This window comes from Neurospora crassa, linkage group V (genome assembly GCF_000182925.2).
Source record: "Neurospora crassa OR74A linkage group V, whole genome shotgun sequence".
Classification (NCBI taxonomy): domain Eukaryota; kingdom Fungi; phylum Ascomycota; class Sordariomycetes; order Sordariales; family Sordariaceae; genus Neurospora; species Neurospora crassa.
The window spans coordinates 1,736,477-1,858,372 of NC_026505.1; the positions used below are offsets into that span (position 1 = coordinate 1,736,477).

A 121,896-nucleotide genomic window follows, 5' to 3' on the forward strand; every position below is an offset into this window, starting at 1 on the left:
TTGGCTTGTGATTGGGCTCGGCATTGGAAATAGCTGGGATGCGTGGCTGTGCTTCCATGGGGGGCAAGCTCGCTCTGACTGAGCTTGTCGTAAAAGAGAGGGCAGTGCTGCAGGTGGTGTGTCGAAAGTCTCGGTGGCGTTTAGAATGTTCTCGAGGCATCGTGGGTGCCGAGTTCTCCTTCCTCTATATCTTTTCCTCCCCCTTCACCCCTTCCCCCCTTCCCCCTCGCCCCTCTCTGTCTTATCCTCCTCTTTCTCTCCGCTTCTTCCTCCTCTCTCTCTCTCTCTCTCTCTCTCTCTCTCCCATCTCCCTCATATCCCCCTTCTCTCTTCATAGGGAGACGGACAGGTATCCAAAAGCTCAAACAGAGATACGTGTCGTGTTTCTGGAAGGTCAGGGATCGTCCGGTGGGGTTTGTGAGGTCTGAAAATGAGGACATGGCATCCAAGGAGGTCGATCAAAGAAGACATAGGATTCCAGACAAAGACATCGAAGTGTGTTGTGCGGTTGAAGTTGAAATAACGTGCTATCACTCGTCAGTTGTAGTGGCCCAGCAAGGTGTCCAGCGTCTTCAGTTCGAGCGAGTCCTCGGTCTGCTGCGTGATGTACTGCGTCTTTGGCGGATTGGGGGGTGACAGCGGTCTCGTCTCGCCATCGTATCGTACACTTATTCGTCTTTCTAGTCCTTAGCGGGTCCGAATAGGTGACTTGGTTCGTGGATGAAGACTGAAAGAGAAAGAAATATGGGTTACAGGTCTAGAGGGTCACTTGAGACATTGTCCTCGGTCCGGAACCATTTAGAAGCCTTAGGGTAGAAGTAGTTTGATGGAAATGATGTCTGGACCAGGAGTCATGTCTGATGAGATTCGAACACAACCGTCTTTCAAAGACGAGCCTACGTTCGTCAGACAAACTTGGCGGGCGGAGATGTCATGTACCAGGCATGTCCCGCTTCGTTTGCAGTCACGGGAACATGCCTGTCATCTAGATCTTACCAACGACATCACTATGTGGAAACTTTAGATAATTCTAGTTACCTCTAACTAGAGAAACAGGAACGGAAGCGCCGTGAACATGGAGCTAGTGATTGCAACAACCAAGAGATAAGAATGAAGGATAATAAAAACCAACAGAAAAGGGCGTAAACTGTTATACCGTTCATTTGTTGAGGCCATGTTGCAACCTGAATGTCTATGGAGAAGACAATAGGTTTCTAGAACGCCTCGTTTGTATATGTTTTGTTCTTCCTATCTTTGGGTTCCTTCTGGGGAGAAGGATCCTATATTTTACCCTAACTCTACTTCGTACAATAGTTTTTGTGAAACAGAGTTGGGGTCAAAGACCGATTCTTCCTCACAGCAACGGGTATGTCTTGCTTTCATTTTCTTCGTTGTTTCGCTTCCTTGTTCTTTCTGTTCGTTGTTTGATGAACGGAGGAGATCGAGTGGTCGCCGGCACTACGGTCGATAGTAGGTAAGGTATGTGTCGCATCGTTGGAAAATGAGTGTCGAGAAGATGCTTTCCGGTACGGAAGAGAGAGATAGATCAAAAAGGGACTCCCCAGTTGTGTCTGCTAGAGACAACATATGATGTGACAAGTAAAGGTAATGGAAGATAGAAAAGTTGAGAAGTTGAAGGGGAGGACAAGCGGCTTGCTAGGGACCAGAAACAGAAGTGAATGCCAAATCCTTCTGAATGACACTCAGCTTGGCGGAAGCAGAATTTGCACCTTGTAGTGGAGAGCCTGCGATGGGACAAAAGGCGGGATGTTGTTTGAGGCAGGGGGGAAAAAAAGAGAAAGAAAAAAAAAAACTAAGGAAAATGTGTAAGAACATCCAACCTCGGAGCAGGAAAATAGGGCCAAGAGCATTTTCTGCAAGAGAGACAAGGAAACAAGACTTGGGGATGTACGGGAGGACAGCATAGCAATATCCAAGGACCGCATCTTAGCTTCGCATTGTCGTCTCACACATATGTGTGTTTTCTACTACTGTAGGCCACGCCAGGAAGAGCCTCAAGTAGAAGCAAAGACCCTGGATGACACAGTTCAATTGCCGAGGGTACGTGCTTACTACGTGCTGGACCTTGCACAGGCTCTGTGACAAAATTTCGGTTATAACTTGCCAATCACAAACACTTGTTTACGATCGTGCCACCCCTCGAAGTGATTGCATTATGTCTAAATCTGGGGGGGTAGGTGAGAGGGGTAAGTGGGGAGCGCCGTGGTGCCAACTCCATCGCATCTACGGCTTAAATCCGAGGTGTATCTTGCAGCTCGGTTGCCGTGCTTCTGCTAGATACAGACGGAAGTGATATGTGGGGGAACTGCGTAGGTATGCTCGGATCTGGAGTTCGTCGTCGCCGTCATCTCGCTGCTGGTGGCGATAGTTGGTCTGTGGAGAGATATGGATCTGTTGTTAGTGATATAGGAAGAATGCTCGGCATCGGTGCGTCGATGGCGAGGAAGAAGATCAGGTAAAGGGGGCGAGATAACGTGGGTAAGCCCCAAAAGCCTCAACATCTGCGTGCAGAGACAAGTTTGATAGGTAAGATAGTTGCATGATCTTTCCACGGCATTACTGCAAGGGGAGGTTGGCCTGAAAAGGTAGGCTATTATGGCGGCGGAGACTGCAAGATAGTCGAGAAGCAAGCACTTGGCGTGGCTCGCCGGGTAGGTGCAAGTTCAGAATACTGTGACTTGGTGCTAGTCTCGTCGACGCCCTCACGATGCCCACTCCAGTCTAGGTGCCTGGAGAGGTAGCAAAGATAGTTAACATCAGGCATAGCACCCGACTGTTACCAATTGTCCAGCTGTCCAGGCCTTGATCTCAACACATGTTAGCCAACTCCGCCATCATGTCAATGCCTTGTGGATATGTGGGTACCTTTGCAAAGTTGATGCCGTAGACGTGGAGATTCACTGTGTGAAGCGCTGATTGTATGCCAAGGGGATGCGATACAGCACCTCAGCCGCTCAGGTTGAACCATCGATGTTCTTGTCTCGCCCTCCCGAGTTCATGCACCTGTGCCATGACGGCACCTCCCTATCACCGTACGTCGTAGTGTGGTTCTGTAGCACGAACAGGGACCAGAGAAGCCTTGCAAGCTGGTAAGCGTTGGTAATTGACTGAAAGACAATATTTTCTTTTTCTTCTTTTGTTTTAGGAGGGGGGGGGGGAGGGGGGGGGGCGGGAAAGAGGAGAGGATGTACTTGGCTCTCATAAACCTGCCGAAATCTTGGTACTGGGAGGCAGTGCATAGGCACAGGATGACTGGCCTTCTATTCGCAGTATCGAAGACGGCGAATATTGTACCCCCTTGTCAACGCTGCGGTAAAAATGTTGCGCAGCCCTTCGTGCTTTAAGAAACATAAGTCCAATTGTCAGCCACTGCCACGTCTGCCAAGTTCTAAATAGGGTTGCATACTAGAAGATGACTGACCTTTTTCCTGTCCAGTGACTACGGTTGTGCCTCAAAATTCGGGCCACCTGCAGCTGAGGTACGCCAAGAAACAAAATAAACGAGAGCGAGAGTTAGAAATGGAGGTGGTGGGCGAAGGGGGATTCAGGACGCCCTTCGGATAAGGCAGGGGCGGAGCGAGAACACGCTTCCTTTGCTGGAGCAGAATTGGAGACACAGGCAGAGCTGTCCTCTCCCCTAACGGGTACAACCGATAAGTGCATAACCTGTCGGCTTGTTCGTTATATCTTAGAAAACACTACCGTAATGTGATGCATGGTATTGGAGAACCTGCAGTCAACTCCAGTCAGCCACCATTGCAGTCTGCGTTTGGTGGCCTTGCACAGGTCCTCCTACGTGGATGATGGTGGGCTGGGTGGACGTGGACGTGGACGTTGACATTGACTTAGCGAAGCAGTCTATCAAATTGGCATAGTAGCATGGTGTCAGGTTGAAATTGCTTGTAAGTGGCATCTTGAGCAATGAAGCCTAGAACACCAGCAAGTACGGAGGAAATGAAGGATGAAGGGGGGAAGGAAAAGGCAGGTTGAAGAGGGAGAAATAGCGAGGATGCAGAAGAATGTATTGAGAGGAAAGAAAAGGAGGAAAAGGGTAATAAAAGGTGAGCAGAGATCAAATAGAAACAAGAGGAAGCAGAACACAGAATGGCAAGATTGATGGTGCAGGAATTGGAGCATCGCGGACTCAAAATGCTGATTTGAGGTCGATAGGAGAAGAAAGGAAAAAGGGTTGGACAACTTGAATGTGCCCTGATCGTAAAGTCTTGTGGATTTTGTGGACGGGCATATCGCAAACGTCCGGTGAATTATCACAAGGCAGCGGCCTGCCCTGCTTTCAAGTGCTTCGCCGTTTGTTACCAAAGTTTACGGGGTAGGTAACCAGGCGGATATGTCAATACACGGATCAGGTATAAGACTCACGCACCGGCAATCATTTTCAGTAATCATGAGTACTAAGCCCGCCCGTACGTAACACGCTGATTGTGAATTTTGATGCACCTTCTTTCGTCTCGCTCTCTTTTCAGACCGATACCAACGACCATCCCCAGAAGTATACCAAGCTCATTGTACCCAGTCCTAGCCATGTCCACTCCAACAGCCGGAACGCACAGGCGTCTACTGGGCGCTTTCGCTTGACCTTGAGTTCCCTACTCAATCCTAGCCCTCTTATTCTCACCCTGATCTTCCTTTTCTCCACTTCCACCACCAGCCGGATCCTCTACATCCTCCCTCCTCCTCACGGTACCAGCACCTTCTCCAAGCTCTCCTCCATTTACGCCACCGTCTTCCTCTCCTTCGATCTCGATCTCAACCTCCTCGCCACCGATCCAATTCCCCTGTTCATCGAAGTACTCGTGCACGTTCTCCGCCGTGATCCACCCGGAACTACCAGGCATCGGCGGCGGCAGACCTCCCGAATTCGACCCCGCAAACACGCCCTGGAAACCTTCGATGGCATCGCCCTCAAAGACTATCCTGTCATCGTCGTAATCTTCGTCTTCGTCGCCTTCTTCGACGGGGTCGGGGTTGAGATCGGAGCAAGCGGAGATGGCTTTGTAAAGTTTTGTTGCTTCATTGTCGGGTTGTTTCTTGCCGATTGTTGGCTCCTCCTCGATTTCGGTTTGTTGGGATTCGGTGGCAGGAGCAGGTTGGGGGATGAGGGTGAGTTCGACGGTTTCAAAGTCGTCGTCGTCGGCGCCGCCGTCGGGGGAGAGCTCGAGCTGGAGGAAGACGGAGGGGTACTTTGTTTCGCCGGTGCCAATGGTCTTGATCGCGTGAATGCTAATCACGGGGTAGGGGATCTCAAAGCCAACTTCGGCGGAAGGTGAAAATATCGTGAGGTTTCTGCAAAGAGGAGGGGTGGGGTTGTCAACTTTTGTTCCAGCGCGTGAGGACCTTGACGGTTAGAGAGCACATGGACATACTGGGAGTTGACGTAGAGATCAACTTTCTGCTCAACGGTTTCCTCAGCACCCTCACTCAAAGCGGCACTTTCAGGAGCTGTAGGTTCGGCCTCGAGGTCGGCCGGGAAGAAGGGCAACCTGCCGCGCTGCGACTTGGGAATCCAGGCCTTTGCGCCGGTCGCATGGTAGTAGAGGACTGGCTTTCCGCCAAAGAATGTCTCGGGAGTTTGCCGGAGGTGCTCTTCAAGAGGCTTGAAGTCCGCAAGAGCGGGCGGCGTTCGGATCGTGGTAGGAGCCATTTTGTTGGTTTGTTAAGGTTGTGTTTTTTGGTGTAGAATTACGTACAAGTTACCTCTGCGAGCTTGAAGTTGTGAAGCTGCTAAAGCTCCAGAAGCTCTGGGGCTCTGGGCGACCTACATATCTTTTAGTGGGTCCGATTTGCTCCATTATGGGGCTTATCAGTTTATCGTTCCCGCTGTGGAATGACCCCTGTAGCTCCATCGACACTCATCATCGCCCACTGCACCAGACTGGAACATCCCCGCGCATCCAAGTTCAACAACGTCAACATCGCTTCCCTCGACTCGGATAGGAACCTCGAAATAGATTCACGACACAGGCGGAACTACCTCGATTGAGATACTATTGCAATCACATCGAAGTACTGCAACCTGAGCCCTCAGATAGACGGTACTCAAGCACTTCATCTATCCTCTGCCACCCGTCGTGGTCCCAGTCCTCAAGGTCCTTCGTCCGGCCTGAAACATCACTTCTACCTCTCAGCCTCGCAGAATTCCCCTACCACAACTCTTCAAAATGCACGACAACCGTAAGTCGCCCACCCCCAACCCTCCCCCCTCGCTATTGTTTTCTTTTTCCCATCCTTCCTCTCCCTCCTAACAACATCCTAACTAACACCCCCTCTCATTACCCAGGAACCCATCCCCTCCTCCAACAACTCCCCCTAACCGTCTCTCCCTTCGTCTCCCTCCCCTCCTCCGTCACTTTACCCTACACTTACAAGCCCATGCCAAGCGCCCTCCCGCCCTCTCCATCCGGCGTTGGCGTCAACACCCCCAACCAATCCGAAGGAGGCGACCCAACAGCATCAGCGTCCTCCAACAACAAACCAAAATACATCATCTCCCCTGCGTCCGGTCACGCCGCCCACCCAGACGACATCATCGCCTCATGTCAAGCTCTACAAGCGCACGTCGCCAAGTTGCAGTCTGACGCCAGCGCGGAGCTGAAGGCTTTCGAGGAGAGAATCAAGAAAAGGGAGCTGGCTGAGAAGAGACGGGTGGCGCCGGGGTGGTTGGATAGTGAGGCGAGGTTGTTGGAGCCGGAGCGGAAGGGTGGGAACTCCAGCTCCACCAAAGGAGGGAATGGTGGAGGGAGTTTGCTGGATGCGCAAGATGGTGAGAGTGACGAGCAGCAGGGAGGAAATGGGGGGAAGGATGGCAGTATCGCTGGGTTGACTCAAAGGTTTGGTGGGCAAGGGTTTGGGTTGGGGCACGGAAATGGGGGTCCAAGTGAGATGGCGGTGCCAGATCAAGGCGAGGAGTTGGACAGGGCGTTTGGGGTGGTGGGGATGGGTCAAAGGTGATGGTCTGGTTGCAAGTTTTTGGCGATGTGAGTTTGCGATTACGGAAATCCAGTATCGGTGACACGATTCTTTCAAACTCTGCACCACTACCTCATAGCCCGGCGAAGTATCGTAGCAAAATAGGTTGGGGAGCGAACAGGTGGCCACAAAGACATTTGAACATGGAGAGGCGGATGTAGTTGACGACCTGATGAACTGCGTGTGACAGAAACTATCAGCGAGAAGCGTCTGCCTGTGCCATATCTTGATCGACATCACAACTCCCTCATAACCTCCTCGACGGCCTTCAACGCCAACTTCCTCCTTTGCTCCTCCGGTACTGTGCCGCTCATATCCCTAACAGCTTGCAACTTGAGCATCATCTTGGCGATCTTCTCCACATCTTCCTCTCCTATCTCTTCTTCCTCCTCCTTTACCTTGTCTGCCCCAGACTCAGACTCAGCGCTCGGTCCAGCCTTTGCTACGTCTGTGGCAACAGCAGCGGATTCCCCCTTCTCCTCACCTTTCTTCGTCGCCTTTTCCTGCCCTTCTGTTGTCTGCGTCACGCTCTTCAACGCCTCCAAGTCTTCTTCCGCCGTCCTATTCGAATCTTCAGCCCCCTTCAGGAACGCCTTCCGCATTTCCATTTTCTGCTTCTTGGTGTACCCAAAGCCAAGATCGAACTCATCCTCAGCATCCCCGTCGTGTTCATCAACGTAGTCCTCTTCGTCTTCAGACTCGTCGAACAGCCCACGATTGTGGTTGTTGTTATTGTTGTCGCCCTCGTCGCCGTCTCCGCCTGACCAGTCATTAGACTGCAGTGCCTCCAGGACTCGCGCGATGCCCATCTTTTCGCCGAATTCGTTTCTCTTCTCCTCCCCTTTCTTGCTGTTGTTGTTGTTGCCGCCACCAACCCGATGATGAACAAACTCCAACCCCCACTCCGCACACAAGTCATCCCATTCATTAATCTCATCTTCCATGTCGACGTCCATTTCAGCAAAAGTAGTCTCACCATCACCACCACCACCGATATCTGATGACACCGTCGCCGTCGCCGTTGTTGTCGTAACGCCAACAGCCAACCCCACACCCTCCCACTCCCACCCACCTAGTCCCTCCCGCACCACCTTGCCCACCCCCTTGATCAACTCCCTCGTCTTTTCTTTCTGTGCCGCTTTCACCTTGGCATCATCTTCACCACCTGAAGAAGAAGAAGAAGATATAGAAGACCCAGATGATGAAAAAGGAATCTCAAAAACACAAACAACCCCGCCCAAAACCCCCAGCACCTCCTTCGCCTCCTCGCTCAAAAAGCTCGCTGACCAGTCGGCAGGCGAAGAAATCAGGTCTAGCCAGATGGGGATGGATGCAGTGTAGTAAGGTGTAGAGAGAGAGAGGTGGTGAGTGATTCCTGCAAGGGAAGGTTCCGTTGCCGTGTGTTCTGATGAATCTTTTTGTTCTTCTTCTTCGTCTTCTTCTTCTTGTGAGGGTGGTTGTGGTTGTGGTTGTTGTTGTTGTTGGGGAGTGGGGGCCGTGCCGGTTAGGTCTATTATTTGTTAATTAATGGGGAAGAAAAAAATAAAAAAAATAAAAATGTTTGAGAGGGGGGTGGGGGGGGGGGGGGGGGGGGGGAGAAAGAGAAAGTGGTGGTAAAAGGTAAAGCGCTGGTTGGTTATGTATGCGAGAATGGGAAAGATATGGGGAAGTAGTAATGAGAGGGGAGAAGGGCAGAATGAAGGAACATGAGGTGGCATGGCATACCTCTGATGACGGCACCGAGATGGTCTGAGGAGTCGGTGAGGGCGACGGCTAGGATTCGGCGCGGGTTGCCAATTTCTTCCACTTTGGTAGGCACCATTTTGTCAAGGTTCTTAACTAAGAAAAAAAAAGATGGGTTTGTTGTTTTGTTGAAGTGAGGGGCTCCGAGAAAGTAAGTCGCCAAGTGGTGTACTGTAGCAAGATGAGCATGGGGATGATAGTGACACCTGCCTATGGTAAGTAACCGTTGAACCGTGACGCCACAGCAAGTGGAACGGGGGATAGGGAGTTGGCGCAGAAAAGTGGATCTTGGTGGCTTACTGGTACATAGTATGTGGCGCATATTATCCATGGACTTCGTTCGGTCGCCATCACCAACATTTATTTACACAGGTTTCAGCGATCATATTCGTAGTTCTGATCTCTGTATATACACTACATCATCCATGCCCGCTGTCGATGATGTCTATCATCTCAAAGCAAATGTGTTAAGCACCAAAATGAAATATGCGCTCTTGTTTTCCTCCATCATCCTGAACCCAACCCAGAAAGAAAAAAGACACCCCCTCCATCCCGAGTTTCCATCTCATCATTCGTTGGTCTATACCCTTCTGAATCATACTCCATGATCCATCAGGCCATTTTATAACATGACTTAATCCCATTTTGACTTGCATCTGTCACTTTCCTTTCAGCATCTCCAAGAGGAATTTAGTTTTCCCCATCCTTCTTTCCCTCATCTCCAGTCCCGCTTCCCTCAGCAGTGGTAGCCGTGCTCGGCTGTTCATCCTCTTCATCAATATCAACCAACTGCTTGGTCTTGTACGCCTTCTTGGCGATTTTGACCAGCGTGTCGTAGTCACCGCTCATCTCGCACATACTCCTGAAGCTGCCATCGGTCTTCTGCATCAGCTCCCAGGGATGTGCGTACTCGACAATCTTGCCCTTGTCCAGCACAAGGACCTTGTCATAGTCGGCAATGGTCTGCAGACGGTGGGCAATAGTGATGATGGTGCTGGTCAACTCGCGGATGGTCTCCTGAATGGCGGCATCGGTGGCGTAGTCGATCGAGGCGGTGGCCTCATCCATGACGAGAACAGTGGGCTTCTTGAGCATGGCGCGTGCCAAGCAAAGAAGCTGACGCTGACCCTGCGAGAGGTTGTTGCCGGACTCGGTGACGGGAGAGGAAAGGTCGAGGAAGATGTTCTTGTTGGTAGCAGTGGCGGGACGAGAAGGCTCCGACTCGCTCTCAGGAGCAACGGGGGTCTGAGGAAGAAGGGCGGTGCTGACGGCACCAGGGATGACCTCATCAGCCTTGATCAGGTGCACGCGGCGAAGAGCGGCAAAGATCTCCTCATCAGTGTACATGTTGAAGGGGTCGAGGTTGGTCCGGATGGTACCCATGAAGAGCGTAGGCTCCTGAGGAACGATGGTGAGAGCCTCACGGAGATCACGGAGACCAATCAGACCAATATCAATATCGTCGATCAGGATCTTGCCCTCATCCGCCTCCAGAGCACGGAAAATGGCCAAAGTCAGGGAACTCTTTCCAGCACCAGTACGGCCCACAATACCAATCTTCTCGTGGGCTTCAATCTTGAAGGTAAGGTTGCGGAGCACGGGCTCTAATTCAGCTCTATAGCGTGTAGTGTAGTTGATGAACTCGACAGAGCCGTGGGCAGGCCAGTTCGCAGGCGGACGGTTGTCCTCAACAACAGCCACGGCCTCTTGCTCGACGTCAAGGTACTCCTTGATGCGCTCAACGGAGTTCATGTTCTGCTCGTTCATCGCATAAAGACGAACCAGCCAGAGTATGTTATCCGCAAAACCGATAGCATAGCTGAGAGAGATACCCGCAGAACCAGGATCGATCTTGCCGAGGCTGAGAATGACGAAGACTCCAGCAGAGAAAGCAACGAGATCACCAAGAACATCAGTCCTGAAAGCGAGCCATCTGTTGGCAGCCCAAAGGTAGATGAACGGGCGGATCTGAGCGTTGATCTTGGCAAAGTTTTCCCGAATGAAACGTCTCTCAGCACCATACGCTCTGATGGTGACGACACCGCTCAAAGTCTCTCCGAACTGCTGGAAAAGAGGGCTGCGTTGCACGGACTCCAGGCGCTTCAGGTCGCGCGAGGCATGGAGATAGAAGGCGCCAAGGAAAACGTACAGGATGGTGATGAAGAAACCGGCAATCAAGAAACCGGGAGTAATCCAGGCAATCAAAGTAACGGTGACGCCAATTCCGAGGACACAACTCATGACTCCAATAGCAATAGGCGCAACCTCCTGGTCAATAGCCTCCAAGTCCTTACTGAATCGGTTCATGATCTGTCCGAGAGGGGTGACATCGAAGAACTTGAAACGGGCACCAGCGACGGCACGCATCAGACGCTGGTGGAGCTTCCACGAGGCAGTCAAGGAACCGAAGAAAATCCACATGTCCCTGGCGAAAGCAGCAACGGCGCCACCGATACCGATGATGGCCAGCATGGTCAAGTAGTAACCCACGTTGACATCACTATTCGAGGTGGTCGAGAAAGTGTTGCTGTCGTTGCCCTTGATGTAGGTGGCGATCGAAGCAAAGTAGGTAGGTGAGACGGTCTGGCTGGAATAGCTCTGCGAGTTCATGTTGAAGGTGGGTGCAACAACCTCGTCCATAGCGTATTGGTTAGCCCATTCCTTGATCCACAGACTGGTGGCGACACCAGAGAACTGCTGAGCGCCAAAAACAACCGCGGATAAAACCCAGAACCACCATTTACCCATAGCGGTAAGGTAGAGCTTCATGACAGGCCACTTAACAGCACCAGTAGCCTTGCTTTCTTCCATAGCATCCTGTTTCTTGTGCTCCTTCTTGATCGTCTGAGCCTTAGTCTGAGATTCACTGCCGTCGGCCTCGTTGATCATGGTGTGGTCACCTTCCTCTCCGACACTAGACGGAACCCGGGAAGGGACGCGAGAGACATGCGCGGAGCCAGGATAGGACTTTTGGGCGAGGTCCTCGCCGAACTTGCCAGCCGCGATGAGCTCCTGAGGGGAGCCCTGTGCAGTAACACGACCATTGGCCATTTGGACAACGAAGTCGGAGAAAGGAACGCAGAGAGGGATGTTGTGAGATACGAGGATGCAAGTGCGATGCTTCATCAAAGGACCCATGATGCAGTTGCTGAATATCCACTGAGCGGTGTGAGAATCAACGGCGCTAAGGCAGTCATCCATAAGAAGGTGCTTAGAGTTGGAGTAGACGGCACGAGCCAGCGAAATGCGCTGCTTCTGGCCACCGGAGAGGGTAATGCCCTTCTCACCGACCAAGGTCTCATCGCCGTTATCAAGAATCTCCAGATCACGCTCCAGAGCGCAAGCAACAATGACGTCCTTGTATCTCTGCTCATCAAGCGGTGCACTGAAAAGAATGTTGTCCTTGATAGAACCATTGACAAGCCAGGCTTGCTGGGCAACATAGGCGCACGTGTCGGCAAGGCCAGTTTCGGGGTCGGGGCGGACATCCTCACGGCTGCGGCCTCCGGGAAGGAAGACACGACCCTTGAGAATGGTCATCTCACCAAGCAAAGCCATAAGCATAGAGGACTTTCCGCATCCCGTGGGGCCAGTGATGACGTTGAGCTTGCCCTGCTGGAATTCGATATTGAGGTCAAGGAGGCGGAAAGCCAAGCTTCCGTCCTTAGCAACAGTGTTCCTGCCGCCCCAAATGAAGCTGGCGTCCCTGAAACCAATAATCTTGTTGCCGTTCTCGTCAACGCTGTCCTGACCCAGTTGCTTGTACTTTTCGGTCTCCTCCTCAGATAAAAACTCCTCGATACGGTCTACAGACACCTTGGACTCCTGAACGTGGGCAATCATGTCTCCGAGCTGGTCAAGCGGATATCGGAGCAGCATAAACAGAGAAATGGCGGTGAAGGCGATGGAGGGATACAACGGCTTCTTCTCGATGACGGTGTAGACAAAGAAGGTGAAGAAGGTGATGAGGATAGGAACCGTGTTCCAGACAGCTACTGCGCAAGCCCAGACCATGTACCGAGCCCGCAAGGCCTTGAGCTCTGCCCGTCTCTTCTCATCAACAATGGTCTCAAACCTGTGCTCCCAAGCAAAGTACTTGATGATCCGGATGTTTTGGAGGACTTCGTTCGTGGTGTGGATGCGCTTGTCAGTAGCCGACATGATCTTCTTCTGGGTATACTGGAAACTCTTGGCAAAGCCAATGTTGACAGGAAGGAGCAGAGCCATGATGATGAAACCAGGGATGGCACTGTAGCCCATGACGCTATAAAGCAGGATAATGGCTACAATCAGCTGTGTAGGAGCCGAGGCAATGAGGAAATGAAGGTAGCTAGTGACCTCAGAGACCTTGAAGCTGTCGACGGACATCAAGGTAGTGATGGTTCCCAGATTGGCCTGCTCATCAGCCTCGGCGGCCTTATCCTCGGCCTTTGTAACGGCAGTCTCAGCCGCAGACTGATCATTAGCCTTCTTGTCATCCTTCGCAAGACCCAAAGCGCGCTTGAGCTTTGCGCAGAAACCCTTCTTGGCGGGAGCTTCATCCTTCTTGTCTTCGCCGAGAACCTTGTCGTTACCGGCGGCAGCCTTTCTTCTAAGCGCCTTTGCGTAAATCTCACCGACAAGGATAGCACGGATGTTGATGCAAATCTTGCGACCGATCCAGAGGGCCTGAGCGTCTCCAACAGAGCGGACAATATCAGTGATAGGGAGGAGGATCACATAGAGCCACAAAACGTTGCGGGGAGCCTGGGTCGGGTCTTCAACATATTCGAGGATAGCCTTGAGTAGCAGGGTGGGTGCAAAGGTGAAGGCGCCCGACATAATAGCCCAGGCAGCCTGCGCAGCAACCATACCCTTGAAGTAGCTCAAGAGGTGGTAAGCCAGCGAAGTGGTCTTCTGCACTTGGCGGTAGTTGGCCAAAACGGTGGCGGCCTTGTCAGTTGGAAGCAAATTCCAGACCCGGTCGGCAGTCAACGGCTCCTTCCAGCCTTCCCACATGATGGAGTCAACCCAGCCGAAAGTGAAGTGGGAGAAGAGAGAGGCCAAGTTCTCGCGACTGGGCTGGATACCGTCCTCCCACTCGAGAATGACCGTCTTGTTTCCCTTGCGTGTGCTGATCGACATGAAGAAGAGGAGCGAGGTCAAAGCGAAATCGACGATGGTCAAAGTCTGCCTGAGCTGCGTCGCAGGATGGACAATGACGGAGCGGAAGCCAATGAGCGAGAACAGCCACTGGGCAGAGTAGATGGCAGCCGTGTGGTTCCAGAGGTGCGATGCGCGCCATTGGGTGTTTCTGAGAATGAGACGCAGCGCGGCGAGAATCAGGACATAGGTCCAAGCACTGAGACCAGCAATGGCGGCAATCTTGCCGTGATGGCCGCTGTAGGCTTCGAGAACCAAGGCGACAACATTGACACCGACCAGACCGGCAATGGCGAGGATTTCGATAACGGTAAGGGCAGTTTGACCGGCAGGAGTATCAGCCTGCACGATGGAGCCCTTGGTAGTGACCTTGGCCAGTGCAAGGCGGCCGCCATTCATAGTCAGCGCTTCATCTTCGTCACTCTCGTCGACCGGTTCTTCGTCTCTGGGTAAGTAGGTGCGGTCCTGCTCGTTATCGGCGACGCGATCGTACCCGTGGTTCGGTTTTAGCTTGGCAGCTCGGAGGAGATTTGAGGTGAGAAGTCGTAGTAGGGACAGCCCTACGACGATCAATGGTAGGAGGATCTTGAGGTAACTGTGGAAACAAGTTTGTTAGCGGTCGGCGGTGGTCAAGATGAGGGAAGATAAGCGCAAAGCTGGCGATGGCGTTGTTGGGACATACTCTTCCTGGAAACATGGCGTGAAATCGTCGGTCCGCCATATCGGCCACCCGCACTGAGCGAAACCCATTTCGCGCGCTCAGCAGCGCCTTCGTGTGGCGAGCGAGCTGGAGACAGAGGAGGTGTGTTTTTTTTTTATTTTTTTTCCAATGGCCTGGACGTTGATGATGTCTCGGGACAGCGGGTGATACAGCCCAAAAAAAAGACGTCGGAACTTTGCTGTTTTGTCGCAAAGTCCGGCTGAGGGTTGGTTGGGGCCGTCGAGAGGTTGATATTCTCTGGCGGGCTAAAGAAGTATGCGGCGAAGGAAGACGGAATTCCTCGAGAGCGAGCGAGGTTCGAGAGGAATGAATTTTCCGGAACTCGGTCGACTTTAAGTTGGATAAGAAGCAAGCAACTCCAGTCGTGGGTGGATGACGGGATGGGCCTTGGTTCTCTGGTCTTGGCTGGGATTCGCCGTACTGAAGTTGCCTGTCGTTCCCCGCTGTGGATGAGGGTGAGTGGTCAGCGCGAGGTCTGCCTGCTGCAACCTACCCTCCAGTATTGTTGCGATGAGCAATTGCCCGGCACGCCGGTGGGGTCGATTGGACACCTCTTTAGTGTTTTTGGGGGGCTTTTTAGCCTTGATAGTGGGGCTATGGATCTCGTCTTTAGACCTGCCAGTTGTCAATTGAAAGACTTTTTTGTGATCATTTGGAATCAACAAGCGGTGGCCTTTCAGTATGTATCGTTTGTTTCTTGTGGTCTGGGACTGGTCCTTGACAAACCAGAAAATTCATCTTCCACTACGCTAGACTGGTGCTCCGGGCTTGATTTGCCGAGTCAAAAGAACATGACTGAAGCTATGTAAGACGGCAAGGCCCGAAGGGGAAGGTCGCATCAAGATGGCTGTATTATACATCACAAAATCCCCATCGACTAAACAGCCGGTAACACATCGATATCTCGAAGCAACTGAACATTATTGTTTTCCGGCCAGGCAGATGTATAAACTCCTTATGTTGGCCGTATCACACCTCATTGTGGGCTTCGAGGCTCGTCATCATCAGCATCATCACCACCACGACCTCTTCATTGATGCCTATCACCAACACATTATATTCTCATCGTAGGAAGTGTCTCCCACCGTTGCGGTTTCTTATCGCTTTCTGTCCCGCCTTCAGATCGATTACAACTTTGATTGGACCAGAAGACCCTTGATTGTGTCTGACGCAGTACTTGTACACTACTCTTAGACTCCAGCCTCCTCCGCATTTGGCGCTTCGTCTCTAAGTGCCCAAGTGGAATCCGGACCCCCGGAAGCTGGGACTACAACTGGGGAAACTATGTGGGTTTGGGACTTGGGAATTGGAGTTGGGAACTGGGCGGGAGGGGGACACAACGCTCGAGCCACCTACCTACCTACCTATGGCGTCGCATTGTCAACCTGTCAGTTTGACCTTGGATGATACAATCAGGACAAGTCAACCTCTTTTTTCTTGAATCACATTCGAATGGAACAATCACAGCCGATCAGGTTGCGCAAAACACATCTGTCGACGGGCACAAGGGGAGGTGGAAGGGGTTCCCGTTGTGATGGACAACCCAACTGAAGATAACCAGCTGCGAGCCATCCATGTGACAGCTAACAAGAAGGACACGGAAACAAGGGTCCTTCAGTTGTGTCCATGCACAACCTAACGGGTACGTATCCCAACCAAACAACCGAACCTCCACCACATACCGTACTCCGCCGTTTCGTAACATGGCAATTACTGTACAGTATTGGCATGACAACCAACCTTGGATTGTTTTTGGACCTGGAGAGTAGTTCAGTTCTGGTAAGCCATCCGCGATCTGTATAAATCCAAGTTCCAATATCACCCTTCAATTGACATCCCAATCGCTTCATCTTCAGCTCATTCGTGGTCCATCCCCCTCTAAATCCAATCTTTGGGACCGAACGGTTACAACGATTGCTACAGTACCTCACAGGTAGGTACCTAGGTACATATGTGTGTACAACCTCGCATTCTATACAGTAGGTATGTTGGTGGGTCTCTAGCATTCACTGAGCACAGCATTCACTAGGCCCAGACCCCACTCTGTGCCCTGCCCAGACCGCACCATATCTAGCCTTCCAAACTTTACTAGTCTCCCTCTTTCTCCTCCATAATACTCAATTAATCGTATCCAACCGCTTAATTTCGATGGTCTTACAGGTTATGAGCCCTCTCTAACCTTCCCTGTAATCGCATTTTGACAAACGATAAGCGCATCATCAAGCGCATTGTCAACTTCAATAAGGCGCTGCAGCACCGGGTCAAAAGAAGCAACTGCAACCTTCATCGACTTAACGACTCGCCCGCTCGCCCATAAGCTAGCCTCGCTATATAAAGATTCTTACTAATACTTATTGTATAGCGACCCCATCGAATTAATTATCGATTTATTCAACGGACTAATTATCGGTTTATTTATTATCGAATTAAGCGATTTAAGCGATTCTATTATCGAATTAATTAAATTAATTAACGGCTAATTTAACGACTACCAACTTTCTTTTTCTTAATATATTAAACCCTCCTATACCTACAACAACTACTAATTCATCACTAGTTCCCCTCCTTAGCGACCAAAACATCGCCGACTAGTATTAAGGCCTTATAGCCGAGCTTAATTATTTCCAATTCGCCGAATATATTTTTAAGATAGTCCTAGAGCCCAATAAAGCGGACGCTAATAAGTATAACGCCTAGTAGACCAAGCGTACTAACGCTAATAAGATTCTGCTCTTTACCCTAAAAAACCTTAACGTTGTTATTATATTATATATTAATAGTTAGGATAGACCCGGTAGAGACCCTAAGGTTACATATGATCTCATTCAATTATATATCGCTCGTTGATACGGGAATATTGACAGTACCGTTATCATATGTACAATTACTCAATTGATTAGATTAGACTGGGCATAGCTTACCCATACCCACCTTCGTTGGAGGCTCTGGTAGGCACGTGACTACGTGCCTACCTGCGTAGAAGGCTCTAGCAGGCACGTAACCTTGTACTAGTTTGGCGCTGGAATTCCTATAAAGGGATTCCCGCGCAGCACGGCCTTCGGCTACGCCTTTCTTCCTCCAACATCTTCTTTCTTTACTTTCAATACTATAGTTTACCTATAACTACATTAGTATTATAAAGCCTCCCAGGTTACCCTATTATATAATAATTATAATTATACGAATAGTAACTACACTATCCTTTAATTGCGCCTTTTATTAGGTATTGCAATTAATTTTATTTCGGTAGACTCTCAGAAATTTACATCGATTATTTAGATTCTATATTATAAAATATTAACCCCGCGATTACAATCACACCTCCCCCATTTAAGTCTACAAATTACTAGTCGAAAGATAAGCATTATAGACTTCCCTTTTACCCCGCACTTCTACTACATTATACTATTATACTCGCATCGGCTCGCATCGATTAGAATACTCTAATACCTTACTACCCCAATCCAAATTTTATTTAAACTTCGATATAAAGGGTAATATTTATATAGTTCATTACAAAATAGCTTTACTCCCTAAGAATATTACAATTTACTAATTACAAAATAAATTCGTAGTATAATTAATCCTATTCTAATTTATAATTATTCCTTTATCCTCCTATTATATTTTATACCGCTTACCTTTATACCTATAATTGTAGATAGATTTTCCTTTTAACTACTATAATTGCTAAAGACCCTCCTTAGGCGGTGCGTTACTCCCCACGTAAATTATTAACACCCCTAATTACTAGTAGCGATATAACTTAAAATCCCAATATTATTAGTAATTTTATTTCGATTATTACTAATAGCCTCTCTAGTTTACCCTTTCGTACCGCGTCTAAATAATTTATATACGCTATAACCAAACAAGCTTCCTAATTAATTATAATCCTACCCATTGACTTCTATCCTACTATTAAGGAATCCCCGTTTAAGTGCTCCCTTACTTATAACGTCCGTAATTCAGTTACCCTTAATCGTTCTAACGATAAAGATAATAAGGAAGTTGAAATTAGTTAAGTCCCTAAGCGTATTATATATAAGAAAGTTTAAATTCAATTTAATAAAGTTGAAGGCGATTCTAAAAAGTAGGTTAAAATTGCCGAATTTAATATCATTTTAATTAATTAATATATAAACAACCTTTTTACTAAGAAAAATATAGAAGACTAAACCTATAATAAGGATATTAAAAAGGAGTTTAAAAACGTTTATATAGAGTTTTATAAAGTCTATTATATTATAAATAATAACTATGCTAAATTTATATTTTACTTCGCCCTAGGTATTATTAATAATAAATCGGCTATACCCAGCGATTACTTAAATTTATCCCCCATCCGGACTACCTCCTCTAATAATTTATAAACTACTACTATTCGTATCGGTCCTAGCTAGGATAAAAATAAAAATAAAGACAAAGATAAAACCGCTGCCCCTTATAATATATTTAACTTTATCAACCTTACTAACAATAATAACCCCAATCTATCCAACCGTCCTTTATTTAATACCCCTTATATTAAAGAATTCAGTAGTCCCCTCCCCCGTATACATTCAATTAAAATTCCGAAGAAGGCTTTTATTAAAGATGTACAAAATAAGTTTAACCTGCCTACTTCTAGAATTTGTAAGGAAGAAACTTTTTTTACTTTTTTTACTACCGCTAAAGAACGCGAAATTAATTTATAAGAATTTATAAAGGGATAAATTAATATATAATTTAAATACTTTAAAGAAATATATAAAATTATTGAAATATATGCCTCCGATATTACCCCCCCTTCTATTCCTAATATTATAATTCCTTCTACTCCTATTAATAAGGTTAATACTCCGGCTAATAAAGTTACACCTATTAATACCCCGCTATTAGTACTTAAAATTAATAAGGCTACTATAATTATTAGTATTGGAAACAGCGCCCCTCCTAATAAGCCTCCTTATAAAGGAGCGGTCGCTACTACCCTTAATAATCCTAACGACGATTCTCTAATTTTAGAGGATAATCGTAATAAGTATTGTAAGCACCGTGCTAAAGGCCGTAAAGCTAAAAAGTACGCTAATATTAATTCTAAGTCGGAGGAGTATAATAAGCGTCGTAAATATAGTAAGTCCTATAAAAACTACAACTCTCCTAATAATTCTAATAAATTATTTAATACTGACTATTACTATTATTGTAAGTATAGCGATAAGAATTGTAAAAAGTATAATTCCTCTAATTTATCTTTGTTCGAATTTAAGTCCAATTTCGATTACGCTATTTATTATAAATTTCTTAAATTATTTAAATTTAAATCTAAATTTATTATTAATAACGAAGATCGTTTTAAGATTAAGAAGGATAATATTAGCGTCTTCAACCCTTTCTTTAATAACCCCAATAATATAAATATAATTTAGGATAGTAAGGATATAGTTTATACTAACCCCGCTATATTTATTAATTACTTTATAACCTACTTCGAAGACAAAGTAATTTATAATAAGGCTACTAAATAATTCGCCCGCCTCTAGCCATCCCTCTTATAAAGTACTACTAAATTTTAGTAGTACAATTAAATAATTCCTAAAGACTATACTAAGATTCGTAGCGATATTTATAAATTAACCGCCGCCCTAGTTAAGCGTTTCCGCCCCAACTTAGCTACTACTACCCGTAAATTCAGTGAAGATAAATTTTACTTTAAGTATATTACTGCCGACGAGAACGCTTTATCCCTCTTTATTATAAAGAAATTGCACTAAACCCGTACTATAGGTATTCTCTCTAAGTATAGTAATAACTAGTATAGCGTTATAATACAAATCTAGTCCAATATAAATATTAGTATTAAAATAATCGTACCTACTCCCCCTACTATAAGTAAAATATACTATTACTTAGCTACTATCGAAAGCACCCGTATTATACTTACTTCCGTTGTATGTAATAAATATCCGACTATTAAACTAGGTTTATCCTTCGATAAAAAAGCTAAATCTAATAATATAGATAAGTATTGCGACTGCGACCGTAATCGCAATAAGTCTCGTAGTTTCCGTAAGACTAATAGTTATAATAATAGTAATAAGGATAAGGACTGCAATAAAGATTATAATAAGGATCGTAATAAGGATTAGAATTATAATAGGAATAAAGATCGTACTTATTATATTAATTTAAATAAATTTAAGGAAATAGAGTCGGGTAGCGAACAAATTAACTACGTTAGTAATTCTAATAGCGTTAGCGTTACCGGCTCTAAAATTAACGCTTATTATATTTATAGTAGCGAATTAATTTATTCTAAATACTTTAAAGTATTCGACTTAGTAAAAGTGAAATAATAATATATAAAAGGTTATAGATACGTCCGAAGGCCTTAAATTAAAATAATCTCCCCCCTAAATCCTTACTATTGCAAATATAAATACTATAAGGAAGTGCTCCCTTCGCGTAACCTACTTTTTACCTATTTAGACCTTTGTAAGGCTCCGGAAGATAATTCGGATACCGTATATTATATTAATACCCTACTTATTAAAGAAATTAAGCTATATAATAAGGAGGAGTTAAATAAAGGACTATTGTTCGGTTTTACGTATTTATGTATTATAGTTAAAGTATTACCTAATACTGTAGAAACCGAAATCTATATTAACCTTAGTACTAGGAAGACTATTATCGATAGAAAGTTTTTAAGTACTATAGAGTATTTTATTTCTATAAAATATTCTATAAGAGTTAAAAGTATTAGCGGTAAAATTATTAAATTAATTAAATAGGCTATATTTACCTTTTACCTCCCTAGTAAGGATAGTAAGGGTTAATCTACCCTATTTAAAATAATAGCGGCCGGATAGGTTATAAATAAATTAGAATTAAACTTACTATTAATAAACTCTTTCTTCTACCTCCGTTAAGCCTATATCAACTATTATACTATAAAAGTACTATTTCCTTGAAATAATTTTAGTATTATATTCGAGGTTCTAAAGAACCCTAACGCCTATATTTGTAAAGTAGTAATCTCTAAGAAAATTATATTACAGCCCGGTGAGGAGCGTATAGTTCTAATTTTTTATAAACCGTTACCCAAAAGTAGGAGTTTCCTATTTATATCTAATTACGAAGCAATAATTAATATAATCGTTAATACCTGTACTCCGCGAATAGTGTTAATTAGAAATTCTTCAACTAGCCTAATAATATTGTAACGAAAGTACTATATCGGTACAATTTTAAAATACGATGTAAATAGCTATTTCTTTGTATTTTAGATGGATGTATATGAGATTGCGATGGTAGTCGAAGCCTTGAATATTATAGAAGATAACCTAAAATTATTAGTTTAAAACGTAATTAAGATCGTTATTAAGGATTATTCCGTACTTATTAATATAGAATTAGATTTAGTACCTAATACTACCCTAACTATTAATATCGAAGGCAGCTAAATTAAACTAACTGAAATTTAGCCTAAAGCTCCTAAGAAGCAATTAACCCTAGGAATCCGTATAGATAAGAAAGCCCCTAAAGTTATTACTAAGGAGGGTATTTATATCTATACTACTAATAAGAAGGTTGCTACCGCCCTAATTAAATTAATTGCCTAATTCCTAATACTTTAGAAGGAAGGAGGGTTAGTCGATATATTAGAAGAGGATATAATATGCGTCCCTTTAGTCGAAGGTTAGTAAAATTACAAAATCGCCGCCCGATTATACCTATTAAGTAAGAAAAACCAAACTATTATTAATAAAGTTTTCGACGCTCTATATAAATAAAGAAAGATGAATTAGGTTAAATACACAACTCCTTTCGCCTACCCTATTTTTGTTGTTTAAAGAAAGATATAAATTAGATTAAAGGGAAGACCTATTATCGACCTACGTATTTTAAACAGCCTTACAATTCTAAATAATTACCTTCTACTATTATAAAACGAAATTATTACCTTTATAAGAGGAAAGGTTATTATTATAGTTATTAACGTAGTATTGTTTTTCTATTAATTTAGTATTTAGTTAAAATATTAAGACTATTTTACCCTTATAACCTATTGTAGGTTCGAGTAGCCTACTGTTGTACAAATAGGTTTTAAAAATACCCCGGTATATATTTAACGCTTTATAGATATGCTCCTAAAGGACCACAAAGACTATTATCGTATATATATTAACAATATTATTATTACTAGCGATTCTATTAACGAATATATACAGTATTTGGATATAATTTTTAACCTATTTACTTTAAAGAATATAATTCTATCTCCGAAGAAGTTCTACTTTAGTTACCTAAATATTAAGCTACTAGGTTTCTACGTCGACGGATTCGGAATATTAATAATTAAGGAACGTATTGAGGCCTTTAAAAACCTAACCTTCCCTAATAACCTTAAGGCGCTCGAATAATATATTAGTAATTCTAATTTTCTCTGCTACCTTATTGCTTACTATATTTAATTTATTAAACTATTTTAAATATATAAAGTATCCCTTTTAGCAGCCGGTTACGAATAGGGTAAAGTAGAAAATGGTAAGTCCGTCCGCCGAGCGGCCTACTATATTAAAATATTCTTTAAGTCTACCCCTACCGAGTTAGAAACTTTTAAAGCTTTATAAAAGGCTATTTATAGAGAACCTACTATTTTTTACTATTTGAACCCTCTATAGCTAATCTTTTTATAAATTAACAGCTCTTTAAAATATAGCTTTAAAGGTATACTCTTCTATTTATATCCTAAATTTAAATAAATAGAAGGATCTCCTATTCCTATTAATTAAGTAATACTAATTATATTTTTGAATAAGGTCCTTATAAAGGCTAAAACCCGCTACGGCCCGTTAAAATTTAAAGTCGTATATTTTATATAGGTAGTACGTAAGTTTCGCACTTAATTATATACATATAAGTACCCAATTATTATTCTAATTGACCACTCTACTACTAAAGGTATTATTAAATAAACTTCCTTACGTACTATATTTACCGACTGTACTAACTAAAGACTAATTAACGCTTTTATCTACCTATTATAATACAAGCTAAAAGTCTACTATATCCCGGGCAAGCTGAATTTTATCTTAAATGCCCTAAATTGCTTGTAAACGGAATAGGACGTCCCTAATAATTTAAACCTAAATGGAGTCTCCGTTCTTAATAATGTTTAGTACGCCTTTTTAGAAGTATAAATAGATAATTACGTCCGGCAATAGTATTGAGACGCCTACTAAAACAATAAGAAATTCGCTAGTATCCTAGATTATTTTAAGGACTACGAGTGCGTTACCGAGGATAGTATTAAGGTCTTTTCGAAGCTTGACTATTCCTTCTTTATAAGAGACGGCCTTATTTATAATATATAAATTAATAGTACTAAGATATTATACGTTCCTTATAAGTACGTTAAAAGTATTTTCGAAGCAATATACGACGAGAAGTATTATTTCGGTTGTAACCGTATATTTTACGATTTGCGTAGAGTATTATTCCCGAATAAAATTTAATAAGTCCGATAATATATTGAGTACTACCCCGCTTATTAATTTAATTAAACCGATAAGAACCCTCTTATTAGCAATTACTAGCCTATCCAAACTAAAGAGTAATTACCGATAAGGGTTATCTTTATTAATTTTATTATCGGGCTCCTAGAAGTTTCGGTAAAGAATACCCCCTAGTAAATATTAGGCTATATAACCTTTAATATACTAATACCCGTTACGGATAAGACTTTTAAGTATAGCTTATTTATTCTTAATTATACTATATATATAGCCGAGGAATAGGGTATTATTACAATTCGTATAATACTACTAATAGATTAGGGATTCCCTATCGGTATTATTTCTAATTATAATTATAAATTTACTTCTATTTATTAAAAAGGAATATAGAAGGTAATAGGAATTAAGTTACTAATAGTTATTATATACTATATTGCCGGTAATAGAATAATAGAATATAAAAATTAAACTATCGAAATAGCTATAAGATTTTATATCTTCTATTACGAACTAAACTACAATTAGCTATTAATCATCCCCTCCCTACAATAGAACTTTAATAACGTATTTATTAAAAGTATTAAAGCCTCCCCCTACGAATATCTCTTCGATTATAAACTTATCAATCCGTTGAATATTGTAACGAATAATACTAATTAAACTCACTCCTTCTAAAATAACCCCGCTATTCGCAAGTACTTACAATAGGATATTTAATTATTTATAAACTTTACTATCGCCGCTACCAAAAGAAGATACAACGCCTCTCGCTAATAATTATATTTCGAAATCGGCGATAGGGTATTTTTAAAATTAAATTACAGTTATTACCTCCTTAGACGTCCTTTTCGTAAAATTTCCTAATAACGCTCTAATCCCTTCAAAATTATTTAAAAAATTAGTAAATTCGCTTATAAATTCAAACTCCCCCCGTCTATAAAAATATACCCTATTATTTCTATTATATACCTCGTACCCACTTTAAAAAGCAACAACCCCTTTAATCGTACTCTCCCGCCTCCCGGACCTATCGAAGATTCGTAGAGCGATTCTAAGTCCGAACTTAGCAAGTAATACAAATTCGATAAAATCGTTATATATAAATAGGTTAACGGCGACATCCTATATAACATTAAATAGAAGGGATACGGCTACGAGTAAAATAATTAGTTCAATACCGAAGGTTTAAAAAACGCAAAGGATTTAGTAGAGGACTACTAGAAGTATCGACCAGACGAGTGTAAGGCTAGCGCTTGTAAGACCTATATTACTAAGACTAGTAAAACCGCTCCCTATGTCCGTTTTGTAGATGAGAAGGATTATAAGGATTATAAAGATTATAAGGATTATAGGGATTAGAGCAAAACACTTCGACGTTCCTTACGTTAGAAGAAATAAAGCTATTCCTATTAAGGATAATAGCTTTTCTTCGTATCGCCGGGACTTAATACAGGAATATTAATAGTACCGTTATTATATATATAATTACTTAATTAATTAGATTAGATTGGGTATAGTTTACCTATGCCTACCTTCGTTGGAAGCTCTAGTAGGCACGTAACTATATACCTACCTACGTAGAAGGCTCTAGCAGGCACGTGACCTTGTGCCAGCTTGGCGCTGGAATTCCTATAAAGGGATTCCCGCGCGGCACGGCCTTCGGCCACGCCTTTCTTCCTCCAACATCTTCTTTCTTTACTTTCAATACTACAGTTTACCCACGACTACGTTAGTATTGTGAAGCCTCCCAGGTTACCCTATTACTCGTATTACTAAGGAGGTTCGTAGCGAGGTTCTCGTTGAATATTTGGCTATTAAGCGAACTAACTTTAATACTATAGCTTCTTTCCTTACTCGCTATACTTTACTCTACAAACGTATTGAAGATGCTAAATTCAAAATCGATAACGACTTCGAGATTACCTTCCTTTATAACGTAGTAAAATTTATATATCCCATCAATGCCAAACATTGGGCGGCCGTACTTGAAGCCAAGGAACTAGATTTTAGTACCTTCTTATCCAAACTAAGTAATATTAGTAATGTTGAGTCCTATATTAGTATTAACGTTAATATCTAGAAGTCGGCCAACAACAACAATAATACCAATAAGAATAACAATAGCGGTAATAGTAGTTCGATTAATAAGAAGAAAGATAATAATAAGCGAGTCGATTATATTAACTGTAATAAAAAAATCTACCCTACCCAGAAGTACGTTTCTTATAGTTATTATATTAGTAAGAAGGTAAATACCTATTAGATTTACTTCCTTAAAAAGGTACCTAATATATAGAAGTTTAAGAAGGAGATTATAGCTAAGAAGGTAGCTAACGCTAGTACTAGTACCCTTACTAATAATACTTCTATTAATTTTACTACTCCCGCTACTACTAATTCTACTTTATTATATAGAAGTAGAATATTTATAGGTATATTGGGTATAGGTGGCAGTATGGATTTTTGCTAGAGCCCCTAACTAACGCTGTTGAGCGTGTTGACTGTAATTAGGGTAGTTAATTAATCAATTATTCTCATTAACTTCAACTCTAATATACCTATAGTAATTCAGTTAAAAACTAATAGGCTCTAAGGTAATATCGATAACTAGATAGTATTTAAAATCTAGTTATTTATAATTCTAATTGTATTAGTAATATTTTTAATTATTTTAAATAGTTTATAGATATACAACTATTACCCTATCCCGCTATTTATACGATTGGTAATGGAACTTCGATTTATACCTACTATATTAGTACCGTCGAGTTAACTATAGCCACCCTAAACAATATAATTATTAAGGTTAGAATTAAGGACTGTATTTATAGTCCCTCTACCTTAGTAAATCTATTAATTATAAGAGGTCTTTTTAATAATAGTATAGTCTAGGATATAAAGTCTAACTAAATATTAGTGTATAGTAAAATTACAATATAATATAAATAGATTAACGACCTTCCTATCCTTCTAGTATATACCCAACCAAACTTCCCCTAAAATATTCGCTATACTATAGTGGCTTTAATTAACTATTTAATAATATATCGTCGCCTTATATATATAAGTAAGGAGTAAGTTCTTAAAGTTTATAAAGCGGCTAGTATTAAATTAAATAATATCTAAGACTACTTTTATAAAGCCTATATTAAAGCGAAAGTATACAATATAATCCCTAAAATCGCTAATAAAGTTACAACTCAACTATTGGTATATATCTATATCGATATCGTTTCCTATACTTTACCTAGCTATAAAGGATATCAGTATATAATCTACTTTATTAATTAAATTACCGGCTTCTACTAGGCAAGGTTTATAGTTAATAAGGGCGATACCTTCGTATAAATTAAAGAGTTTAAGAAATAAACTAAACTTTAAAGTAGTCTTAAGATTAGGGTATTTAGTCTTAATAGCGGTCCAAAGTTTAGTTTTAGTACCAAAGAATTCCAATATAGTAAAATCGTCGACTAGGTACGTACAAAAGGCATTAAACTTCTAAAATCAATACCCTATACCCTATAAATATAAGGAAAGATCGAGAGAGTTAGCGCTATTATTATACAATGAGTTAGAGTTTTAATATTAGATCTTAATATCCTAAAGTATTTATAGCTATTTATAGTAGACTATATTATTAGAGTACTTAACCTTCTACCTTTAAAGGCTTATAGTAGATAGAGTTTATAGGAATTACTTACTAAGGCAGCCAACTTCCTAAACGAAATTAAGAAGCTATATCTCAAATACTTAAGGTCTTACTTCTATATAGCTTACTATTTTATTAAATTAGAAAAGCGATTACAAAGCGATAAATTTCGCGCTAAAGCTTAGAAGGGTTATTTTATCGGTTTTAACGACATCTATAGTCGCATTATATTTATTTAGAATCCCTATACTAGTAAAATCGTTAGAGCCAGCGTAGTAACCTTCCTTAAAGAAGACCCGGTTAACTATAAAGATTTAATATATAGCAGTGACGGCAACGTTATTGAATATTATATTATTTTTTTAAACTAAATAATTAATAAAATTAATAAGGTAGTAAATAGCGGCTACTAAATTTAGGTTAAAGTAGACGGTACAATCCTATAACTATATTTATAGAAAGTAGTAGGATTAACCTAATAAACAACCGAATTATCTAAATAAGAAATTAAAGTATAGGAAACAACAATTATACTACTACTATCGCTAGAGGTTACACTAGTACCCTCAATTACTCTAATTACTATAATTACATCGGTTACTATAACCGCTCTAGTAATTATAATAGCTTCCCCGAATATTTTAATTAATACGGCGCCGCCGGTTTTACTATTATTAATACTAACCCCGTCGCTAACTTTAGCTCCAAAAACCTCGCTAACGCGCTTATCGCCAGATCCGCTATAACGTTAACTATTAAATTCGCCGGTTAAAGAGACTATTGAATATAACGACGACCTTCTTGATTTTGAAGATTTTAATAAAGAAGACCCTATACCCCGTAATTAATACGACTAACGTAATTTTGATGAGCTAACTATATATACTATTCTAGGTACTCCGCTACTTAATAATCTTCAATAACTAGCTTTAGTAATTCGATTATTACTAATAAATATACCGAACCCTATTCGTATACAATAATATACTCTATCGCTAGCATTACGAGTCAATAAATTATAGTTTCAACCGAAGAATTAAGAGTAATAAGCCTCGAATTTGCAATAGGCTATTCCGAATTCGGACCCTCCGAACCCGAATTCGGAGTTCTCAACCTCGAATTCGGGCCCTCCGATTTCGAATTCGGACCCTATAACAATTCCGTTAGACCCTACAAACTAATAATCTATATAGGTACAATTAGGATAGGGAAGCCAGCCCTCTAAATTTAATCTACAACTAAATATAGAGGTAAATAAAGGTAGACCTCGTCGTACTACGGCTAAACCAATAGATTTCAAATATAGTATTCAAAGGGTAAAAGATAATAATAGTAATATTATTTAAAAATCGGTAGACTTACCCAATAACTTTCACAGCACAATAGAAGGATATTTCGTTAAACGTATACCTATTTACTATTTTACTACCGTCAAAGTCGATTACAATATAGCAATTATTACTATTAGTAAAGCTTAACGGTTTATACTAAAGAATTATCGAATTGTATATAAATAAGGTAATTTTGAATTATATTGGTTACTAATAATAAAGAAGTAAGTTAAAGTACTCGAGGATAGGGGAATCTATACCTTAGTCCTTAAATCTCTAAATATAGAGGTTCTACTTAGAAAATAGGTATATAATGAGAAGTATAATATCGATACTAAAGATTGGAAAGCTAAAGCTAGATAGGTAGTCTATAGTAATTTCGAATAAAGTAATTAGGCGGTGTAGGAAATATATATAACGGTAGTACATTCGGTTAGTATTAGATTATTCTTGGCTATTATAATTATAAATAACTACGAGTACTATTAATTTAATTTTAATATTACTTTCTTAAACGCCTCTATCCCTAACGATACCTAGTATTACGTTAAGCAACCGATAGCGCTTAAGAAGCCTATACCCAATTATAGCAAAGAAAACGTAGTGTGCCAGTTTACTAAAGTACTCTATAGTCTTAAGCGTTCCCTACTTTACTAGTTTAATATTCTAGTACCAATATTAAAACAAACTAGCTTTATACTAATCTCTACAAATTCCTACTTACTTACTAATAAAGCGCTAAGTATACTATTAATTCTATACGTTAACGACCTCCTTATTACCGTACTAACCGTAGCTATTATTAACCAAATTAAAAACCAGTTCGCTAACTATTTTAAACTCAAAGAGCTGGGATAAGTACGTATATTCCTAAGCTATAATATCGTAAGGGACCATTAGATTCGTACAATTTTTATATCCTAATAGCGATATACTAAATTAGTTATTGCTAAATTTAATAACGGTAAGCTCTATAGTATTAAAATACTATAGCTACCGGACTATAAGATCTATAGGGGTAACGATATATTACTAGAGGAAGCTAAGTTTTACCCTAAGAAGATTAATTCCTTAAACTGGATCTCAATAAGTACCCGGCTAAATATTGTGTTTATTATTAATAAGCTATTAAAGGGTATTAAAAAACCTATTAACCGCTACTTCGTTGTTATAAAGTATTTATAGCGATATTTATCCGAGTACTCCGATTTAGGTATTGAATTGGGCAGTATACTTTTACTATTAATAGCTCTATCTTTTTATATATATATAGACGCCTCCTTTACCGATAATATTCTATTAAAGAAGAGTATAGCGGGCTATATCGTATTCTTTACTTATAGTCCCGTCCTTTAGAAATTAAAACGATAGGATTTTATTACAATTAGTACAACAGAAGCAGAATTTACTAATCTAGTACCTATAGCCAAAACTCTCGACTAGGTTAGTAGTATACTTGATAATTTAAATGTAAATCTAAGCCTTTACAAAATTAATAGGATTCTTTATATAGATAGTAGTAATGCCAAAGACCGGATTCTCAACCCTAATCTACCCGCTAAAAATAGATATATCGATATACGGTATAAATAATTAATTTAAGAGGTGGATAGGAAGGCATTTATAATTTAATACTTATTGGGTAACGAAATACCGGCTAACGGTCTAATAAAGCCGTTGAAGCTAGATAAGTACGCTAGATTTATTAAATTGATAGGTATAGTTTAGAAGAAGGTTCCTTGGGCTTAAAATATTGTTAATACTATAAAAGATATTATAATATAAATAGTATATAGAGGTTTAGATACTCTTTGGCAGTCTTCCAGTCTATGGGGGTGTATTGGTGGGTCTCTGGCATTCATTGAGTATAGTATTCATTGGGCCTAAACCCTACTCTATACCCTGCCTAGACCGTACTATATCTAGCCTTCCAAACTTTACCAGTCTCCCTCTTTCTCCTCCATAGCACTCAATCAATCGTATCCGACCGCTTGATCTCGATGGTCTCACAAGGTACCTACACTATTGCTGCACGCAACCTTGGTGTTCAGGGCTCGTACGTATGTAATCAGTCTGATTCATACCTACCAACAGATGGATGGCCCTTCAATCAGATCAGATCCTAATCAAGCTCTCTCTCTCTCTCTGCCCTCTCTTACTGCTTTGTCTCACAGACAAGGAACATCAACATCAACTCACAGCATAGGATTGGTCAGATATTTCCAGCGCTATACCTAATAAAGTTAAACCAGAATTGAATGACATCGTACCGGACCGGTATGACTCTTTCCACCGCGCTGCATACGCAGGGTCGAGGGTTGTTGCAGTCTCGCATTAACTGGCGAACTCATCCATAGGTCAACCGCCCAAGTTGCCCTCCATTACTATCACCAGATGGCAAGCTATATGTGGTTGGTATACTACATCAAGTTGCTTTTGCTTCAGTTCTGTCTGTTATCACTCATTGAGCAGTGATGATAACAGCACCACCCACCAACCAGCCATTGAAACTACCGCTCCGCCAATACATTTAAGAATAGGTACTCTCGTACTCTGCTGTACCGTACGTGCTGTAAAAGACATATTTGGGGTGAGAGGATTGAAGCATCCAAAGCGTTGCACATAGCTCATCCGAAAGAATCACGAAATGAACAACACGGCAGAGGATGGGTCACGGTTTATATATACACTGTAAATAATGAAGATTAACTATATACGTTGTAGAGAGGTATCCAACAGAGCCTCAAGGTCCAACCAGGTAAATACAAGTAAAAGTGAGTTCCCATCAAAGCCCGCTTGTGCTGCTGTCAGCTCAGCAGAGGAAGGACAGACAGACAGAGGTCTTCGATCGTCCAAAAAAAAAAAAAATATGCAGATTGAATGCGCCGTAGGTATAAAGGGTGTGCTCTGACCAACGAAAAAAGAGGAAAATATCCCCCAAGTCATCCACGCCCCTCCCGTATTCTCATCGATCAGTCATTTCATAACCCCCAAAAATCTTTCTCTCTACCAACTCTCCCTCGCACGATTGCGTAGGCACGATTGCGTAGCCGCCGTAGTGACATGTAATCCAATTGCTCATATCATGATTCATCTCACTTCATCCATGTCATTGTTAGCTTCTTCCATCTTTGCTCATCACAATAACTGCCTCGTCACCGGCGGCTGTCCCTCTTCCTGATTAACAGTCGTCCCGGTCAACTGCCTCTCCACTGCACTGCCTTCTCCCGCTTCCTCTGATCCAACACCGGTGTCCGCCGTAGCCGCTGCCGCCGTTGACACCACAGGAGAATGCATCTCCGGCATCTCGATCGGGCTCGTGACAAAATACGGCTCACTCGCTTCCATTGCTGACCCGCTAGCAATCGGCGTATTGGCACTCCCCTCCCCTAGGAACCTTGTGCTCACACCCACGTCCATGTTCGTTCGTAATGCCGACTTCCTAGGAGTCTTCCCCTTCATGCTGCCCTTGGGCTCCCCCACCTCCCCTGCCGCCTTGCTCTTAAGCCTGACGACGTCCTCCACCGGGTCCTCCAGCTCCTCCGCCGGGGAGTCAAAGTTGGGGCGCGTGTACGCATGGCTCGGGCGACCTTCGGGCATCAGAGGTCTGCTGCTGCTGCTTCCTGCGGCGGCCGGAGTCATACTGGCGCCGGTGAAGTCGCCATAGCTGTTCTTGTGCCTCATGCTACCAGCCTCCGCGGCCGTCACATCCGCCGCGGGCAGACCGGCTTCTCCACGCTCGGCGGCATGTTCTTTCATTACTTCCAGGACACCATCAATGTGCTCAATCTCCTTCATCAGGTCTTGATCGGTAGGCCATAGAGATCTGCGCACTGCGCTGATGGCTACCTCAAAGATAAGAAGGGCAGACAGCGCGATGATGCAGACGACCCACCAGGGCGCGTGTTGGCCGAAACCTCTGATGAAACCGTCTCTAACAAGGTACGGACTCATCTTGGCCGAGAAGATGCCGCTGAGGAGGAGGTTCCAAAGGAACCAGCCAAAGACAGAGATGAAGAGACCGGCGAAACAGATAGCGATGCGGTTGTGGAGTTCGAGGACAAGCATTTTAATGTTGATGAAAATGACGCAAATGGTAAAGGCCAGGGTACCGACGGGATAGAGAGCAGCGTTCTCGGGCGGCAGGGTAATACCATAGACATACCAGACAATGCTGAAAATTAGCACTGACTCGGAGACGGCCATGAACATCCAACCAATGTACAGCCTGACGTTGAAGGCTTTCTCCTTCTGTCCGTATGTGTAGAGTTCGGGTATTGCCATCAGTGTGTCGGCTTCAAGATCCTTCTCGAAGATACCAAAGAGAATAACCGGGAGCGAGGTAAACAGGGTGTTGAAGACAGTCAAACTGGTAGATTCGAACAGAGAAGTACCCGTATAGCCGTTGTAACGTTGGAACTGCGCCTGTACTAAGTAGAAGACAATCTCCTTCCAGAAGGTACCAAGGATATACTTGCCAGTCCTGATATAGTTCCAGCGACCGTGAACAAAGAGTAGGCGTTGTAAGAACCGGAACTGACTGATGGAAAAATCCGAAATTCGAGCAGCCTGGAGACCCTCTCTTCCGGAAATACCGATGCCAACGTGCGAAGCTTGGATCATGGCAATATCATTGGCACCATCACCAATGGCAAGAGTGACAGCCTTGGGAACTTGCTGGCGGATGCTCTGAACAAGCGTGGCCTTCTGCGATGGGGATGCGCGACAGCAGATGACCGAGTCGACTCTAACAACAAGGTCAAAGAACAAAACGCGGAGGGACTCGTCCTCCTCCACGACACTCAGAGTGTGACCATCAATAACAACAACCGAGTGAGGAACCATGCCACGACCCACATCTATCAGAGTCGAGGCAAGTCTCTCCTGAAGATCGCCTTGAGTCGCGTCCAGGATGTAGACCTCCGAGAAGGGCTTGCAGATTCTAGCTGAGTGAGCGATGTTGATGGCAGTCTCACGCTTGTCACCCGTAAGCATCCAGATCTTAATGTTGGCACGGCGGAACTTGTCGATGGTCTCGGGCACACCGTGCTGCAGCTTGTCCTCAATGGCGGTAGCTCCAGCAAGGTCAAAGTTCTGTTCAATGATCTCAGCAGCCGCCTCGATGCGCTCTTGGCGGTTAACCAGGCTGGTAGTGGCTTCATGATAAATAGTCTTCCACTTCCTGTACTCTTCACCATCCAGATAGCGGTAGGCAAAGACGAGGGTTCGCAGACCTTCAGAGGCGAAGTCATCAATGTGCTTGAAGCAGCGTTCGAACACGGCGGCCTCGTTCAGAGCCAAATGTTCGTCAACCATTCCGTCGAGCGGATCATGGGGACGACCGACTTCAAAGGACCGGCCACGCTGCATCGAGCGACGCGGGGGTGGGTTGGAATCATCAAACTCGTCAGTCTCACGACGTACTAGCCAAGAATCAACCTCATCCGTAAAGAACGTAGACCGGCGCTGACTGCCCTTAACCCTTCGGTGGTCCATCGAAGCACGAGAAGCCCGAACAAGGTTCATGCTGTCACGCTTGATACTGTGGAGACTAAGCCGACGCAGAGCCTTCTCCTGTTCCATACTCTTACGCATGCTGGCCATCTGTCCGATCTTTCCAGCAGTCTGGATAGCCAGATTGCTCTGCTTGAGGCGAGGCAGAATCATGCTATCAGCACCCTTGGTAAAGATACAGGTAGACCCGTCAGGCATGCGAATGACAATGGACATGCGCTTCCGCTTGCTACTGAACTCGATGACGTCTAGAACCTCATATGTCTCAGTAACAGGGTTGCCGTCCGCATCGCGAGTTTGAAGCCTGATGGCCTGTGAGGGACGGTCGATCACCAAGTAGCCCAAGTCCCTAGCTCCTTCCACCAACGCCAACTCGTCAGGAGAGGCGGCCTGGAAAGTCATTTCGCCATCCTCCTTGGTCTCAGGGAGACAGGTGTGGCAAAGCGCAATGCAGAGTATGAAGTGCTTGGCGATACGGGAGAAAGGCGTGTTAGGCCTCTGCTGAAGATAGCGAATCAACTCCTCGGTATTCGGTTCCCGCTGTCCATGTTTCACACCAGCGCTTGAGTGCCACGCAGATTGGTTGGCGACAATAGGCTCGTTGCTCGACTCTTCTGCAAGTGGTTCCAAGGAGGCCTCGACATTAGAGGGCCGCGGTTTTGCTGAGATCGAAAGGCTCCTTTTCGGCAGATCCTGGGCGAGTTGCTCTTGCTTTGCCTTCTCTGCGTCTCTCCGTATATCCATGTCATGGAGAAAGGCCGCTCCTCCCACACTGATCTTCCGGAACCTCATGAGGTTCTCAGTCAGGGTACCTGTCTTGTCCGAAAACACATAGCTAACCTGACCGAGGTTTTCCAAAATCGTTGTGGTGTTGGCGCTCATTGCCGTGTCTGTTTTGGGATCATACATCTCGACATCCGCCAGTAGGTAAAGTTGCCCAAGCTTGATGATTTCAAGACTGACATAAAGTGACAGGGGAATCAGAGTGTTGAAAGCGATAATGAAGCCAATGACAATTTCCTTGATTGGGACCTTTTGCTGAATGAGATACCAAGCCTTCCTTTCATTGCTGCGATGCCACATGGTATATCCACCAGTACACCCAACAGCGAGTGCAACGACGAAGACCACGAGAAGCATGACAATTCGGTTGACCATGAACTGCATCTCGGGTGCCTTGGTCCGCACATTCTTGTGCGCATTCATCCGAATCTTGCACTCCTCGCCAGTGTTGACGACGATTCCAATCGCTTGGGTCGTATTGCGGAGGGTTGATCCTCTGTACACGATCTGATTGGAGGTCAAGGGCATCGTCTCTCCGTTTACCGTCACTCGGCCTTCGTAGTTGTAGAGGTCGAGATTCGGGTCCTCGGAGACGACTGTAGCATCGCAGTGGGCCATGTCGTTGGTAGAGGAGCAATGGTTGAGCAACAAAGGACAGGCCTGTTTGCTCTTGAGATTTGTCTCGCCATCCAACGCCATAGTCTCGATATATGCGACTCCGTTCGGGCCAGTGGCATGGAGAAGCACCATATCGGCGGGCACGTTTTCATCTCTCCGCAGCTGAACAATGTCGCCGACTCTGATGTCCTGCCATTCGATTCGTGCCCAAGGCTCGCCTCCGCCCTCTCCCTCGCTCTGGTCGACTTCAGCTGTGGTCACCCTTTCCAAACCAGCTAGTTCCGTAGCAGCACCACCCTCAGCCGACTTTTTGCCCTTGACCATTTCCATGAGCATCCCCCGTTTCCTCCCTCGTACTCTGGTGCTGACGGTGCCATCGGGATCCAGCACAAACGCGGCACTCCTGTTCTCCAGTTTATCGAGTCTGTAACGGCGGTAGTCGTCATAACCTTCTTTTGCCATACTAATGCACACAAAAACTATAAGCGGGGCTATTGTCGTGTACGTTCCGGTTGTGCTCAATCCAGGAACCATCTGTAGGATACCGATGACAAGGAAATAGAAGTTGGCGAGCTTGCCGAACTGAAAAAGTAATTGCTTCGGCAAGAAGTCATAGAGGGTATATCTGCTGGAACGGATAAAGTTTGAGACGTAAGGCTGACCCGTCCGCTCGTCGTTCAACGGTGTCTGTCGTACCAAACCAGGTTTCAGCGGTATGTGCCTTCCATCTTTACTTGGGGGTATTGGCCTTTGTCGCAGAAGGCCTTCAACAATGTATTTCTGGTAGGCATTCTCGGCACCAGCCTTTATCCTATTCAACGGATCGCTTGTCAACCTCTTTTGTCTCTCCTTCTGTCTCCCAATCCAGTCCTTGTAGGTGTCAAGAGTGATTTTGGTCTCCTCTTCCGTGGCCATAGCACTGCTGGAATCGCCGTACGCCTCATCGTAGCGTTGTCGGGGTAAGGTTAAGGATAAACGAGAGCGGGTGCTATTCGCTGCGCTGTGTCGTGGTTCCAAGCTTGGCCGGCCCGGTTGTGATGGTTTTACGGAAGAGGACGGGAGGTCGATATTAGAGTTGATTGTGTATAGTTGGGACGGAAGTTGTAAGCTCGGGCGCGACAGGCTGGGACGCCCAGACCTCGGGAGATCGTCGTCAGGAATATCGAGACTGAAACGCACACGCGTTGCCGATGGCGAGGCTGGTGATAAGGGGGATGTTGGTGTTTCGGGAGCAAGGTGGGACGAATGTCTAGGAAGTCCAAGGCTTGGTCTCCCATGCACCGCAGGATGTCGGCCGTCGGTTGATCGCCGCTGCCCAAGCCTTAGCGAGGGCGTCGAAGCTGGCAAGCGACGCAATGCTGGGCGAGGGATGTGGACTTCATTTTGCTGCAGTTCGATGTTTTCAAGTCGGTCTCTGAGAGCCTCGGCGGCATCTGGCTGGTCTGGTCCGGCCATGGTGGAGGAAGCAGTTTGTCGTAACCCGTAAGCAAGTCGGTGTAAACGTATGCGAAACGGCGTATGGTTCCTTTTCTAGCAGCGATTTCGACATGTCCCCTCCTTGAATTGCACGATGACAATGGCGTATTTGATCGATTTTTCTGGCAGGAAAAAAAAAGACGCTTCCTTCAGGATTGTGGCGGTCTGGTTAGTGATCTCTCTGGAGACGTTCAAAGCATTCTGACGATCCAGTCCAGGGTCGGACGGGGGCGGTTTGTCCGTTGACGGAGTCTCGATGATCACAGCCGTTTAGTAACCCAGGTCGTAAGCCACCTCCGCATTAGCTGCGTTTTAGTGGAGTTTAGTGACGGAGTGCTGCTGCACTGGTGCTTCGGCGCCCGAGTACGCCAGGGAGCTTTGGAAGAATCGCGATCTTAAAAGTCTCCAAGGCAAAGGGAAACTTGATGCACGTTCAGACCGGGCCGGGGTATATTTATCGTACTAAGGTGTCGCGAAAAAAGTTAAATTAACCTCCCCTCAGTTTCGAAGGCTCGTGGGGTTGTTTCGATGCAAATTCGCTCGCCGTCACTTGGCTTTCCCTTTGTGTCAATCAGGAGGCAATATGCTGGGGTCGCTCCGCTTGTCTTGGGGCCAAGATGTCGCTGTCAGCCTGCACGAAAGACCAAGCATGTAAGACAACTTGAGGCGATGGGTGGCTGTTTGTGATCGCGCGCTCACAAGTAAATAGATGGTGAAGAGACCACGGGGGGTATCTTAAAAGAACAATTGGCGATGAATCAAAATGCGGTATCCAACACACGGGCAGAGCAAGAAGGGAATCAAGAAAAGCGAATGACAAGTTAACCTGAAGAAGAGGTTGGGTGCGTGGTGACATGCATTCTGATGCTCCGATCCTGGAAACTTGCCGTGGGGAGGCCGAGGTGGCGGGGAGACCTAGAAAAAGTCCACTGCAAGCCACGCTTTCCCCTTCTGGGTTTGCTCTTGGCAAAGGAAGAAAGTGGAAGCGGGCCTCGACGTCGGCATCCCGCCCGTCCCCTCTGCTGTCCCGCCGAGCCCACCGCTGCAGCCCACCCATTAACCTTGGACTTCCGGGCCGCAACGGCAAGCCCTCAAGAGTCCAGCGCGGTCGGCATCCGGAACCCCGGCAGATGTTTCCTAGCCCCTATTCCTAGTAATCTCAATCTTCTATCAAAACCTTCCTTATCCATCACCTTCCCTTTTTTCCCCTACTGCAGAAAACAGTTGACGCGCGTTGGTGTCAGTGTGTGTACGTCACCGCCTAAAATTCAACTAAATTGTGCTAGTGCATAGCCCCAATGCCAGGAACCTTGGCGGCCGGCCTTGGAACTGTTTTGCCGCTTTCCATGCTTCGTTGGTCAGATAAGTCTAAACTTCCCGTGCCTCTCACGTTCCGCCGCCTATCCCGACGGTCGAAACGTTGGTCACGCGGCGGCTTGTCACCCAGGAACGCCGCACTTTCGCATTTCATATCTCAGGTCCGAGAGACACACAGCACAGGATTCAAGACAGAGTTCCCGACCGTTGCGTGGCATGGCTGCAGAGCCGCATGGCCTTGAATGTCGTGTATCGGAGAACAGGACGGTAGTGTGGTGTCATACGCTGTGGTAGATATTCGATGTTGTGAGGGCTGTTTGAGGCATATCGTCCAGTTGGATAGTACTGCGGGCTTGGTTGGCAGTACGTGCGTCGTATGACACAGATTTCACGAGGAAGTCTCCCATAAAATCGAGCCACGGCGGGCCGAAGCTGTGCAAAGTCCATCTGACAGTTCACGTTCAATGGAGAGCCGATATAGCAAAGATGGGCAATAGTGACTAACCCAACAAACTAGATTAAGTAATATGAAGGATTAGAGTGAAAACAACGGGCATGAGACACAAGCATCATGATGACAACGGTAAGAGCTCGATATGAGATGAATCCAGGACCATCCCGCTTCCCGCTCGCGGGGTCAGGAGATCAAAAGCTAAAACTTAAATTCCACGACATGTCTACTTCGGTTTCTGCAGATAACAATCCTCTTTTTATTAATTCAGAAATCTGCAAGAGGATATGGGCCATGGTACGTACCGACCCTCGGTACTAATTTACAGTGTACACTACTTAGGTATGTAGGTATTACGCCGTTCCGTCCCGAGGGTTCCGGTGTTCCCGCTTCCCGCTCAGAAGGTCCCTGACCCGACTGGCCTTTAACTATCGTCCAGAATACCAGGCTGTCCCGTCTCCGTGCAGCAGAGGATGAAAGGCCATGTGAGATGTATCACCACGAAAAGAGGAACCCCCAAGGAACTTACTGGTCGGACCTGAGAATCAAGTAATTCTTCAAGTTATGTAACGTATTCACCGTACTGTACGTTCCGTTTCCAGTTACCTCTACTACCCCAGACTTTGGGAAATTTGAATCCGGGGCCCGGGATGCTACTCTGTAATTTCTCTTCATCAGACAATCAACAACGTGAGACTGCCGCAACTGAGGTTACCATTACGTATGCCCAGGCGTGGGCTTTTGCTCATATGTTCATGGGTGTTTCTATCATCGTCCACGCTCATGTTCTTTATCTTAAATCAAGAACAAATCGACAATTAATGCCCGGTGTCGACACTTGGAATCCAAAACGTTGCCTCTACCCGCGGTACCCTCTTTCGCACTTTCTCACTGGCACAAAGTCAATATTTAATAATTTTACTCGGCATTGATTATTTCTGTTGTGCTCTCCATGCTAACTACCTCCATCACCATACCGTAAACTAGATCTCTGCGCAATAGAGCAAAGATTGATCCAATACTTCACTGCCCCCTGATTAAAACCAGAGTATCTGAGAAATAGTAGCCGCCTGGGCTTCTCCAGATCATCGCCTTTTGAACCTCCCCGCAGCCAGAACTTCATGGAGACACCTGATGCTTTTTATGGTCAACTCTTTCCCCCGCTGTCCCATCAAGAGAGAGGGAGAAACAGGATACCCATGATAAACCAGAGCTATTACAAAACCTGAGGCCCCGGGGGATTCGCCAACAAAAGAGGAATTATTACCCCGGGATATCGATAGACGAGAAACCGCCGAAAAGAGCAACGTAATCGAGAAAGGAGAAAACTTGTGCAATACTAAAAATGATCAAAGTAGGGATGACGAGGATCAATGTGCCAGACACGCATGAAAAGACAAGGTATCGTCTTGTAAATTTCGTGGCTGATGGATGAAATGGGACAAGAACAGAACATTTGTAAGAGGGGTATTCTTGGCAGTTTTTAAATCGGGAAAATGTGATGATATGTCGTCAAGCTTTTTTCTTTTTGAAGCGACACATGGAGGCAACAGAGCGTCCTGGTAAATACAACGAGATCCTCTAAACGCCAAAAGGAGTCGAACCGGGAGTGTACTCTCCGGAGGGGTATTATAAGGAATAAGAGTCATGAACCATCGGTGGCTTATAACCTATCGCAACACACAGCCGTGTTGCGAGGCAGACAAGGAAAAAAAAATATTTTGATTTACCCGCTCACTGTGTATGGTGAATGCTTTCAGGAGACAGAGAAGCGGGATCGACATCAAAGTGTTTGAGATCCATGTACTGGTTCAGCTCCATTTCTGCTTGGTTCGGTTCAGCGAATGGCGAGTGAGGATGCATCGGAAGTGTGTAACTGTGCTTGCCCGGCTGGTACATGTCGTGGGTGGAGCCATCGTCCGAGATCGCGGAGCCTTCGCAGATGGGAGGCATAGACATCGGCGGAGATTCGCTCATGATAGCAGGGTGGTCGAACGATAGCGGGGAAATCGACGGAGGCGGGACACCGAGGCTCGAGGGGTTGATCATGGGCGAGAAAGTAGCGCTATAGGGGGTGAAGCTACCTGCCATGTTGCCATTGTCAGGAGGGGCGAAGTAGTTGGGACTGTTAAAGCCAGCCGGTGAGTGCGGAGCAGTCGTCGCCGACATGGGATACTGTCGCATATCCACCGACCCGAAGCCAGCCTGGGTATCAATGCGCAAGTTGGGGTTGAGAGGACCCAGCATGTTGGGCTGCTGAGGGATAGGAGCAAAGATCTGGGGGTTGTGAACAGGAGCCTGCTGATGCTCAGGTTGCGTGATGTGGAAGCTTGGGGGCTGCTGGAGCATTTGGAGTGTCTGGAAATCGATCGGTCCAGGGACACTGCGGCTACGCTGCCTCTTGTGGCCAGGTCCTCCCCGCATCATCATGTTGTTGTTCTGATGAACGTTGATCCCCCATTGGTTCTCCTGGAACATGCCCACGTGCGGCTGCGCAAAGTTTGGCTGAGAAGAGGGACGAGCTGGCGAAACAGGCGCAGACAGGGCCATGGGGTGGTGCATCTCCTGGAACATGTGGTTCGGGCTGTGACGATGCATGAAAGCCTCCAGGCTGACAAGCTTGGCAAGCTGGCCGCTCAAAATCTTGGGGTTGCCACCAAGGTGGTGGGTGAGCACGCTTGAAGCTTGCTGGTCCTCAGTAAAATCACCGACCTGGAAAAAGCCGCTAGCCTGGCCAGCCGCGTCCATGAAGAAGAGGGGCGGGTGGAGGAGCTCGATCGTGATTCCGCCCATATGATCGCCATCGCCATTGTTGAGGTAAATATTCTTAATGTAAGAAAAGGGATACTCGATCTTGTATCCTTCCTGCTCGTTGTTGATGTAGTAGGTCATCGTGCACTTGTCGGGGGAGTAAAAGATGATGAGATCCATAGAGTTTTGGGACACGCGCATCCACTTGCCAATAGTGAGCGATTTGCAGGTGAGATGGTGAATCACTGTCGCGAGTCAGTAAGCCACTCCAACTCCAACCTCCATGGGGTGATCGAGCCGCAACTTACAAACTTTGCCCTGTCCGCCTTGCTCACCACCGAGCATGCCCTGGTGTCCGTAAGGCAGCAAACCAGTGCGACCAAAGTAACCAAGACCCTTGCCCGACTCCATCGCCTGTATCGCAAGATACTGTCTCATAGACTCGGGGATGGAATCCATATCCTCGCCGCTTTCCAAGCTCTTCTTTGCCAGAAGCTTGATCTTGGCGCGACTGCTCATGAAGTTAGTCGATAGTCACAACTATGATCGGGGTAAAAGCGCGCAGCAACACAAACTTACCGATTCTGGAACCAAATCTGGACGGATCTTTCGGTCATGTTGATCTCCTCCGCTATCCTCTCGCGAACAGTGGCAGTCGGGGTAGGGTTCTTGTTGAACTCCATCTCAAGGGTTGTGAGCTGGTCCTGCGTCGCACGTTGCCTCTTCTGGTTCTTTTGCTGCTGAGTAAGGGTGCTCTTGCGGGGAGGACGCCTCGAGGCCGAAGACTGGTTGTGGTTCTTGTTGCCATTGGCGGGAGTAGAGGGAGAAGGCGAAACACTGTCCTTGGGGCAGCTGGTCGAGGTGGGAGTAGGAAGAGGAGTCATGCTGGAGGTTGGCGAAGGCGCTTCCTGCTTCATGGACGGAGGGGCCAAAGTCTCCTGGTTGATTATGTCGGTAGCCATTGCGAGCAGCGCTGGTGTCCTTTCCTTGATTCCAAATGAAAGCCAAGAGCGCGTTGAACGAAGTTTATCTCTCAATACACGGATCCAGATGTCTCTGGATTTGGCCTAGTGCTGGCCGACCCTGTTTGCCCGTTTCAGGTTGCGCGTCGAGCGGAAGGCTGAGATGGTGGAGGGTGTGATGTCGAAGGCGTATAGCAGTCGTGTGCGTGAGTATAAGCTATCGCGAGATTGCAGATTGGCAACAAATGGAGGAATGTCGCAAGACAATATGAAAGTCGTTTCTTTTCTGTGGTAATAATGAATGTGTCGTCCTAGGCCGCAGTAGGTGGGCACGGGAGGATTAGTAGTGATAGTAGTATAGTAGTAGTAAGTACTAAGTGTCTAGCAGTGTTTGGGTTGCCAGGGTGAGTGGCAGAGAGAGTGTGGTATGTGTGTGTGATAGCGGTGATGCTGATGATGGTGTTGTAGTAGTGGTGGTGTTGATGATGATGATGATGCTGGATTCAGACCGTAAAGGAAGGTAAGAGACCCGGAAAGAGTGACGGGACCTAATGGAATGGACTGAATTGATTATTGATCCAAAGTGAACGACTGTGGTTAGGTAGAAAAGCAAAAGAATGAAGGCAGGGGGAGAGACAGGAAAGGAAGGGCTTGTCGGTGAGAGACGAGACTGACGATGGCGACCGAGGTGGGTTGAAAAAAGAGGGAGTGGGAAAAAAAGAGAGCGACGAGGGCCGGGGACGGGGTAGACATTCGAGGGAAAAAGCAGAAAGGGCAATGGTGGAACATGCGACCACCACCCGACTCCAGCGGGCTCCAGGGTTAGGTCCAGGACTCCAACAGGGCTCCAGCAGGAGCGAGCGAGCGATGGGGCGGCACCGAAAAAAAGCGGGTTCACCAGACTCTGGGCAACAACCACTGCATGGACCTGGTGGCACTGCGAGCAAGACTGCGAATCACTGCGAATCACCGGTGCGAATGGCTGCTGCGAATGGCACCGTCCAGCCAGTGCCTCTGCTCGCTCTGTGGTGCCCACCACCGACACTAGTGTACTATGCTACTTGCGAAGGTGGGTCGCTCGATGCGGGTCGAGTGGCATGGCGTCCAGGCGGGGGTTGCGGTTGGCCCATATCATCTCATGGTTGCCGTGCCTGGTCGTGCCTGGCGCCTTCCATCTCGACATGTCGTCCTCTCCCGGCGCAGCTGTTCGTCTGGTTCCAGCTTGGTGCGGTTTGGGTGCAGTTCTGGTGCAGTCTGGCGCAGAGGCGCTGCAGCAGAGGGGGTGTGAGGCAGACCGTTGGGATTGGACGCGGTCCATCGCTCGCAAGCACGGTGATGGCACAGCTCGACACAGCCAACAAGCAACAAGGAATGGAGGGCAGCAGACTTCACACTACAGTAGAGGTAGTAGCACGCTTGCACATTGACCAACGCTTCCCTTCAGTGCGGGACACGGCATGATGGCGGCCCTCCTCCCAAGCCGTGAGCGACGACGGTACCTGCATCATTCACTTGCTCACTGTCCCCATCCACAGTCTGTCAGACGCCATTTTATACCGTGGTCCCGTCCCGTCTCCATGGCACGCAGTTTCAGTCTTGTCTCTTTGTGAGAAAGGTTCAGTCTGTCGTCTGTCCTATTTGCAAACCAAGAAAAAAAAAGAAGAGAAAAAGGTCACAGCGAACAGCGATCATGATGGAGTGGATCTCACAAACCACGCACCTCTTCCTCGTGCTCCTATTCGGGCTTTCAACGGCCAAAGCTTTCCGGTCCACCCCGTCCTTTTTCCCGAGTTCCCTTCCATCGGCCCTCTCACAACTTCTCTCACACTGTCCAGCTCTCCTAGCCAGACACACTGCCTACGATACAATAACCCCCCGTGACCCAGGGTTCGGTCGGATACCTGCCCGACTTGGCGACCCATCCAGGCCCCGTTTGCACCAGTTGACCCCTAATCCCAGGTCCCGGACGGACTCGACCATTCAGATCAGAGACACTGCTTTAGCTCCCCAGGGTTACCTTACCACTGGAAAGAACGGCACTGATCCGACTGCCGCCAGGCCTGTTGGTGAGATCCTCTCCTCTGTTCCTGAGCTAGACAGTACCGAAAGAAGCTCTAGAAGTTGAAGGGGTCTGAGGGAAAAGAAAGGGGAGGGGGTGCTGGAATCGGGAGGGCTCGGGCTTGGGCCCCGCGACCACTGGACTGTCCACAACGCCCATTTCGGTAATCAAGAGCTTGAGACAGACGACGGGGGAGGGTAACCAGGTCTTCAAACAGACGTAAGCATACACAGGACACAGTACCCCGATGGAGATGGGGAGCCTGACCTGACCTGACCTGACCTGACTTGACCTGACCTGACTGATCACGACTTGGCCACTATGTAACACACTGGGACCGGTGCAACGCCGATGCTGCCAAAAGATTCAGCAGTCCCGGTCGGCATGGGCAGCCGAGCTCGCTTTTTTTCTACATATGGATCTCATTCCCGTCGACAGCAGGTGGTTGTCTTCCTACCCGTTGGTAAACATGCCAAGTATTGGACGACGACGTTTATATCTTATCGACGGAGGAGTCGTCCGTTTGGTCATCAGCCCAGGAACAATCGACATCCACTCACGGTCGCCGAGGCCATGGTTCTGTTGTCGGTTGGTTCTTTGGGGGGATGCTACGACCCATCATCCGTCAAGGTGAATTGGAATAAGTGAACACAAGCGGACCTTGCAATACATAATCGGATGAGCTTGCTGCTCCCGGAGATCTTCTCCAAACCTCCAGGTACGTATACAATCGGTCCATTTCTCGTCGTCTGTTATACCGTCTGCTACTTTCTCTCCTGGCACCTGTCCACCTCATACAAAGAGGATGCGTAGCTACCCGGATAATCCTGCTGTGCAACGTGCGCTCGCGTTCATCATCGGGCCCATTCGGGTACAGTTTGAAAAGCAGATCGCCATTCAGTGATGCTCACAGTGACAGCATACTCACGGAAACAGCACCCTATGGCTTCTCAAAGCCTTCAATAATTTTGGACCCTTCTAAAGTCCCCTAGCTGATCGGCCCTGTTGTCGACGTCTGCCATTGCCGTTGCCGCGGGTTGGCGGGTCAGGAGGGACTGGGAGCCCCAGCAGTCATATGGTATTCGAGCAGCGCTACCAGCGAGACCATGCAGCAGCCTGACTCTCGCACAAACCGGATGCCTCCACCAGGTGTTTGAACTGAAGGTTAGCGCAATGGATCGGCACGATATGGTGCGAATTCGGATTGCATCAAGCTGCACTAGTAATCGTCCACTTGACACTGGAGAGAGAGAAAGGTGTGTGTGGCACGATGGTCTTTCCACCATCGGCCGTTATATAGCCATGTACTTGTTTCTTATTTTTTTTTTTGTGTTTTCTCTTTTTTAAACTCTTTCCTTGTTGCTACCCAACGTTGGCGTTGGAACACCAACATAGCCAAAGCTGGCTGTTTGATCCGTCGCTTGGCAATCCGCGCCGTTAGCCTCTCCGAGGCGGCTTCAACACGCCTCCAGTTGTGGTGTACAGGGACAGCGAAGCAACGGGGCAGCGATCCAAAAAAGAAGTTCGTTCCCGGGGGTGCAGCGACATGAGGGCTTTTGGTGTGCACACCAGAAAAGCCAAGAAGTGCCTGATGCCAGATTCAGGAACACCAATCGGCGTTCATTTAAGGGCTTCGGCTCCATAGTTTGGGGGCAGTCTTGGCTGGCCCTCCTGGGACTGAAAAGGGGGTAAACAGCGAGACCTCAGGCGACCACACAGTGCGCTAAACTGTCAAGGGTTCACGTCGCCGCGCCGTTCAGTTGCTAGTCCTGTAGTAGTAGGTGTTGTTCGCTTCGCCCTTCTCGCTGTTGTTATTCCATTTCTCTTCTTCCACCACCATGTCTAGCCTCCATCTATTTGAGTCGCGATCCTAGGATTGGCGATTACGTGCGTACTCCAACTCCTTGGTGTCGCTAAGGCTCATCGATCTCATGCGAACACTCGAGTCTGTGTCTCCTCATCCTTGTCCTCAGACCGCTGTGTGTTCTGTGAGACAGTTTCACAAGTTTAGTCCCAATGTATACAAGCCCCGATTCCCTCGAGTCCCGTACTAGTTGAATTCGTCGTGCATTGGCGGATTGGTCAGTCATCAGTGGGGGTCTTGTCGGGTCAGCTGGCGGACCTAGAAGCCCGAAGCACAGCCCACGTTCTCGGCTTTCCTGTCTCATCGGGATACTATGGGGAAAGGGCAAGGGGTTTGTTGATGTTGGTGTTCTTGGCCGACAATCCTTCAGGACATCGCCACAACAAGAAGGGAAGTTTGTTCAAGTGCATCTGCTATCACCGTTCTTGCTGCCCGCAGACAGAACAGGGCGCGGAGAAAGAGACTTTGACCCGACATAGAAGAAAGGAGTCACTCAATCCAAGTGCGGGGGCAGAGACGTCAGATGCACGTCTGTGCACGGTGTTGCGACCTTGCATTGCTGCAGTGTGTTCCTGCGTTAGCGCCTTTTCTTTTTTTTCACACTCCGTGATGCTGATGCGGCGTCAATATGTACACGAGGACGCCTCACTGCTCCTCTTGACGGTTGAGAAACTGAACCAGGCAGGTCAAGTTCCCTCCACGCGGCTCCCCACAAGCACTGCAACCAATATTGTGATGGGCTCTCTTCCGGTGTTTGGCATGACGCGGTCAGTTCGATAAGCTCGAGAAGAATGTTACACTAGAGGCAGGTAACGGACGAGATGGGGGCGATAACACTGATCGTCCATCGACAGCCTCCTTTGGGATACGTACCCAGCACCAACACGATACAGCGCTGATAGAAAGGAACAAGTCGCTGATTGATCTTATCACATGACAACAGCTGTGTACCGGGACGGCTATATGATCTTCTTGCAAGCCCACATCCTCCATGGTTTCCCACGTTCTTTTCGATCTCGCACTGGTCTAAGCAGCCTCATGCTCTCAACGGGGAAGGGCCGGGACCTCGCCAATGGAATGAAATCGGGCTTGGACATGTGAACCACCAGGAGCGGGGCAATCTTTATATAACAGCCGCCAGGTCCGCAAGAATGCTTCCTAGCTCCTGAAACTTGATGGCAGACATGACTGAGGAAGCCGCAGACATTGGGAAGATCGTGAACGAAGACGGCAAAGGCCGCAGAACAACGACTATGATATAGTCTTGGAAACCGGCGTGGAGACTCGAACAGCATTAACATCAGATGACAACGGACAACGTTCCGACAGCCCGGTGCTGCGAAACCGCGCCAAGCGGGCGTTTTTCCGTGTTTGGATTCCAGGTCAAACCAGACCAGAGGTATGTATGCAATGCCTGCCTTTTCTTGGGCGTGGCTATTTCCGAAAAGGATGTTTATTCCGGCCCGGCAGATTCTCCATTTCGAAAATTGATTGAGGTTTGTTACCCTTGAGAAGACCGGCTCTCTTGGATCTCAACACTTCAAAACACGGCATCTCCTCGTTATGGTCTTGGGATTTAATGCGACTGCGATGCCATGACCGGTATCCCTGCGAGGGAGACATCCATCAGAACGAACGAAGGAGCTTGGACAGTGCGACAGCGACAGCAGCAGCGACGGACGGACAAGGACAGGGTCGGGAATCCACCTTACCCCTGGATTTGTGGAGCAGACAAGGATCACTAGCGAGACACAAGTCAGTAAGCGGTGCGATTCCATTGCTTTTCAGATTTCGAGCTTCCAAGCAGTACAAGTCCGTTGCCGTCGTGGTTTTGTGCCCTCTGCTTCCCTTTTCCTCTTCCTCTCAGACAGAGTCTCTGACCCCGAGTTGATCTCTCCTCCTGACAAGCCCGATCATCCGTCCAATCCCTCACCTCAAAACAACCCTCAATTCCGTCCATCCATCTCACCCCGAATGATGTGCGCCGTCTCAATGCACACATTCATCGACATGTCAAAAGAGGGGCATGCTAATGCAAATCCTACATTTCTGATTTGTTTCTTGGGCGGGGGTTACAACGTCACATTCGTTGTCTTGAGTCGTGACATACAGCACACACACAACACGTCAAACAACTGCCCTGCCCAGATAGAAAACATGGGAAGAACGGCAGGAGAATTTGATAAAAAAAAAAGAATTAAATAAAAAATAAAAAATAAAAGGACATTGAAGAGCTCTCAACTCGCCCCGCACACCACTTGTCAGCACAAGGTGCACCGTGCGGTTACATATTCTGATGACGACCTTCACTGCTAACAAGCGATATGATCTTTGGCGGAGCTTTCGTCCCCCTTTCCCCATCCGGCTGGAGGGGGTCATTCGGACATCGTCCGTCTACTAGTATAGAGCTGTGAATGGGCCTTGAGGACGAACTTAGAATAGGACAGAACGCGCTCGCGGCCTGCTTTCTCTTGGTTTTTTTTTTTTTTTTTTTTTTTTTTTTTTTTTTTTTTTTTTCCCCCGACGCGAAACGACGGCGGCGATCGTTCATGCGGCTATCCGCCCGGTTTGCTGATTGGTCTGTCGTCTGAATGTCTCTTTGAAAGTGTTCATAGCAAGGTATGCACGTCTGACTGGCCGTAAGCATTGTGCGGCAGCGTAACAACCTAAGCAAAAGCACTGTGGATAGAAAGCTGACAGAGCACAATTATGCGAAACACGCGATGTCGTAAAAACACCACTGACTCTTAAGGAATAGGAAAGTCGGAATCATGTCCCACAGCAATCCACGCGCGAGCTGGAGATGCAACAGCCAAAATAGCCACCGAGCCATCCATCGTCAACACAGATCTGAAGATTCTCGAAACACACCTGGCCACGGGAAGCCATGTGGTCATGACGATAAGCTCAAGGCCAATCCCTGGTAAGATGTTGATGGCGGCCATGGAAAGTCACTGGCCTGAACTGGGATTATACAAGCACGCCGCAATCATTCACCGTCTTCTGATGTTTTCGCCCATCCATTGGTCACGGAGCTCTCGGCAGTTATTAGGCGACGGTGATGCTCTCTTTCTCTCCTTTTCTTCAGCCCTGAAAGTGGACGCCCGTTCCTCAACATCATGGACCATCTACATGATACATCAGCTCCCCTTGTCCGATAAAAGCCGTTGTGCCCGCTGTCAGCCTCGGATTTATCTAGTGTGCCTGGCATGAGCCGCATGACGGACGAGCCCGGCCAGGGTTGCCTAAATGGGCATGCGCACATCGTGTTCGGGGCTTCCATCGATGTCGAACCGAAGCATGACGGTCCGGTCTCCTTACATGGTGTACTTGACTGGATTTAGGCACCTGCTCCGAACGCACGCCCAAACAGCGATGCGACCGAGGTCCACTCAGCATCGTCCAGCTAGTGCGATATGTGTTTAGAGGTAGAGGATATGAACCAAGTGGTTACTCGTCAGTTCATCCTCTAAAGGCACGCCGACTCGCTCTTTGTACAATGTTTCCTTTTCGATGAGTATTGAGGGAAGAAAGACCCCACTCTCATTGGCTACGCTCCATTGAAAAGATGGATGATACCCAGAAGCAAAACGATGACCATCAGAATTCAATACGAAGGTCACACATGCATATTAAGTGATGTTGGGTGACAAGCACATTTCCCGGCCTTATACCCGGCAGAGTCTGGTGCTGCGAACATTTGGTTCTATCAAGCCGGACTTTTGTGTTGCACGAGCGGTCCGCCCCCGGCTCCGAGGTAGTCACCGAGCGCCCCGGGGTACAGGCCCATCAGAGAACCTATCAACCTCGGATGATCGGCTCCTGTCCGAAGCTGCGGGCAGGAAGAAAAGAACGACGACTTCGCATGGTCGTCAAATCTACCCTACCCGCCTAAACTCGCCGGGGTGTCCTCTTCCGTCACAAGAGTGCCTTCTCCGTGCCAGGCTTCTACGCATGGTTATGCACGGTCAATAAGGTTGCATCCCATTCCAAAAAAACCACCAATCCCAAGACGGAGCTCCGAAACTTCTGAAACTCGCGCTTTGCGAACATTGACGAAGAAAAAATATTAAAAGACCGGGTTTACCCTGGTCATTCACTGTCAATAAAGGAAGACATCTTGCCGATTGAGGAAATCAGGTTGTTGACGACAACCCGTTCTCGGCTCGTTTGATAACCCCGGATTCGACGATGCGTTGACTCGCGTCGCCGCCGTCAAGATTTATACATCTCGTGGCGCTGGGCGGTTCATCAATCTCAACAATGACAAGATCAAACAAACACGTATGCATGAAGTCTTTGTCCTGCATAGCTCAGACAGCATGAACGACAAGACTGCATTCACCTTCACCACGATACTTCAGCCAGGTGGTGGCGAATAATCACTGATTACATCGAACGTTCAGCTTTATGCTTGCTATATCCTGATTGTCTTCTATCGCTTGTAATTCCGTTCCTCTCATTCGCTGCTCTTCTATCTTTTTCTTCTTCCCAACCTCAGACGTATCTGATCGACCTACAGAAACGCTTCGTCATCAGTGATTGTCTATCAGGGACCGATGCCACGATGACACATGCTACCGTTGCCGGGAGATCCTCTTCTCCTTGTTCATCCGTGGTGTATACTACTTGTCATTGTGCCCTGGGTCAGGATCTGGCTAACGGCAAGATGAAGATCATTATTGGGGTCGTTGAGCGACAGGATCTCCAGGAACACCTGGTCTTCTCTTCTGTTCACATTCTGCCAGAAGATCTATTCCATCAGAGAACTTACTGTACAAGGACAGAGTTCCATCTCGTGGGGGTGTGATGTAGTTTGTGATGCAACAGAGCTATAATCAGATGCTTATAACTTTGGCAAAACTGAACGTGAGCATGGAGATCATACAATATATAGCTATGCTATACTATACTATACTATACCCCCCAACTCCATACCCGTCGATACCCTGATACTTCCTATCCTCTTCTACTGTATTTTCTCGAAGCTAAAGCAGCATAGCCCCACTACTTATTAACCCAGAGCAGAGTCATGTTTACCCCCCTTGTCCTGATACATACGCTTCAGAACTGATTACATACACCCTCAATAGGTAAGTAGTCAGTTGACAGATGACTTTGAAAAGTTTCGAACTCTCACAGATAAACATTCACCATGCCACGCCAAACAACGTCCTTTTAGCCTGCATCCAGCTACATACCTATGTAACACCCTCGCATCATCTGATGCTAACCAGGATCTCCCGTCCGGCCTTATACAAGCTACGCAATCGTTTTACCAGGAAACCCCAGGAACATCTCAACAACCGTCTTCCTTGCCCACCCGTTCCGTTCCGCTCCGTTCCGTCCCTCCCAGACCAAACGCCCGAGTGTTTTTTTTTTTTCTAGTATACTTCAGCTGTGTACCTAAGATGTGGGAGTTTGGGGAACTTGGCTACCTACCTAGTAGTTGGCGTGGTTCTTCTTCTTCTTACTCGCTGTTATTACCTACCTAGGTATCTTGTTTCGAATTAGGTATCCTATGCACCAGGCAAGAGACCTATACAAATCAAAAATTGTCCAGAAAGTGAAATTGCACGAAAACCACCATGATCGATAAAATACAATGGCAATCGCGCTAAGGAGTAGGAGTAGACGAGTGTGTGGGCTTGACGATCAACCAGCTCGTGCTGTCGAATCTCGTCTTGATGACGAGAGCAGACAACCTACCTACCTAGGTAAGCCTTCATTCAACTGCGAGATTGAACTCGGTACTCTGGCATTACATGAAAAATGGTTCTGTCGTACCTACTTAGTGCCCAGGCTGTTTTCCACTAATGCGTGGCTAGTACTGTACTGGAATATAGTGTATAGATCAACCCTTAAAACTATTTGTTGGCGCGCGAGGTCCCACTGGGTGGCTCACACATGCACCAAAACTTGTTGACTCCATTCACAGCGGCCAAAACAAACCTGTGTCCAGACAATAAAGTAGCCATACAGTCATGAGACTGTAGAGCATGAGGTTATATGGCGAAGCAGCAACCCGTTTCATGTTCCACTGAGTTTTACTAGTGTTTGAAGACTGTCAACCAAGCTTTGGCGTGGTTGTTACTACCTACGTTAGGTGCTCCTTATCAAGCAGTGAGACCGAGTGTTGTTTGATGTAGGGTAGGTACCTCTTAAAACAGTGCCAACCCTTTGTTCAAACTAAACTGATATTATGCTTCGCCTTCTATGATGTCTAACTGACCAGAAACACCCTAATGGCGCCTAGTTTTTCTATAATTGGTATCAAATACACGACAAAATCACCATTCTACTCTTTACCTAAACCCATTGCGACTAACCCCAACACCGTCTATTATACAGCTGAGCGCACCTTTTAAGCAGTGGTCTCTCCGACCTCAGTTGACGCGACAACCTTTGGCTTTTCCTCTTCCTTCTTCTCCTCCACAGGCACCGCCGCCGGTGTGGGCTCTGGAATAGCAGCAGCCTCGGGAGCCGGGGCTGGCGCCTCGTCGTGAGCCTCCGTTGCCACTGGTACGGAAGCAGTAACAGGGGGAGGAGCAAGAGCAGTCTCGGAAGCAAGAGCAGGCTCGGGAGCAAGAATGGTCTCGGGCTCAGCAGCCGGCGCAGGCGCAGATGCGGCAGGAGTGGGCTCAGGAGCAGAGGTGGCAGCGGCAATAGGACCAGCAACGCCAACCTGAGCATGCCCAGTGATGAAATCCTCCAGCTCGCCAATCTGCTGACCACCGGCAACCCAGCGCTGGTACTTGGCCTCCCGCTTCTCGACGCACATCTTCTGCAGGGCGGGCCAGTAGGTGGCATGGTCGTAGTCGAACTCAAGAGAGCCGTTGAACTCGGTCCAGAGCTGCTCGGCGGGGACGTACTTCTTCATGTCCTCGTTGAACTTGAGCTTCTCGCGGGTGTTGGGGTCGATAAAGGGAGTGATGAGTTTGAAGAAGCCGTTGACAATCCAGGGAACTGTGGTTGGTCAGTTTTCTGGGTGTTCGTCAGACATTAAGCATTGCACATACCATTAATAATGAGAGCGCGCCCGAGTCTCTCGGGGTAGTGGTTCTGAAGGATGTTGAGGACTTCGCGAGCCTGACCGATGCCAGGAGCCGTGTTGGACCTGGACTTGCTCGACTTGAAGTTGATGAGCAGAGACAGAGTCTCAACCTGGGGCGGCATAAGGTCGATAACGCGCTCGAGCATGAAGACGAGGTGCTGAACTTGGCGAGGAGAGGCCTCGGTGTTCTGGCGGCCAGGGTTCAGGTAATGGCAGACGCGGCCCTCCTTGTCGTAGCCCAAGATGATCTGCTTGCCGGTCTCGTTTTCGGGCGAGATGTGATCCGCAGTCAACTCCTCGACGCCGTACTCTCTCCTCCACGTGAGCGTGCCCAGGATGCGTTTCTCAGCCTCCTTTTGATTCCATTTTGTTGCGCGCAGAAAGCGGAGGAGACATTCCCGAGTCAACCAGAACTTCTCTCTATCGGTGATGGGACCGGCCTTGCCCTCAGTCGCAGGGACTTCCTTCCAGTTTTTGACTTGTTCGAGCAACCAGTTGTACTTTTCCTCCTGGTCAGCCGTAAGCGCCGCTTGGGGCTTGGGCTGGCTGTCAGGGGTAGGGGAAGCCAGAGGGACCTTGAGGACAGTGGCCATTTTGAGCGAGCGACGTGGTAAAGAATTTGGGAATTAAAGAGAGTAGAGTGAGCAAGATCAGAAAATGCAGGAAAAAACGGAACGAGACGTAGGAGGTTGGCTTAGAAAAAGAAAGTTGAGATACGTTGAAGTGGAAGTGCAGTGGAATTGGACGATGCCATGAGCCCAATCTCAAGCGACCGACGATGTGTCAGCCGCAACCAAACAGATTAGGGGCTTTGATTGCTGGCCTCAGGGCAGATCGCTTCGATGATCACGGAAATTGGCGAATGTCTTTCCGTCTGGACCGAAGCAAAGCCAAGACTTGCTTGGAAGCAAGATGTAGAAGATTTGTATTTCACCATTGAAAATATGTGCTGGCTTGACGGAATTGGTGACAAACCCAACATGTCAATCTTCTCGAGTTTTGATGAAGCAGTGCACCTGCTTGATGGACATTTTGCTGCCCCTGCGTTCACTTTGAAGAGTTTGGACAATCCGTCTGCAACTTGCAAGTACGTCTTAAACTTGCAGCAAAGCGCTTTCCGGATTGTGGAGCTAGGGAAGCCGCCGCGCACCAGCCACAGATCCCCTGAGCTACAGCGCCGCTGCGTCACACCCTCGGGCCACAAGGACCACCCCTGCCAATTGGATTAGCGTGTTTTCGCGTTAATTGATTTCTACGGCGCGGTCAGCACCACAATGGCGCGTCCTGTGAATGTGTAGTGGTGGTTCCCCTCCGTGATCATATTCGTGATACCGAATTGTTTGTTTGTTTGTTTGTTCATTGTGCCACTCAAGCTGCGACCACACAACTCGAACCGCTATTTGTTGCAACTTCAAGTAGGGACGGGACTGCATCGACTAAATCTGTCAAACATCACGAGCACCGAAGAGAAGAACGAGGCGCAAACATCACCTGCCATTGCGATCATGGCCGATCCAGTCGTGGCCGAGCTCAACGAGCGCTTCGGCACTGCCAACACCGAGCTCTCTCCAGATGTCATATATGAGCTCCAGTCGATTATGCGCCTGCACGAACTCGACGTTCAAGACATGTTCTTCAAGTGGGAGTCGTACTGCATCAAGATGGACATGGACCAGCCCAAGATGTCCATGTCCACTGTTCGCAAGTTCAAGCAGGACCTACAAGACACACTAGAACGAGCAAACCGAGCTCAGGCGTTGGAGCAAGTCAAGACCGAAAAGCGACCGGGAGGAACACCAAGGCCAGGAGCGAGGAACAATAGCGATGTGTTTGGTATGCTTGATGGACTCACAACACCGGCAGCTCGACGGGCAGCAAAGCTTGGTTCGGCTAGGAAAACACCAATGGGGACTCCCATCGGCTCCCGCTTGAAGAATGAGCCCGTAAGCTCGCCGATGAAGCTGGAGGCACAACTAGATGCCATGGGCGTGATTCCGTATGTCCAGACCAGTTCCCTGCATACGTACTGTATGTACCTTGCTAACCGTTCCAAGACCATCTTCTTTCAAAGATAGACCAAACGCCGGCGAAGTGATCGAAATCCTCAACGAAAATCTCCCTGCGCCCGAACCACCCATCGCTCCCTTCGGCGAGTCCCGCATCAAACTTACTGCCGCCTCCGATCTGAAGAAATTGGGCTACAAGCCACTAGCAATGAAGCTTTCTGAAGCATCCGAGATCTTGGACGACAGGATAGACGACTTTACAAGTTTGGTTCTGGAACATTACAAGTTGGACGAGTCGGTATTCGGCAGCGCGGCTATGCAGAGTACCACAGAGATCGTGGCAGTCGGGCGTGTCGCCTCTGATACGTCCGAGGGCAAGCTCAACGCCGCTTCCCTCGTGTTAGAAACCTCCAGAAAGTTGGGCGGCGGTTTCCGGGTACCCCTAAACGTCAGCAAGCTCAAGGGTTACCAGTTCTTCCCCGGACAGATCGTCGCACTACGCGGAACCAATACCACGGGGCGTGAGTTCACCGTCAACGAAGTCATACGCATGCCTCTCATGGGCAATGCTGCCTCCACACTAGAGACCATGGCAGCACACCGTGAGAGGCTACGCGGCGGTCCGGACGCCATGGACACCGACGACGAAAACCCCATGCCTCTTAACGTCATCTTTGCCTCTGGCCCCTACACCGCCGACGACAACCTCGACTTCGAGCCCCTCCACACTTTCATCAACGAAGCAGCAGACACCTATGCCGACGCCGTCATCCTCACCGGCCCCTTCATCGACGCCGAGCACCCCCTCATTGCATCAGGCGACTTCGACCTCCCCGAGGAAGCCGTCTACGACCCTGACGCTGCAACTCTGAACACTGTCTTCAAGTATCTCATCTCGCCCGCGCTGAACCGACTCGTGTCCGCCAATCCGCACGTCACCATCCTGCTCGTTCCCTCGGTTCGCGACGTAATCGACCGCCACGTCTCTTGGCCGCAAGACCCCTTCCCCCGCAAGGAGCTCGGCCTGCACAAGAGCATCAAGATCCTTGGCAACCCAATGACGCTCAGCCTCAACGAGACGTTGGTGGGGATCAGCAGTCAGGATGCGCTGTGGGAGCTCAAGCATGAGGAGCTGATTGGCGGCACGGTGGAGGATACCAATGGCTTGTCGAGGGTGGCGAGGTATCTGATCGAGCAGAGGCATTATTTCCCGCTGTTTCCGCCGACGGATCGGACGAAGCTGCCCAAGACGGGGAGACAGGTGATTGATGGGCAGGCTGCGCCGGGCGCCATGCTGGATATCAGTTATTTGAAGTTGGGCGAGATGGTTAATGTGCGTCCGGATGTGTTGATTGTGCCGAGCGCGTTGCCGCCTTTCGCCAAGGTATGTTTTTTTTTTGTTGTGTTGCTGAATTTGCTTTTCATCCTGGGAATGCGTGCAGTTACTGACTTTCTTGTCTAGGTCATTGAAAGTGTGTTGGTCATCAACCCCGGGTATCTATCACAACGCAAGCGAGCCGGTACATATGCCAGGATGACACTGTATCCGCCAAAACTGTCGGAGGCGGATGCTGCGCCAGGTGGGATGCTTGCCCATAGGATCTTTGAGAGGGCAAGAGTCGAGGTCACCAGGATTTAAACTTAATCTCGAAGTTCTGGGTTTGGTAGACATGTCTTGATGATGTGAAAATTTGGAGGTATAAATCTGGTTTCCATGTATTTGTATTCGGCATTGGCATGAGGATAGGTATAACCAGGTGGTTTGGCGTCGGGATGAAAAAGAGTTTGCACATTCACCTTGACGATACAACAGTATTAATGTGAGAAGTTCTTGCATGAGCCGACGAGGCCGCAGGTAGGCAAGACATGGACTACCTAGTATCCACCTTTCTTCGCTTGTCGCTCTCATACCGGTCCCGCTCTCTGGATGGTGACCGTTTCCTCCGCTCGCCGTGGTCGCGATCACGATCACGTCTTGGAGACGGCGACCGGCGCCTCTCCCTGTAATCATCATCCCGACGTCTGTCACGGTCCCGATCCCGATCCCGGTGACGGTCCCTGTCTCCGTCCCTGTCACGGTAACGGTCCCGAGAATGGTCTCTACCACGGTTGCGATCTCTATCGCCTCCCCTATACCGATCCTCACCACGCGGCCTGTCATCACCCCTTGACCTCTCCGGGGCGCTCTTCCGATCACCCAACGGAATGGCATTCGAGCCCTTCGGCCCATCACCACCCCTATCCCTGTACCGATCCCTATGAGAGTCATCAGGCTGGAACCTTTCATCTCCAAACCTGTCAAACTCCCTCCCTGGCCTGTTGTCATGCAGGCGGCCCCACTGTCCCGTATCTTCACTCTTGAGGTCTCTGTACTTGGTGGCGCCCTTTCTTCCCAGCTTGGTCATATCTCTCAGCTGCAGCGCCTTGGGCAACAGCTCCCGGTTCTTAACATCGTCCGCAAACCTCGCGCCCATAATGTCTCGCTTGTCCAGTCCCATCTCCTTGCTCTCATCCTGGTAGAAAGCACCCTTGTGAAAGTACTTTTGCATGTATGCCATCTTGCCTTTGCCCTCTTTCTCTTCCTTCTGCTGCTGCAGGTGTTTTTCATCTTCGGCGCGACGTTCTTCTTCCGTGAGGTTCCGTCGGCGCTCGATCTCTGCGAGTTCCTTCTCCTTGGCTTCGATAGCCTCGCGCTCGCGCCGGACGCGCTTCAGCTCACGCAGTTTCCAGGCAGCGTATTCGGCTTCGGGGTCAATGTCATCCGTGTCGTCGATTTGGTCGTCTTCTGGGTCGGTGTCGTCGTCCCAGTGCTTCTTGCCAGCGGCGCGGGCGGCAAGGTCTTTCTTGATTTGCTCTTCGACAAGCTCGTCGGCGGCGCGGCGGCGGGCTTCTGCGGCAGCTGCTTCGTCTTCTTCGGGTGTCGATTTCTTGTTTGTCGAGGCGGAGTTGGATGCGGTTACTCCAGCTTCGCGGTCGGCCTTTCGAATGAACTTTGGTCGCAGCATCAACCGCCTTGGTGCTTCCTCTTCTTCTTCTGAGCTCTCTTCCTCTTCCGACTCTTCTTCCTCGTTGCCACTTTCCTCTTCCTCTTCGTCTTCCTCCTCTGTCACGAACCCTTCCTCTCTTGCTTTCTGTTCGGCCGCAATGCGCGCCTTCGCAGCTGCCTCCCGTCGCTTTTTCTCTTCTTCTTCGTTGTCTGGGGCGTTGCTGCCTATTCCGGCGGCTTTCAAGTTGATCTTGCCATCGTTGCCACGACTGATGATTCGGCCAGGACCTGCTGCATTGGCAAACTTGGGCGCTGGCGCTTTCCGCGTGGAAGGCTTCTTGGGGGCTTCCTCCTCGTCTTCGGGAACGTTGTCGGATTCGGATTCGGAGTCGACACCGGTGGGCTTGCCGGCGCGGTAGCGCGGTGCCTTGACCGGGTTGGCCGTCATGCTCTTAGCTGGCGGCATGACGGGCGTGGCTGTGGACGTGTAAAGCTGATATCTGGATGGCAATGCAAGGCTGAATGATCAAGTACAGGTGGCGAACCTTAAGGACGGGCGGAATGGCGTTCAAAATGAAATGCTGGGAAATGCAACTTTCATGTCCGGGTGTAATGATGAAATTACAGTGCAACGTCACGTAGTACGATACGTGCAGTAAATTTTGTGACGCGGCAAGTGGACCTCGCAGCGGGTGTGTTTGGTTCCCGCTGCCCGGCAGGGCCACGACCCGCCGTAGCGATCGAATGCCCCGCATGACAGCCCTGTGTGTCTGTGTTCGGGTGTTTTTTGGTCTGTGCTTTCCGACTTGCAGCGACGCGACGAACGGAACACTTAACTCTTAGGACAGGAAGGGGGCTCCAAGACTTACAGAAAGTGCCTATCCAGGTACCTAGAAGGAAGTGAATGATGCCAATTGGAAAAGCAACAAGATATTGAGGAAGGTACATAGCTCAACCAAGACAGGAAGAAAGTCCTGGAAGCAGGGTTGGGGACGAAGCATCCGGCGTGTAGTACCTATTTCCTATGTATATATTGGCCTCCCCAGCTGTTGTTTGGCCCGTTCGTGTTCACCCAATCACTGCAGGCATCCCCGCCTTTCTACCTCTATAAGTTCCCTTCTTCTCCCCCCCCCCCCCCCCCCCGACTTTTGTCCTCTGCTTAGGCTTCACTTTTCCTCATTCGACACGCTCGCTCTCTTGCCAGTCTCCGCATCCCGCGGACTGCACAACATCAGCGACATTTCAGCAACACGGTCTTCTTTCCTCCTCCGACCTCCGTTGTCTCATATGTCATCGTCCTGTAATTCATGAGGCCCACAACCGCATGATCAAACCTCACTGTCCTGAGCATATCTGCCTCCTCTTCCTGCCCATGAGGTTTTCGTTCAGGCATTCTTCCTTGATGACATCGCCTTGAGGCTCGGTTCTCTTCCCAGTAAGGCTTCGTTATCAGCACCGCAGCGCGTGTCATCGACTCTGGTCAGGTCCGAGGACAGGTCCGTCATCAAGGCGATCCAGTCAAGGTCATCGCAGACTCTTCCACTATCGTATGTCTGCTCTCATACCGCACATCATTCGTTTTGGCTTGAAACTGACCTCGGTCTCACACGCAGATCAATGCTGTGAAAATCGAGTACCTGGTAGCTGAGCACAGTAACGGATCGCTCGACAAGCTGGTTTCTCTTTGTCGATGCCAGAGGATGGCGATCTTCTCGGCGCCAGCAGAAACAAGAAGCGCCCCTGCCTTCGCATGGCCCTTGTTCGTCCTTGCCATTTCTCAACCAGAATCGGCGCGCAGTTGCTCTTGTTGCGCACTCTCGCTGGTCATTACAGAACCACCTTGCAGCACTGTCCTCACCTCGCATCATTGGTGAGGGCGGCGAAGTCGGCCTCTGCACCTCCACGCGGTGCCGCCCGGGAACCTGAATGCTGATTCCACCTTTTCGCGCCAACTTACTCAGACTCATGTGCGAGAAAACAACTGGTTACTTCTTCGACAGCATACAGAGCAAACGCAGAGACGCAATCCCAAGTCTTGTCACGGCCACAATGACGGACTGATCACCCGAATCACAGGCCAGATGGATCCTACGACAAGACCACGACGGGGAAGTTCTATGGAAGCAGAGACGATCGTACCCTCTTACCTCTCCTTTCACAGACGACCCCACCCTCCCCCTCCGGCTGTGTTGTAAACCACAGTTGGGTAGGAGTTTGGTCCGCCAAGTAGCTGATGTGCAAAGTGTCTTTCCGCAGCCATGATCATACTCCTGTTATCGGCCGTCGCCGAGGGTGCTCACATGCAACACGCAGATTGCAAGCTGGAATCAGTTATTCTTGGACTCTGCGTTGATCATATGGATGAGACCAAAGACAACGTTACATATCGAATTGCGAAGAACATAGTTATCAGGTCTACAGCATCGGCGGCTGGCTTACGAGTCAGCCGCCGATGCTGTAGGCGTGACGACATCCGGTGTCCAAGTGTCTTGGCCCGGGGCCGGGGTGTCATTCTTTTTTGAAGTTTTTGCGGATGGCGCCTGGGTCTGATGACGACTGGAGGTTCCGTCGTCGACGTTTCTCTCGGAGCACGCCAGGCGTGTTCTGAGAATGAGGTGTGCCGCTGTGTATGAGCTGGGCGGGTTCGATTCCTGTTTCTTTGGGCCCTAGTTTGGAGGGACGGCTAACACGGCGCCACTGCCTTGCGATCTTGATGGCTATCCTTTACTCGGTGAAGAATAGGGCCGATCTATGATGCGCAGAAAAAAAATGGACCTGCAAAAATCACCCAAAGACGTCAGATGTCTTTCTGGAAGGCTGGGCAGCTTGATGTGGACGGAACTGTTGGAACTGTTGGGATTTTGGCGGAGAGGCTGTAACGTCGATGGTGTATAATACTTGGTGTGACTGTAGAGTAGCTCTGTTGGTGTACTGGCCGACAGAAGATACTCGAGGGCTCGTCGGGCTCAGTGTCGATGTCGATGTGACCAGCTAGGCCGTCTGGAAGCACAGTAATGCCGCCCGCATCATCAAGTATGTGCGTTACACTTAGAATTTCAGAATTCATCACATTTGGTGCTAGATAATCTTGATGTGCCTTCTATCTGCCTCGAGATCTAGTTGACTTTCCATTCTTCTTGCCTCCTGCGATCTTGTATTTGCCCAGTCACCTAGGTATCGTACGTACTTGGCAGTCAAGAGCCAACTACCTAGCTATATCATCTGAAATATTTCAAGGTAAGCCCAATGGTAACTATCCAAACACCAAAACATAGCCCGCCAGACAAGAGACAGTTAAAAGAATTTGCTTCACCACTTGCTCACATCGGTCAATCCTTCGTTTGACACAAGGAAAGTACTTAGACACTTGCCTGGTGAGATAAAATCCAGAACCGCAACGTGCCAGCCGTTCCGTTCAGAGTTAATCCAGCATGGAGGTGATATAGCTCATTGAAACTGAGGCGACTTCCATCGCAGTATCCCTTTCTTTATGGTGTTTGTTCATGTTTCGCACAAAGCCTGTTTCTTGTTGTTCTGTCTAGCAGCAGTGTGGGTGAAACATAATTACATGCGAATTTTACGATATATCAACTGAAAGGTAAATTGACTGATATATCCGTTTTTGCTCACATGAATCACTCAGAAAATACTTCATCATCTGCTTAGCTCTTGAACAAAGGCAAGTGCATAGTATCATTGCCTAGATGTTCGTGCATATACGCAGGACAATGAACACGCTCCATATACGTGTTTGACGGTCTTCTTTTGGGTTCTGGATGAGGTCAGTTCCGGCTCACATAGTCAGGAGCGCGAGATATAAGAATGGCCATACCTATATCTGTCATCTCTTCCTCTCTCGGCACTCTGCAGATTCCCATCATTCAAGGACCCAAACCACCAGCCAAAGTATTCAGCTCACGCAACACAACTTGCCAATCCCACCACCATGTACAAGACGAAGCAGACAGCGAGACGCACGTTCCCTCCACTCAAGCCTCCGAACTTCAAAGCACCCGTCCCGCGCGAAAGCAGCTACAGCGACTCTTACTCCCATGAGTCCTGCCCCACATCCTCTTGCGACTCTTGCTTTGGATACATTTACGACAATGGCTATGACTCCAACACTGAGGAGTGGGATGACGACGACGAGGAGGACGACGATGATGACGAGACTCAGTCCTCTGCCTGTCAGTCCCAGGTGACTGACCCGTTCTCCATGTCTTCCATGTCTTCTCTCTTCGGCCCTCCTTCTTTTTCTTCTCAGCAACCTCATGGTTTTGCCCTCGGCGCTCCTTCCGTGCCTCCCTCCTTACCTTCAACCTCCAGGGGAAAGGAACGTGCTCAGCAGTCACGGTGTTCCTGCCAGAAAATTTCCAAGGGATATTGCAACGCCACTTCCGGTGCTCCCAGTGGTAATAACGGACAGAATCAAAGCCCAAACATTACTGAAACTCAACTCTCCATCTTCAGCAACAACGGACAATCCGGGACTAATAGCCAGACCCAAACTACCGACAATCAGGCTTTGGGACATTTGTTGGGCGATGGACGTAGTGCTACCGCCGACGTAAAGGACAAGAATGGCAACGGTACCGGCAACGGCAACGGCATGATCAAGAACTTGAATGTGTATAATCCGAACATTACCATTCAAGTGACGCCGGAGAACTTTAACAGGTTCAGCAAGTTCTTTCCTCAGAAGTCAGGCAATGCCGGCAATGGGAAATAAGGGAGCACACACGTAATCGCGTGAAGACTAGGATATCAGCCAGCGTGCTTGATCGTTTGGTCACAGATGAGGCTTTTCAGCGGGTATTTGGTGCAAGTTGATGTGATTTGGATATGAAAGGGGGTCTGAGATAGTGATCATGGTTGTGAGGATTTGTGTTGTAAGCGGGAGAGAGAGAGAGAGAGAGAGAGGAATTTCTTTGGATACATGGTAATAGCTGCAATAAAATATTTGATTTAGTTCAAGATAACAGTCTGCCTTCTGCGATCCTTGTGAGAGGTTGGTAGTACATGATAATTTGCGTAAGGAAGATGATGAGAGAAGCGGAAGACATGTGATACAGTTGTTGTCTTGAAAGACTTCGTCATCCTTCCCTCGTCAGGGAGACGGTGAGACCTGAACAAGATAAGGCAACCACGAGGTATCACAACAAGTCCTGAGAATAACCTTCCGGTCAACGTCATGAACAAAGACTTTTGAGAGTAGCCATGCCGGCTGTGAACATGAGTAAGGTGTTACAAGATGCTTTGATGCATGAGGATGCTGGGATCAGGAAAAGGTTATAGGACATCGTGATAAGGGAAACCTGTTCATTACCTGGATCCCTCGGTCATCCTTCGCTGCCAGGACGTTGCAACGGCGCAAAAGCGTCGCTTGCACCGCACCTTTTCCCCGATCACGGTTGGTTGCGTCTTTTACGGACATTCTGGGTTGGCAGTAGAACATTAGTAGCTAGCAAGGATCATGACAGGCCCGATTGTTCAACCTCGTCAATACACGTGATGGAGGTATCGTGTAGGCTGGAGACAACGGGGCAGACAGGCTCCTTTCCTGTTTCCCGAAGGCACACATGAGGACACAAACGAGCTTGTCCTCCACTTGTGGTGCTGCGGAGTTGAAGGTTTTTCTCTCATCTCCCGGCTCACCCCTCTTCTCGGTCAAAGTATAGGTCGGACAGACCATGACGGACATGGATACTATGGAGTAGCATGGCCCCCATTGATGCGACCAGCCGGACCGAGCAAGGTGAGAAAACTGTCGTCCTATCGACGATGCCAGATGGCTTGGTGCAGCGTGCTGTGTGCTGCGAGCGTGCATGCATTGCATGAAAGACTGCAGGACGCAGTAAGGTACAGATGTACACAGAAAAAAAACACATGGAGGGACCTACATTAGTGCGATGATGACCGCAAGTGCGCGCTTCATTCGCCATAACAAGATCATCAAGTTCAAGAGGATCGTAAGGTACTGCGTAGAGGTATATATCTGACCCCACCTCCCTCGTCTTTCTCTACCTCTACAACTTGGGCGTTCCTTGTTCATTCTCTCTGTTCGTACGATGCCGATTTGTACCAAGTCGTTCCTGTTCCTGACAGATTGCATTGGCGATATCGAGACATGAGATTCAATGGGATGGCTGCTCCTGCCAATTAATGTAATGGCTGAACGGATAAGCATCATCGAGCGAGGTGGGTGGTGATAGCGGCTGCCGTCTATAAGTGTGATGGGAGCTGATGGGGATCGCGCGAAAACGACGCACAACAAGCGACCATTGGCCAGTTGTGGCAGGGATTTAGACGCCCATCTCATCCGCTAAACCCAGATTGGCCAAGTCCTCCAAGTGATCACTCGAGTCCCCACAGCGGACAGGAAGTGCCTGGTTGGCTGCATCGAGAGGAATTGCATCTCCTTCCTTCTTTTCAACTTCTTTTTTAGAAAGTGCAATCGTCAACACGCCTTGCAGGACCGTCAAGGACCGTCAACGCAGCGAATTCTCCGGCTCTGGCTGCCTGCCTGCCTGCCTGCCTGCCTGCCTGCCTGCCTGCCTGCCTGCCTGCCTGCCTGCCTGCCTGCCTGCCATGGGTGAACACTCGCCTCGGGCTGCTTAACCGCCCATCATGCAGTTGCATTGGTCAGTAGTATAGTAGCATTGGTGGACCCAGTTCAACGACAGACATTGAACGTGACAGGCACCATTCCCTTGCCATGGACGGCCACACCCTCGACACACTGGGTTCAGTTACCTCACAGCTTCGTGATATCGATTGATGCCCACATTGCCTGGAAGCATCTTCCTGGGCCCCGGTCTTGTCATTGGCCTCGCGTAGGAGGCGGCCAGATGCGTGGTACTTGCGCCATCACTTGTACTAGGGAACCGACAGAGCCGACTGGCTTAGGTTTGATCAGATAGGTAGCAACCCCTCCCTCTCTTGCCGTCACTCTACATTGGATATCACCGACCAGCCATGCCCGGTCACTGGCAAGGCGGCCATGGTCTCTTGTTGATCGATGCATGCCGTTGTGGACCAGGACCTATTCTTAGGTGACTACCCGTTGTTACCCCTCTTGGTGATATGTTGATATAAGGCTCAGTTTCCTCCCTCTCTTTCCATTTCTCTTTCTTCTTTTTTTTCTCTTCAGCAAGTTCTCAAACTTCCAAAAACCAGTTGTGTTTTTCCCCCCTCCCCCCTTTCTTTCCCCTTTCCCATCGTAGAGCTGTGCTCTATCGATTAATTCACTTTCACTAATACACCAAAAAATCAAATCACGGTAGCTTGCTGGTCTCGCTATCCCCCCCAAATTCACACTCACATACCCCCTAAAGCACTAACTGGTTTTTGCTTGCTCGACTCGCCGTCTTACGCGCCAATTTACATTCTTCTCAAGATTCGTTTTTAGTTTCGTTTTCAGCATTACCCCTTAATCAGTCAACATGTCCGCCATTCAGCTTTCGTTCTCTCTCCGTGTTTCTTCTGGCGTCAAGACCGTCCATCTTCTTGGTTCCTGGGACAACTACGCCGGCCAGCTCCCCCTTTCCAAGGACAAGACCTCCTCCAAGTCTGGCTCGTGGAAGGGCACCTTCCGCTTCCAGCCCGCTCTTGTCCAGCCCGGCCAGCGCTACTGGTACTACTACATCATCGATGGCTACCACGTTTCCCACAACCCTTCCGAGGAGTTCACCGTTGAGCCCACCACCGGCCGCTCTCTGAACATCCTCGACGTTCCCAAGTCTTCTTCCTCCCCCTCCTCCTCCTCCTCCTCCAAGAGCTCTTCTCGCCACTCCCGCGACTCCGTCAAGTCCTCCATGCGCGAGTCCCTCTCCGTCGACATCCCCAAGGGTCGCCCTCTCTCCATCTCCCAGATCAAGGCTCCCAAGCCCATGTCTCCCCACGCCACCCGCCACATCCTCGATGCCGACTACAACATCGACGAGCTTTCCACCCGCTTCGCCTCTGCCGGCATCTACGACGAGTACGATGAGGACGTCATCACCGACTTCGACATGCGCTCCTCCCCCGTCTCCTCCACCGGCTCTTCCGTCAGCTACCGCTCCGACAGCTCCAGCCCCAGCTCCTCCCTCTCCGGCTACTCCACTCCGGCTTCGGACTGCTCCAGCTGCATCTGCGAGCGCTACGGCATCACCCGCAAGGGCGAGCGTGTCCGTCTCGACTGCGGTGGCTCCCGCTGCGGCTATGAGGACTCCTGCTCCTCTGAGGATGAGGACAGCTACGTTGAGCGCAGCTCTCGCCGCAACGGCATCGTCGTCCGTGCTTAAGTGGCTTCGCCCCTGCCTCGGGTGAGGAATTCAAAGAAGACTCCATCCTCCACGACTTTTGGAAGGGAACTCAAGTAGGAACGTTTGTGTGTTGTGTGCAGCCCGGCCTTGTTAGTGCCATTAATTTGCCACCCACCGTCCCATACTCCCAATCCGGTCAACCAAGAAGACATATCGACGTTCCAGTCTCGATTCCAGCACTCCGATGTTTGCGCCTAGTTCGCCATCCCGTCGCTCGGAATTCGATGAGAGATAAACACGGTCCGATCACGCTCACTTTCAGTTGTTGAATAGCGACTGCAGCGAGAAAAAGTGTCAGGCGACTCAGCTCTCCAAGTGACTGAAGTATGTTGAAGTCAAGGTTTCTGTCCCCTTGCGCGCAAGCCCAACCGGCTGGTCCCTCGGGTTCGCGTCGAGGCACAGACCTCATTCAGCATTACAATTTGTCGCTTACTCGACACTTTTTCTTCTGCCCATCTGCTTTCCCACTATTGTGGTTAATGCTGCGGCCCCTCACTCCACGCATGCTTGCTTGCAAGTTTGTGTGTTCCTGTGAAGTCGATAAAGAAAACTTTTTCTTGAGATGTATTTTGCGTGTTTTACCAACACCAAACTTTATTCGTCAAGCCTCGGAGTACTTGGCCCCACTGGTTGGTGGTTCAAGTCCAGCTTCGGGATATAATATTTCACCTTTGTCAATGATGGCACTTTTCCTGGTTTCTTCGGAGGAGCAAAGCCTACTTATTTCTGTCAATCTTGTGGCACTTGAACTGGATGGTTTTGGGAAGGTTCAAGACTGGCTACTCAACTTTATGTATGACTTATGAAGATTATGAAAACTCACAAAAAAAGGAGGAACTGGTATTGGAAATCGTGGAGGAAGAAAACTGGCAGATAAGTTGAATAGCATAATTTGCTGCAGATGCCGGATTAGGGTAGATACCGCTATGAAATCTATGCCTCGGGAACCGATGACTATAACTTTGCTCGCTGTCGTGCTGCTTAATTTGACTTTGTGACGCTTTCCTAAGGAACATCGAAACTTCTCAATCACCTCCTCACCAATTTACAATCTCCAACCGTTGAGAGAGATTACCAAGCCGAACCGGACACACCCTATGTCATATGTGGCAACACTCAAAATGAATGTAGTTATAACGACAGATGTCAAGCCAACTACGTGTGCCGTCTTCCATCAGAAGGGTAATTATCAAGTGACCAAACATGGTCCTTCAGAAAAGATGAAAGTATTATATCCTATACACTCGCCAGATCCTCAAAACCAACCGCCTGCTAGCGGACGAGCCACTACAAACCAGGCTGTCCTGCATATCGTCAGAGCGATTGTCGAGTACTTATGTAGCGCAGAATTTGGTTAGTACAAGACCGGTTAGCGTCCTCATGTGCTTGCATCATCTACGAGGTAAAGCTATATAAAGAGAGAACGACATTAATCTGTCAAAAGAGTGTGAAGGGTTGTTATAAGAGAGAGGTGAAGGGAGAGGTGAAGGGAGAGGTGAAGGGAGAGGTGAAGAGAGAGGTAAAGAGATGAATGATGAAAGAAGAGGGGATCGCAAAGCTTTAAAGAAACTGTCAAGAGACGCTGAAGAGAAGGTAAAGAAGATTATGGAGATTGAACGTCTAGTCTAGTATCGGATGAAAGTTTTGCGAATAAAACGAACTGTCCAAGATCAGGTTCAAATCACCCAGTTATTCACTATCTATAAGTGCTTGTCGAGAATTGAAGAGTACTAAAGAATCATCGGAGATTAAACGCTTTTCTGACTTGTCCTCAATCAGGTATCTATCATCCAATGGCAGCTCCGGACATTGCAAATTAACTAAACAAGAAAAAAAAAATGTACTGCATTCACGACTATTCAAACCATTCATTCCGACAGTCACTCAATTGCTATCGTCTGTGGAAATGTTTGGAACAATGTCCGACGCCGGCAAAGTCGGACCATTCATTCATTCCCGGGCCATCGTCATACCGAGGACGTGTACTTATTCCCGCTTGTCTTTCGGCAACAGGGCTTACCCGGTCACTTGTAATTTGGTGTTCATTTTGTTTTTTTTTGTGGCCGGTTCAAGTCCTTGGCCCATACTACGCGAAGAAGCGAAATGGACAATGATCAGCGAGTTGAGTTTTCCATTCGTGAGAGAGAAAAAGGTAGAAGTGTAGTGATGTGTACAATACTCGATACGTCTATTGACTAAAATGCTTTCTTTGAGTGGTGTTTCACGCGGTGTCATACAAGTTCGTGTTGTATGTATCTTTGCGTAGGTCGTAGGTACCATTCCCAGTCAGTCTATGTTGTATTTGTATGTCATGCCCCCCTTCTTTCCTGAAAGGGCGAGTTTATAGGGGATATCCAAGAACTCCTATGCAAATGCCATCATGGTCGGCCAGCTAAAGAATCTGGACCTGACCTGTTTGTTGTATTTCAACCAATCGACGGAATCGGTGTTGAGAAACGATGCCGTCCGTGTAAAAAGAGCAGCAGACCTTTCAAATTCTCCTCCAACGCCATGCAAGTAAAAAGTCAAGATCAAAAACCCAAACCATCCATTTCCTTCCCCTTCTCAACCGACCCTGCGGGTGAACTCAACCACTCCGAGCTCTAACCGGCGTGGATGATCCGCCCATCGGGCTTGATCAGCCTCCTCCCGCTCTTCAGATCCCGCTTGCTCGCACAGCAGCATCCCATACCGCTGTGTACCGCGAAGCTCCACATGGTGAAGCCCGTGGCAATCCACATAAAGACAAACATGTACGTGCCCACATCGGCGTGAATGTTGAGGTCTGACTGCGCTTCGGCCGCATACTTGAAGGCGTAGCTGATGACAGTGCCGATGATCGAGGCGGCCAGGGTCAGGATCATGGAGGCGAACGAGAAAAGGGAGAGCGGGAGGGACCACCACCGCGACTTGACGGGCAGGATGGGCGAGACGAAGATGAGGACGAAGTTGAGAACGCAGGCGGTTAGGAAGAAGCCGAACATGATCTGCGAGGTGATGCGCAGGACCGAGAGGATGGTGATGATGGCGGTGGGGATGGCGACGGTGGCGCCCGAGAGAAGCTCGCTCATGATGACCTTGACCGGGTTAAACCAGTAGAGCGTTTCGGGCTCGGAGCAGTACGTGATCCCTCTGTGATGGGTTAGCATGACAAGTCTGTGGATAGGAAAGGGGGAAAAGGTTGACTAACTCAGATTGATATCCCTCGCAAAAGTTCCACAGACCAACTTGGTAAAAGTCATGCAGACCTATACTTTGAGCAATACTGTTGATCAACTGCGCATTTGGTACCGATTCCGGGATGATGTCGGCCAAGTTGAGCTTGTAAAAGTAAACATTGCGAAGCACGGGCTTGTCGGATGTGTTGCCAATGAGAATCTGTTTTACAGGTCAGCTAAATGTAAAACGAGTGGCTAGTGATATTGAGTTAACATACCAGTATCAGGAACACCCAAGACACCAGATACCCAAAGGATGCGCTCCAGGCAAAGTATCGCCGTAGCCTCGTTGCTCGCTTGATCTGTTCATCACTGGGTACCCCTTCCTCTCCTTGAAGTGTCCTTTCGTAGCTTGCGTCTCGTGTTTGTGGCTGGGGTGAGTATCGTTCTTTGGGTTGGTCATCCAAGCTGTTCCTCTTTCGGAGGTTCAGTAGTGATTTCAGACCCATTGTCCTGTATCTTGTGCTGTTTCCGGATCCCAAGGATCTGGAGAGTAATGATGTTGACTTTGAGTGGGCAGTCACACCTTCTTTCTCGTCCAACTTCGGTTAAGGAGAAGAGGCCGGCTCTTTCAGAGAGTTTTGTCCCAAGCTTATCTAGAGTGGTGTTTGTTGCTGGTGGTGGAGGGTTGTGGTTTGGGGGACTTTTGAGGTCTAGGGGTCCCGGAGTTGGCGAGAGTGATGACGACGGGGCTTGGCTCCGGTCACCGGCGGGAATTGCAAAACCAGGTCGAAAAGTCTGAAGGTCGGTCTTCGCAGGGGAAAGAAAAAGACGATAGTCGCGGCAGAAGATGGGGGATCGACTGGTTAGTAGATTGATGAGGTGATGTCGTTATCAAAAAGCAGGCTTGTTCAGGTTACGATCGCTACAGCCACCGACCTGCTTGGCAGATTGGTTTATTGGGACCTCGTCTGATGGAGACAACCCTTGGGCAGGGAATTATTGTTGGGTGGTTGGGGGTCTGTGCTGTTGATCAATCGACAAACGTGGACCGACGGCAATCAGGATTCGGGATGTCGTTGTCTTGATATCAGAAGAAGGAGCGAGGGATAGAAGAAGATTATCGGCATCAGTCAGCATCCAGAAAAGGGAGTGTGTTTGGAATCTTGGCCAGTTTCTGCGCACCCAGCGTTGCAATTGGCTCGCGTGCCTCTCTCTCACCGTCGGCGGTCAGCAAGAGTGGAAGGGCTCAGCGGGCGAACGGGCGTCTTTGAGCGGCGATTCACAGTCCATTGCCCAAAAGTGGACAGCGAATCCACCAAAGCACTCCTGATGGTCGAGGAATTTGGGTCGTGTAAAACCCCGGGCGTTGGAGAGTCTCATTCGGCTGTGGTTAAGGCTTGCCAATTTTATCCAACTTGTCCATTTGCAGTGCTTGTCTGTATTCGCGGCTAATAGGCGCCTTCATCTTGGCAAGACCTAGACACACAATAGGAACTGTCTCATTCAACCATGGAAGTCAACAGTTGTAGTTCTAGCAGAGTCTAGTCTCACGGCATCCATCATATTGTCACCTTTCTATTGATGTTTCAAACCAGGTCAGTTCTGGAGCAATGCCCATGTGGAGATGATACCCTAGATTCAAGACTCAGGTCCGAGGGGCACACCACCCACCCCAAAAACAAACCCCTGAGGGGTTGTGAGAGACGCTCTTGGTTGGTGCCCAAAGATGGGAAAGCGGCGATCGTATTCTGTCTTGGCAGCGATGTCGTTATCACCACGAGTTGAATTGAAGGAGGCTTGTGCAACTGCGACGTCATACCAAAAAAAGAAAAAAAAGGGGAAGAAAAATGCAAGCTGCACCACCAAGGCATCTTGCGTGCTGTCAAGACTGCATTGTGCTGGGAAGGCATCTTTCAAAACACCATTATCAGCATCGTGAGATTCCAATTGCCGATTACCTCAACCAAGCTCGATCCAAGCTCGAGCCAAGGTCTTGTATTTCGACTCTTGAGAAAGAACCCTGACGATGACCAAGCCTCTGTGCCAGGGTCGTAGCTGCTGAATGAGAAGATGGAAGCCCCGGAGTGATGCGGCAGTGCTTCTTGGCTCAGTCGGCACCCAGCTAGAGGCTCCACGTGTGGACCGTGCCAAGCCTGCCTTTTTCCCTCCAGACGGGGGTCGTAGGGGGTCGGAACATGAAGCGCCCTTCACTACCTTACCGTGACAGCATGATCCAGACGCGCCCGTCCCAGCACCTTCACTTGGCTCCCTGTTCACATTCAGCTGGCAGAAGAAGTTGGGCCAATGATCCATCGATTCAACTTGAAGCTTCAAGGCTGGGAGGTTGATGAACTTGTTGGTTGATTCTACCTTGTCGTCATCTGTTCTTATCCTCTCGTTAACCCCAACCAAACCTTAACCCATCTCTCCGTCTCCCTGGCCGGCATTGGATGCTCTCCGAGAACAAGCATCTTGGTTCCCGTCCCCCCCTTCCCCTCCTACAACTTGTATTGTTTGGATATTCACCTAGAGCTCTTCAGGCCAGCTTGCTTGGGTGGACACACAGTTCACCATGACTTCCCTTACACGGCGTCTGGGCTGCCTGCTCGGCGTGCTTTCCGTGGGCACTAGCCTAGTCCATGGCCAGGCCATAACCACAGTCAACGGCGAAGAGGTGACCATGTTGACGGGCACAAAGGCTGAACACACGACCTCATCGATACCAACCAATCTATATCAAACTTACACCACACGCATTACGCTTGGGACGACTACAGACACAGCATCATCCATCCTCGCTTCGGTTTCAGAAACAGGAAACGCCACCGATACCGCGCTCTCTTCGGAATCGGCTTCCGAGACTTCCAGCGCAACGCTGAGCTACCTGACGGGCACCAACTCGCACTCGACGTCGACCTCCAACGCGACTGCGTCGAGCACAGAATCTGCGCAGCCTGTACCTACGAACACTCGGCCGTGCAATAACTATCCCGAATTTTGCGACCGCAAGTACAGCAACATCACCGAGGTCGGTTGCCACAACAGTCCCTTTGTCAGGGCGAATTCCGCTGCCGCGAACCAACAGCTCGGCGTCGTCGATCAGCTCAATGATGGCGTCCGTTTCCTCCAAGCCCAGATTCAGTGGGCCAAAAACGATACAGTGCCGCACTTCTGTCACACCACGTGCGATCTTTTTGATGCCGGTCCCATCACCGAATGGCTCACCACCGTGAAGGACTGGGTCGTGGCCCACCCCTATGACGTCGTCACCATTTTGCTTGGCAACGGCAACTACTCAACGCCCGACTTCTACGTTCCCCATATCGAGAAGACGGGCATCCTCCGCTATATCTACACCCCGCCTGTTATTCCCATGACACTCAACGACTGGCCGACCCTGTCACACATGATCCTGACTGGTCAGCGCGTGGTCATGTTTATGGACTACATGGCCAACCAGACAGCCTATCCGTGGCTTCTGGACGAGTTCACCCAGATGTGGGAGACTCCGTTCGATCCGGTCGACCGAAACTTCCCGTGTGTCGTCCAGCGACCGCCCGACTTGCCGGCCGACCAGGCCAAGAATAGGCTGTATCTGATGAACCACAATCTGAACGGGGAGGCTAACCTGCTTGGAAATGTCCTCAGTGTGCCGGACCTGAGTCGGATCAACGAGACGAACAGCGCGGAGGGCTTTGGAAGTTTGGGATTGGCAGCAAACAACTGTCGGTCGGATTGGGGCCGCCCGCCCAACGTGCTCAACGTGGATTACTACAATATGGGAGACCCTCCCGGAAGCGTGTTTGAGGCGGCGGCGAGAGCCAACAATGTGACGTACAACAGGAAGTGCTGTGGCGTGGCGGCCAGCTCGGCTCAGAGAATCGAGGCCATGTTGAAGGTGCCTCTGACTCTGGGTTTGATATGGGCTGCTTTCTGGACACTGGTTTAAGAATCACGTTATAACCGACTACATTGGTGGCTGGTTGCCTCTCTGTTTTCGATTCAAATCTGGCTCATACCAGATGTGTTTAGCATTCGCATGGCGTTTCGGTTCTGATGAGGGGAGGACGGACAGAAGTCTGGAAATAGATTTAGTTGTTATGAAGATATTGTTGATCATACTGTTCCCTCCAGAACTCCTCGTTTCGATATCTCGGTCTCTTTCTGCCGATACCGGTTGACGGTCGACGATTCTAGACCTTCAATCAATCTCATCGAAGTCGGAATGACGTTTGCGGGGAAACCAACATCACACAAAACCTCAAACTAGAAACAGTGCCAGCCAACCCCTGCCGCGTGCATCCCGTTTCAGTTTAGCGGCGCATCAGGCGACGTGAGCCGAACCGAGGTACAATGCTTTCTCCACGTCCACGCGACACTTGTGCTTGCACCACTCGGCGTCTGTCAATTGACAATCATCAACGTCCCCCGCAACTTGTTCTCTCCACAACTTCGTCCTTGACACTTCTACCCGTCCGTCGTCTACCGCGCTTGTATATACGCGACTTGCCTACTCCTCATCCCATCTTTATCACTTTGTTGCCGCAAACCCTCAATCTAATCCCAAGTTCTTACCTTAAACCATCAAGATGTCTCAGACCTTCACAAAGAGCCAGGTGGCCGAGCACAAGGACGATAAGTCCATGTATATCATCATTGACGACGGTGTTTATGATATCACCAGTATGTTTTTCTCTGTTGTTTTTGCCCTCCCGTCCTCCGGCCTTTCTCATATCTCCTCCCTCTGCACCTCCCTCAACCCCTCCCTTGCTTCCTGTTCCATCCCCCCGGCGCAATCATCTATACCAACACATTCAACACGCAACCCAAATTAAGAAGCCAAGCAATATGACAAGGAAACATTGATGACTAACCTTTATATAAAATATAGACTTCCTCGACGACCACCCCGGCGGCGCCAAGATCCTCAAGCGCATGGCCGGCAAGGACGCTACCAAGTCCTTCTGGAAGTACCACGGCAAGAGCGTGCTGGAAAAGTACGGCACCAAGCTCAAGGTCGGCACTCTTGCTGAGGCTGCCAAGTTATAAGCATGCCTTCTAGGTTTATTTGTTGAGTGACAGTGGGTTGTCAAATGGGAAAGGTGTGTCAAGTGGCGATCCCGTGGTGGTAAACGGGGCATGGCTCAGATGGGGGCAGAGTGGAAGGGGACGGGGCCGAGGACGGAATTCCATGGACGAACCGAACCGACCATGATGGGGGACACAGGAAAGAACAAGAATGTAGCGCGCGACGACACCTGGGATCGACAGTACCGATGAGGGAGGAGTGTGCGAACTACGGACAATCGAAGAAACGACCATCACTTACCCTCAACTCAAACCCGCATCCCAACCTCGCCTTACCCCCGCTGAGTTGACTCGATCATTCTGCCCTGGTCGTGGGCTTGTGGCATCTGGTCGGTCTAGGCGAAAAGGGTTGTGCTAAAGATGATAGATGTTGCTTTGGGCGCGCGCAACTTGTTTTCTTCTTGAGCCGAAACAGGACAACTATGTTGGATACAAGGAATGACGAGCGCGGTCTTGCCTTGCGGTGGTGTGAAGAACATCATCCAGAAATCTGTTGACGAGTGGCTTGGGCGCTGCGCAATCGCATTTATATATACCCTAGATCTGTATAGCGAATGGTGATTTTTTTCATTTAAACACACCTGATTATGAATCTGAAAAGGATGGGATGTTGTCTGACGTTGGTTGTTGGATGTGTGGTGATGATGATGATGAGGGGGGGGGACCGAGCATATATGTGGTATTCGCATGTGATTATGCTTTTCGGTATTTGGGTGCATGAGGCTGGCGTTGGCATTGCCGTTTCTGTTGCATATGCTGCAATTGCTCTATCTGCACCCATTGCATATGCGAACATCCACATCTACATCTACATCTTTGTTTCTCTAGATCTACATCACATTCGCATACAGTCTGTCTGTCAATCGTGCGTACAAGCGCACAGGCATACCGGTTTTAAGCAATTTCGAATGGCCTTCGTACACAACTGAATTTGTGATTTTCACTCCATTTTCCTTGTGCTATGGTATTTTCAGTCTTGGGTGGTAACTCTACTCGTTTGATACTTCCTCAAGCGCCTAGGCAGGAGCGTCCTTCGACTGGCCATAGTCAGGAAAGGAACGGTACAGCGGAGGGAAGTGTCGTATGTGATGCCCGGCCGCCTTTTTCAAGTCACCTGGGTAGTAGCAGACCATGAGCTGTGGAAACTGTTCACTATCTTTTGTCTATCCCCGGCCATCTCTCATGTCTATCTCCAGTCCGTGATGATAACACTCCAAGGCCTTGAAGGTGTGCAGTCCGGCTTTGAAGAATGTATCCTTTCTACCGCCAATGCACATGCGTTGGACGGATCATTTACAACTTTACTTCTTAAATGCAAGATTATGGGAAATTGTGAGTGTCTTGATGAAGTCTTCATTCGATAGAGTATCGCGCTGAGGCCCCGGTACCGTTACTTTTCCTACGCAACTAAACTCCCTTTCCTCGCCCCATGTTTTGACCGTAAACATAGGTACACAGTAGACAAGTCAAGGTGAAGCTCAAGCTCAAGCTCAAACTCAAGCTCAAGCTCGAGTCCCTCCCCCCCCCCCCCCCCCCTTGATTCAACCCAGGGCATGCTTGCGCAGCTGTCTTTTTCTTGTCCTTCCCGACGTCTTTTCTGAGTCTTGATTTGGGAACCCAACCCCGGTAAGTGTTCCCCGATTAAGTGTTCCCCGATTAAGTGTCCCCCGATTAAGTGTCCCCCGATTAAGTGTCCCCCGGTAAGTGTTCCCCGATAAGTGTCCCCCGGTGATGTACCACGGTGAGTGAGTGTTCCCCGGCAAATATGCCCAGCGCCGGTGAGTTTCACCTACTGGAACAGTTCGCAAGTGAAACAACCGTTAGGACAACCGAACTTGGTTGGAGAGCTGGTCTGCCTGCCAGCCTGCCAGGTTCGGCTCAATGTTTTGGAATGCTGTTGATTAGAAACTTTGATCTGAGACTGCCTCCCTCCCTCCCCCTGCTAGGGAGCTATTCTTGCCTGGCACCAGCCGCACTGTACCGCGCCGCGCCGCGCCGAACTGTGAGGTCAAAGACCCAAAGGCGCGGAGATGAGAAGATTAGCGGTTACGCGCGTTTGGAAGTTACTTGGTTGTACTTGTGGATAGCTTGGGAGATGGAAGAGACTGTTCTCGTACAGCTGGTCCGTGGTTTAGTAACCAACCGCACTGGTGGGCGGATGATAGCAAGCATGGCCCATGGCGTTACAGGCTCGGCGCACGCGGGGAAGATTTTGCGTGACGGTGAGATACGAGTGGAACGTATAACAAGAAAGGGCGTACGAGTATATGTAAAGTGTACTGTATCGGCCATTATTCTTCCTTGGAGGAGCTGTAGGTGAGTTATGATCGCTTGAGCTAGGTTGACGCGATCAGCCGATTTGGAGATGTTGTATATTTAGTGTCCAAGAAAGGATAGAATGAGACAATTTTGATAAAGGTGTGAATGCCGGGACTGCCTAAATGAGCTATGGCTGTCACCACACTCACAACTGTTTGCTGTCAAACTCCGTAATTCCTGCTTCCGTCAAACCATCCGATGAAGTGAACCAGGAATAGCTGGAGATGACAATCAGCAAGGTCCGAGTAATTTTGGGTGAAATGTTGATGTACACAGAGCCTAAGAAGCTTGCGATGGATAGCCATACCACTTGGCACAACAGTCTAAGAGCAACCGGTAGTTCGACGCTTTGCAGACGCCTGACCGGCAAAGATCGAGATCTCGTTTTCTGTCGAATACCTGATCATTTTCCAGATCTTCGTTGCTTACGTAGAGCCTCAGCACACCGCAGATTGAGAGTGACGTCGGATCTTGAGCGCAAACTGGCACGGCGGCAAGACCGGCTGCTCTGACAAGATGGATGATTGTCGGGGCATTATTTGCTTGCCCTGCCAACCTGACAAGGTGCTTGGCCGTCGGTCCCGTCAACACGTGTAGTCCAGGGTTTGATAGGAAGATCCGGGCAACCTAGACTAGCATGGTGCAGAAATAGATTAACCTCGTTTCGACATCCTTCGAAAATCCTTGGCGTCCATCCCAAGTCGGCGGAAAATCCGGGGTAATATAAGGAAAAGGAGGAAAATGAACGGTAGGGTGCCGGAAAGGAGTCCCGATAGCCGAACGAGTCTTAGTATGGGGGTTACAGTCGGTCGTTGGGCGTAACGGCTGCAGGAGCCCTTCCATGGAGATATCGCACCGCTTCCAGGGGGAAAGGTACCTAAGCTGTGGTTTGATAGCACTGATGAGGTTACCCTGACACCACTTTATGCGAAGATTCGAGTTCCAGAAGGTTTCTTCAAACGAAATCAGCCACCGGTCAGAACTAAAATAGAGAGGGACATGGTCAAACACCGGTGACGTTAATGCTCCTGGTGGATAAAGGGAGGATGGCGGTCCTGAGGTTAAGGGTATCCCGACTTTCGTTTCTCCATTAAGCACTCCAACAGCCACTTGGCTACACGGAAGTACCTGTCCTTCCCGTCCGTTGTCGCAAACATTTGGAGGGTCAAGCAGCGGACGGCAATCCTGGATTGTGGACGGCCATCTTGCCAGATGGCAATACGGAATAGTGCCTACTTAGACACTGCGGGACTGGTAGTGACAGCACAGACATCAAAGCATCTAGTATTGCCCTGGAGGTGTGGGAAGGACTGTTCATAATGTGATCAAGGATGCTCATACAGCGCCGTCCGGGCCAGGAGGAGCGATAGGTGGACGGCGCCGCAACCCCAAATCTCTAATGGAAGACTGGGTTCCGAAGGCAGCCATCGTGACGTGAGACTGGTCTTTGAAGGACGGATCCAATGGCAGGATAGATGTCTCTTTTTTCTGGTAACTGTGCGACCTTGGATTCTGGGCGTTGTGAGCCGTGAGAGGGTACAAATGTTAGGTATCAAGGCGGGGAGCTGATGGGAGAGTTCGTTGTGTGCGTCGTTGGGGGGGTGAAGTTGTTGTTCAGGTTAGAGTTGGCTGCACCTCGCAAGAGTTCAGGCCCGTAAGCCACGGGCTGTATGTAGGTACGTACCTGGCTAACAGCGGGTTAGGCCCCCCCCCCCCTAAAATGATGCACGAAAAGTGGAAACATGGGAGCCCCACGGGGGACCCGGGACCCCCCAACTTGGTTCGGATCAGGTAACAGTCTGGGCCCAACCCCAACCCCAACCCGCTGCTGTCATGGCCAACTTCTCTTTCGCATCCAGTCGCCCGCCACTTCCCAGTCCACACTTCATCCTGTTTATCTTTCTGGTCATTCCTGAGCTGCAAATCCACGACTGATCACTCCAGCGATCAACCAATGCCAGCCAGGTCCCGCCGTGCTCCCTCAGCTGGGCTGTGGTGCCAACTGTCCTGTCCGTTCAGATTGCTGTCTCGTCTTTTTTTGCGCCTTTGCCCTGATGGTCAGAGAGCAAATGTTTCTACCGAAGCTCTGGCGAGTCTGTGCTTGTCTGGGTCGTGCCCCGGGACCGGGACCGGGACCGTGCTGTCAGGATTCAAGATGAATTAGAACCATGATGAGCTCAACCAGGGACGGCCTTGTCGGTCGGTTAGGTGGATGTCGACATCCCTTACCCGATGCCGCGTCGTCGCTGCTATCATATATTGTACACTCATGTTACTGCGCCCCAGCACCAGCATTCCTGCCAGCCTGTCACTGCCAGGTGAACCCGCCATCGACCGCATCGCCCATCGGTCAAGCACCTGGCATTCACCTTGTGCATGCCACCACCAGGCGATGGATACGATACATGTCGAAACTTTTCGTGTATATGCTGGTGCCATTCGTGGACATTGTTACGCAGGGAGGAGTGCTTAAAGTGCCCGAAAAGGCCCCTTTCAGTTTGCTTTTTTCTCAATGTCCGCTCCCGTGCATGTCTCTTGGACGGTTTGGTTCGTCCATTTTGGCTGTTGAAGAACCTTTCTTATTGTGGCCATTCATGCCGCCCCAGCTAATAAGACACACCTTTCGATGTGGTGACTTACACGTAGAGGTACCGTACCTTTGAACCTCCCGTCCTTCCCCAGATTTGCTCTCCCCCACACCCCCGGCCCAGCCCAGTCCCCAGTCCAATCCTCACTGTCCTACCTGACCTGACTGACCGTCCCCATCACTCCTTCCCTCCGTCAAACCTGCCATCTCTTTCTCCAACTGAACGGCAAGTTCCACACCTTCGCTGGCCCGGACCCAACTGGACCATAAAAGAATCTGTTGGTCTCAACTTTCTCCCTTCGAACTTCCCCTCTCTCCTCATTCACGGCACCGGCCACTTGAAAAGACCACATCGTTTGCTTGTCGGACTCTCCGTACTACAATCATCATAAAACAAGCCACGAATTCCATCCGACTTGACAATCTCGAACCAGATTACCACCATCAAACATAGGCATCACCAGACTCGCCTTGACTCTTCGTCTGTCCTCGGCTTGTTCAGCTATTAAAACCCGACTTGGGCTCCATCACCTCCCCCTTCTCGACACATATCTTCCCAGACACCGTCTACAACTTCAAAGATTTCTGCACAACTTGAGCGAACCGTAAGCTTTGCTCTGACTGCTTCCCTCACACAGATAACTTGGCTAACTCCGGTCAGATTTCCTTCACAATGACTTCCCAAATTGCTCAGCCTACTCCTATCTCGGCTCCTCGCCCGAATCTCGGCGTCATGACCTCGCAAGACCTCTTCGCCAGTGTCAACGCTTCCTTCAGCAAGAACAGCCAGCCGTCAACACCAAGTCACACCATCCAAGAGAATGACTACTCTGTGCCAGCTCCTCCTCCTCCAAGCCCGGTTAGCTTCCGGGAACACCATTGGCCATCGCCCGTTCGCCGTTAAGTCAGCTCCGGCTGTTCTTTCCTTGGTTCGCAGGTCGAGCACCCGGGCCTATCTCATTTCAAGGGGGGCCGCATAGGCCGTAATCGGGAGGCTTTTGTACACATACGACTGTAACACTTCATCGCCGTCTTCGTTGCACAGCAAGCAAGCATTCTTATTTCGTCAAGGTTGAAAGCTTCTCAGCGAGAGAACCTTGTTTTCCTTTTTATTTTTTTCCCTTTCTTTTTTCCTCGGTACGTGGGTAACACAAAATCACTCGGAGTCACGGCGGGAATGTAATAGAGTGATGGGAATGGGCAGGCACAAAATGGTTGAGGAAAGGCCTTCGTCATCTTTGGTTCTTCGGTTACAAAACATCCTTATTACATCACACAAAAACTCTCGCGAGGATAATGGTCCTTCATGGCGGACAAATACAAGCTGTGCTTTAGTTTAATGCTACAAACATACCTCAGTTCGACTTCTTCAGCCCCAGGCGATTTGATGAGATTACATGATGTTTTGGTTTCCCCGGCAACAAAGATTAACGCGTCACTCGGATATGACGCCAGAACCATAGGTGATCGTCTTTTCCACCCTCTGTCGTCCCCAATAAAAAAGCCTGCAATACTGCATCAGAATTGACTGATCGTTTCCACCAGTTGTCGTCACTAACATTTTCATTGGGCGACCAAGACCAACAACATCGGCAGCACTCCAATAACATGTCAAAGACCTCATGTATCGGTTTTCAGCCGTCTCAACCAGAAGACTCTTGATCACAAAACCAATATCTCAGCCTTTGACGATTGGTGCTCTTTGTTATCAGCACTAACAACGATTAACCATACGTCTTTTATCACTCCATCTCGCTTTGTTTTGGGTTGCCAAACAGGGGCCCACCACAGTCATGATCACAAACATCACCCTCAAAAAACGATTGGTCTGTTGCTATAAACATCCAGAACACCACTACAACCCCACCGACCCAACCTTTTTCTTTTTTTCTTGTTTCCAACGGACACCGAACATCCACACAGCCAAAACAGCGTCACTTCGGTTTCAGCAAGTAGATCGATTCGAGATTCGCGTAGTATACGCAATCTTGCTCGCTTGCTTGCAATACGAACTGCCCCTTCGTCGATCTAGTCTTTCGCTAGTGTAGTGTGAACCTTGCTCTCGGAGAAATCAGGATGTCTCGAAACAAGCAGATACAGCAGATCAGTTTGAGACCTGTCGTCTAATCGTCCACTTATGTACCCGCTCGCTACATTTCCAAATATAGAAATGCCCCGTGGACCCCGTACCGTACCGATGGCCCGGTGGCAACACATCCGGGGGGGTGGTCCGTCAGGTCGTTGACCCCCACAAAGCGCCGAGCCCAGGTGCCTTAAAAGGGGATCCGCTGGTCCCCTAGAAATCCACTTTCTGCACCTTGCCCTGCCCTCTGTCATTCAATATCCACTCCATGGACGTTCATGTCATGCACTGCAAACCCCGAACCCGGACCCTTGGGCCGGTAGGCGGTGCACTTGATTCCACTATTTTCGCCGGATATTGTCGGGTGCCCTTCGAACTTCCCTTGAGTCGACAAACATGGAAGTTCGGATGATCCGACGGACGGGCGAGCGAACGGATCTCAAGCGGACGGACTGCAGTACTTGACAGTGATGGGAGACCGGGTGAACGGGGTGGGGCACCGAGACACGGATTGACAACATAGGATCAGAGGTGGTGACCGTATGAATGGAGGAAAAGATGAGATAATGGTGAGCCTGTTTGGACACAATGCAACTATACCAATGAGAACTGCGTCATAGAATAGATTGTCGATGTTGATAGCAACGGCTTGGACCATACCTCCAAGCCGTAGGCAAGTAAGGAACCTTTGGTTTGGACCCAATTGGTGCTGATGTTTTTTCTAGCATATTCTTTCGGCGGGTTGAGTTAATGGTAACACGATACCTGTGAACAAGTACCAAGTTCGACTTTATCCGAAATAACTCTGGATCGTAGTCATACGAAACAAGACATCCAAACACGATACCCTCGAATCACCTACATCCCGTGCAACCCAAAAAAAGACACATTAACATCCAGGAAATTTCCAGAAGCCTGCCACCTCACTTCTACGTACACCCACAAGAAGATAGTTAGTCGTCATGCAACTCTATCTCAGTTGGTATCAATAACAGCAAGCCATTCAGTCCTCCCCGCCCTCCAGTTCTCCAGTTAGTACTACAATCTTATGCCAACAATTACATGAACGCAGATAGTATAAACTTGTGGATCTTTTTACCAAACGGCATACGTGACATGACATGTCGTGTAACTCCCCCAACTCTACCTCTACCTACCACCCCAAGGTATCACGAACCCAGGCACCAGCCAGCCAGCGTATGTCCCAGTGTGTCCCGACGTGTGTGTGTGTGTGTGTCCTTACCTTGAAACACACTTCATCACCGACGCCACCATACGGCCATCAGCTAGCTGGTTCCACACACGTTTAACACGAGAAACAAAGTAATTCCACTGATTCACTGGCTGTGACATGGCCGAAGCGTGTGTGCTCCGCGAGTGTACGACATCAGATTCAAGTTGAGTATGTGTGTAAGGTACGGGAAGATCCAAGATATATATCATCTTCTCGCTCGCAAGACGGAGAGAGGAAAAGATGTCTTCCCCCTGGCGATGAATGAATAAGAAGGTGAAACCCGGTACCTCTAGATGAGTTACTGGTTATAAAGTCCTACTCGACTAGCGGAAGTGACTGTTTTGTACTTGGAGACTTGAGAAACTGGTGTTACACGGCGACATTGGGAGGAAGATGGAAGCATTTGAGAAGGGTTATGGAAGCATACCTGGAAAATAGGTGGGTGGGAGCACGGAGGATATTTTGGACACTCCTACTCCTTTTGGGATCACTGGGTTCTAGAAAGTATATCTCCCGGTACCTTCGTTGACAACTCGTGAGACACATGCAGAGTTAGAATGTCAACATTATTCAACCTGTAGGATTCAGCCATTCGTCAAAAAAGCAGAAAAAAAAGACAAAAGAAAAAAGGTGTAGGCTTGCGCCTGAGAGTCTAGCCTGTTGAACGCTTCATTGGACCACTTGACAACACGCCCCATTTCGAGGTGCTGAGAGATGGGGTGAAAGAGGTAGATGATCAACCCATGCCTGATGTTTGGAGGTAGTCTGCTTGGTTACCGAGCAACAGTCAGACGTTAAAGGGAAGGAGACATGAAGGTTAGCAATTGGCTTGGAGTCTCACGTCTCAAGCTGTAAGACACTCGACGTTAATCGCCGTGAATCTGTCCACGTTGGGCAGATCATCTTTCTGCTATATCAATTCGGTTGCATGAAATCAGCTGTCGTAATTTGAAGACACGCTCAGCTTTCCGACTTTCCTGCTGTATAGGGGAGCTTGGTATTCCCACATATGTATCTATGTAGAATGGCTCCCAATTCTGGGTCGTCAGAAGCGCTGAATTATGTTTAAGTTCGTCGTGATGCCAAAAGGTTGATCAAGCGCAAGAAGATTTGCGTCCGAACATGAATATATGTACAACATGTCCAAATCTCCAGAATAACCCTTTGTCCTGAGTTCTAAGCACCGCTTCTCTGAGAGGATAACGTTCCCCACATGCAAGTCATGAATTCGACATTGCCTTTCAAGCGTTGGGGTTTGACTAAGGAAGAAGCCAGCCTTCCTGTTTGTGGTGGTACTAATCTTAATATTCAGTGGTCCGCCGCTATTCGTCGCTTCTCGTCAAGTCTACGACTTTGTAGACCGGACGACTATCAAGTTTGTACGCTTCCCTCGCTGTTTCCGCCCAGAGCCTTGTCTGAGCCTCGGGTCCCAAGCCGGCCATATGGCACGTCATCTCCACCACTCTGCGCCACTTCTTCCAGGCTTCATCACCAAGGCCTAGAGTGCACACCGGCCAGTCGCTGCCAAACATGATGCGTTCGGGCCCAAAGGCGGCTATCACCACAGCAAGCCAGGGTAGGATAGCAGAGAGAATTTCCTCGGCCGGGCGAGCCCTCAAAAACTCGGGCATCTCGCTGAAGCAGCCGCTCAGTTTCATGTAGGTACGGTCGCACTTGCTGAGAGTAAACATGGCGGTGCGCCAGGCGATGTATGAGGGATCCGTTTGTACATTGACGATGGTTAGATCTGGCTTGCAAAGGTGGTCTGAGATGAGAACCATCAGTTAGCAAGCAAATCATGCAGAATGTGTCAAGGTAAAAACTTACTCAGGATAAATACCACTTTGTCCTCCTCGTCCACACCTTCGTGTGCACGGTCGATCATTTCTACCGCCTCCTCCAGTTGGATTCTCCCTCTTTTGTGCTGGTCAACACCCAGGTCAAAGACGAACTTCTTTCTGCCAAGCAGCTTCAGGCCCTCGATAAAATCGTCACTTAGGGCTGTTCCGTTGGGCTTATCTTGCAGCAAGTAGCGGAAACCCTTCACCTTGGCCCATGTTTCAGGCCCGGCTTCCTTTTCCGCAGCTGCGAGATACTTTTCCAACTCGGCAGAGCCCAATACAACCGGCGCCCACGGCACAATTCCGAGACAATCACGGCCATCGTCAGCCGTGTGGCCCTCGCCAGGCTTCGGTTGGCCGGTTACGATGCGGCGAAGCCATGCGATCTCTTGTAGGGGGTAAGTCCAATCCTTAGCATTGTCGTTCTTGCGGTCGACCTCAATTGCGACGTAGCCCTGAAGATTGCCAGGCGCACCGGTGGCGGTCTGGTATTCCTGGATGGAGTGCTGCTTGGCGAGAGGATTGTCTTCAGCGTACCACTGGTGGGATTCTACCTCGGACTGGGGATAGAGGTGCACATGGGTGTCGATGATGGGAACGGAAACGGCGGGAGATGATGCCATTTTGATCAGGCCGTTATCGAGCTCGAGTTTGGTAAAGCGACGGATATGTTTGGCAAGAAAGTAAGGTATCCAGTGATAGAGAAAGAGAAGGAGACAAGCGAAGCAAGCAAAGTCAGAGATGACAGGAAGTAGGAAGGTCAGGACGTCGAAGCGGTGTACCGTCCTGCAGGCAGACCAACGCTGAACACACAAAAGTAGAGGTATGGATGGGATGTAACTGAGGCAACGGGGGAACTTCCAATCGAGCCTTCTCCTTCTTATATTTTGTATTCGTTTTAGCATAGGCAGGCACGCGCTACAGTACGAGGAGAGTACCTCGATGGTCAGGAGGGGGTGGGAGATGGGATCGACACAGACAGCCAGGAACCACGACGAGGTGGGGTACGTTCGGCATGCAAAGGGCAGGCCCAAGACGGGACAATTCACACCGAAAGATTCAAAGATAGGGTTCCTGATCAAGAATGGTTACCTCCCGTCTTCGGTTTCCATTTCCTTGAGGAACCCAAGGTCCTTTTCCCTTTCGTCTTCCTACAGCACCGGAAGAAAGATACCCTTGTTATGTACAGTCATCACATGATTGTGCGAATATATTAGCAAAAAGGGTTCTATCTGCAAGACCTGACAGAGAAATCATGACATGTTCCAAAAGCTTAAGAAGTGAACGAGGCCAAGAGGGAAGTTGAGCCCCTGGAACTTGCTGAAGTTGAGCTCTCGGGTGGGGTTTGATGTGGAGATATGGGGTTGGCGGGCAACTGCCATGCTTGTCAGAAGCGCTTGGCAGCAACACTCCCCGGCAAACGCAAACTACACGCGCTATACAAACTGGGGCCCTCCGCACGGACCGTGGATGCCTAGCAATTAAACTCTTGCCCCTCCTCGACGCGCTGCCAAACGCGTCGCTGCTGCAGTCCATTGTTTGTGTGAAATTTCCCCTCCAGACCACCATCATCATCAGTCCAACACACTCGATCCATCCGTATCTTGTCGGATCTTTCTTGACTTCTGCGCCCCAATCCTTGCATCTTCGAACACGACTCACGCATAAATCAACCTCAAAAACAACATCGAGAACGTCTCCACGGGCTTGACGCCAACACTACCCAACCAACATGGCGGGTCAAATCACACAGGGCGCTCTGGAGTAGGTTTCTTCACGTGTGCTTCCATCCAGTAGTATGACAGACTCTGACTTCTTGCTATAGCGCCATGTTCAATGATCCCGATCGCGCACAACAACAGTTCCCTGTCCCCATCCTTCAATGTCTCCAGATCAAGACCCTCGACTCCAAGAATGGGGGCGCGGGCGCCACGGAGAGGTTCCGCATTGTGCTGAGCGACCTCAAGAACTATGTCCAATGTATGATGGCCACGCAAACAAACCATCTTGTTCACGATGGCCTCCTGCAACGCGGCTGCATCGTGCGCTTGAAGCAGTATCAAGCTCAATGTCTCAAGGGCAAAAAGTACGCCTATCTACCCCTCCGCCAATTCGGGAAATCCATAACACTGACTGTTTAAATCCAGCATCTTGATTGTCCTCGATCTCGAAGTTATCCAGTCCCTTGGCTGTCCCGAAAAGATGGGCGATCCACAGCCTCTTGGCCCCCGCAGTGCAGAACCACAGCAGAACCCCAATCTCGGCAGCACCGGCTTCTATGGCGTCAAGAGCGAACCTACCCAAGACACGAAACCACAGTTTCCACGCCAGATGCCCTCGCGTAATGCCAGCGGGGGTCAGGGATCAAGCACGATATATCCTATTGAAGGTCTCTCGCCCTTCTCGCACAAATGGACCATCAAGGCCAGAGTCACCTCCAAGTCCGATATCAAGACCTGGCACAAGGCTAGCGGCGAGGGCAAGCTCTTCAGCGTCAACTTTCTTGACGAGAGTGGCGAAATTAGAGCAACAGGATTCAACGACCAAGTCGACCAGTTCTATGATTTGCTACAGGAGGGTCAGGTTTACTACATTTCTACACCTTGCAGGGTACAGCTTGCCAAGAAGCAATGGTCGAATCTCCCCAATGACTACGAGCTCACCTTTGAGCGGGATACCGTGATCGAAAAGGCCGAAGACCAGACATCTGTACCACAGGTACGCTTCAACTTTGTCAACATCCAGGAGCTTCAGGATGTTGAGAGGGATGCGACTGTCGATATTATTGGTGTCCTCAAGGAGGTCCAAGAGGTGACCCAGATTGTATCCAAGACCACACAGAAGCCGTACGACAAGCGCGAGCTGACCCTTGTTGACAACACTGGGTACTCGGTACGTTGTACCATCTGGGGTAAGACGGCCACGAACTTTGATGCTCAGCCTGAATCCATTGTGGCCTTCAAGGGCACAAAGGTCAGCGATTTCGGTGGACGCAGCTTGTCCCTGCTTTCGTCTGGCACCATGGCCATCGATCCGGATATTCCAGAGGCCCATCATCTCAAGGGCTGGTATGATAGCAGCGGCAGGAACAACACCTTCGCCACCCACAACAACATGCAGACCTTGGGTGGTGCGACCGGTCGCAAGGACGACGCCAAGACCATCTCACAAGTAAAGGAAGAGAACCTTGGCACAAACGAGGCGCCGGATTACTTCGCTCTCAAGGCAACGGTTGTATTCATCAAGCAGGATAACTTTGCCTACCCTGGGTGCCGAAGCGAAGGCTGTAACAGGAAGGTCACAGATATGGGTGATGGTACCTGGCGCTGCGAGAAGTGCCAGATCAACCACGATAGACCTCAGTACCGTTACATTATGAGCGTCAACGTCAACGACCACACAGGTCAACTTTGGCTTAGCTGCTTCGACGATACGGCGCGGGTCATCATGGGCAAGTCGGCCGATGAACTTATGGAGATTCGAGAGACCGACGAGACGCGGTTGCCCGCCGAGTTTGAGCAGGCCAACTGCCGCAAGCTGAACTTTAGGTGCAGGGCGAAGATGGACACATTTGGTGAACAGCAGAGGTACGTATCGGGGGTTATTCTCACGATTAGATGGACGTTGCTGACACATTGCTTGTTGCAGGATTCGATACCAGGTCATGAGCGTGGCGCCCCTTGACTACAAGATGGAAGGAAACAAGCTTAACGAGCTCATCAATTCTTACAACCAAATGAGCATGTAAAGGGGAGGGTGGGGTTTGTTCACTTATGCGAGGAACTAGATGATGTATATGGTTAATGAACACGTGTTTGTATTTTCGGGCATGTGGTCTCAAGGATGAACGATATGGGCATCACTGGCCTATCGACTGAAAGATGATTTGCAGTTTCATGATGGACTGGGATGGTTAAGAGCTGTGATGGGCCGAACCCTAACAGAACTTTGTTGGCGTGGCAGCAAATTTCGGCATGATTGCAGACTTGAATAGGTCTCTCAAGCGTTATCTTGGAGTTGAGACACTAGGAGACCTTCCTGTTCGAGTTATCTTCGATAACATGCCGAGGTAAGTACACACGCTTCGTTGACTAGAAGAAAGCTCCAGAGCTGGTCAAGGTCGGATCAGGGCGGTCCTTGCAATGTAATACGCACCTTTCGGGCTCAATATCCACATGGCAATCCGATCATCTCATCCGTTATCGGCCTTCTTCACCCTCTCGTATTCTCAAACTCTTCTATGCTTCAGCTTTTTCACGCAAAGAACCCGTGGCACAGCCTTTCCTGGTCATCTTTCTTCACTTTCCAACTTCCGTTATGTGAATAGGCACCCCGGCTCCGGTCTCTATGCGGACTGTTTAGCTGCTCGATACCGTATCGGCACTTATCGATTACGCAGATGGATGACAGGAACCTAAACGCCGTATCTTCCTTATCGGCCGTCGTCGGGATCCCCTGCCGTGACTCCACATATCCGCCGTCCAGACCCGCCCCCGCTCCGTTCCCTCGGGCCCCCCACTTTCGATGTAGCGGGAAGCTGACACCGAGTTCTAGAACAAAAGACTATTGAAATCACGTTTGAACCGTATTCGTGTCAGCACTAAGACCAAGTTAAACCTTTATCTTTGCTCATACTTCTCTATCCCATTCAGTGTCTTCTTGTTGTCTACTTACACTCATCACCTTCCACCAACATCAACAACAAAGTGACAAGCTTCAACCTCTCAAACCTCCAACGAAATGGCCGACCCCAGCACCACCCCTCCCCTTACCCGTGCCTCCGTCCTCGCCGCTCACTCCCTCATAAAGCCCTACATTCACGAGACGCCCGTGCTTACGAATACCACTTTCGACCAACTCGCTTCCACCCCTCGTACTCCCGAAGAGCTGCAAGGAACGGAATGGGAGGCTACCGAAAGACCGGCGAACCCAAAGATTCGGTTCTGGTTCAAGTGCGAGAATTTCCAGCGGATTGGCGCGTTCAAGGCTAGAGGAGCGTTTCATGCTGTGGAGAGGTTGAAGCAAACTGAGGGGTTAGAGGGGTTGAAGAAGGGCGGAGTAGTGACGCATAGTTCTGGTTTGTGAATTTCCGCTTTTTTTTTTTTTTTTTTTTTTTTTTTTTTTTTTTTTTTTTTTTTTTTTTTTTTTTTTTTTTTCTTTTAATCTGGATATGATGAGGTGATATCAGTATTGAGAGAAATGAGATTGTGAAGATGTGAAGTTTTTTTGAAGGCTTTGAAATAGGTTGAGTTGTCTGAATTGTCTTCTGAGATGTGATGAGAGTTGTCGATGTGTTCAAGACGTAGTAGCTACGTGAAGACCCAAACTGACGTGACAACGAACTAAAAGGTAACCACGCCCAAGCCCTTTCCCTCGCTGCCCGCGAGAACGGCATCCCGGCGCACATCGTTATGCCTACCATCTCGCCTCCGCCCAAGATCGCTGCCACCAAGGGTTACGGCGCCAACATAACCTTTAGCGGAAGCACGAGTACCGAGCGTGAAGCAGTTACAAGGGAGGTGATTGAGAAGACGGGTGCGAGGCTGGTGCCGCCTTATGATCGTATGTCCCTTCTCCTTTTTTCTTCTCACGTGTCCTTTCTTTAGGAGTCTCTTCAGAGTGTCTTCAAACCCTCTCGAGGTCCTCTCGCCCACTTTCATCCTCCCGTCTCTTCACCCCAACACTGAACTGACCAACTAACATCCCCACCCCAACCCACACCAGACCCAGACATCATCCTCGGCCAAGGCACCGCCGCCCTAGAGCTCCAACGCCAAGTCGCCGCCTCTCTCTCCACCTCCGGCACCACCACCACCACCAACCGTCGTCGTCTTAACGCGATAATAACCCCCTGCGGCGGCGGTGGTCTCCTCTCCGGCACCGCTCTCGCCTGTTCCGACCTCTCCCCTTCCGATCCCTCCACACCCGGTCCAATCCTGGTCTTCGGCGCCGAACCCTCCTTCTCGGGCGCGGACGACGGTCGTCGGGGTTACTACTCGGGCACTCGCATCGAGAGCGTCAAATCCTTGACGATTGCCGATGGGCTGCGGACTCCTCTGGGGGCGTATCCGTGGAGTATCATCTATGAGCGGAAGCTGGTGGCGGGCATGTACAGTGTGGGCGAGGAAGAGATCAAGAAGGCGCTGAGGCTGGTTTATGAGAGGATGAAGGTTGTTGTTGAGCCGAGCGCGGTAGTGGGGTTGGCGGTAGCGTTATTTAATGAGGAGTTTAGGAGTATGGTGGAGAGGGAAGGGGGGGAGGAAGGGTGGGATTTGGGGGTGGTGTTTAGCGGAGGGAATGTTGAGCTGGCGGCGTTGGGGAGGTTGTTTGGTGAGGAATAGACCGGTCAAGGAGAGGAGCTTATATAAAGAGGAACTAGGAGTTGAAGTCAATGTCAGCTCGTCTGCTGTCCAAGAATCAGACCACTAATGCATAAACCAAGCCATTGAACAGAGAAAGAAAAAGAAAAGTTCATTGACCGACATGCCACCGGGCAGAGGCCCCCCATAAAGATAATTATATACAATCCGAACAAACCGAACCCAGAACAAACCAAATCGAAGAGACGTCGGAGAAAAGGCTTTTTAATATCCCCCATATTTCCCAGAGGTATCCCGTCCCGTTCCAGCGGCCGGCCAGTCATATGATGCGGCCTGTGCAGCGTGTTGTGTGCATCTGTTATTTTTCAAACCTGCCCAACTACCGGAGTATCATTTGTGTATCCCTCGTGCAAGCAGAAATCACGACCCAACCAAAAAGCATCAAAAGCCAATTGTTTACTTCTGGTTCTCGGGACGGAGGGAGCTAGGAAGAGAAACAAATGTTAGTCAGGGGTCTTTGTGGCAAAAGGGCAGACGAGGTCACATACCGAACGGCCTTGCCGGCGCGCCAGATCTCGAGGTTGCGGATCTCGTCGAGCTCAGCCTCGTAACGCTCACGGTAATCGGGCTGAGAGTTGTACTCGAGAGAGCGCTTGGTCTCGTCACCGTTCTTGACGGAGTCGTAGAGGTTGTTGAAGACGGGCTTAAGGGCGTCCTTGAACTTGGGAGTCCAGTCGATAGCACCACGGCGGGCGGTGGTGGAGCAGGCGTCGAACATCCAGTCCATGCCGTGGGCACCAATGAGGGGGTAGAGGGACTGGGTAGCCTCCTCAACGGTCTCGTTGAAAGCCTCGCTGGGGGAGTGGCCGCGCTCGCGGAGGACCTCGTACTGGGCGAGGAACATGCCGTGGATACCACCCATCAGGCAGCCACGCTCACCGTAGAGGTCAGAGTAGACCTCCTTCTCGAAGGTGGTCTCATAAAGGTAGCCGGAGCCGACGGCGACACCGAGAGCGACGGCCTTCTCCTTAGCCTTGCCGGTGACGTCCTGGTAGACAGCGAAAGAGGAGTTGATGCCACGGCCCTCACGGAAGAGGGAGCGGACGGTACGGCCGGAGCCCTTGGGGGCGACGAGGATGACGTCAACGTCGGTGGGGACCTCGACCTTGGTGAGATCCTTGAAGACGGGGGAGAAACCGTGGGAGAAGTAGAGGGTCTGTTGAAGATGTTTGTTAGCTCGCGCCACCACAAGACCCAATGGCATCTTCGTTATGAGCTAGCTTGGTTACTCACCTTGCCCTTGGTGATCTGGGGCTTGATGTGGGGCCAGGTCTCGGACTGAGCGGCATCGGAAAGGAGGTTCATGACGATGGTACCGCGGGAGATGGCCTCATCGACATCGAAGAGGTTCTTGCCGGGAACCCAGCCATCCTGGATGGCGTCCTCCCAGGACTTGCCGTTCTTGCGGACACCGACGATGACGTTGAGGCCGTTGTCACGGAGGTTAAGACCCTGGCCGTGACCCTGAGAGCCGTAGCCGATGAGAGCGAGGGTGTCGTTCTTGAAGTAGTCCTGAAGAGAGAGAAAAGGGTCAGCATGGGAGTTCATGCGAGTTCAACGACTCAATTGAGCTTGTGAGTGAGTGAAGCTTGATCCGCTCACGCCCCCGCCATGCCCCGCCCAGACCCTTGGGATGATCCATGGTCAAGGAAAGCTCATAGCTGAGCTAGAGGCTGGGCTTGGAGCTACGGGCACATGTTTCTGCGGGCAGCTCGGTGAACTTGTGTGTAATTGAGATGGCATGACTCACAAGGAGCTTCTCAGCGGGCCAGTCAGCGCGCTCTGTGTGTAGGGATAGCTCGTCAGTAAACAGTTCTGTTTGTTATTTCGGCCCAATGGCTGCCGACTAAGTGGATCTGGATCTGGACTCACCGTGAACCTCCTCCTTGTGGCCGGCGAAGTCCATGGTCTTGACACCGCGGACCTGCTGGCGGGCGGGAGCGGCAACGGCCTTGACGGCAACGGAGGCGCGGACAGCGCTGGCAGCAGCCACGAAGGTGCGGCGCTGGACGGCGGGAGTGGCCAATTGGCGGGCCAGGGGGCGGAGAGCCTTGGTGCAGTTGCGGGCGGCCATTGTGATGGAGTGCTTGGGGGTTATGGGATTTGATGGGGAGGGAAGGAAAGAAGGACGGGAGAGAAGAAGAAAGGTCAGATGGGAAGAGAGAGGGATTGGCTTTTGAGGAGATCCGGAGCTCAGGAGCGGGCACCAGTGTAGGGTACGGAGCAGCTACGGAAGACAACGACCGACCTTTGGATCCCCAACCGTCTGTCTGACTGTCTGTGACTGTCTGACGCTGCCGAGTAGTCACCGATATGCGGGTCCAAATTTTTTATTTTCCCTCCCGTTTGCCAGACTCGAGCAACGCGCACCGCAAACCAAACGCTCTGGTTGGTCCGCAACCCATTCGTAGTTGGAGCTGGCTGCCATGCTGTCACCGAAGTCGGTCGCTGGCGACACTTGTGGGTGGGGCCCCTTGTCCTCCAGCTTTTCCATGGATATCTTGGCGAGCTATGGCTGGGCCCTCGACGGTGCTCTAAGCAAACCAAAGTCCGCCTCCAAAAGCGTGAAACCCGCTTTCGCGCCCCTCTGCTGCGGTTACGCCGTGAGCCTGTGACTGGCCGCAACCGTGCCAGCCAAGCCCGGGGCGCGCCAAGAAACTGCCCATAGCGAGGCCATTCAGTTCCAGCTCGACACACTCGAGACTCTACACTTAAACGGCAGTGATGACACGGAGCATCCAGATGCTGCGGCAATGCTGGACCCTTTCCAAATCTCAAAGGTGTTGACGCCACTGGCGTCGTCGGCATGGTGTCTGGACTGGACTACCGGCCCTGCACCCTGGTACGGAGCTCTGACAACAGCTTCGACGGACAGGGGGGACCCATTCTCAAGCCATTTCCTTTTTTGCCCATTCACCCAGTCCCCGTTTCTGCCATTCCCACCGGAGCCTAACTGCGGCATTGCCAAACGAAAGCTCCATGCCGCGCGGAAGTTCGCACGTGGTTTTTGTCAAAAGGTTTGGTAATTAAGCCTGTCATTGTGTGATTGTTGGCGTGTGTTTAATGGCCTGTGATGAATATGTCGCCGTCTTTCTTCAATATATGAGGAGTCTGTGAGAACAAACCGTTTCCTACACTAGTTGCCACGACGGGGTCCCCTCCTGAATGTCACCCCAATTCGTCACAAGCAGGAACCATCCACAGCTTGCCTGTGGCTCTCTCAGCTCCAGAGGTTCTCAACAACTCCGACCAGCGCCCCGAAATGGAGACCAAGTCACCTTGAAAACTGGGGTTGAGCGGGTCCCCTTTGGGTCAAATCGTGGCCCACGATCCACGAATCATCGAATATGGGTAGACCCCGGTCACCTCCAGTCCCCAGAATGTCACCTCACTGGTTGACAGAACGCCGAACCGGGGCAACGTCAATGTAGGGCCGAGCGGCTTCGGTCCGCCTCTGCATGGGAATGCCTTCATGCCATCTCACAGTCTGGGACGTAGGGGCAATGATGTGCTTGCTACATTCCCACTTTCACGTTCACTTCCACTTCCAAATCCGCGTCCGATCTATAATTCAGTCTTTTGTGACTTTTGCGCTCGGTATTTATGGTTGCGGCCCTTGGTATATCATGGTGAGTCACGTAAAAAGGCGAGAGCACCCCAGGCACCCAGGGTCTGGATCTCAGGGGTATTAGGTTGCCATGTGAATAGGACCGATATTCGGAGGGTTTTCGTGTCTTGGTTTGTGTGGAATAGTTTGGCTAGGCAAATTGTAAAGAGGAGAAGGCTTTGTTTTTTTTTTTCCCTGGCATCCTAACAACGGCTTCGTTGCCCCTAGGTTCTGACCGGTACATTGTGACAATGCCTTTTTTCTTCCGAAGTCAATCATGGGCGTCAGTATGTATGGAAAGATACTACTCTCACCACATTGGAAGGTTCCACCGTTTGCAAAGAAATCATCCACGAGCACTGACAACAGAAAGGACATGAGTCTATCATAAAGGTGGATATAGGTGGAAGGTAAGCCACTTCATGAACCCTACTTAATGGAACAAAGGAAATCAAACCTGAACAACGGAATGTACATATTGGACGTCAGAGCTGCATTATTAACATCACTCCCGTGGTCATTGAAAATCGTCTCATGTCCATTCGCCCTATAAATTAACGCCGCTTGATGAATCCGCTCCTAGCATTCCCCAGTCTTCTTCCCCTCCCCCTCCCTTTGCTTCCACCAATGTAAGTTCCTCCTCCATCTTCCCGCCTACACTACATACCCGCCCGCAGAGTGCCTAGATCTTAGCTTAGGGAGCTTCCATGTTTGGGTAAGGTAGATCCGGGGACTTTGGCGTGTCAGGAACATACGTAGTGTAGTAGCTCCCGCCCCGTCCGTTGTCTGACCCCCTTCCCCCCTTCCCCCCTCCCCGCCCGCCCAACACTACCAGCCTTACGACAGATAAGGAACCTGCCGGTTACTGGTGACTGACAGCGAGCGAGCGCCCGCCCATCCATCCACTGACAGAGCAGCACAGCAGTTCCACTCCCACAACTCCATTCCGCATGCCAAGCATAGCGTGTCCTCATCCCGATTCCCGAGCCATCCTCTACCATCCCCATGGGACCTGGGGGTTGGGTATATTCCACAGTTCGCTAAAATCTAGATAAGGTAGGCGCTGAGGCTGAAACAAGCGAGCTGAAAACTTTTGAGGCTGAGAGGCTGAGAAAGAGGTAAACGCACAGACCTTGGTTCTCCTGTTACATGTATTGCTTTTGATGGGTCTTTTGGCCTAGAGTTTGATGGGTTCCCGGTACCTACTGGACAACCCGTTCATACGTCTGACCCTTGACTGTACCGCCCGACATCGCTGTCCTGACGTTGCGCTTGAAGCCTTCCCTGTTGGACCGCAGGTCCTCGGCAGCCTCCTTGTTCAGCGGATCGCTCGCGTTGGGCTCGAGGAAGAGGAACTGTAGGCCGACGATGACGGCGTTCAGGTTGAGTACAGGCTTCCAGTCCTCGCGCAGAATGTTAAGGCACACCTTGCCTTCCAGGTCGATATTGGGGTGGTAGATCTTTTCGCGGCACTGCACCTTGGGCGGCTCGTGTGGGAAGTTGGGTGTGATGTTGAAGGTGAAGCTGAACTTGCCGCCCTTGTACATGCCCTCGTCCGGCTCGATGTAGAGGATGAAGTTGAGGATATCGTCTGGGTCCGGGAACTCGGTCTTCATTGTGCTGCCTAGTGAAAGCTCGCTGAGATCTGTTCATCAGCGTTACCGTCCCGTAAGGAGGGCAACATGCCGTTAGCTTGATGGTCTTCTTCTCTACAGCTGTGGACTCGACGAAGCCGAAGACAGCTCAGCTCGAGCGGGTAATGTTGAAGCAGGGACCGAGAATTGGCAGCCCCCGGCCAGGATTGCGATCGGATCGCCGTTACGTACCTTTCTGCACCCGCAACTGCGCCGCCGTGACTTTCTTTTTCTTCCCGCCACTTTCAGCCCCAGCCGCATTCTCGGCCTTCTGCTGCTCCTTTTTCTACATGATTGATCAAGATCGTGTCAGCACACAGTTTCGCGCCTCCCGTCTTAGGTCGTTTGGAGCATGATCGCATCAGATTATGCGCGCCCTACTTGATGGGACGAGGATCAAAGTATTGTGGTGTTCCGTACCATAGACCAAATCTTCAACATCTTGACGGTGGTGACCCTGCCGCGGATCCACGTATGTGTTTGCGTGCTGTTTGTGTATATGCGATGCGGGTGCCAACAGACGTCAAGTCTTCTAGGCGCCGAGAGACGGAGGGAACAAGGTCGTCGAGGGTTTCGGTTTGCGCTCGAGTGAAAAAAGGTAAAATTGGTTGAAGCGAGGACGGAGATGGAGATAACGGTACGCGGTAGGTAGGTAGCTGTCAAACTACGGATACGCGAAGGTTGCAGGAGGTAAACAAAAGGGATAGAGGTGTTGGATGATGCCGAGGCCTGCGTGCGTAGGCGGTGTATGTAAAGGTATTTTCGATCGATCAAGATGACGACGGATCGGTCATGCGTAGGGTAAGTAAGGTATGTGTCAGGGGAAAGATCGGACAAGACAAGACAGGAAGTGTCAAACTAGACCAAAAGACTTAAAGAGGTGCAGCTCATCGATGCTACCAACGACAAGAGCAAAAAACCCGAGTGCAGGGAAGACAGAAGCTTCAAGATGTGTCAGGCCGGGAGTTCCTGTTGGCGCTAGATTTGTCAGGACAGTAGCAGGTGTTGATGCGAAATCCAGGTTCGCGATACGTGATATGGTAAACCCAACTGATGGCGTTTAGACACCTGGGTGGCACCGCAACCTTGATGAGGGGCACGCGATAACAAAAAGGCAAAGCGCCGGCCGGCAGGGGCGCTTCCAGATTGGCCCGCCCAACCGCTATAATACCAACCCGTCACGTCAGCAAACATGGAGGTCTCTACGTACAGGACTATTCGAAAAACCTGGTGACCAGCTGTTGAGGAGCGCACTCTTAGGATGGAAAATCAGTAATCAGATCAGAGTAGTAGAACATGAAAGAAAAAGAAGTCCAATTCCCGCGTGCAAAATCGGTAGTACCGTATTCTGTGATCTCATCATTACAGTCGATACCGTGGCCGCAACCCTCCGGTAACTTTAGGCGATAGGTAAGGCGTATCATACCGTATAAAATGCCCCGAAAATTACACGCTCTATCGCCGCTCCGGCCGCTCCGGCCAGGTTCCGTATCTTCCGTCGGGCTATCACTCCGGGACCCGCCTGATTGTCCGGGGCTTGTTACATTGGGCTTCCAATAAGAACTATGAACAACTACATAGTGCCAACAGCTCCTATGATGCTTTTGATTCACAGTCTTTCAGAGTTAATACACAAAAACAAGCAGCAAACGCCTTGACTTAAATGTCGTCTTGAACATTTCTCCACACGCATAGCTCTCTTTACTACATGTCTCTCGACCTAGCTGCTCGAAGACGTTGCAGGGTCAAAATCAATACATGCTGGCTCCCTCCTATCGACATCTCGGAAAAAGCATTAACCCATAATCAAGACAGCAACCTATGTATGTCAAAGAGAGTGTCCCGTTCGTTCCATCTATCATAGTCACACCCAGCCAACCAAAAAGCAAGCAAGTAGTTCACCCCAACAATGCGAAACACCACACAGCCTTTCAGACCGTCAAAAAAAGAGAAGCCAACGTTTGATACTACACACGTAATAGAAAGTAGGCTTTTTGTGACCGTTTCACGGTACTACCCTGCCATGACGCCGTGCCGCCGCCAAAAAGCAGTAACCCTTCTCCCTTCCTTCTTCCCTTTTGCGCTTTGTAAGCAATGTACAAGCCCCAACAACAACCACGTGTTTTGGGTTTGCCTAGCTTAGCGACGGGCAAAGCAGCACATAATACCGGTCCTGCCAAGGAACCAACAGAAGCCAATAAAGCGGATGACAGAGAGCGCACCAGTAGCGAACAGAAGGAACTTGAAGAACCACGCAGTTCTCGCGGATGCGGTTTGCTATCAATATATATTAGTAAGTGGTTCAAAGTCACAATAAGGTGAACAGCAATGCTTACCCCGATGCCAAATGTGTTAAAGTTATCACTGGTGATAACAACCGCGAGGAGGCAGTTGGAAAACAGCCAAGACACGACAAGCATGGTTCTGAAAGACTTGTACGAGTCCTCGAGATCCTTAGGCTCCGGCGTCTCGTCTTCCTTGTACGGAGCAAGAGCGCGCCTGACAGTAGCCTCGAACTGTTGGTCGATATCCTCCTGTGGCTTCTCAATCTCTTCCACCACGGCCTCATCCTTCTCGCCCTTGCTGACGTTGGCGGACGGCAGTGCCTCGGCCTTATCCGAACCCTTGGTACCCCACGAGACGTCGTGCCAGTTGTTGAAGGCGTAAATCATGAGGATGTTGATGTAGGTCGACATGAGGAGCATGTAGTAAGGGAACGAGTGGAACATGTGCCAGGGGTCGAGGTACATAAAGGAGGCCAAGAAGTAAAGGCCGTAGATGGTAACCAAGGCCACCAAAATGACACCTGCTGATCCTGAGCCGCCGAATAACGAAGCCATTGCGTCCTTAGCGTTGTCCAGCTGTAATTGTTGGTCGAGCGGTACGGAGAACGCGCGGGCAACAAGATAACCGGACAAAACCAAGATATAGGACTGAATGAGCGAGAAGACGAAGAACGAGGTAATGTATGTCCACTTGGAACCCTTCGGCCGATTACCCAATGCAAGGATGAACTGCAAGATAACGAATGCCAGGTAGATATACTTGAGAACCGCGTTGAAGAAGGGCGTTACCGTGTCACCGAAGGGCCAACCGTGATGTTCTGCCGAAGAGCTAGAAGCCGTAACCGGGGTACCAACAAGATCCATGATGACAGTGGTGGTGAGCCAGTAGGAAGCGAGAGAGAACCATGTGAAGATGACGTTTGCGATATTGTAGATGAGCTGGACGTGGAAGAAGAACATGCGGACGATGTTGTGACCGCTCTTGTACATTCTTCCGAAATGCATGAGCGAGTACAAACTGGCGGCGAACGAACCGTTGAGCCAACGACGACGCTGAGAGATGAACTCGGGCGCACCTTCGGGCACATCGGTCTCGCCCTTGGCAGCCTTGATGTAGCTCAGATGCCATTTCTGGCCAGCCTTGGCGACCAGTTCGAAGCAGAGAATACGATCTTCGGCCAAGAACATGTTCTTCTTGAAAATGTTCATACCCTCAATACCCTTCTTGCCCAAAAGCTTGGACAGGGTGTGATCACCGTGGAAGTATTGCTCCAGCGGCCGGCCCATGATGGCTCTGAAACGGTAGGCCGAGAAGGCACCTGGCAACACAGAAACGTAACCAAAAGCACTTTCCAGCGGCTTGTCGAGAATGTTGGAAATCTTGTACTCGAAGTTCTGGACGGCGACCAAGGGGTTGAGCAGCTTTTTGCCGCCCTTGCCCAACATGGCGTGAATTTCACCGCAAGCACCGCCAAGATCCTTATCGTTGTAGAAACCCTCCCAAAGAGCCAACAGCGACCTGGGGCTGGGCTTGGTACCGGCATCCAACAGAATGCATACTTCGGGGTTGAGGATACGGCCAAAGGCATTGAACAGCCAACGATGCGAGTTGATCTTCTTGGTGTTCTTCTGCTTCAGGCAGAAAATGAACTGCACAGGGGGCAGTGTCTGCGGGCCGTCATCCACGGGCCGGATGAGCGCCTGATTTGGTGTGACGGAAAGCTGACTTGTGTACTCGAAAATGTGTGCAACAGTCTCCTTGCCGTCAACGTCCTTCTTGATGACACCATCCTGATAAACACCGATGGTGGCCAGAACGTCGAGAACATTCTTGTCTGTCTTATCAAGACCGTCGAAAACCAAGCAAACGACAATCTTCTGCCACGCCGGTCCTCCGCGGTTCCAGAACGAAGACTTCTTCAGGTTTACGATATCGCGGATGTTGGTCATGACGGAGTGCAGCGTTCTGGAGAGCAGGACCTTGTCTTCGTTGTAGTACGTAATGGCGATGAGAAGCTCGGTATGTCTGTTGTACATGCGAGGGCGCAAATCGTAACCGTTCTTGAGCGTAAAGTCGTTGGGATCGCAAGTGGCGGCAGTGTAACGCATCTTGAAGAACTCCTCGTTGTTGCCCTCCTCATCGCGGTACTTGGGCTGAACAGCGTTCCTAATAGCACTAGGAACGGGATAGTCAAGACTCAAAACGGAACCCTGGACAAGCTTGACCTTTCTGGTGGCATAACGCTTCAGGCCGCCGGTGGGAGCAGCGTTGGGCTGCTGACGACGGAGCCAGCTATCGTCCTCATCGATGGCGGACATCCTGTAGGCCGGATCCGTCGCATAGTCACCACCGTAGTTGTAGCCCTGATCGACACCACTGCTAACGCCGCCGCCGCCATAACCCCCGTGAGGTGGCGGGGTAGGGTTGACAGCGACACCAGCTCGCGTCGTGCCAGCACCAGGAGCATAGGATTCGGTCAAGCTATACGCCGAGACAGGGCGGACTGGAGGCGTATCGGTGCCCAAGCGGTCGTTGTCGTAAGGCATAGGGTTTTCGGAGAGGAAGGGAGCTTGCGCATCGTCGTGCTGGTCGCCCTGGATCACGACGTTCGTGTTAAAATGGCTGTTTTGAGTTTTCGCTGCCTGACAAGGAACTGGGATAACTTACCTGGTTGTGCCCACCGGGCAGATCTTGTAACTGGTGGCCATCATAGCCGTCGCCCCGACCGTGGTACGCCATGGTTGCGGACCGTGGAATAGAAGCTGGAAAGAGCGGATGTAGAGAAAGCTCGAATACTGGTGAAGCCTAGATGATGCTAGAGCAGAAGTCGGATTACAACTAAGGTATTCACTGTCGGACAATTATGGAGAGTTGGATTGGCGGTCGAAACGCCCTTCGCCGGCCAAGAGGTCAAGCAAATGGTCGCGGTGTGCTGATGCAGAGAGGAACAGCGGGGCTGGCCTTCTCTCTCCGGATAGGTGGGCGTGGAGAGAGAGTAGCAGCAAACAATGGCGAGGCGGGAATGGATGTCAGCTGGAGGGGATCCAAGACCCAAAGTGGCTGGCAAAGACTCTCCGGGTCAAACACAAAGCTGCCGTCGAGATGCTGCAGGAAAAGTGGGTGAAGCCGGGCGAGCGATAGGAGGATGCCCAAGGTAGCGAGAGACGGGACAGGACGTGTCGATGCTAACAGGACATGCCCTCTGCTTCCTGGAGAGTGAAGGTCAGAGCGGGAAAAGAAAACAAACACAAAATGGCAAAAACCTGGTTTCAAGATCACAGGAGAGCAACAGGTCGGTCAGTGAGGTGTTGGTATAGGTTGTTCTAGGTCGGAAGCCCAGGGCAGGAGGGGGTGGGTCCGATTTTGGAGAGGGCCCCTGGTCCACGGCAGGTCATTGCAGGTCCACATTGACAGCCCGGTCCCTGGTCTATAAACATTGGCAGGGCCTGTCAACAACTGGAGGTGAGGTGTCAACCACAGCACGGAATAAGGAGCAGCACTCTTGGACGGCGTTCGCTGCTCAGGAGGGCGTGGCTGAGCAACCTCCTCTGGCGAATGCTGCAGGGATGCGATCACCTGTAAAAAGAACATCGACGAGTCGCCAAGATTGGCTGCCCCCTGGCCCCACCACCTAACTCAGGAATGCATCCATGCAATCCCATTGCGAAATGGCTTCAACTGGCTCGGGATTCGACAGCGAAATGTCGTGAATGTGTCAGTCAAACTTGATGCTGGGCATTGCGGTTGGTTGGCGCTGCCTCATCGTGATGGTCATTCCCTATCAAAGCCAGTGTCTGAGTGTTGCGAAAAATAAACCGAAAAGAATGAAGCCAGCATACGTCGTCAGTCGTCGTCACCCAAAATTAACGGGTATCCATCGAGCCCCTGAGTCCCACAAAGTCGGGGGCATCTCAGAGACGTTTCACGACCCATCAGAACGATGGCGACTTTTGCTTCTTTCTTTGTCGTCGGTGTTACTTGGTTGAACTTCTTTTTGTCCAACATTGATAAAATGGGGGGGTCATGCTAGTTTTGGTTTTTTTTTTTCATCGTCCCAAACTGTCGGATAATGTCTCTTTGACCTCTTTCAAAGGCACAGTTTGCGCGTCCTGCAAAATGCACGTTTGGCTTCCGCTTGGGCGTCTACTGTCTGTCCCTTTTTGGTTTCTTTACCTACGCCCGGGTTATGCACGACGGCGGGAGTTCAGATGTCTCCTATCCACAGCACCGGACCAGTACAACTGCGACCATGATCGACACCGCTTTCCATACTTCTACCTACCCAAGCAAGCACTGGTGGCCGGTGGGCATGTGCGTGGGGATGGATTGCGAATTTCCTCCGCTTCTTTCAGGGGGGTCAAGGTAAACCCCAGACTTTCTTGAAGCCTGGAACATCAGAATGCATCCTACCTCCAAAGAGGCGGCACTTCTATTACGCTTAACCATCAGTTGATTCTAATGTTTTGCTTCTTACCAGCTTCTCAAGTTATCAACGACCCTCCAACCTGTTATTTATGTAGTAGCTGCCACACATCGCGGCACAATGATATCACGGTCAACGAACCCCTCGCTGACTGGAGGATCGCCCCGGTTGTCCTTCTCCCAGTTCCCTCGTTTCCCCTCCATTTGCCTCCTCCCAGCAAGACAGGTGCCCCCTTCTTCTTGCATTGCAAGTCAACCGCTTTACCGCGACTCTGAAACAGCAGCGCTACCCACCCGCTCCAAAAGTCCAAACACACTGCAGTGATGCACTCTCATCAATTCCCAACGCCGTGACAATTCTCAATCTCTCACAGGGTTGGGCTGGCAGCTGATTGCATTCATGGTGTTCTTGGAGTGACACGCGACCTTGAGTTCGCTAATACAGCTGCGGCCAACTGGCATTGCATACATAGCACATGCTGCTGCTTTGTGTCACTGCGTACGCCGTACATAAACAGGAAATGGCAAGGAGACTGCTGTTGGTTCGATGTTTGACATGAAATCCCAGGACTGATCTTCCTGTCGGGTCACACACACCATGATGATGATAGGTAGGGCATTTCGGCCACAACTTGAGACATTGGCAATCCCTTCTATTAGACTAGAGCCGTCTGTATCTATGTAGGCAGGATCAATTTTCCGTAGCCGTTGGCGCACAAGAGGAGAAAGGGGGGCTCTTCGCTGCTAGCTAGCTGCACAGAGCCGCGCACGCCCCTGTCCAAAAATAGCACAGGACATGATCATCGCGGGAAAAAAAAGGAAGAAAGAAAGAAAAAGGGTTGGAAGACGGAACCCTGTAAGCAAGGCACAACGGGAGCATTTGTCTTGGGTAGACGATGTTCGAGGCGAAGCCAAGCACCAAGCAGCGGGCCGCTGGTAGACACATGACCTGAACGTGCCTACTAGGTAGGTTTTACATAGGAACCTGTTCAACCAGAGCAAAGTTTGATTTGATCATATACCTTGTGCGCTTCAAGTTGTCTGCTTGTTCTGGAGATCAAGAATCGATTTGCGAATATTCGAAAAGGTTGCCGAACATCCTTCCCCGGTGTTTTGACGAGTGGTGGTATACCATCGATCCTACAGCCCCCTTCTCATACCTCTACTGAACCGCGGTGGAGGCGAGCTATATACCTCTAAGTGCCTGTACGAAGCCCTCCAGCCGCCAGTATGTCCCGTCGACGCAAACCTGTAGCGGTGCGCGGTTGCGCAATCTCTCATCAGCGAAAACTCGATTCGATTTAGCGCATCATTTCTGGCTCCATACACAATTGTATGCTGAGCGGTCGTCTCAAGCTACCCTGGCCGCCGACAGCGTGAGGAGCTCATGGTTCCGCTTGGGTCAGCTTTGCCGGAGGACTTGATCAACCTTCTGAAACAATTTCCCCGTTTCGATAACTTCTGGTATGTTTGCGTTTCGGAATCTGTGCAGTCGTCGATGTGGGTTGCTATGGTGGTCTTGTCTGGTGTCAGAGCCTCAATGACACCAGGTTAAGTACATTCCAGAAATGGGCGGTTTCACTTTGACGCTCCCTTGTCGCTCCCTAGGAATGTCGAGGGCATAGAAGCAAAGTACAATCCAAGCAAGGCTCCTTTTACCTCTTGTGAAGAGTTTTCGTTGCGTTTTACATCGCCAGGGGCAAAGCTTCTCAAGTTTGAAATCTGCACAATGCCGTCCGCCATCTTCGGACTTTGACTCTGAACAGCTAGTACCAATCGACCGTGGTTCCGAAGCGAAAACGATGGCGCCGGAGCGGAGGTGTGGTCCTGCTCCCCGGTGCGCGGGTACACCGTTCGTCGTCGTCTTTGTTCTGGAAGTTTGTCCCGAATATGCAGCCCGTTCGTAACAGGGCCGTCTCTCAAAAGCCATACACACCTTATCCATAGCGTCGCCCCAGGTTCGGCCAAATGCGCGTAATGTGCTACTGCGTACAGGTGTAGCCGAAATGGTTAGCGTACCCTATGGGCGTTCATCGACCTGGTGATCCGTGTAACTGCCGTGCTTTGCAGTTCCATAGGTGAACATGAACGGGGTTTCACGGCATAGCGCCCCAAGACGACACGAGATGAGTGATGCCCACAGAATGAAATGCCCACGCCGAAGCCGTTCCTCAATAGGGAAATCATCAAGGATCGAGGATCAAATCGTCTGTCTCAAAGGGCGAGCATGTCCTTGCGGGGCAATATAGAGAACCGTAGGACAATAAAGGACAAATTTGGCAGGTACGGCGTATTGCAGCCAAGTACTGCAGACATATATAGATGGTACTCATGGTAGAGGTATGGTTTATGATCTGAACCCTCAAACCCGAGAGACGGAAACATGGTGGAGGTGGAATGATGTGACTGGGTCACTTTGCGATGCCTCTGCGACATGAAGCATTTGCGTGAAGCTGGCAAGCTGGCAAGCGAAGTGCCAAAGGCGACCGAGAGAGGAAAGGGATCTGCATAAAAGCCCTCACTGGGCTGAGAAAGCGAGGAAATCGGTAGTTTGACGAGACACTCGAGGTGAAAGAGGCACATCTCCGTGACCCCAATTGGTCGAGATTGGCAGCCATCTTCGAGCCATCCCTCGCCATCCAACCTAACTTCCGAAGCATGGAGTTGCGGACAGGCGCGACAGGGTCGACCCTTTGCTGGTGCCGGTGATTGGCTCCATTCCATCCATATCATCACATCTTAACGAAATCCATACCTTGCATATAAATCAACCATTCCATCGTCAATGTGCTTCCAGTCGGGCCCGTCCAGAGCGTATTCGCATAAGCTTTCAGATTACTCCCCATGACCGGTATTGAGGACGGGTTGATGAGCTCGGGACGGGCAGGAAGCTAAAGGCGGCAAGAACTCTAAAAGCCGATCCTTTGATCTCGATTCCGTCCATGAAAGAGGGGATGAATGGTCGATGCAGTGCAGACGAACGTGCGGGAGGACTTGGCACTACACTAAGAGGTAAAGAACCGCGTGGGAGTGGGCAACAAAGTCCAGGCTTTGTCTCAGCCAGCCAATAAGAGGCAGTGCTGCGCCTCCAGAACGTTTCCTTCCAAACAAAAAGGGCTTCATCAGAATTAAGCACCAAGGTCCCTGAGCAGGCCACGCTAGTCCTGTGGTGTGGTGGACTTGGGACGGTCCTTCCGTATTCCTTGCACTGTACCAGTAAGAGGCAGGTACTACACTTGGTGGTCTAGAAGCCGTCAAGGTACCACAGGCGCAAAAGACATCTACTTTCGCTGGCGGCGTCACGGCGAGGGCGTGATTAGGTAGGTAGAGGTACCTAGGTATGTTCACTATAGTCGGGTGGTGCTGCCTAACCGTCCAAGTGGCCCCTTCCGCAAATGAGATGCACAGTGCAGGAATAACTTAGCAGCGTGACGGAAGTGAGTGGAGACCTAAAAGTGGAGAATGGCAGGTGGGTCTGTTGCTCCGGGTTGCGCCAGTCCAGGGCCCTCGACTCTCAACCTGAAAGGCCAATTCCTCTCCTCCCTGGGTCTCAACCACTCTCCGCCACTACTGCAGCAACAACACTTTCAGCAGCAGCAGCAGCAGCAGCAACAACAAACAACGCTCTCACGTCGTTGCTCCCTTTCAGTCGCCAGTCGTTGACCACGCACGCAAACCACGTCAGTCAACGTTCTGCGACCCGACGACGACGACGACGACGACGATTTCTTTTCCATTTTCGCTGCTTTTTTGCTCCGCGCGTCTTATTCAAGTTCTTCAAGGGACCCCATCAGAGATGCCCTCTTGAGTTCTTGTTGACACCTTCGATTCTTTTCCCGAGCTAGCCTCCCAGTCATTCGTTTTCTCAAAACCTCAACACCACTCACCAATCACTACTCACCAGACCACTCACCACTCACCACCCGATCCATTTCGACGACTCGCTTCTTTGAGACTATCGCGGCCCGACGACAATCACATCATTCCTCGAAACCCTTGCCCGAAGCAACTCATCCTCCCCTCAGTTTCACATCAGTCACCACTCACGTCGACGCCGCGACCGTAAAGCAACGAATCAGCTGTCTTGCCCGCAACAGATACAATCCTCACGCCCGGACTCTCATCTCAATTACCGACGGGTCTCGTTATCCATTCGATCAGCAGATCTACGGGGAGTCATTTGTCCATGTCCGATTAACTTGTCGACACACGCGCCGATCCGAGAAACCAACCACTTCCACGTTGAAGCACTCAGCCACGTCTCTGTAACTCGAGGCCAAGCGTCATAGATTGGTCAAAATGGCGGTCGTTGCGATGTCACCGAACGGTATGTCTTCCGCAAGAACAGCTGGTCGAAAAAAGTATGATCTAACCGACACCGACAGTGGTGAGCAACCTCTTCAGGCGTGATGGGACTTGTGTTCTGTGCGACGACAGAGTACCACTTTCTTGCCCGGCCTGTCCGGAGGGTACTGCGTGCACGACCATTCTCGCGAGTTGCAAGGAGTGTGCACACATGATTTGTGCTCCTATTGAAGAGAATACGGATTCAAATTCCTATCAGCCTTCAGATGGGGACTCGTCAGGCAGTTCCACAAATGTCGGTGCCATTGCAGGGGGTGTTGTCGGCGGTGTAGCTGTAATTGCGATTCTCACATATTTGGTATGGAGATATTGCATCAAGTCGAGGAGACAAGTTGTTGCACCAGAGAGGTGGGATGGAGTGCAGGCTCAAGACGACGGCCTCGAGAAGTCTTTCGCCCAAGCGCGTGATAACCGGGCATCCACACATACCGTCGGCTCGGTAGCAGACACCGTTTTCACGCGAGCATCCAACATCATCCAAATAGCATATATCCCTGGAGTTACGAACCGAACCCCGACATCCCCGGCAGTCCTTGTCCCCCCCGTACCTCCGATTCCTCTCGGCCACGGTGGCAGTCCCTCTGCTACAGGAGACCAGCATTTCTTTGTTCCCGGCGATCTGCGCGACTCTACATATTCCGGCATATCATCTTTCACAGACCGCACCTCCTACGCCCGGACGTCATATGCGCCGCGGTCTAGCGTAGCATCTACCATCTATGGCAAAAGTGTTGTTATCACACCTGCCCAAACCGGCATGCGGGCGAAGCCAGCTATGGTCAGTGTTAAGTCGGCTCATTCAAATCTTTCGGGCGGCACCGCAACGCCGCCTGTGCCGAGCGTGAATTACGAGAAGTACACCGGGTTTCGCCCTCCGAGTCCTACAAATAGCAGGAATAGCACGTTCAGCGTGGGATCCACCTTCCTGAACACTGCTACGCCTGCTCGCGCCATGGTCGTTCGAGTAGGGAGTGTCAAGAAGGTGAACACTACCAAACCCAAGACGTCGGATTCATCGGCAACTTCGCCCACCTCTGCACGAGACTCTAATGTTGGCACCATCATTATCGATTCGCCTGCCGTGGATCAAGGGCCTTTCTCGGATCCCCCGTCCCCTCCAGCAGATCGATCGGCAACCCACGGCGCAGCAACTCTGAGTGCAGTACTTCAACAGTCAACCAGGAGAGCCTCAAGCCGGACCAATGATTCCCCTGGCTCTAGAGAACGGGAACGGAGCCCATTTGGTGACGAACACGCGACTCAAGATTAAGTGACGACTAAATATACGCGGAATCTCGTTTTCTTATTTCTCATTTGTTCTTTGCTTTTGCTAACGATATCCCCTGGTCGCTTTGGGAGGGCGCTTCCTCAAATTTCTTGGTATCTGAAGTTCAGATTTCTTGTCATTTAACTTTTTTCTCTTGGTTTGGATATTTGGGGGCGGTGTTACTGAAACTGGGCAACACGCAACTTTCACGTCGTGCTGCAGGGCCTGGAGAACTGAAGATTGGCGATTCGATTCTCTTTTTCGGACCTTATGATTGGTTCATTTTCTTTCTTGGAGCTCACGGCTTTAGAGGGAAGCAGGGAGGTCACACTGACACGCTTTCTATGACATGGGGGAAATCAAAATACTGCCTGGGTATTGGGCTCGTGGATGATCTATGTATACCCTGGAGAGGGATGGGGATTCTCTGGCTCGGTCATCAGTGGCTGTACTGAGCGAGTAAGCTCGGTATTTCTGGCTTGGACGTATTGAGTGCTCGATGAAGCTTCAACAATACGTTCAAGGTGCGGCAACAGTGAATCAAGAACGAGTTACCACGCACGTACCATCTCATTATCTGGCATTGTCCCGCTGTGCTGTTGTCTATTTTGACGATTGCCGTTGGTTCCAGTCGCTTTTGCTTATTTCATGGTGGTGTTGTCGTCACGATCTGCTCGAGCAGGCTGTAAAAACCCATGCCCTAAAGGGTCAAACATTTTATCCTGGGACCTTGAGTGGTTGTCTAAGTCGATTTGGGTTGTTTTCAAGATCACATATATATACGCGAAACAAGTTGTGTCAAAAACGATGATGCAAGTCGACAAAATCAACACTGCCGTAGGCCGGACCTAACTCCAGGAAATCCTGTTTAAAATCTGACGGGGAAGTGTTTCCAAGCTTCGACAAAGATTCTGTATATCGTGTGGCGAACATACTTCATCTACGTTTTGTAGTGATACTATTTCAAGTCTCCAGAATTTGCAATCGGTTTGTTTCTAGGCATTCTTGCCGCTTGAGGACTTGCTTCATTGTGTACACTATAGATCTACTCGACTGTCCATTTCTGAGGTCCTCTTCATCTGTAACGAAAAAGGCTTCGAGAACACTCTTCACCCAACACAGGTCCTTGAACAAGGTCAAGTGTTCAAGTGTCGTGAGATTTTTGTTCGCTCTCATAGTCTATGTAGCTGGTATCGTTGGTGATGCAGGTCCTTTGACACGACACTCTGGGGGAGCCTATCTGTCGTCCTTATTCAAGTCATATCAGGAAACAAATGATAAGCGGAGGGGATTGCCCCAGCTTAACACGTGGACGGCAAGTGACTCGTGGCTGGATCTTGCTCGTTTGGTTGCGATTTCCGATACCTACCAGTCATTTGGTGGACAACGGACCCGAAGGGAGAGTTCTGTGAAGACAGCATCACGCGACAAGGAGGATGCGAAGAGTTCTGTGAAAGGTGAAGGCGACGAGAAGGTTCTCAAAGACAAGTAGGACTGGACTACAAATTTCAAGAATGTTCAAGACCCTTTGCTATCCGAGCTTCCCTTCATCGCTTTCTTTCGTCCTATCCGTTAGCTTCGATCACACCATCACCACAATTCAAGACAAGCTCGATGTCCATCAAAGTTGACTTACCAGTCATTGACATCTCCGCTTAGTCAATGAAATGATGACCAGGGCATATTTTTGCGCCAGTCTCACATATTTGGAGGTATCTCTTTACTTATTACCACTCTACGCTATGGGGTGGCTTCAACAGCATTCACCTTATACTCTTCACTTACGATTCTATTGTCTGTTCCCCCAGAGACTCGCGGTCTTTGCACCTTCACGCCAGTTCGTTGACAGGCGATGCCGAGACGTGCAAGTGCAACATACTGAACTGAGCGAGATGGTGGACATCTTTGCAAATATCTCGACTGATCGTTTCCTTCCTCATGCACTGTTGCTATATTCTCGCATCATTTCACTATTTTAACGAGTGGCGATCAAAGCTGCAACTGCGCGTCCTCGAAGTCAGTGTAACCCAACATAAAGCCCATGACAATAACTTCAACTGAACGTAGTAATCCATCAGAGACCGTATACTATCCACTCGAGCGTGTGATGTTTTCAGTCTTCAAATCTTGGACATCTGTTTCCATCTTCTTTGGTAGTGTTGGCCTCTGAAGGCACCGTAGTTCGACAAAACAGGGATATGTCTTATTGAACGCCTAGGTTGTGATACCCCTGATTTCATTTGAACCAAAACCTTCACAAAGTCACAAATGGAGCAAGCTCCAAGTTAAATTGTCATTGAACTCGTTTTTATGTGGCGTTTGGCACCTGGATGCATAAATCGAGTTACCTCTATAGGTCTTGGGCTGTACCGTCATTTATAATCACTGGTCCGATGGTGTAGTTGGTTATCACGTCAGTCTAACACACTGAAGGTCCCCAGATCGAGCCTGGGTCGGATCATCTATCAAATTTTCTTTTTCTCTTTTTTTTTAACCTTTCTCTTATCATTGGAGGCGCGATGTTTCATACTCGGAGTTATTTCTATTTTTGATGCTTTGGCATTTGGGGAACGTGATCTGGCCTCTATGCAGTTTTCAAGCTATGGGTTCTAGAGATATGGCAGCAGGGCGACAACTGAAGTAGTGTAGTCGGTTGAACTTGGGAAACTAGCCGGTTGTGTACGTCCAATTTCCAAACTGCCCTAAAGCCCATCGAAAAGAACTTTCGACCGAACTACTACCGAATACTTGAGGAAACCTCCGGCACCAAGGCAGCAAAATGGAGGAAAAAAAAGCAACGAAACAGACAGGCATGTGGGCTAGTATGATACCGTACCAGGGCCGTGGGCGTGGGTAGTTATCATTCTTTCTCGGGGAATGGGAAACGAGGGGTGATGAACTTACCCTTGTCCTGATATTAGTCCTTGACCCGGTCTTCAGGTGATGATGAATGGGGAATGGAATGAGAATGATGGTTGATAGAGAGATAGGTGAGGATCACGGGGGAATGGGTATGAGACAAACATGGTCTTTCTTGGTGGTGGATGGTTGTCCTTAACCCACGCCCACATATGGGGGTCAGGATTAAGAGGACTCCGCGGAGTGGTTCGAGTGGGTAGGTACATAGTAAACTACCTAATACGCCAAGGTAGGTAGGTACCACCCTCGAGCCTTCAGCGGATGATTCTCGGATTTTCTTCGCGCACCATCATCTCCCCATCAGACCCTTTGGCTGCTGGTGGTTGAATTGATGTGGACTGGCGGCTAAAATAAAACCGAAAGATCAGATACATATCTTTTAATTTTTTTTTTCCTTTGACCAGTCACTGACTCGACAAGAAGACAATCTCGGAGTAGTTATCCACAACGCAACCCCAGACACCGTGGCACGCGGAGTATCTCGGAACCCTCGATGAAACCTAATAGCCCACAGCCAGACGGCGACCGACGAGCCCAGACCAGTCTGGCGCCGTTGGGCTCGGTGATCAAGAGGATCCCTACTTCCAGTGCCACTTTGCTGGAGAATACTGGGGATGGTTCGACGGCGACTCTGAGAGAGAAAAGACGAGGAGAGCGACAAGAGGAGGACAATTCCGGAAAGCCGAACACAACCACTGACATCCTTTTGAACCCAACCCATAAAGGTCGGTTGCCGTGGGGCCTGGAAGCGTTTTCCATCCCGAGGGATCGATTGGCTAAACTGAGGAGAAGAACATTGAACGTGAAAATGTCGAAGACTTTTGTTCGGTCTTTAAAATAGACCCTGACGTGATAAGCTAATCTGTTTGTGCCTCCCCTCTGTCTGGTAAGTGTTGCAATGCATTTGTTGTGTTGGCTGACAAACTCTGCCTCTGTTGTTTACAGCCCGACCCCTTCAAAGTCAACGCCAGGTGTGGCATGCTCAGTTGAGGCACATTGAGCGAGCACGTGGGAATGCCACGTGGAGATTGCAAAAGAGAAGAGAAGATCTTTCCCTCTTCGTCGGAGGCCCTTTACAAGACTACAGTATGACCCCGTCTAGGTACCTGAGGGTTCCTAGGGTTTCGGATTATCTAGGTATGTACCTACGTATTCATTTCCATCTGTCTATAGGATAGGGGTTTGTCTTTTCCCGGGCCGATGGTCTGATACATAGGATTAGAAATGTCAGACATTCCGAGATACTAGGTAGAAGAATAAAAAGACTAAAAAAAATCCGCGGATAAAACTACATACTCTAGCCGCAATACCAAGAGCCATGCAACGCCGCGAACTAAAATGCCGCGTGCTCCAAACTAATGCGAGACGTGCGAGAAGGTCTTGGAAACGGAGATTCGGGCCAGCTATGCGAGCCATTATGCCGAAACGGAGCTCGACATACCTATCTCGGTAATATGTTGGACGGTAGGTATTGAGCGCATCAGCATGTCAGTGGGTAGGCAAGCGAGTGTCATGTATGCATGTTATCTGGACAAGGCGGTCAGTACAGCCTGGCAGAGTTGCTGTTACTCTGACAAAGATCAGCCGCATATCTTGTAAAACTACGAGCGTTGAAGCAACTGGAGAAAACTGGTGAAGAGAGAAGCCCAGAAGAGTCTGGTTCGAAGAGGTTGTTACTGTACTAGTCCATATGTAGAGATCGGCTGGTGCGTACAAAGGAGGAGGACCCAGCCAATCAGCTCAACTCCCAATAGTAGCACGATTGGACTGTTGAAGTCTCATTGGGTGTCCCGGGCGGCTGGAGCGAAAACCGTGGGGAAAGTTTGAAGACTAAGAAAATGTCGACTACATAATAGCTCTAACCAAGGGCTCTCACAGTCTATAGAATCCCTACGCTGTCGCGTATCTGGAAAGTCTTACGAGCGCATGGAGAGCCCAGCCCTATCGCCTTCCACAATAGAGTCTGTTCGTATTTACATGGTGATTGCCGTCGAGAATGCCAGCGTTGTCTCGAGACACGGTGAGTGGTGTAAGGGGTCTGGGAACCATTATGTTGAGACAAGATGTTATTGTGTTTCGCTCGCTCGCTTCAACACCTTTCACATTGCGATAGTATGGCAAGTAACTCGCGCTCTCTCTTCTAGTCAGGGGCGAGTTTGAGATAAGTGCCCCTTGTCGATAAAAACCGTTTTTGTCTGACGGGTGGTGACGAGACTTTGAGGTTATGCATCGCGATTTCGTGCTCGTTATGGGTCTCTTTGTCACGACATTTCGCACGTTCTGGGTTTAGTCTTATCAGATCCTGCGACTCTGCACACCCCCATGTGTCGTCCGCCCCTTTGGCGGGTCAACCCGCGCAAGCAAATCGCCTTGGCTTTGACTTGGCTTTTCGGCAGTGTTGGGTATGTCGCAAGCTGTCTTTCATCACTGCTGGGTCGGCCGTCGAGATGGTGTGGCCGAGAGTCATTATCCTAGCGTGATTTTCCCATTTCTTCTCTTCAAACGGAACCCTCGTCTATTTTTCCTCTTCGAAGCCCATCCCATCTCCACCGGGGCTTCCTCCGGGCACTAATGAAAAGCAGAGAAAGAGGCAGAGCGGGCCTCATTCCGCATTCATGTTTCTCGCGAGGCTAGCGGAAAGGAGGTGGGTGGGTTGTGGATGTGCCTCCATGTTCCATCATTTCACAGGGGCCGGCCCCAACCCAGCTACTAGCTACTCGGCCAGCCCAACTTGATCCAAGTATAACGGGGCATGTGAGCAGTGCTTCGGCGTACTTTCGGTGATGCAGAACCGAGTTTTAGTGAGAGACAGGAAGGAAACAAACTGAATGAAATTGACTGCCGATGATATACAGACCGGCGAGCGAGGGCCTGCAGGAAAACCGCAAACACCGAGATTCGGGCACAAGTTAGACGCTGGCCTAGCCCCCCTCAGAGCTAAGGAAAAGATCAAAATGGAAGGTAGGCCCTCTAACCCGTCTCTTGCACAAACTGGAAATCCTGCTGTTGATCGAACGGCAGCACACTTGTAGAACGTTCAAATTGCCAACCATATAAAAGTCCATCCGATCGGGAACCAAACTGCGCCCTTTTGCCAGAGTTGTCTCTCTTGCATTTTAGCCGGCGGGAGAGACACAGGAAACCGAAACCGTTGAGATTTGAGATAGAGGAAATAGGGGTCCTTCACGACCCGCAAAATCCGCAGCTCTTCCCTTCTTGAGTAATTGAGACCCCTGGCTTCACCAGCAAACGCAGGCGCACAGACATGTGAAGGCGGTGGTGGTGGCAGCGGCCGGGGCTCCTTGAACACGACGAAGAATGGGGGATATGGACAGGGCGTGCGAAATAGTCTCTTCCAGGGAGTTGCCTAGGGGGGAATTTTTTTTCTTCAAACCACCAAAGCGGACCGCATCGGACCGCTTGTCTAATGCGAAAAAAGTAAGCAAACGTGGGATACAAGCGTGGATGTATGTAGTATGTAGCGCCCAACGTAGAACGTGGTGATGGTGAGATGATGGCATCATGGGACGGGAAGGGTTTGAGAGATGGGTCCTCCTCCGGGCCCCCGAACGGGGGGCTAGGCTTGTTACATACATACATATGTACATACCTATGTACACTAGGTAGGAGCGTTTGTGACGAGGTGCCTCATCACGTCCAGCATCCTAGCCCATATCATCCCACATCCCATGTACGTCCTACGTCGTGTGTGATGAGAAAGGTCAGCAAATTCCGGGGAGCGTTGCGCTTCGGTCATGTTTTCCTTGTCGAGAACGAAGGAATGCAATCCCCGCCGGACGTGTTAGCTGTTCAACACGTCGGTTCGTAATCCGCCCCAAAAGGTTTTCTTTTTCTTCTTGTTCTTCTTTCCACTTTCCTTGTTGATGCCCTGTCGCCATGCTGCACCGATCCTTTCATGCGGAACCTTTTGGTCCCACTTTGAAAGCCGCTCGGAACGATGGCGCGGCGGGAAATAGGAAGAAGTGTTACCGGATGCTATGGATGGGTGCCCTATACGTACCCGAAAAGAAAGGCTGGTTGTTAGCAATGCTTGTGATCTGTTGTTGCCCCAAGGAAAAGAAAAAAGAAAAGAAGAAGAAATAAAAAGAAAGAAAGAAGGCTCTAACGGCTCGGTTGTATCGCATCTTCGGCTTTTGAGATTCAGTCCTCGGTATTATCTACCAGCCACCCCTAACAAACTTCCCAGACAGACGAGAACAACTACGAAAGCCGGATGCATACTCATTGGTCGGTCGTCGCTCATCTCTGTTGGACTGACGAACGTCGTTTCGCGGGCGGGAAGCCAATCGCATTCAAGCCGTCAAAAGAGCCGGGTTGGGGGTTTTATGTCTGTGATGTGTACAGTAGCGCATGTGCATAGCATAGCGTACTAGCGTGCTGACGACAACAATCCTTTTTGAACCCAACAAGCATTCAATGGGAGTTGCCCATTCAACCGATTTATCCACACATACATGATCCAAACGGACGGCATCCGAGGGCATGCGCGGGGGTGTATTATGTCCGTGGTATTTCGCCCCTTGAGCCTGCTCAGAGTCTTTGCTTATTGGACTCATCACCAAGCCTGCCTTACTATGGTCGACCATGCTGACTACTATGGTCCATGGGGCTCCATAATAGCGGCGGCGGCAGCGGCGGCGGCGCGGAGCGCTCGGTCACTCCCGCTCTTCGCTCCGGTCTCACCCACCCTGCCCATCTATCCAATTCGTCTAATCCGTCTCACCATTCTCACCACCCTGCCCATGTTCGTTCCTTGATCTTGATCATGTCTTGGTTTGTCTTGTCTACCACATTCATCACTGTATACTCGTAGGTAGACATCCATTTGTAGGTAGAGGGTTCGCTTTCGCTTTCATTCGGGGCGCTTGCGCCGCGCCGTGAAAGCGCATTTCGTATTTGTAGCTGATTGTCGATGGATGCGGCCGTGTGGTGGACGTAGGAAGAGCGGCAAATAAGACCACAATTGCTTATTTCAAAGAACAAAAGGTGACATTGCTTGTCTTAGCTGTCCCCCGTCATCCCGATACCGCCGTCGCCGTCATGCCGGTGATCTGTCTTTCTGCCCGCCCACCTACCTGCCTGACATGTGTCTGTATATTGTCCTGCAGCAGCAACATCTATTTCAGGAAGCGGCAGTCATGCAAGCACTTGGCATTGCGGCCGGCATTTTGTGTATCAGGTCGCCTTGGCTACCTATATGTGCATGTATGAACGTACGTATCTTCGTCAGAAATACGGTTTTTTTTTTTTTTTTTTTTTTTTTTTTTTTTTTGGAAATAGTAGTCATAATGACGGACTTGGTTGCTTATTTGGCTACTATGCCGCTGTGACAGATGCCAACCATTTAGCTACCAAATGTGAAGCCCGTGAAGATCAGTGACCAGATGGACAAGTACATACCCGCCCGTAACCTGCCACCCTGCGTATCTAAACCGCACCGCGCGGGCCTTACAGATATCGATCGATGTGTGTATGTGCGTATAGACATGTGGAGTTCGTTGTTACCAAGATACTTTACGAGATGAACACGAGTTGTCAAAGTTAGGACGATACCTCCACCCACCTAGAGATCTCGTTTTGGGAAGGTCGTACAGCGTGCCTGTGGATGGTTTGTGTGTCCAAGATACTCATCTTGTGGCTTGTTGGTTGTCTCACCACCACCCCGCAACTTTCAGCTGTAGTGGTCTTTTGGTGTAGCTCTGCTATCCCCCCCCGGTACACGACCAAGTAAGGTGAGATCACCGTTGTTCTGCCCGCCACCCAATCACCAACTCTCATACACTAAAATAAGACGGTGTGCATGCAACAACAGAGAGTAAACACACACATTTCATTCAAAGGACAGTTCGGGTTTCGACTATTGAACTCAACCGGCTTCTCTTTGGACACTTGGGACAAAGCTGATGTTCACAGCATCTGCAATACTGGGCTAGAAAAGGTATCAAGCTAGGTAATGGAATCATTCCATGATTTCCAAAATACACGCCCTTGCTCTGTCTCCACCATGGCCACTCTTTGGTAGAGCATCTTTGCCATTTACACCCGTTGGCGCATCCAGATGGGCATATCAGAATTCCCGCTGCGTCCTTGCGCATAACACTTTCCAGCCTGTCCCTCTCCTTTGATGCCCTTGCCGCCGTCTTCTCGCTGAGAACAGCCCAGACCAGGGCCAACTAGACTCTGATGATATCGCTTCTCCTTCCCAAATGCCCAAGACCGGTATATCTAGTCGCCAACTTTCCGCTTAGGATGGGGATATGCATATCCTTCTGTGTTGTTACCCCTCCCCAAACTCCAAAGAAACCACCCCTCCACGAAAATCGGTGGCCTTGTGAAAACCCGAACAAAAGAAAATAAAGAAGATAAAACATGTGAGAAAACAAAGGAAGGAAAGAGTAAAACGAGGAAGAAGAAAAAAGAAAAAAGAAAGAAAAAAAAGCACACTTTCTCCAACTACCTGGTCGAGAAATTAAACGGAGAAAAATAAACCAGAAGTGAAGATGATATTTGCGCCCTTTCCCCCCTTTCCCACCTCCCGCCAAATCGGATGCCCTCTTTTAAATCGTGCGCCATTCGCCATCTGGAGAATTCGGTTACGTCGTTTGTGTCATGTGTGATGAGAAAGTGTGAAATGTATGGAGCGTATGCGAGTTTGTGGGTGGTTGTGGTATATGCGCAAATTGCCATGGTTTTGTTTTTTTCTTCATATTTTTCTTCAAAAATGAGTGGTCGCTTCGGATGCAAGCCCGAATGAGTGCAAGTATGTGACGAGAACGCCCGAGTTGATGTGCCGGCCGTACGTGTTGGGGCATATCAGGGGTCCCGGGTCGGGGATATTCGCGCATCGCCCGACGCATTTTGCGCCAAGAACTGGGGGGGTGAAAAACGGGGTTTGGCTCTGTGGGCCGCGGCCGGCCCCCCGGGGCCCCGGAAGGGGAAGCAAGGCAGGAAGTGCGACATTGTTTCATCACTACCTGCCAAAAGACCCAACACCCATTGCGAAACCGCTCATATAATCAAACACTTTCCACGAGGACGCTTGGGCTTTTCTGTCCCACTGTACTTTTCGCTCTTGCTATTCCCTGATGGCGGTAGCGCGCGCGGTGTTGATTGTCCTTGCTGTCGCTGTTTTCGCAGCTGCTTGACGACGTCGTAGAAGGCCTTTTCAACATTTGTGCGTGTCTTTGCCGACGCTTCGGTGAATTCGCAGCCAAGCTCTCGCGCCAAAGCGTGTCCTTCTTGTGTGGAAACCTCGCGCTCCGTTACGCGGTCGCTCTTGTTGCCCACTAGCATAATCGGCACAGGCGCGGACGGGTTGGTGGCGGCGAGAGGTGAAGATCCTGGGTATGCTGACGGCGACGAGGTCGACTCCTTGACTCTTTGAATCTGGTGGTGGAACTTCTTGATGCGCGCGAAGGAGGAGCGTGATGAAATGCTGTATACTAGCACGAAGCCCTCACCATCCCGGATCCACTGGTCTCGTAGTGCCGTGTACTCTTCCTGTCCTGCTGTGTCCAGAACCTCTAGCATGCATGCTTGACCGTCAATGACGACCTGTTTCCTGTAGGAGTCCTCGATAGTGGGATCATACTAGATCGTCGAGATTAGCGACAGGCTGAGAATGCAGGTAGGCGGCTAGTTGGCCAAGCCAGGGAGGGACGTGGGCAATGCAGGGATATGCAATTGAGGAGGCAGACGATCAGCCTGAAGGGAGAAGGGTTGTGAGAAGAGCACACTTACGGTTTCGACGAAGTGCTCCAAGCAGAGCTGGATGGTCAAGGCAGTCTTCCCCACGCCTCCGTCACCGAGCACCACCAACTTGTATAGCACCTGTTTGTTCCCCACCATGATGGAGTCTTGCTGTCGTGCTTTCGCGGATGTCCAAGTGTCGAGGAAGCTGAAGCAGCGCCAAGGAAAGCTTGGATGAGGGGCGGACGACAAATATGATTCAGGGGAGAAGAGGAATGAAAGCCGAGGCTTCGCCGCGAGTCGGAATGCGGTGGACTATGGGAAGTCGTAGTGATAGTAGTGAGGAGTATAATGGGTAGGTAGGTAGTAGTGTTGCGTGTTTGCAGAGAGAAGCTCTAACAAGCGCAGCCACGAACGAGTGGCAATTGGAACAGGCGTTCAGCGACTGAGAAGTGCGGCGCGGATTTGAAGAGTGGTCGTCACGTCGTCGTCGTGAGGGTCGTCCTGGATGTGGTTGCCTCTGAGGTTGAGGTTATGGATTGGGGGGAAAGAAAGATGTGAGGGAGAAGAATGATAAGAAGACGAAGCAGCCGGGGGGGGGGGGGGGGGGTTGAATGGCTGGCAGTGGTTGGCAGTGCTACATGCATGGAGTGTGGTTGGGGGGTACGGGTGTCCACCGGCGGACTCGCGGGCGTTAGGTAGGTAGGCCGTGGAGGAGGAGGAGGAGGTGGTAGGTCTGTGCAGTACCTGCCCGCTAGCGACGATACTTTCCCAGCGCCCAGGTCGGTAGTGTACAACTTGCACCTGGGCTCTTGGCGGAACAGGTCTGGCTGGCCAGAATGGAGTGGATGGGTAGCAGGACCCAGAGTGGATTGAAGGGGAGAGGGGATTGGACCAATGGGGAGGCTCGACTAGCTGGACCAATGGGGAGGCTCGACTAGCGGGTAAGCGTTGGATGCGCCCGTGGAGACTGGGTGTTCCTTGTGGGGACTGCTGAAGGTGGGCGGCTCTGGCCTTCCAGGTTCCTACACTACACTGCCAGCATGGGCTCCAGTCTCTGAGTGCCTGTGCATGTCCAGTACCTGGCCCGGCAGGTACCACCCCTCTGCAATGTGGTCCCAGCGGCCCCTACGGATCCCCCTCTAATAAGCTTTGGGATTTTCCAGCAAATGGATCCTCGACCGACGGGGGTAAGGTAATAATAAAAGAGGTAATGTTAAGATTCTCGCTTATTCAGTGGTTTGTCAAAGACATATCGGAGGCAGAGCCGGCGGAAGGAAGATGAGATCGGAATGGGACATGTCAAGTTGTCCAGTGTCACAGAGTTCGGGTTTTGGGGCTGTCACGATGGCACCTCACCCAGTGCATCTCAAACGCCTGCCCGAATAATGAGCGAGAGACAGGAGACACTGCGAAGGCGATGCGCCCTTGGCCAAAACCTCAGACGTTAGCATGCCTACAAGCATAACTCCATTTGATAGATAGATACATGCCGTTTTGCTTGTACTTGTGGTTCCATCCAAACAGTCATCTTGTGTTTGATCTTGACCCAGACCTCGTCCCCGACGTCAACTTTGACCACCTTACCGGGTACCGTCATGACGCCGGTGGGATGGTCCTGAGCTTTTGTCCCAGGCAAACATTTCCGACCCATCTTTATCTCTCCAAAGTCCAGACCGGCATCTAACCAGGTGATTGGTCTGGACAAAAAGAAAGTTGCAGTCCTCTTCCCAAAAAACTTTAAACGTG

General features: G+C 49.3%; 24 protein-coding genes and 2 non-coding genes across 26 annotated transcripts; 11 read left to right on the forward strand and 15 right to left on the reverse strand.

Moving 5' to 3' along the window:
• Positions 1 to 4,246: 4,246 nt before the first annotated feature.
• Positions 4,247 to 5,746, reverse strand: NCU03588 (FPD1). The gene is made up of 2 exons (XM_955539.2): positions 5,406 to 5,746; positions 4,247 to 5,325 (listed from the first exon to the last, which is right to left on the reverse strand). Exons 1-2 carry the CDS (start codon positions 5,681 to 5,683, stop codon positions 4,629 to 4,631), a joined length of 975 nt encoding a protein of 324 aa, XP_960632.1. The 5' UTR covers positions 5,684 to 5,746; the 3' UTR covers positions 4,247 to 4,628.
• Positions 5,747 to 5,899: 153 nt separating this feature from the next.
• On the forward strand, positions 5,900 to 7,180 carry NCU03589 (hypothetical protein). The gene is made up of 2 exons (XM_955540.2): positions 5,900 to 6,213; positions 6,320 to 7,180. The coding sequence occupies exons 1-2, from the start codon at positions 6,201 to 6,203 to the stop codon at positions 6,988 to 6,990; spliced, it is 684 nt and encodes a 227-aa protein (XP_960633.1). The 5' UTR covers positions 5,900 to 6,200; the 3' UTR covers positions 6,991 to 7,180.
• On the reverse strand, positions 6,972 to 8,920 carry NCU03590 (hypothetical protein). The gene is made up of 2 exons (XM_955541.2): positions 8,734 to 8,920; positions 6,972 to 8,518 (listed from the first exon to the last, which is right to left on the reverse strand). The coding sequence occupies exons 1-2, from the start codon at positions 8,828 to 8,830 to the stop codon at positions 7,245 to 7,247; spliced, it is 1,371 nt and encodes a 456-aa protein (XP_960634.1). The 5' UTR covers positions 8,831 to 8,920; the 3' UTR covers positions 6,972 to 7,244.
• A 104-nt stretch (positions 8,921 to 9,024) lies between these two features.
• NCU03591 (ATP-dependent bile acid permease) lies at positions 9,025 to 15,074 on the reverse strand. The gene is made up of 2 exons (XM_955542.2): positions 14,576 to 15,074; positions 9,025 to 14,488 (listed from the first exon to the last, which is right to left on the reverse strand). Exons 1-2 carry the CDS (start codon positions 14,641 to 14,643, stop codon positions 9,442 to 9,444), a joined length of 5,115 nt encoding a protein of 1,704 aa, XP_960635.1. The 5' UTR covers positions 14,644 to 15,074; the 3' UTR covers positions 9,025 to 9,441.
• A 16,693-nt stretch (positions 15,075 to 31,767) lies between these two features.
• Positions 31,768 to 38,354, reverse strand: NCU03592 (P-type ATPase). Its single transcript, XM_956226.3, has one exon. It carries the CDS (start codon positions 37,465 to 37,467, stop codon positions 32,236 to 32,238), a length of 5,232 nt encoding a protein of 1,743 aa, XP_961319.3. The 5' UTR covers positions 37,468 to 38,354; the 3' UTR covers positions 31,768 to 32,235.
• Positions 38,355 to 40,140: 1,786 nt separating this feature from the next.
• On the reverse strand, positions 40,141 to 43,803 carry kal-1 (kaleidoscope-1). Its single transcript, XM_956227.2, has 3 exons — positions 42,587 to 43,803; positions 42,316 to 42,518; positions 40,141 to 42,252 (listed from the first exon to the last, which is right to left on the reverse strand). Exons 1-3 carry the CDS (start codon positions 42,967 to 42,969, stop codon positions 40,991 to 40,993), a joined length of 1,848 nt encoding a protein of 615 aa, XP_961320.1. The 5' UTR covers positions 42,970 to 43,803; the 3' UTR covers positions 40,141 to 40,990.
• Positions 43,804 to 53,070: 9,267 nt separating this feature from the next.
• NCU03596 (CRAL/TRIO domain-containing protein) lies at positions 53,071 to 54,967 on the reverse strand. The gene is made up of 2 exons (XM_956230.2): positions 53,912 to 54,967; positions 53,071 to 53,858 (listed from the first exon to the last, which is right to left on the reverse strand). The coding sequence occupies exons 1-2, from the start codon at positions 54,537 to 54,539 to the stop codon at positions 53,257 to 53,259; spliced, it is 1,230 nt and encodes a 409-aa protein (XP_961323.1). The 5' UTR covers positions 54,540 to 54,967; the 3' UTR covers positions 53,071 to 53,256.
• A 243-nt stretch (positions 54,968 to 55,210) lies between these two features.
• On the forward strand, positions 55,211 to 59,545 carry NCU03597 (DNA polymerase alpha/primase associated subunit). Its single transcript, XM_956231.3, has 3 exons — positions 55,211 to 55,942; positions 56,001 to 57,336; positions 57,415 to 59,545. Exons 1-3 carry the CDS (start codon positions 55,452 to 55,454, stop codon positions 57,589 to 57,591), a joined length of 2,004 nt encoding a protein of 667 aa, XP_961324.3. The 5' UTR covers positions 55,211 to 55,451; the 3' UTR covers positions 57,592 to 59,545.
• On the reverse strand, positions 57,646 to 59,544 carry NCU03598 (microfibril-associated protein). The gene has a single exon (XM_956232.3). The coding sequence runs from the start codon at positions 59,402 to 59,404 to the stop codon at positions 57,824 to 57,826; it is 1,581 nt and encodes a 526-aa protein (XP_961325.2). The 5' UTR covers positions 59,405 to 59,544; the 3' UTR covers positions 57,646 to 57,823.
• A 1,277-nt stretch (positions 59,546 to 60,822) lies between the features above and the next one.
• Positions 60,823 to 62,051, reverse strand: NCU14067. The gene has a single exon (XR_897940.1). It is a non-coding gene; the product is annotated as a ncrg135 (non-coding RNA).
• Positions 62,052 to 62,684: 633 nt separating this feature from the next.
• NCU03599 (hypothetical protein) lies at positions 62,685 to 63,779 on the forward strand. Its single transcript, XM_956233.2, has one exon. It carries the CDS (start codon positions 62,885 to 62,887, stop codon positions 63,665 to 63,667), a length of 783 nt encoding a protein of 260 aa, XP_961326.1. The 5' UTR covers positions 62,685 to 62,884; the 3' UTR covers positions 63,668 to 63,779.
• Positions 63,780 to 65,818: 2,039 nt separating this feature from the next.
• Positions 65,819 to 68,301, forward strand: NCU03600 (GTP-binding protein EsdC). Its single transcript, XM_956234.3, has one exon. The coding sequence runs from the start codon at positions 66,381 to 66,383 to the stop codon at positions 67,221 to 67,223; it is 843 nt and encodes a 280-aa protein (XP_961327.1). The 5' UTR covers positions 65,819 to 66,380; the 3' UTR covers positions 67,224 to 68,301.
• Positions 68,302 to 69,244: 943 nt separating this feature from the next.
• NCU03601 (integral membrane protein) lies at positions 69,245 to 72,342 on the reverse strand. The gene is made up of 3 exons (XM_956235.3): positions 70,681 to 72,342; positions 70,435 to 70,622; positions 69,245 to 70,376 (listed from the first exon to the last, which is right to left on the reverse strand). Exons 1-3 carry the CDS (start codon positions 70,909 to 70,911, stop codon positions 69,848 to 69,850), a joined length of 948 nt encoding a protein of 315 aa, XP_961328.2. The 5' UTR covers positions 70,912 to 72,342; the 3' UTR covers positions 69,245 to 69,847.
• NCU03602 (hypothetical protein) lies at positions 72,342 to 74,523 on the forward strand. The gene has a single exon (XM_956236.2). It carries the CDS (start codon positions 72,978 to 72,980, stop codon positions 74,352 to 74,354), a length of 1,377 nt encoding a protein of 458 aa, XP_961329.1. The 5' UTR covers positions 72,342 to 72,977; the 3' UTR covers positions 74,355 to 74,523.
• Positions 74,524 to 74,845: 322 nt separating this feature from the next.
• NCU03603 (cytochrome b5) lies at positions 74,846 to 76,421 on the forward strand. The gene is made up of 2 exons (XM_956237.2): positions 74,846 to 75,088; positions 75,297 to 76,421. The coding sequence occupies exons 1-2, from the start codon at positions 74,995 to 74,997 to the stop codon at positions 75,452 to 75,454; spliced, it is 252 nt and encodes an 83-aa protein (XP_961330.1). The 5' UTR covers positions 74,846 to 74,994; the 3' UTR covers positions 75,455 to 76,421.
• Positions 76,422 to 80,601: 4,180 nt separating this feature from the next.
• On the forward strand, positions 80,602 to 81,761 carry NCU03604 (hypothetical protein). The gene is made up of 2 exons (XM_956238.2): positions 80,602 to 81,004; positions 81,061 to 81,761. The coding sequence occupies exon 2, from the start codon at positions 81,073 to 81,075 to the stop codon at positions 81,301 to 81,303; it is 231 nt and encodes a 76-aa protein (XP_961331.1). The 5' UTR covers positions 80,602 to 81,004; positions 81,061 to 81,072; the 3' UTR covers positions 81,304 to 81,761.
• Positions 81,762 to 84,577: 2,816 nt separating this feature from the next.
• Positions 84,578 to 86,520, reverse strand: NCU03605 (amidohydrolase). The gene is made up of 2 exons (XM_956239.2): positions 85,544 to 86,520; positions 84,578 to 85,481 (listed from the first exon to the last, which is right to left on the reverse strand). Exons 1-2 carry the CDS (start codon positions 86,460 to 86,462, stop codon positions 85,039 to 85,041), a joined length of 1,362 nt encoding a protein of 453 aa, XP_961332.2. The 5' UTR covers positions 86,463 to 86,520; the 3' UTR covers positions 84,578 to 85,038.
• A 532-nt stretch (positions 86,521 to 87,052) lies between these two features.
• Positions 87,053 to 89,732, forward strand: rpa-1 (replication protein A-1). Its single transcript, XM_956240.2, has 4 exons — positions 87,053 to 87,321; positions 87,383 to 87,643; positions 87,705 to 89,144; positions 89,206 to 89,732. Exons 1-4 carry the CDS (start codon positions 87,290 to 87,292, stop codon positions 89,303 to 89,305), a joined length of 1,833 nt encoding a protein of 610 aa, XP_961333.1. The 5' UTR covers positions 87,053 to 87,289; the 3' UTR covers positions 89,306 to 89,732.
• Positions 89,733 to 90,152: 420 nt separating this feature from the next.
• Positions 90,153 to 92,094, forward strand: NCU03607 (threonine dehydratase catabolic). Its single transcript, XM_956241.2, has 3 exons — positions 90,153 to 90,634; positions 90,907 to 91,119; positions 91,282 to 92,094. Exons 1-3 carry the CDS (start codon positions 90,298 to 90,300, stop codon positions 91,896 to 91,898), a joined length of 1,167 nt encoding a protein of 388 aa, XP_961334.1. The 5' UTR covers positions 90,153 to 90,297; the 3' UTR covers positions 91,899 to 92,094.
• Positions 91,893 to 94,336, reverse strand: ilv-2 (isoleucine + valine-2). Its single transcript, XM_956242.3, has 5 exons — positions 93,810 to 94,336; positions 93,688 to 93,719; positions 93,171 to 93,449; positions 92,426 to 93,093; positions 91,893 to 92,361 (listed from the first exon to the last, which is right to left on the reverse strand). Exons 1-5 carry the CDS (start codon positions 94,009 to 94,011, stop codon positions 92,334 to 92,336), a joined length of 1,209 nt encoding a protein of 402 aa, XP_961335.1. The 5' UTR covers positions 94,012 to 94,336; the 3' UTR covers positions 91,893 to 92,333.
• Positions 94,337 to 96,016: 1,680 nt separating this feature from the next.
• NCU03610 (NEDD8-conjugating enzyme UBC12) lies at positions 96,017 to 98,257 on the reverse strand. The gene is made up of 3 exons (XM_956244.2): positions 97,599 to 98,257; positions 97,371 to 97,464; positions 96,017 to 97,189 (listed from the first exon to the last, which is right to left on the reverse strand). The coding sequence occupies exons 1-3, from the start codon at positions 97,617 to 97,619 to the stop codon at positions 96,747 to 96,749; spliced, it is 558 nt and encodes a 185-aa protein (XP_961337.1). The 5' UTR covers positions 97,620 to 98,257; the 3' UTR covers positions 96,017 to 96,746.
• A 443-nt stretch (positions 98,258 to 98,700) lies between these two features.
• Positions 98,701 to 102,982, reverse strand: chs-1 (chitin synthase-1). Its single transcript, XM_956245.3, has 3 exons — positions 102,132 to 102,982; positions 99,515 to 102,058; positions 98,701 to 99,455 (listed from the first exon to the last, which is right to left on the reverse strand). The coding sequence occupies exons 1-3, from the start codon at positions 102,201 to 102,203 to the stop codon at positions 99,318 to 99,320; spliced, it is 2,754 nt and encodes a 917-aa protein (XP_961338.2). The 5' UTR covers positions 102,204 to 102,982; the 3' UTR covers positions 98,701 to 99,317.
• A 4,455-nt stretch (positions 102,983 to 107,437) lies between these two features.
• NCU03613 (hypothetical protein) lies at positions 107,438 to 110,549 on the forward strand. Its single transcript, XM_956247.3, has 2 exons — positions 107,438 to 108,213; positions 108,272 to 110,549. The coding sequence occupies exons 1-2, from the start codon at positions 108,186 to 108,188 to the stop codon at positions 109,519 to 109,521; spliced, it is 1,278 nt and encodes a 425-aa protein (XP_961340.2). The 5' UTR covers positions 107,438 to 108,185; the 3' UTR covers positions 109,522 to 110,549.
• Positions 110,550 to 111,905: 1,356 nt separating this feature from the next.
• NCU15090 lies at positions 111,906 to 111,979 on the forward strand. The gene has a single exon. It is a non-coding gene; the product is annotated as a tRNA-Val (tRNA).
• Positions 111,980 to 112,875: 896 nt separating this feature from the next.
• Positions 112,876 to 113,196, reverse strand: NCU03614 (hypothetical protein; the record flags this gene model as incomplete). Its single annotated transcript, XM_956248.1, has 1 exon — positions 112,876 to 113,196. One exon carries the CDS (start codon positions 113,194 to 113,196, stop codon positions 112,876 to 112,878), a length of 321 nt encoding a protein of 106 aa, XP_961341.1.
• Positions 113,197 to 118,292: 5,096 nt separating this feature from the next.
• Positions 118,293 to 120,702, reverse strand: smco-7 (semicolonial-7). Its single transcript, XM_956250.3, has 2 exons — positions 120,199 to 120,702; positions 118,293 to 120,048 (listed from the first exon to the last, which is right to left on the reverse strand). Exons 1-2 carry the CDS (start codon positions 120,304 to 120,306, stop codon positions 119,467 to 119,469), a joined length of 690 nt encoding a protein of 229 aa, XP_961343.1. The 5' UTR covers positions 120,307 to 120,702; the 3' UTR covers positions 118,293 to 119,466.
• Positions 120,703 to 121,896: the final 1,194 nt, after the last annotated feature.

Bases quoted from the DNA above. Each gene is read 5' to 3' on its own strand.
- NCU03597 (XM_956231.3), top strand. From the start codon at position 55,452: ATGGCCGATCCAGTCGTGGCCGAGCTCAACGAGCGCTTCGGCACTGCC. The intron at 55,943-56,000 runs GTATGTCCAGAC...AACCGTTCCAAG, and splicing joins GATGCCATGGGCGTGATTCC to ACCATCTTCTTTCAAAGATA. The intron at 57,337-57,414 runs GTATGTTTTTTT...TTTCTTGTCTAG, and splicing joins CGTTGCCGCCTTTCGCCAAG to GTCATTGAAAGTGTGTTGGT.
- NCU03610 (XM_956244.2), bottom strand. From the start codon at position 97,619: ATGTTGAAGATTTGGTCTATG. The intron at 97,465-97,598 runs GTACGGAACACC...TCAATCATGTAG, and splicing joins TGTTGAAGATTTGGTCTATG to AAAAAGGAGCAGCAGAAGGC. The intron at 97,190-97,370 runs GTACGTAACGGC...GCTGATGAACAG, and splicing joins GCAGTTGCGGGTGCAGAAAG to ATCTCAGCGAGCTTTCACTA.
- NCU03600 (XM_956234.3), top strand. From the start codon at position 66,381: ATGTCCGCCATTCAGCTTTCGTTCTCTCTCCGTGTTTCTTCTGGCGTC.
- NCU03603 (XM_956237.2), top strand. From the start codon at position 74,995: ATGTCTCAGACCTTCACAAAGAGCCAGGTGGCCGAGCACAAGGACGAT. The intron at 75,089-75,296 runs GTATGTTTTTCT...TATAAAATATAG, and splicing joins CGGTGTTTATGATATCACCA to ACTTCCTCGACGACCACCCC.
- NCU03590 (XM_955541.2), bottom strand. From the start codon at position 8,830: ATGGTGCCTACCAAAGTGGAAGAAATTGGCAACCCGCGCCGAATCCTA. The intron at 8,519-8,733 runs GTATGCCATGCC...AACAAATAATAG, and splicing joins TCTCGGTGCCGTCATCAGAG to ACCTAACCGGCACGGCCCCC.
- NCU03601 (XM_956235.3), bottom strand. From the start codon at position 70,911: ATGGGTCTGAAATCACTACTGAACCTCCGAAAGAGGAACAGCTTGGAT. The intron at 70,623-70,680 runs GTATGTTAACTC...CCTGTAAAACAG, and splicing joins CTTGGGTGTTCCTGATACTG to ATTCTCATTGGCAACACATC. The intron at 70,377-70,434 runs GTTAGTCAACCT...AACCCATCACAG, and splicing joins TGCGAGGGATATCAATCTGA to AGGGATCACGTACTGCTCCG.
- NCU03605 (XM_956239.2), bottom strand. From the start codon at position 86,462: ATGCTAAAACGAATACAAAATATAAGAAGGAGAAGGCTCGATTGGAAG. The intron at 85,482-85,543 runs GTAAGTTTTTAC...TTCTCATCTCAG, and splicing joins CAAAGTGGTATTTATCCTGA to ACCACCTTTGCAAGCCAGAT.
- NCU03607 (XM_956241.2), top strand. From the start codon at position 90,298: ATGGCCGACCCCAGCACCACCCCTCCCCTTACCCGTGCCTCCGTCCTC. The intron at 90,635-90,906 runs GTTTGTGAATTT...ACGAACTAAAAG, and splicing joins AGTAGTGACGCATAGTTCTG to GTAACCACGCCCAAGCCCTT. The intron at 91,120-91,281 runs GTATGTCCCTTC...AACCCACACCAG, and splicing joins GCTGGTGCCGCCTTATGATC to ACCCAGACATCATCCTCGGC.
- smco-7 (XM_956250.3), bottom strand. From the start codon at position 120,306: ATGGTGGGGAACAAACAGGTGCTATACAAGTTGGTGGTGCTCGGTGAC. The intron at 120,049-120,198 runs GTAAGTGTGCTC...TCGACGATCTAG, and splicing joins TGGAGCACTTCGTCGAAACC to TATGATCCCACTATCGAGGA.
- NCU03596 (XM_956230.2), bottom strand. From the start codon at position 54,539: ATGGCCACTGTCCTCAAGGTCCCTCTGGCTTCCCCTACCCCTGACAGC. The intron at 53,859-53,911 runs GTATGTGCAATG...GACCAACCACAG, and splicing joins GCGCGCTCTCATTATTAATG to TTCCCTGGATTGTCAACGGC.
- ilv-2 (XM_956242.3), bottom strand. From the start codon at position 94,011: ATGGCCGCCCGCAACTGCACCAAGGCTCTCCGCCCCCTGGCCCGCCAA. The intron at 93,720-93,809 runs GTGAGTCCAGAT...CCCTACACACAG, and splicing joins CCACAAGGAGGAGGTTCACG to AGCGCGCTGACTGGCCCGCT. The intron at 93,450-93,687 runs GTGAGTCATGCC...CTCTCTCTTCAG, and splicing joins GGCCCGCTGAGAAGCTCCTT to GACTACTTCAAGAACGACAC.
- NCU03588 (XM_955539.2), bottom strand. From the start codon at position 5,683: ATGGCTCCTACCACGATCCGAACGCCGCCCGCTCTTGCGGACTTCAAG. The intron at 5,326-5,405 runs GTATGTCCATGT...TCCTCTTTGCAG, and splicing joins GATCTCTACGTCAACTCCCA to AAACCTCACGATATTTTCAC.
- NCU03599 (XM_956233.2), top strand. From the start codon at position 62,885: ATGTACAAGACGAAGCAGACAGCGAGACGCACGTTCCCTCCACTCAAG.
- NCU03591 (XM_955542.2), bottom strand. From the start codon at position 14,643: ATGGGTTTCGCTCAGTGCGGGTGGCCGATATGGCGGACCGACGATTTC. The intron at 14,489-14,575 runs GTATGTCCCAAC...TTGTTTCCACAG, and splicing joins ACGCCATGTTTCCAGGAAGA to TTACCTCAAGATCCTCCTAC.
- NCU03602 (XM_956236.2), top strand. From the start codon at position 72,978: ATGACTTCCCTTACACGGCGTCTGGGCTGCCTGCTCGGCGTGCTTTCC.
- kal-1 (XM_956227.2), bottom strand. From the start codon at position 42,969: ATGGCTACCGACATAATCAACCAGGAGACTTTGGCCCCTCCGTCCATG. The intron at 42,519-42,586 runs GTAAGTTTGTGT...CTTCATGAGCAG, and splicing joins CAGATTTGGTTCCAGAATCG to TCGCGCCAAGATCAAGCTTC. The intron at 42,253-42,315 runs GTAAGTTGCGGC...GACTCGCGACAG, and splicing joins AGGCGGACAGGGCAAAGTTT to TGATTCACCATCTCACCTGC.
- NCU03604 (XM_956238.2), top strand. From the start codon at position 81,073: ATGACTTCCCAAATTGCTCAGCCTACTCCTATCTCGGCTCCTCGCCCG.
- NCU03613 (XM_956247.3), top strand. From the start codon at position 108,186: ATGGCGGTCGTTGCGATGTCACCGAACG. The intron at 108,214-108,271 runs GTATGTCTTCCG...CGACACCGACAG, and splicing joins CGTTGCGATGTCACCGAACG to TGGTGAGCAACCTCTTCAGG.
- chs-1 (XM_956245.3), bottom strand. From the start codon at position 102,203: ATGGCGTACCACGGTCGGGGCGACGGCTATGATGGCCACCAGTTACAA. The intron at 102,059-102,131 runs GTAAGTTATCCC...GTCGTGATCCAG, and splicing joins TGCCCGGTGGGCACAACCAG to GGCGACCAGCACGACGATGC. The intron at 99,456-99,514 runs GTAAGCATTGCT...ATATATTGATAG, and splicing joins TTAACACATTTGGCATCGGG to CAAACCGCATCCGCGAGAAC.
- NCU03598 (XM_956232.3), bottom strand. From the start codon at position 59,404: ATGCCGCCAGCTAAGAGCATGACGGCCAACCCGGTCAAGGCACCGCGC.
- rpa-1 (XM_956240.2), top strand. From the start codon at position 87,290: ATGGCGGGTCAAATCACACAGGGCGCTCTGGA. The intron at 87,644-87,704 runs GTACGCCTATCT...GTTTAAATCCAG, and splicing joins CAATGTCTCAAGGGCAAAAA to CATCTTGATTGTCCTCGATC. The intron at 89,145-89,205 runs GTACGTATCGGG...TGCTTGTTGCAG, and splicing joins ACATTTGGTGAACAGCAGAG to GATTCGATACCAGGTCATGA.
- NCU03592 (XM_956226.3), bottom strand. From the start codon at position 37,467: ATGGCCGGACCAGACCAGCCAGATGCCGCCGAGGCTCTCAGAGACCGA.